Source organism: Helianthus annuus, chromosome 15 (genome assembly GCF_002127325.2).
Source record: "Helianthus annuus cultivar XRQ/B chromosome 15, HanXRQr2.0-SUNRISE, whole genome shotgun sequence".
In the NCBI taxonomy this organism is placed as follows: domain Eukaryota; kingdom Viridiplantae; phylum Streptophyta; class Magnoliopsida; order Asterales; family Asteraceae; genus Helianthus; species Helianthus annuus.
The window spans coordinates 2,154,974-2,299,152 of NC_035447.2; the positions used below are offsets into that span (position 1 = coordinate 2,154,974).

Consider the following 144,179-nt stretch of genomic DNA (forward strand, 5'->3'; position numbering starts at 1 on the left):
TTACCAGTTTTTACACTAAAATACCGGTACGGTACCGGTACCGAACCGTACTGAGTATATTCAGTACCAGTACCGGTACCCGCTTTTGAAGATTTTCGGTACCGAACGGGTACCATGTTCATCCCTAATCCAGACATAATCTTAATTTCATATTCTAACGATTATTTTTTATATTTGTAACTTAGTCCAAGACACGTACAACGAGGACACCAAACTTACAATGAAGCATTGCCCTACCTCATGGATCAATTTCAACATTAACGAAGTGTAATATTCTAAAATAACATTTGTTGCAATGTCTTGTAAATATTAAATTTGTTTTATATGTACTTAAAACTATAGCACATCTTTATTTAATCTAGTGTGATACCATGAAAACGTACGTATTTTCTTATTTTATTTTAGAAAGAAAAAAAAATCATTCAACCACTTTTAATCTAGTATATCAAATTTTAAAATGTATTTCACGACCATCATGTGATATCGATGACAAAAAAGCGTATACCAACACAAATATGACATGTGTGGAAATTATATACATGTTTTTTCTAACGTAAAGGTCACACACGTTGGCTTGTTATGTGCTTGAAAGTCTGGGTTCTCATCGGGGAGAGCCTCAGCAATTTAGAAAATGGATGTGCCCAAATGTGCTTACACATATGATGCATCACTGGTCGGAAGTTGTGAGCGCTCCCATAACGAATCAAAGGCAAGACAAAACCAGTCTCTTGTGTAATATAACTTAAGGATTTCTTATTATACTAACTATAAAATATAGAATTTGAGCCCTGTGAAATTTAAAACTAAGTAAAACATAAAATGATAATGAAATGTAAATAATCGTATGATAATAAGTATGTGGAAATCAATTTAACTAACAAAACAAACAATGTAGCCCGACTTTAATAAACCTAATCTAAAAAATAACACAATGTATACAAGTTTGATATTTTATATGTTTTTAAGCATAAGCTGAATCGTGAACTAAAGACCTGAAACAACCTAAAAAAAATCACCACACCCGAATTATGAAATATGACAAAATCTAAAAAATATATGGATCTACCACCAGAAACATTCACATTAGATTGTAACAAAATAAAGATTTTTTAAGGACTAATCAATATTTTTTGCGGTCTTCTAATAAGATTATTAAACAAGTCTATTTGTTAGGTAAAGGAGTTGCAAGCTTTAGATAACATTATCACCTCATCCATTAACTCGTCATGAACTATGAAGTAGATTATAATAATTATTTTTTCTTCTTTATTTGCTTTATGTAAAAGCAGGTAAAATTGCATATTATATAGTAGGTTTATGACTTTATAACCTTGTGGTAACGTGGTATTTAGGGGGTAAGATAAGATATAGAGACCTTAGAGCATTTCTATCCAGTCCATCATATGTAGTGTGTGGAGTTTTTAAAATGTAAAGAGTATAAAAAGTGGTTGTGAGTGGAGGAGAGAGAAAATATTACTGTTCATCTGTATATTTGGGGGGACACTGTTCACCCACTATAATTTTTTAATATATATTGAAAGTGGTTGTGAGTGAAAGAGAGAGAAAAATGTAATATATATTGAAAATGAGAGAGAAAAAATATTTGTTTTTAGTGGAAATATATTGATATAGGAGTTGTTTTTTAGTGAAATGTATGTTTATTTTTAGTGGATTGGATGTGAATGCTCTTAGGTTCTTGGTTTGATTCCTACAATAGGGTGTTCTCAAATTTATTAGGTTTTCTTCTGTAATTCGTGTATTTGTATTAGTGCCTAGTAGAGATGGATATAACCGGATGGTTTCATTGGTAACACAATGATATTTTAGTAGTCCGTCAGTAATTGAAATTTATCGTTAAAAAAATATAATAGCATCATGTATGGGGTGATTTGATGGTTACGGATGGTGAAATGTTTGGGCATTATAAAAGGCAAAAAATAAAAAGTAAAAAAAGCGAATGAACAAAAAGGTCGTCGTTTAAAAAGAGCGAATGAACATCGAGATGCAATAATGGGCAATCATGGTAGGTGGATATCAACATCGGGAGTGGAATCACACTATACGTTTAAACAAACAATTATCCGATTTATGATTTATATAACTTTAGAGTCGACCATTTAACCTTTTTATTATTTCCTACATATACAAAAACCAAATAGGGGAATAGTGCCAGGCAGCTGCATGACACTCCCCCATTAGATCAACACGTTTATTGTTTTATATCCATTTTCAAATTACGTTTTTGCCCCTAGCTCAAAATAAAATTACGCTTTTTGTTCCTATCTCAAAATTACGATCTTGCCCTCAATTCAAAATTACGACTTTGCCTGGCACTCTCCCATTGGACCAACCAGTTTATTATTTTATATCCATTCTAAAATCACGTTTTTGTCCCTCTTTAAAATTACGGTTTTGCCCCCAGCTCAAAATAAAATTACGTTTTTCTCCCCAGCTCAAAATTACGATTTTTCCCTCCATTCAAAATAAAATTGTGGTTTTGCCTCAGCTCAGAATTACCCTTTTGTCCCCAGTTCAAAATAAAATTTTGTTTTTGCCCCCACTTAAAAATTACGATTTTGTCTTCTGTTCAAAAATATGATTTTTCCCCGTTTAAAAATTGTGATTTCGCCCTCAATTCAATATTACGTTTTTCCCCCGTTCAAAATAAAATTATGTTTTTGCCCCAAACTCAAAATTACGATTTTGGCCTCGGTTCAAAACAAAATTGTGCTTTTGCCTCAAGCTTAAAATTATGATTGTGCCCTTAGTTCAAATTTATATTACGTTGTTACCCCAAGTTAAAAATTACGAATTTGCCCATGTGAAAATTTACAATTTCGCCCTAGGTTCAAACTTACAGTACTGCCATTACTTTAGCTTTTGCCAAATTACGATTTTACCCCGGTCAAAAAATACAACTTTCTCTCAGTTAAAAATTACAATATTGCCATTGTTTTAGTTTTTTTTTTTTTATCAAAACTATAAAAGTGTTTTGTTTTAATTGGTTGACTCGATTTAATTGTTTTTCGTGTCAATGAGCTGACTAACACTCGCTAATTATTCGGTCATCGCCCTGCAACGCGGGTGGGGCATCAACTAGTTTATTTACATTTGGAACATACAATTACGTATTATTATTATTATTATTATTACTACTACTACTACCGAATTAACTGTCATTTTCCTTCATGTGGTTTGGTTGAAAATGTCACCTTAGTCCAAAATATTTTTGGTCAGTTCCGTCCTCAACATTTTTGAAACGTGTCACTTCAGTCTAAAAAGATAACGCGCCGTTAAAAACGTTGAGGACAAAACTGGCACAAGGCGTTATCTTTTTGGACTGAAGTGACACGTTTCAAAAACGTTGAGGACGGAACTGGCGCAATTTTTTTGGACTGAAGTGGCATTTTCCAGTAAACCACAAGGACGAAAATGGCAGTTAACTCTTATTATAGTTAAAGTGTAGAATATACGTGAGCAGAAGATTGAGACGCGCGTTATTCCTTATTTTTTTATAATGTGCGTGATTATGTGTATAACATACTTATTTAGGGTTTTAAAACAGCCCATGCGAAATTTTCACTTTAACATGCCTAACTTTTCATGTTGGTGGCATGTGGGTTTTGATTTTTTTTATAATTTACCAATTCTTGGGAAAACCCGATAACCCACCCGTCCGTAGGCACGGCGGTGAAATTACTGGTAAAATCCATTTAGCTCAAGGATCGAACAAGGTTTCCTGGGTCTCTTATTATTGCCCACTAATTTCTCACTCTGCACTAAGTAGGAGTTGAACCTGTATTTCCCAAAAAAAAATGCAAGCTTTCCACCACTTATCTGGATACAATTTGCATTTAGCTCTTTATTAGTATACAAAATTATGTTTTCCTAAAGAGGACTTCTTCATAAAACAATTTGTTGTTATCATCCTGTGTTTTTTTCCGAATCATAACATAATGTTTTACATAATATAACTGTTCTTTGTCGACTCATTTCTAGTTTCTACTCAAGAAAAGTTCCCGAATCCGACAATATATTATATTCTATAACATGAATACGACAATATATTTATTATATTCTATAAGTTATTAATTTTAATGACTCAATGGTACGGATGATGAAATATTTAATATTTAATGTATTATATTCTATGGGGAATGTTCTATGCAGAACACAAAATATTGCAAGAACACGTAGAACACAATGAATTATCTATTTTTTTTTAATCCTAAAACCTAAAAAGTAAATAAAAATATTGCAAATGTAAGATTTATTGTTTTTTACACTAGAATTCAAAACAAAATATGAAAAATTTTCACTTTTTGTATAACCTGCACATATGCAGGTTATGTGTCGGTTAAATTACCAACATGTATGTAAGTTACGTGTAGGTAAAAAAAATATGATTTTTAATGCATATATAATATTACACATATGAATGTAAGAAACATAAAATTTAAAAAAAAACATGAAACTTAAGTCTCAAAATTTGGTGTTTTAGAGTTGTTCTTTTTGTTCTCGCAATAGTTAGTGTTCTGTGATGATCCTCATCCTATGTTCTATAACATCATAACTTATCAACTTACTGACTCGCGGAGCGGTAGCGAAGTTTGAGATTTCTGATCGGGAGTCGAAAACGTATATACCTAAAAAAAATTATAAAACCGGAGGGTCGAAAACGTATATACCTAAAAAATTATATACGAAAACCACACACCGGACACTACTGAGCGAAAAGTTCGGGGAGTCGCCCCCCCCCCCCCCCCCTACAAAGTTGCGCCCCTGTTAAGGAGTGCGGATGGTGAATGTTTAACAAAGAAAATAATGTAGTTGGTTAATGATGTAGGCATTTGTAAAGAAGTGAATGATAAAGCCGGTCAAACAGATCTGCTAGGTGGACCCGATAATACGAGAGATTGAATAAATGGTCAGTAAACATCAATCAACACCGAGAAGCAATAATGCTACGTGCATGGGTGGAACTTAGTAAGAGCCAGAAGAGGCCTACCTCTCGTGTTTTCAGGCTTAAAAGTGTAAGTTTAGTTAGTTACCTTTGAAAATTATTTCATAATTTAAAAGCTCCAATTAAACATATATTTTCGACCCTTTTAATTTAAAGGTTCAAATTCTGCCACCAACATCGTTGAGTATGAGCATCATTAATGGAATAACACTAAAGTTATATGAACACTTATCAAAAACTTGGAATAACACTAAAGTTATATGAACACCTATCAAAAACTTTGTGGACATATAAATAAATATTAATGGATCAACCGTCTAACAAATATGCTTACATATTAACTAACAACGGTCGAATTAATTATTTTTTAGTTTAATTTTAGTTATTTTTGTTCTTGTTCTTTGATTTTTATATATATAGCAAAATGTTAGTACAATATAATATGTCTAATGCGATGTTTTTAAAATCGGTTTATTTGGAATATTGATCACGTGACGATGGGTTTCTTGATTATATCGGTTTCTTATGAGCTACTTTATTAGTAAAATTGTCACACCAGTCCATTTAAAAGAAATAATTAATTTATAAATCTAGTTATTTTTTCACGGGACAGTTCGAACGTGTCATAAGACGGTTATACTAGTAATTTATATGGTGATTTATTTACATTAAGATGACTAGGTCGATATACGAATATTTTTTTATGTCGAAAGATATTTGTGAAAAATATAATTCTTACCACTTTAACGAAATCATTGTAATAACATTTCTATTTTTTTTTGAACGAAGATATTCTACAACAGGCGATAGATATCGCACCCGCTTAGCAGGCCCTCCACCCCACTCTTGTCTTAACCAGACCCACGCTTGGCATCAGAGTTTGGCTTGGCGCTCCCCGAGAAAATTTCCAGCCCACCATCATCTCCGGTAGTTGCATCCTCCACAAGAGTCAGGACTCTCTGGAGTAAATGCACTGTAATAGAAAACTCGGGTGTGCTCCAGGATTCGAACTTGAGACCATAAGATCCCAAGCCTTATCCCTTCATTGCATAACCACTGAGACAAGTCCCAGGGTTAACATTTCTATTTATTTAAAGGAAAACTAAAATTAAGGTATTTTCTGATTAAAAGATATAAACAAGTTCTTAAAATTTAAAAGCACCTTAACTTTGAGAATAAGTTCTTTGAAATTTTGTATTTAGGTGCCTAAGGTTTCATTTTTGTTGTCATTTTCATTCAAATAACAAACTTGGTTAGAATTTTCTGTTAACTTCTCTTCTTTTTTATAGTTTTCCTCATGTAACTAAAATATATTATGGCATAAAATGACGGTTATACCCTTAATTTAAATGAGGAAATCGATAAAAAGACAGAAGTTAACAAAAAATCTAACCCAGTTTGCCAATTGAATGAAATGACAACAAAATAAAATCTGGGGGACGCAGATACAAAAATTTTCATTTTTTGACTGAAGTGCTAAAAGTGGCTTAAACTCAAGGACTATTTTGGCAATTTAATCTGAAATGTTAAAACACCTAACTTTGAGAATAAAGTTTAAAAATAACTAAAAAGATAAATTGTGGATTATTTTTAGAATTTTATATTTATGAAAGTATTTTTATATTTTATGGTCATATAAATATAAAAAATCTTATAAATAAATAAGATTTGTGATATTTTTGTTATATAATACCAGTGTTTTGGATTCCGTCAGTTAAATATGATAAATATATATCATAAAGTAACCGAATCTCCAATAACTATGGAGATCCTACAAGTTAGACCAGACCATATCTCCTATTTTGCGAAATAGTATCCCAACTCAATTACAAATCCTGAATAAGGGGAAACCTTATTCATCACCAACTATAAATAGGGAACTCCTCTCCAATATTCTACAGGTTATTTATTAACCCTAAAACTTTTTCTACATTGAGTCTAATACTGACTTGAGCGTAGGGTGATCCAGAGACCTCGATCTCTGACCCCTTCTAACGTGTTTCATGATTTTACAAATCCGAGACGAGACAGAAAAAACAAGGTATGACTATGTTCGTATTCATCATCATTGAAGTATAGACGTGTATAGGTTCATGCTTCTACAGCTAACAATAAGATTGAGCAAGAGTGATCGACAATGGATGAAATTATAATGGTTAAAATAATAAGAAAACTTAGGTCAAAGAGTAATGAATATTATTAAGCCGCCCCATGAAATATCTTTTATCCTTTGGTCCCACTTCCTCACCGCAAACTCATCCTTAGCCACAGAGTTCCATCATTCTGTAATATTCCATCCAAACAAAACAGCAAATTAAACTACTTATTCTAATAATAAATTAAATTATCCTCTTTTGAATATTTCTAATTTTTTAATAATATTATAATGTTTAACTTTTGGATAACTACTTTGCTAGCTTCCATTCATGACTATTTGTAGACAACAATTTTTAGAGTAATCAAATATTCTGAAACAACTCAAACATACAAGCAATCACACTTTATTCTAACAATAATATCAATATAATGTATATTAAAATAAAAAATAAAGTTTAATTTATCACCCTATGGTTTGATCCAGATCTTTCACTTTTTGATTAATGACACCTTGTAGAAGATGTGGAGGAATGATCCAATCCGATCATTCCGGGTCAAACACCAACCATTAAATAAGTCATAAATAGGGAAGACATTCTCATATATCTCCATACATATGAATCTTCGATAAAATAGGAGTCGTCTAACCGACTTTCTAAAATATGCGGAAACCCTAAAACCACCCATAAGTATAAATAGAGGGACTTCTCACGAAGGTAAGACACATTGTAGTCTCAATACATTCTCTTTACTCCCACAAAGCATATACTTATTCTCACGCCGGAGGGTGGTTACAGGAATAACCCCATTCCTGTAACGAGTCCTAATGGTGTTTTGTTTTGCAGACCAAGGATTGGATCACATCTCATCGGATCAACCAGTTCAGGAACGTGTTTAGATACCGTTCTTATAGTAGACATTTCATCACACTCTACAACCCTGTGGTTTGGTTGTGATAACAGTTTGCTACCCTGTGATTGGGTCCGGAAATCAACATTTTGGGTGCATATGTAATGAAATGTCCACTCCATGGTGTCATTAGGCAAAAAGTGGAAGATACGGAGGCAAACGACAATCTAGACCAAATCACATGAGGACAAATTACATTTTTTATATAATAATTTTTAAAACAATATTTATTTTCTAAAGTTCAATTTCAATGTTATTTACTCGTGTTTCGTTAATGTGTAGTTTGTTTAATATACAATTTACAGTACTCCATGAATTTATGTTGCTTGTTTTTATTAAAAAAAAAAATCCAATATAATACATGACAAACCGATTTCATATGGATTAAGGACTGAACAAGTAAGATGTCTGAACCATTAAGTGCTGAGCCAGTAAGATGTCTAAATCATTAATAGTCAGTATAATGCTTAACCGTTCAGAGACAAATGTCTGACCAATTCAGATTAGAGGTATTAATCATTCAGACTCAGTATAACGCTTAACCATTTAGAGGCAAATGTCTGAACCATTCAGACATCTGCTCGCGAAACAAATAGTCTGAACCATTAAGTGTTGGACCAGTAAGAGATCTAAACCATTAAGAGCCTCATCAAGAGGTAAACAAACAAACTCGTAAAAGGAAGTTGAACTGTTCAAGTGATGCTTTTATCGATTCATTTTAAAACTCGTACGGTTGAAATTTGTTTTAAGTGTCATCGGTCCGAACCTCATGCTTTTAAATTGGTCCCGAAAATAAACAAACAGTAACTTATATTCTTACATGTATAGTTTAATGCTGTAATTGGTCCCGGAAATAAACAAATAGTAAGTTAGATTCTTACATGTATAGTCTAATGCTGTGTTTATTTTATTATTATTCTCAAAAAAAAAAAATACAAAATAAAAAAAAATTATAAAATCAAAGCAAGATAAAATAACTATTTGAATTATGGAATATTGGATTGTAATAATCTTAGTTATTCGTTGTTTGTCATCAACAGTCCAACTTAAAAAATAACCACTGACAGTCCCAATTATTAACATAATAGCCTCTAATGAACTCTGACTAACAGAACCCTAATGCCATTAGTCTCCGGTTGCTGGAATAACGTTTCTAGCTAGAAAAAGGTTCATAAAGATCCGATCTAAAGTTACAAAAAGGTTTGGGACGGAAATGTTGAGTTTTCCAGCAAAAAATGAGTGTTTTCTGGCAAAAAAGAAGTTTACCGGCAAAAAAAGAAGTTTTCCGGCGACCTAAATAATTAGAGCTTTTACTATAAAAAAGGTTTCTAAAGATCCATAATAAGGTTAAAAAGAGATTTGGGATGAAAAGGTTGAGTTTTCCGGCTAAAAACGTTTTTCCGGACACTAACGATGTTAGGGTTTTGTTAGTCAGGGTCCATTGGAGGCCAATATATTAATAGTTGTGACCAACGACGAATAGTTGGAATTGTTAAAATCCAATATTCCTTGATTTATTTATATTCATATTAAACTATATTACATGAGATAAAACGATTATGCAAAATGTCAACACGTTAAATATACAAGGGGTGTAACCACGAGAGTTAAAGAGGTTGCTGATGTGTCATATTTTTTTTCCATAAATGAGGATAAAAAAAACTTTGTTTTTCACTCTTATGTGTTGTTTGTTTTTTAAGAGGTAAAATGTATGCAGTCTGTTGATCACATTTGCAGAAATTTGTAGACGAAAAGGTGAACCAAACCTCTACAGTCTGCAAGAAGATGTTTGTATGTTTTTAAATATATGTAGACTTCTAAAACACACTAGCGGTGGTGGTGGGTGGTGGTGAGTGGTGGAAGTGGACAGTGGTGGTGGTAGATGGTGGTGGTGGTGGTGGTGATGGACGGTGGTGGTGGGTGGTGATGGTGATGGACAGTGGTGGTGCTGATGGACGGTGATGGTGGGGGGACGGTGGTAGGTGATGGACGGTGGTAGGTGATGGAAGGTGGTGGTGGTGATGGACGGTGGTAGATGATGGAAGGTGGTGGTGTTTGACCCTCTGCAGACCTTAGAAGATCTTAGAAGTAACTAGGCTAAGTCTGCACCAAGAATAGCTCTTGCAGACGTTTTTTAATGAAACGTCTTTGAGAAAAACAAACAGTCTGCAGATAGCAATGTCTGCACGGTGTAGACAGAAGAGGGTTGTGCATATCTTTTAAAACAACAAACAAAAACAAACACCACCTTTGTTGTGGTCTAACCTTAAATATCAACAACCGTTTTGGGCACTTTTAACTATGATTGAAAGAAGATTCTAAGTTAAACGCATTTAGATAAAAGAATCTGAATGGTTGAGTCTATTAGAAGTCTCCACTTTGATAACCAAATACAAACGTGAGCTTTTCAAAGATGAAACAAACAAAGTTGATCGACATGAGAATCTAGGGTTAACATGCCTTCTTCATGCGTAAGCGATGTTGCCTTTGTTCTGTTACCAAAAAAAACCAGCATCCAACTTATTCACGCACATGGGATGCTTTTTTGCCATATATTCGCACACCATAGGCTACATTATGGTGTTGTTTGTCTTTTAAGAGGTAAAATATCTACAGTCTGCAGACCATGTCTGTAGACATCTGTAGAAGAAGAGGTGAACCAAACCTCTGCAGTGTGCAAGAAGAAGGTTGTTTGTTTTTTAACGTATGCAGACTTCTAAAATTAACTGGTGGTGGTGTACGAACGGTGGTGGTGGGTGGGTGGTGGTGGTGCTGGATGGTGGTGGTGGGTGGTGGTGATGGACGGTAGTTGGTGGTGGATGGTGGTGGTGTTGGACGGTGGTGGTGGTAATGGACGGTGGACGGTGGTGGTGGTAATGGACGGTGGACGGTGGAGGTGGTGGTGGTGATGATGGACGGTAGTGGGTGGTGGACTGTAGTGGGTGGTGGACGGTGGTGGTGGTGATGAACGGTAGTGGGTGGTGGACGGTGGTGGTGGTGGTGGTGGTGGTGAGTGGTGGTGTTTAACTCTCTGCAGACCTTAGAAGATCTTAGAAGTGGCTGGGCCAAGTCTGCACCAAGAAGAGCTCGCGCATACGTTTTTTAATGAAATGTCTTCGGAAAAACAAACAGTCTGCATATACCAATGTCTGCGCGGCGCAGATAGAAGAGTTTGCGCAGAGCTTTTCAGAAAAAAAAAAACAAACACCTACGTACTTGTTTACTACCCATAGTGTTATCAATGTGTGCAAACAAGTATAGAGTTTGCCTCATGCTATTCCGTTGTCTACACAACCACTGATCAATGATCATGAAATCCATAACGTCAAAAGTGATACGTTTTAGGTTAAAGCAAATAGAATTGGTGATCTATTGAGAACTCTTCGCTTAGAGCCGAAAAAATGTCTCGTGTTATCTTACAAAGGGTTGAACACGACGCGCAACACATTTAACATGAGTAGCGAATCTGAACAACATGTTTATCTTAATGAGTTAGGTTCGAAAACACTAAGACAAACATGTTTAATAAAAAGGTTACGCGACCAGTAACCTTTAACACGGTTAAAGGTAACTAGTTCAATAACACAACATGACACGCTATACGCAATTAATGACTAAGCCCATTCATCCAAAACACTAAGTCACTAACCCATTTATCCAAAACACTAACCCATTTATGATTTAACTTCGTGTCAAATCATATTTTGTAAACGAACCGTGTCACAAATTGTCAACATATCTCCACATAGTAACGTGATACATAATCGTGAGCCTTTGATAAGCAAAACAGACAATATTGGTCCGGTACAAGTATACAAACCAAACTATATGTTACACTTCACGCGCCCCCTCACAAGAAGCGAAGCGCATTTTGTGTGTTATACATAAACCATCATCCAATTTGTTTCCAACTATAACACACACTTGTTCGCAATCTATAAACCATCTTATGTAATTAAAAAAAAAGGAAAAAAGTTTCATAAGTTTTTTTTCATGGAAGTAATAATACTTCCTTTTTAAATGCAGCGTGAAGTGTTTGTTCAATTCGTACTACTAATGAGTGATGACAGTAGTGACTATTGAACACGCATTTGACCCTATCACCCCCACAAAGCACTCATAGTCACATAAGAATAACGTTTTTCAATCATCATCTCTTGCCGGGCTATTTTCGTAATTTCACAACATGTTATATTCACACTATAAATACCCCTCCACACCATCTTATATTTCTTAACATCTCAAATCCTCAACTCTCTCATTTTCTATAAAACGTTTTTATAGAACTTTACTAAACACCCCCCTGAACTTTAGCAACATGACAAAAGTATACCCTAAGGTTGTTATTCCAACCAGTGTTTCTTCCGACCAACAACGTTTCTCCAGTGAAACCTCAACTGCTGGTCGGAATCATGATCCTGTGGTTCTCACCGTTTGGAAGAAATCATTGTTATTCAGTTGTGATGGGTTTACAGTCTTCGATAACAACGGTAACCTCGTCTTTAGAGTCGATAATTACGCCGCTGGCAACAAGTCGGAGGTTGTTCTCATGGATGCCAACGGTCGTTCTCTCCTCACCATCCGCCGCAAGGTATGTGTGTATATATATGTATGTATAATTTGTGTATTTAGTTACTTTTAAGGGGGTAGACGAGCTAAAGGCTTGAGCTCGGATCATTTAACTTTGAAAGAGCTTAAGCTTAAGCTCGAGCTCGAGCTCGAGCTCGAGCTCGATCTGTTTATTTCAAAAGCTCGAGTTTGACTTACGAGTCGTTTTTCAAGCTCGAACTCAGATCAGATCGGATCGAGCTCAACTCATTTATTATTTATGTTATGTATTATATTATTTTATATATTTTTAGAATTATTTAGATATTCTATAAAATGTAATATATTATTTAAATATTTTTATTATAATTTTGTATATAATAAAAATTATTTAATAGATATATATTTATAATTCTAAATTTTATATAAAATGTAATATATATTATTTAAATATTTTTATTATAATTTTGTATTAAATAAAAACTATATAAATAAAAAGTTTGTTTAGACTCGTCGCTTGATACGTGAAGCTAAGCTTCTTTATCAAATGAGCTTTAACAGAAGCTTGAGCCCGAGTTAGTTTAAGCTCGACTCAGTTCAAGTTTTTAGTTTAGCTGTTCTTGAGCAGCTAATGATCGGCGGCTCGTTTACACCCTCTAGTTACTTTCAAACTTTACATTTCATGATTTAATTGAGTATTGACTAAATGTACATACAATCCATCAATTCAACAGAGAGCAAGCATTACGGACAACTGGCTGGTGTACGACGGGGAAACGACGGTGAATCATCGATTCTCAGTGACAAAACGCGTGAATTTGCTTAACGGAAAGGCGATTGCTCATGTGAGCACTACAGGATCACCTAACAACAACAACAACAGAAAGGGTGTGGCGTACGAGATCGAAGGCTCATACGCTCGGAGATGTTGCGTCGTGTACGATGACAAGCGGCGGTGTGTGGCCGAGATCAAGCGGAAGGAGGCCGTAGGAGGCGTTGCATTAGGTGGAGATGTGTTCCGGCTGGTTGTACAGCCGGAACTCGGTTCCACTGTTGCAATGGCTCTTGTTGTTGTTCTAGATCAGATGTTTGGTGGTGTTTCTAGAAGGTTCTAGAAGTGAACTTGATTGATGAAATGGAAATTGTTGATTTTGGATCTGATTGGGTACATTTGGATCATCACATGGACCATTGAAGAAATAAAGAGACATGATTACGGGGCGTAATAAACGGACATCAAGGTGGTAAAGTGATGTGTTCCTCAACTACGTGTTGTGCGTTCAAAATCCTGCAGGTGTAACGATTTTAAGAGTAAATAGAGAGTGTGTGTTTTGCCGTAAAAGAAAAATACATGATTAGCGAGGGCCGAGGGTAGGTTTTGTAATTAAGTTTATGATAATTCATATACAATGTATGTGATAATTTGATTTGTATTTATGATTGTTTTTTCGGGCGTAGCTTGTTACCCGTTTATCTTTATTTTGATGTAATTTCTTTTCAGGTTTTAAGTGATTTACAATGATTTTATATAGGCAAATTGGAAAATAATAATCCCAGCATTTTGAAATTGGCCAATAATAATCCCAAGTCAGGAAATAGCCAATAATAATCCCACCTCGTCCATTTTTGGAAAATAATACTCCAAATGCTGACGTGACACTTTTGTCGTTTAGTGACTGTGGAGTATTATTTTTCAAAAATGGACGAGGTGGGATTATTATTGGCTATTTCCTGACTTGGGATTATTATTGGCCAATTTCAAAATGCTGGATTATTATTTTCCAATTTGCCTTTTTTATATATAGAAAATTATGATTGTTTTTTTCATTTTGTTTTGGATGATTGCTTATTTTCAAGGGTGGTTAACTGAGAAATGAGAATGATTATTTTTAGAGTAAACGGCCAAAATGGTACCTAAGGTTTAGTTACTTTTGTTATTTTAGTCCAAAATTCAAAATTTTTGAATCTGGATTTCTGTGGTTTCAATTTTGTTGTCATTTTCATTCAAAATCAAAATTTGGTCAGAGTTTTCAGTTAACATCCAGTTTTTTTTTTTTTGGTCTTTTTTCTCCCTTTTAAAGAATGGCAAAATAGTCTTTTAACGTTTTATTGTAACGAGTTAAAAAACTGACCATTTTACCCTTCATTAAAAGTGAGGAAAAAGACAAAAAAGTCGGATGTTAACTGAAAAAATATGACCAACTTTTGCTTTTTGATGAAAATGACAACAAAACTGAAACCACATGGACCCAGATTCAAAAGATTTAAGTTTTAGACTAAAGCGGCAAAAATACCAAAACTCAGGGACCATTTTGCCAATTTACTCTTATATTTATCAATTAAATTACCACCACACCATACCTTATACATTATCAAAAAAAAATCAAAGTGAGGATACCCAATATTCTCCGCTTAGACCACTCGTTACTCGATAATGACTAGGTGATGTGGCGATTTTCACAAGCAGTGCACACCACCATTTGGGGCGTGAAACTCCATTAGAAGGTGGTGGGAGTGGCTAGGCTAACGGCGTGAAAAGGAAAAACTTGTTGGAGTTCTACAAACGAGTTGTGAGTTTAGCAATGAAGGTTGGAACGATTGCGATGATTCCGACGAATCTGCCGATAGGAGCCAAAGAAGGGTGATGTTGACGAAGAAGGCAAATGATTTTGATTTTATTAGGATTTTTTTTAATGACTCCCATTGGTTAAAGACAATTTACACATCAAAGTCTATGATATGTTATAAGTTAAATCATGACATATAGTTAACTTTAATTCATCAATCTCTTGCTACAATTACAATTGTTTTTATCATTTACTAATTTATTTATTTAATTAAAATATTGTTTAATTTACATTTACTAAATAAAATGTTCCGTTAAAAACTATATTCGGTTAATTGATTTTAAGTTTTGTTGTTATTTTTTTAAATGAGAATTGCATTTATTTATTTAATTTTATATCTAAAATATGAGGGTTTTCCCATATTTGTTGGGTTTCCTCCTGAATTGGTGTATAGGCATTATGCCTAGTGGAGATGGATATGATCGGGTGGTTCCGCTGGTGGCACGATGATACTACAGTGTCCGTCAGTGATCCAAATTTGCCATTAAAAAAATAAAAAAATAAAAAAATAAAAAAAATTATATATCTAAAATGGTTAATATAAAAAATAAAATATAAATAAATGGGTAATAATAAAAAAAATGACTGTGATGGAGTGCAAAATTGAAAACTAGTGAAACCACAACATTATGCGGTGAAAAAAAATTTGTTTAAAGTAATATGGTAATGTGTTAGTAAGGCGACAATAAACCATAATACACAGCGTTAACAGGTGTAAACCATAATACATAGCGTTAACAGGTGGGAACAACAAGTTTGATTTCTTCAAATGGCTGAATTGTTTATGTTGAAGTCAGCATAAAATTATATATGTGACATATACATACGTTTAATTGTAGCCATTGTATCGATTACATTAATAGATTAATTGGTGTATATATAATAATTTTGTATTCCAACTAGTAGATGCTCCGCCCGCGTTGCGGGGCGATAGCCGAATAATTTTCAATCAATTAAAAAAACACCATTATAATTTTGCTAAGGGAAAAAAAAAACAAAAACGATGATAAGACCGTAATTTTGAGCTTAGGGCAAAACTGTAATTTTTCAGAACTAATGAGCCAGTGTTAGGCAACTCCTTGACACGAAAAAAAATAAAATCGAGTAAACCAATTAAAACAAAAAAACCTTTATAGTTTTGGTAAAAAAACTAAAATGATGGAAAAAACGTAATTTTTAACTGAGGGCGAAATCATATTTTTAATTCAGGGATAAATCATAAACTAAATGGACCAACGGGCGAGTGCCAGGAAGTTGCCGGCACGACTGTGATTTTGCACTCGGGGCAAACTTGTAATATCACCAGGAAGGCAAAATGTTAATTTAAGTTGAGGCCAAAATCGTAACCTGGCTGTGAGAAAAAAAAACTAACGGCGAAAGTATAAATTTATACAGGGCAAAATGGTAAATTTGAGCCGAGGGCAAAATTAGAATTTTTAGCCGGGAGGAAAAGCTTAAATTTATTTTTTAGCGTGGGCAAAAACATAACTTTGACCTGATGGCAAAATCGTAATTTTAAGGGGAAAAACTAATGGCAAAACTATAAATTGAAACGGGTCAAAATCGTAATTTTTAACCGGGAGCAAAATCGAAATATTTAGCTGGGAATAAAAGCGTAAATTTATTTTTAAGCGGGGGCGAAAACATAAATTTGAACTGATGACAAAAGCGTAAATTTAAAACAGGATAAAATCGTAATTTTGTTGGGCCAATAGGAGAGTGCCAGGCAGCTGCGTGGAAAAAAAAAACAAAAAAGAGCTTGCCGCCCTTTTTAGCCAATTGAGGCTAGGAACTATTGAATGATGACGTAAGCATCATATAAATAATGTAGTAGTTGATAATAGAAGAAATGAAGGGTGTATCTTTCAATGTCTAACCTTAAAATAATGAATTTATGCTAATTACAAAAACCAAATAATCGATAGGAAGACTACAAGTATATGTCAAAATCAAAGTTGTTTCGTAGATTTTAAAAGAAAATAATTGTTTGGTTGTTTATGTGGACCAAAGACACATCTTCAAGTTAAACGTTCATTCAATTTCAACCGTTCAATTTAATTATCCTATTAATCTAATAATAGTTATATAGAATTATTCAACGTATATATCTTTCATCGTCTGACATTAAAATAATGAGTTGATACCACCAAAAGACCTAGGATAAATTTTTCTTTTTTTAGTTAAAATCAATGTTTTCCATTTAAAAAGCATTATGTTTATAAAAACATATTGAAATCGGTAGCATTCCCGATTCAATTGGTGAGCAATGTCTTAAAAATCGGTTACACGTACTAGCAGGAAGCATGTACGGTTTTCCACTGGTTTTTGCTTAGGTCACAATGATTAATGTGGTTCACTCGAAACTGATAGATTCTTTTGCGTCTAGTCATTAATTGACACCAAACAATCATAGTTTAACGCTAAAAATATCGATTTAGCTGGCTAGATAGTTTTACAAAACATGGCTTAATTATTAGACCACTAATTTGTTATCATTTTATATTACACGTTATTTTTTATTGTATACTTGATACATTTGTTTAGTTTCAACCACTCAATTCAAGTGTACAATTAGTTGAACCCATGTACAAAAACAAAATAATTCAATGTAATATACTAAATAATTCAATGTATTTTAGACTTTTAGTAAAAGAACATAAGGCCAATGAGGTGGTGGTGGAATGGTAAGGGAGAGACTTGGTCGTGTCTTCGGGCGAGTGTTCACGGGCTTCGGCCTTAGGTGAGGGTTTTCCTCAGTTCGGAGACGTGTGTATCCCGATGTGGTGAATTTCGCCAATAGCCCATTTAGATAATTCATTGGCGCTTAAAAAAAGTAAAAGAAAATCCGGCGTAACTTTCAACATCTAACCTTAAAATGATGACCGATGGCTGATGTTAACGTAAAAAAACCATATAATTGACTAGACTACGATAAACTTGTCAAAATCAACATTTGTCATGGATTTCAAAAGATAATAATTGTTTAGTTGTTTATGTCGACCAAGACATGTCTTCAAGTTATATGCGGAATTATAATGTTTATTAATTTGTACCCCTTAATAGTTTGACAAAGTTTAAAAGAAGGATTAATCTGGCAACATATTTCGGTATGGTGTAAAATGGCTCCTTTCATTACTTTATCGGTTAAGGAGTTACTTGATTTGCATAATCACATTGGATTGAAAGGGTCGGCTAAGGACATTTTCTATGGGATTGTGATGATAGAGTGTGGGTGATGAGCATCCCATTTTTTTATTTTTATTTTTTGTTAATTATCTAATATTCAACATTATTTTAAAGTTTTTAAAAAATATAAAAATAATTAATTAAATTATTTAAAATATTTGACGCAAATTTTAAAAAGATGGATGTGGAAAGATAAAGGGCAAATTGGATTTAAATAATCCAACTTTCTCAATTTAGCCGATAATAATCCCAACTCAGTTATTTGCTGATAGTAATCCGAATTGTTCCACTTTTGGCCGATAATATTCTGCCGTTAAAAATAGCTTAGCGAAGTTAAGCTTTTTCCGAATTACAAACCGATGTTTTAGGTATTTTGATAAGAATGAGGATTTGAGTCGATTTATGTAAAACTTACCTTGAAACGGTGTTCTAAACGACTTGATTTTTGTTAATTGGAAGTTTAAACACCCGAATTGAATCACCGTTTTCGTCGTCTAGGGCAATATTTCGAGGTAACTTCTACATCAATCAACTCGTATCCTCGTTCCAATCAAAAGCCTAAAACATCAGTTTGTAATTCAGAAAAAAAACTTAACTCCGTTAAACTATTTTTAAAGTAGGCTGTTATCGGCTAAAAGTAGACCAGTTCAGATTATTATCGGCAAATAACTGAGTTAGGATTATTCTCGACCAAATTAAGAAATTGAGATTATTTAAATCTAATTTGACAAGATAAAAAGATGTTAGAAACAAAATATGATTGATCTAGAAATGAATAAAAAATTATAATGGAAATAATCAAATATACAGAAAACAAAAATAAATTCATTTGTTTGCTATTACCCTATACTATAATTTTATAAGATGTTTAGGTATAAAGGTGTTGTAACTTATGCTTTAGAGATTTTTCAAAAAACAAAAAAAAAAAAAAAACCCTTGAATTTTTTACTTTTAACTTTCAAAACTGTTTGATTTTTTTTCCTTTTGACCCCAAAAAATTTCATATTTACTTTTAACCTAAAACTATTTGATTTTTTTACTTTTAATCTCAAAACTTTTCATCTTTTGCAGTTTAACATCACAACTTATTTACTTTTAACTTTGGTTCTCTATACTTTTCATTTTTGCAAAATTTTCGTTTTACGTTCTTTTTCAAATTTTGCGAGTTAACACGACGCAACATGCGTGTGTGGTTAAACATTTTTACGTCATCTATTTTACCGTTTGACAGGTTCATCGTAACGCGCAGGTCCTAGATCGACTTAGTTATTCTTTTATGTGTTTTACGTTTCGGTTTAGTTTCTTCGCATTAATATGCCGCAAGTTCAGTGGTTGTGGTCACTGACAGTAGTGTAGCATTGGTGTTCGCTCCTACCGCAACGCCGGGGTGCTTAATACTACTTATATATAATAAATAATAAATAAAATTAAATAAAATAACAAAAGTAGCAAAATAGGAGTAATATATAATACATTAAATTAAGTTAAAGGAGAAAGTGGCTCGTCACAATCATTCGCCAACCGACTAAAGCGATGCGACGGACTGGAGGGAGCGGTGGTGTCGTGCCTCGACGGGCCGGGGACGCACCCCACACCCACTGGCCTAAAAAAATGTCGATTAGTTGTGGAAACTTCCACATAAAGACTTCTTGGTTCTGACAAACAGATCACTAGCGCATATTCAGTTTAGTTTAGTACATTTTCTTGAACGGCAATTAAACCAATTTTATTTGATCCAATATATTATGGACTTATTGGTCATATAGATTGGGCCATTAACCTGCCCAATAATTTCATTTTATTTTATTTTATTTTAATAGTATAAATTAGTAACTTATACATGCATACAGGGGTTATACTTAATTTTTGGGGAGTTTTTCAAAAATATTTTGATTTTTTTACTTTTAGTCCTAAAGTATTGGGTTATTGGATTTTAATAATCATAAGTTTTACCTGTTAGCTGATAATAATCTCAACTTTAAAAATTACCTCCAATGATCCAAACTTGTTAGAATTTGTCCCCATTGAATATTGATCCCAACTTATTTTTCTTTGCCAAAGGAAGAATCTCTAGTACAGCAAGCTTTTCAAAATATGTATATTTTGTTAATTTTCAATAAAACAATCTAAAATAAATACGTAAGAGTATTATATGACTTTTAAACCGTTAAACACCAGTTCAATCAGTAGGGGATAGATATTAAGATGGTAGTCTCCACAAGGGGTTAATCCTTAATCAAATTTATAGTCCCATATACAATCATTATTTTCTTTTCCCTCCAAAAGTAGTGGCCAACTTTATTGAAGTTTTGAACGTTTACTCAATCAAATATCAGTCTTTAACTAAGCCTATGCGGTACGGTAATGTTCCATTTTTGTAGGATGATCCGCCACGTAGGCGTTACATGATTACATCATATTCCTTGGAGGATGCCCTTCCAAGGTAGAAATACTGGAAATGTAGGATGATTCTATCCCACCAACTTTATTTATTTTTTTTAGCTTCATCTTATTTTTTTTAAATTTATCTACTTTTTAATTTAAATAAAAGTGAAATTTAATTGGAAAAAGAGTAAAGTGCCATTTTGGTCCCTGAGGTTTGGTCATTTTTGTCACTTTAGTCCAAAACTCAAACCTTTTGCATCTGGGTCCCCGTGGTTAGGACTGTTCATTTTTATCCAAAACCCGAAACCCGACCCGAATTCAAAGCCACCCGAACCCGAATTAGCGAATACCCGAAAAACCCGAACCCGAGAAACCCGAACCCGACCGACCCGAACTTTAAATGGTTCGGTTATCGGGTCACTTTTTCCAGGCCAAAAACCCGAACAACCCGACCCGAAAAACCCGAACACGAAACCCGAAAAAAAACCCGAACATTTATTGATTTTTTCTTATAAAAGTGTTTAGATTTTGAGTCTTTAATAGATGGAACACTAAGTTTTGGGTTTTTTAAATATTATAATAGCATATTGTCAATTAATCTTTGAACTTTGATAATATTTATAAAGTAACAATATGAATTTTTATGATATTTTGTTAAAAAAAAAACATTTATTTTCATTTTACATCTAAACCCGAAAACCGAATAACCCGACCCGAACTAACCCGAACCCGAATAACCCAAACCCGACTAACCCGAACTTTAAATGGGTTGGTTATCGGGTCAATTTTTCCTAGAGAAAAACCCGAACAACCCGACCCGAAAAACCCGAAACCCGAAGAAAAAACCCGATGAACACCCCTACCCGTGGTTTCGGTTTTATTGCCATTTTAGTCCAAAAGTGAAATCAGGTCATATTTGTCTTTTAAAATCCTGCTATTTTGTCATTTTCCTGACCATTTTGCCCCTGAGGAAAATGACCATTTTTCCTAACCATCCTGCTATCTTATCAAAATGACCATTTTGCCCCTGAGAAAAATGACAAAATAGCAGGGTTTTATAAGACAAATATGACCTGATTTCACTTTTGGACTAAATTGACAATAAAACTGAAACCACAGGGACCCAGATGCAAAAGGTTTGAGTTTTGGACTAAAGTGGCAAAAGTGACCAAACCTTAGGGACCAAAATGGCAGTTTACTCTTGGAAAAACTAAGTTTAAACCTTGTTTTAAATAAAACCAAATTTGGAGGGGTATATTGTGTCAAATCACAAAAACTTACAAAAAGAAAAAGAATCCCGCTTTTTCAGTATTGTCTTCTCCGACAAGTATTCGCCGGATTCCGATAACCCATCTCCATGATTCATTTCATTTTTTATTTTTTTTTTACTTTTTCAATTAAGAAACTCTATTTGTAAAAGATGTTCAACTATTTATAGTAAAAGTCATTTCTTTTCCTTTTGTTATGCTCAATCTTCTTTCTTCATCTTCTTCCAGCTTCTTCTTTAAGATTGTTTTGATACTTCGATATAATACTCAGACTTCACTAACTCTCTACACGTACAACTCACTTCCCTAACCCTCCACACCTCACTTTCCACCATGTCTGACAGTTACCCTAACCATGTCCCTAACCCTAACCGTTACCTTACGTGGTTAAGACGAATAAGAAACCATTTTGAGGATGGGAACAACCTCTTCTCATTTTTGGTACCGAAGATCATATTCCAAACCATGTATGTTGAACTCATTGAGTTCAACATTATCCAAAACTTTGTATGGTACGCATTAGCTATCGTATCTGCAGCTATTGCGCTACGAGTAGAATATCCTGGAGCTTACAACCAAGACACTACTGTAAACTCCAGCGGGGGTTTGCAACACCGTGCAGGAAAAGCTATTTTCGCATATACCTTCCCTTACGAGTACCAGCATTTCTCGGAGGCAGCCACTGCTTGTTTTTTCAGTGTCATGTCTTCAGTATGCTTTGCGATGCAAGTCAATCTAAGGCGAAGGATATGTGCCCTGATATCCATGTTTCTCATGTACGTTGCCATATGCTTATTGAAGAATTGAAGATGATATCACAAGTAAACACAAACTTCACGATACTTTATTCAATCAACAAACGGCTTTATATACAGCCTACACACCAACGTTCACCATAAAAGTAGTAACAAACCCTACGACTCGCACTCTTACTGAAGACTCGATCAAAAACAGAAACAAACTTGACTCATTGACTGGACCTCTAAAACTCACGTGGGTATATAACCCATTATTCGAATGGACTGGACTAGCCCAAAACTAACACAAAATAGAAACAGGCCCAAAGACTCAAAATAAACCCAACAAATTCCTCCCTTAAACTGAAGAATATTATTCTTCCAGTTTAATCTTGTGAACTCCCATCCATTCCTTCAGCTGAACGAAGGTGTCTAGTTTCAGCGGTTTCGTCATGATGTCCGCCAATTGATCTTCGGTTCTGCAGTATTTGAGTTTCATAACTTCCTGGTTCACCAAATCTCTTAAATAATGAAAACGAACATCTATGTGCTTTGTTCTCCGATGCATAACAGGGTTTCTTGAAAGCTTAATACTTGAATTGTTATCACACAATACTTCCAGTGGTCCACTTATCTTTTCTCCCAAGTCTTCCAACAATCCTTTTAGCCAAACACAATGACACGCACACGAAGTGGCTGCGACATATTCCGCTTCCGTTGATGATAAAGTAACAATGTCTTGTTTACGAGAGCTCCAACATATGGCGGCATTACTGAACATACATACGTAGCCTGAAGTACATCGACGATCCTCGGCATCCCTTGCATAGTCACTATCGGTAAATGCCAAAAGCTTTCCCAAAGAGTGTCTTTCATATAGCAACCCATGATCATATGTTCCCTTGAGATATCTAAGCACTCGCTTTGCTGCTAACATGTGTTCCTTTCTTGGATTTGCCATGAATCTTGAAAGTAAACTGACCACATACATCACATCTGGCCTCGTTACAGTTAGATACATCAGACTTCCAATCAGTCTCTTGTAAGCGGTTGAGTCGATTTCCTCCCCTACTCCAAACTTGGTAAGAACGGTACCCGGAACAATGGGATTGTTTACTGAATTACCTTCCCACATATGAAACCTTTCTAGAATTTCCTTTGCATACTGTTTTTGACAAAGAGAAATTCCAGCAGGTGTTTGTTGGACTTCTATTCCCAGAAAAAAACGCATATCTCCAAGATCCGTCATGTCGAATTCTTGTTGCATTGATCTTTTGAACGCTGCACACATCATGCTATCGTTTCCAGCATAAATCAAATCGTCAACATACAAGCTCACTATAATTACCTTGTGCCAGACACGCTTGATGAATAAAGTGTGGTCATACTTGCTCTTCTTGAAACCTTCTCGTATGAAATAGGCTTCTATACGATTAAACCAAGCTCTAGGTGCTTGTTTCAAACCGTATAAAGCCTTATTCAGCTTATATACCTTAGTTTCCTCTCCTTTCTTGATGAATCCTTCCGGTTGGTCGACATATACTAATTCTTTCAACTCCCCGTGCAAGAACGCACTTTTTACATCAAGCTGAAACACCTTCCAGTCTCTTTGAGCAGCAACCGCAAGCAATGTACGAATGGTATCCCAACGAGCAACGGGAGCAAATACCTCGTTATAATCAATTCCTTTCCTTTGTGCGTAACCTTTAACCACGAGCCTAGCTTTATATTTATCGACCTTTCCATCTCCATTAAACTTCGTTTTGAAAACCCATTTAACACCTATTGGTTTTACTCCTTCTGGCGCCTCTACGAGATCCCAAGTATGATTCTGTTCAATTGCTTTGATCTCATCTTCCATAGCTGTAACCCATTTACTATCTTTGCATGCATCTTCATAATTAGTAGGGTCACCCGACATACTATACATAGCAAAACCTACACCTTCAACGTCTTCATCGGATAGCCCTTCTCCAGAATGGTAATCTTCCATCCAGGTTGGACTTTTGCGAACCCGTGTAGACGGACCTGTTTGATTTTCGGTGGCTTGGGTCTCCGTCTCATTTGTATCAGCACTATCAAGATTATTTGAATCACTAGACATATCATTATTGTTAGAAACAGTACCTTGTTCAGTTGGGAGTTGGGAGTTTGATGCATCTGATGTACTTGTGTTCCCATTGGTCTGATCAATCAGAGGTGAGTTAGCATTTTCTTCTACCACCAGAGTATCATTGACTTCAGTTTCATTACCAACAATCAGGTCTCTTTCTTCCAGTTCCTTTTCAGTCCAGTTCCACTTTCCATCTTCATCAAATACGACGTCTCGACTGATGACGACCTTCTTTAGTAATGGGTCAAATAACCGGTACGCCTTTGATTCTGTGCTAACTCCAAGTAAAACACATTTGTGACTTCTGTCATCGAGTTTGGTTCTCAATTGAGATGGTACATGAACATACCCAATGCAACCGAACACACGAAAATAATCAACTGTTGGTTTGATTCCGGACCAAAGCTCTTCCGGTACTTGATTGTCTAAACTTCGACTGATACACCGGTTCAATACATGACACACCCATTTGGTAGCTTCAGCCCATAGATATTTCGGCAATGATTTCTCTGCTAAAAGACATCGTACCATGTTCATGATAGTACGGTTACGGCGTTCCGCCACTCCATTTTGTTGAGGAGTGTAGGCAGCCGTTAGTTGTCTTTTTATACCATGCCTTTGGCAAAACTCATTAAATTCCTTTGATGTAAACTCCCCTCCTCTGTCACTTCGAAGGCATTTAATTTTAGCTCCCGTTTCAGTCTCTACCATGGCTTTAAATCTAGTGAAGACCTCAAACGTTTCCCCTTTATATGACAAAATATATACCCAACTCTTGCGAGTAAAATCATCAATAAAAACGAGAATGTAACGTTTACCGGTTAAGGATGATGGTGAAATTGGGCGACACAGATCTGTATGAATTAATTGTAGTCGTTCAGTTGCACGCCAACTGCTTTTCTTCGGAATTATCTCTCTTTGTTGCTTGCCTACGGCACATATTTCACAGACCTTCGTTTTCTCTACAACCCTTGGCAAACCTTTAACCATTTGCCTATACTGCATGGTCCTTAACGCTTTGTGATTCACAGAGCAAAACGTTTATGCCAAGTGTGAGTGTTAGCTTCACTGACTTGTAAACAAGCTGGTGAATATGGTTTTGATATCGCATGTACGGGAAACATGCGATTCCTTGTCATTCTTGAAGAGATGATCAGACCCTTGTGAGGGTGATAAACCTTACACATTCCTTCTTGAACAACAAATGAAACACCTTTTTCTTGCAATTGACCCATACTTAAGAGATTTGACATAAGCTCAGGTATATAATAAACATTAGTGATTACCTGAGTTATTCCTTCTACATTAAATCTGACTTCACCCATGCCCTTTACTCGTAACCGATAATCATTGCCCAACCTCACCGTGTGAGTGTATGATTCATCTAAGCGCACGAACCATTCTTTTGTTCCCGTCATATGATTTGAGCAAGCCAAGTCAAGAAACCACGTTCCTTCCTTCGTTGGTGATACATCATCAACCAAAGCCATCAAAAGTAGCTCATCATTTTCATCGTGCTCTGTATAGTTCGCCGAGCGGTCACCTGTGGGACATTCGTATTGAAAATGTCCCATTTGGTGACATTTATAACACTGCACTGTTGATTTGTCGAACGAACCACGTCCTCTTCCTCGTCCTCGACCACGGTTTGTGCCAAATCTGCCACGTCCACGACCTCTTCCAACTGAGGGTTCATAATCAGCTTTCATCACATGCTCATCTGGAACCTTACGTAGAAGCTTCTGTTCATGCACCAACAATGAACTTTGCAATTCATCAACTGACAACTCATCGAGGTCCTTTGATTCTTCAATTGTGCACACAACGAAATTAAAATTCTCTGTCAACGTTCTCAGAATCTTCTCAACAATCTTCACGTCGGGCATGTCTTCTCCACAAACCCGCATATCATTTGCAATCACCATAACTCTGCCAAAATACTCTGTAACCGATTCACCAGTCTTCATCTCTAGAGTCTCGTATTCCCTTCTGAGCCGCTGCAACTGTGCTCGTTTGACTCTTGCACTTCCCCTGTATTTGATCTTCATCGCATCCCAGATTTGTTTCGCCGTGTCTTTCTGGGTAATTGTCTTCAAGATGTGCTTATCAATCGACTGAAATAGATAGTTTCGAGCCTTCAAGTCTTGAAGCCGCCTGGCATCAGCAATCGTCTTCTGAGTGGCTGGTATCTCCACACCTGGTTTCGGTTCCGTGTACCCTTCTTCGACCACCGTCCAAAATTCTTTCGACCGGAGAAGATTCTCCATGACCAGACTCCAGTGATCATAATCCCCATCAAACTTGGGCACACTGACTGCTTGGAAATTGCTCGATTCTTCTGCCATCTTCTCTTCTTCTTGCGCTCGTGAAAGTGATCTCTCTCTCTCTCTGTAGTTTGCTCTGATACCACTTGAAGAATTCAAGACTTATCCATACTTATGATTAAGCGAGCGTCGGAAATGATCATAGATGACTCCACACCCTTAGGAAAGTATTACCTGCTAAAGCAAAGGGCAATATGGGGTGAGTTCTTGTTAGCCTACCGAATTTTGGGTGGACTCGGCATTGTTTATCATATGGTGAGAGATATATGGGTAGTATACAAGAGGATCGTCGCTGCACGCCACAAGTTGAATGTGGTGTAGTTGGTCTTATCAATGGTTATGTTCAAAAACTCACAATGTTTGAGTTAAGGTTATGTTTTTGTCTTTGTGGTTTGTAAGGCAGTCAATCTATTATTATTGTTTTTTTTTACGGAAAGATTTAAGATAGTTACTTTTATATATGTTTGTTGTAGTTACTTTTATATATAAACCCAAATCATATTGAACATGTTTCTCACAATTCATTTTGATCCGTTACCGGCATGAAAGCACATGGGTACCAGCATGAAAGGTAGAAACATTCTGATTGGGTACCAGCAAGTGTAATGATATAAACATTGTAACAAATTAGATTAGAGTTATAAACATAAATTATTAAAGCTCAACATATATTAGCAAGGATTGTAATAATATTCGTTCTGGGAGGTAGAAATTGATCCGTCTACAAACCTGAACCGTCAATGCATAAAAGGGTCGTTTAGACCGTGGAGTATGGTAGGGTTTGGGTTGGGGAATGAGTTGACACTTTGAATTGGAGCCCCCCCTCCCACCGCCTAGTGACGTGTCCGTGGAGTATGGCGGGGCGTGGGTTGGGCTTGGGTTGGGTGCACCGCGTGGCAGATTATTAAAAAAAATTACAAAAAATTTATAAAATTCACACAACATTTATAAAAAAAACCCTACAATTTCATTAAAATTTTAAAAATTACATAATACTAAAAATTACATAATTCCTAAAAATTACAAAATAAAAAACCTAGAGCGTTAGGTAAATTTCAAAAAGGGCGATCTTGTCGAACGCCTTTCGCTCCTTGCCTCAAAACTCTATGTTCGTCACCGCCACCCGGTCCTCGTGGCTTAACTCACCGCTCGGAACGGCTTCGTAGTAAGCCTTGAAACGATCGAGCTGGGGTCGTAGCTCGCGCAATTTATGTTGGCACGCATTGAGGTTGTGGCGGTCGTTTCCGACGTTATGTCGGTAGGTTGCGAATGCTTCGGGCCAATATTTTGTTTGGCCCGGTTGCCGCCCCTTCATAGCATCAACGACGCCTGTGATGAGAGCCAATTCTTCCTCGTGAGTCCAAGATGCCATGTTCTTCGGGTTGGGGTAGCGGGTTCGTGGAATGACGTGGGTAGCCGGTGGGGTAGCGGTGCATAGCGACGGTTTGGGATGAGGTAGCCGGTGGGGTTGGGGGTTACATTTATAGGGGATGTTAGGACCCGGGTGACGGATTGGGGTAGCCAAACGGTTTGAATTTAAAATTCAAACTTTCAAATGGCCCGCTATGACATGGCGGGGTTAGCGAATAGGAGGCAGCCAGCTAGGAAGTCAAGACCGTCCCACGCCCGGCTTGAAACCCAAGCCCCATGGGCCACGCCCCAACCCAAGCCCACCCGAGGTGGTGGCTTGGGCGTTTTCCCCCAATTCACGCCCCAACCCAAACCCCATACTCCATATTCTTAGATCATCATTCCTAGCCTAAATCTTAGCACTTAAACGTCGTACTTTAATATAATCAACGTGATCATACTAACTAGTTAACACTAATTCAAGTAAACATCTAATAATACATTATATTTAGTTAAAACTAGCTTTGACTTTCAATTTTGAAGACAAGAAGCATGAAAAATGTTGTCAGAAGCCACGCCGTCAAGTCACTGTCGATGACGCGGCTAAACCCCAACTCGGCGTGGGTTCTCGAATATTCTGTTTTTTTCATTCTTTTATTTTCTATCCAAATGTGGGTTTTACATAATTCAAACTAGTATTCTATTTTTCATTCTTACAAATTCAATCTTTTATTTTTGGGTAAATTATTTTTTGAGTCCCTGTGTTTTATAAGTTTTAACTAGTTGAGTCCAAAAGCAAAAAGTTTAACGACCTGAGTCCCCATAAGCAATTTCTTTAACCATTTGAGTCCAAATTTCTAACACCATCCATCAAGTTTGTTAACTACAAGGGCAATTTAGTCATTTACACACAAAATACAACTCTTATATGCACAAAGTATAAGGAACAAGTGTCTAATGCATAAATATTTTAATATTATATAAAATAAATCCTATATATAAATGTTTATCCACACCTGCACAAAATTTACTCAACCTGTCATCCCTCTCTCTCTCGCTCATCTAGACCCTTACGCCACCACCCTTCACACCACCGTTCACACCACTGCACCACCACCATCCCCACCGCACCTCCACCACTATCACCACCTTCTGTCCGTCAACCACCACTGTCACCGCCTGCAAACAGCACCGTCAACCACCACTGTTAACCACCGCCTGCAAACAGCACCGTCAACCACCACTGTCAATGACCGCCTGCATACGAGACCACCATGTCTTCGTCGCCTCTCCCTCTCCACCTATCCAACAAAATTTCAACAAAACCCTCGAAAAAGAAACCCTAATTTTTTATTTTCCCCAAATTGTTAACTACAAATGTATGTATGATTAAACATTTATGATCATTCGGTAGGATGTTTTCAGAGGGAGAGGCATTCTCCGGCTGTCGAGGATGGTGGTGCAGAGACGGGGGTTGATTTGGTTTGAAAATATGATCATACAGATTTGGCTTTTAACTCGCTTTGATTATATAGAGACGGGGATGGTGGTGCAGAGACGGGGATGGTTGTTGATTTGATTTGATTTTGATTTGGTTTGAACATTTGATTTGGTTTGAATATTTAATTATATAGAGTTGGCTTTTAACTCGCTTTGATTATACAGAGACGGGGATGGTGGTGATGTTTATTTGATTTTGATTTGGCTGTTCATTTGCGATTTGGTTTTTTCAAGGGTTCCGTTTAACTTTGACCTGTTGTTTTGACCGTTTAACCACAAGCCGTGGTGGTGATGCGATGGTGACTGTGGTGGTGACGCGACGGTGGTTGTGTTGGAGGTTTGTGGTTGAGGTGGTGGTTGGTGACGGAGGTGGAGGTGGTTGTGGTTGTGGTGGTGACGATGGTGGTGTGGTGGTGGAGGATGTAGGGGATCTGGAGAGAGAGAAAGAAAGATGAGAAAGATGAAGGGTGCAGACTTTAAAGAGAGAGAAAGAGATTGGTGTGCCTGATGAAGAACACGTGGTTTTTTTATTTTTATTTTTAGTTATAGGGTAATTTGGTCATTTAACAAAACTTAACAACAAAATTCTAACTGGGTTAGAAATTTGGATTCAAATGGTTAAAGAAAATGGTTATAAGGACTCAGGTCGTTAAACTTTTTGCTTTTGGACTCAATTAATTAAAACACATAAAACACAGGGACTCAAAAAGTAATTTACCCTTTATTTTTTCTTTGAGTTAATTGCCAAAATCGCCCCTGAGGTTTGAGCGCATTTGCTATTTTCGTCCAAAATGACACTTTTGTACCATTTTGCCCCCCACGTTTGTAACTTTTTGCCATTTTCATCCAAACAACTAACTTAGTTTATTTTTTCTGTTAAGTTAAAGGATATTTGGATGAAAATGGCAAATATAAACCACAGGGACGAAAATGGCAAATGTGCTCAAACTCTTTTTAATTTCTTTTATTTAGTTAATTTTGTCACATATATAATAAAAAAGAATATACATGCAATTTTTATACGAAAAAAATAATAGTTTTGTCACATATCTTTTTATAAATTTTCATCCATCCACTAACTAAGTTAATTTTTTCTATTAAGGCGAAAGATGTTTTAAATTTTATAAATTAATTTTTTTTCTATTAATTTTATAAATTAATACATGATCTTCTATTTATTAAATTTCAAAAGAAATCTAAATACAATTATGAATATTTCTGTATTAATTTATAAAGTTTAAATCATCCTTCGCCTTAATAGAAAAAAATTAACTTAGTTAGTGGTTGGATGAAAATTTATAAAAAAAATATGTGACAAAACTATTATTTTTTTCATATAAAAATTGCATGTATATTCTTTTTTATTATATATGTGACAAAATTAACTGAAACCCCCTTCCAGCCCAGTTGATTCCCAAGTGGTTGGTTGGGCCGGTTCCTCCTTGGAGGTCATCGGTTCGACTCCCGACTGCGGCGTATTGGGGGGGGGGTCGTCCCAATGATGGACCGTTTCCTACCGAGGCATGGTTCGATCCGGAGGGCGACCCGGTTTTACCCAGATCTTACCCCAGCGAGTCTCTCGTGTGGGGGCAGTATGGTTTCCGGGCGAAGGTCAGTCAGAGCGGCAGCCGGGGCCTGATAGAACATCGCGTCTGAGAATGCTGGGCTGACGGATAACCGTCCTTGACGGAGACCCGGTGACTAATAGTCCATGTACATAATGAAAGTCACCCTTCAAAAAAATGTGACAAAATTAACTAAATAAAGAAATTAAAAAGAGTTTGAGCAAATTTGTCATTTTCGTCCCTGTGGTGTATAGTTGCCATTTTCATCCAAATATCCTTCAACTTAACAGAAAAAATAAACTAAGTTAGTTGTTTGGATGAAAATGACAAAAACTTACAAACGCGGGGGGCAAAATGGTACAAAAGTGTCATTTTGGATGAAAATGACAAATATGCTCAAACCTCAGGGGTGATTTTTGTCACACCCCCAAATTACCACATAGGGCGTGTCCCTAATGGAGGTGTAACGATCCAACAAAGAGCCACCAATCATATCAAACACAAGTAATAATGTATTAAAATACCCAATTGAAAGAAATGTATCGTTTGAAAGTTAAACCAAAACCAAAGTATTGAGCGGAAGCATAAAAGTGTAAATGTATAAACGTATCAAAATCAAATCAATGTAATTGTTTATCATGACCATAACCACTCCAGCAGCATCAGACGGCAAGCTCCCAAGTTTCTTCAGTAATTACCTACAAGCATGTAAACAAGTGTGTCAGACTACGCTGGTGAGTTCAATGTTTGTGTTTGTTTACCAAGTTGCGTTACCAGTCATGTGAGTAAAACAGTTTACAAAACGATATGTTGTTTGTTGTTAAGATGTTTAATGTTTCGATGTTGTTATTACTCGAGTACCGAATGGCCAGATGATATGTGACTGCCAACCCCAATGCCTCTATCAAAGCATTGGTCATGTTTTAAGGTAATTAGTTCACGCCCGTTCTCCTCGAACGTCGTGAGGGTGCCAAACCTAATAGCGCTATCAACTAATAACCCCCGTTGCCCTACAAGCAACGACCCGGTAGATGTAGTGGTCTTACAATGATAGAAAAACTGAGTACAATAACCAACATCCCGTTACCCATGCATTCCTCATCGGAACGTTACCCGTTATCCCTTCCCTGGGATCCATGCTTGAGAAAATAGCAATGAACTCACCTGTGGTTTGCTCGGTATGTTTAAGTTATGTATTCACAGTTTGATCAACCACGCCCTAGAAGGGTTATCGATAACAATCAGTTTTGCGTGCACATAAACTACATATCTCATGTACAATTAATTCGCGTATTCCATGTTCACATAACACACAATTATTGTACACGTAACACACACATATGGTTCAAATCATAACAGTCAATCTACCAATTTAATATCAACAAGTAGTCACCTAGCATGTATTCGGTTCATAAGCGGGTCCACCTCATGATTTCATGTTTACAAACATATAACACTTAGTTCCTCAACCCGCGAATATGTAAGATTGTAAGCCAATCAAGTTGATAATTCACCTAAGATTTGTGCGATCTACTGCGACTCCTCGGCCCAAAGTCGATTTAAAGCCCAATGTAACATGAAATCTAAGGGGAATAGGTGGCCCATTGAAGCCCAGTCCACCCAAGTATGCAACTGCCCCCGAGACAGTGTGCGGCCCATTGGTGACCAGCCCACAAAAGGTGTGCGGCTGTCCCCAAGTGTGCGACTACCAGGTTGTCCAGTCCGATAACATAACAGGCCCGGTTCACACGTGAAGCCCAACTTACATTTAAGAACCCGTGCGGCCCATTCTGTGTGTGTGTGTGCGGCCCAGGTGTTGTACGATTGGCCCATTCAATTCCTTCCCATACACTCCCATAACATTCCCCACTAATTTAGATTAATTTTGTTACATGAGAGTTAACAGTTATCATCAACAATTAACATAACTATCAATCAATTATAGAGACCCTTCCTATCATTTAGTCTGCAACAAGACAGTAACAAACCAATTATTCATATCAATTCAACAACATCAACCACTAATCCTTTTATTAGCATCAACATTCAGCATGATCATAGATTGAATACATAATTCTGAATCGTAACAACATAATTCTGATGAACATTCGTTGTCCTACTAACCTAAATCTTATCAGGTAACACCCTAAATCGCCCATTAACATTACGCACATACTTCTAGATCAACCATATGGTTTGTTATGACAGAGTATTTACTGATATCTCTACTAGCATGTAAATCTAAACATTAACATCATTCATATTGTCACATAGAGCTCAGGATCATTGACATAATTAACATTCGTATGGTCACATATAGCCAAGAACATCTAACATAAATAAATAGAAGTATACACGTACTAACAATCCTCACATAAACAAGCAAGTCTACTGCCAAATAATTAGTTTGTTAAAGACATACAACAAGATCATGCAACCGTAAAACCATTAACACCTTAGATAGAAGTTACTAACCAAAAGTTTCGGCTAATCAGAGTTATCTCGATCAGTGGGGGGGGGGGGGGGGGGGGTTTCTCCTGCTGCCGAACGTATGAGAGATATAGGGTAGGGTTTGTTGTGAGGTTATGCGCAAATTAATAATGTGTGGGGAGATATAGTTGCACTTATACGTATCCTACAAGTATTACACATCTAGCCTAACAGGCCGGTTACAACAACTCACAGTGGGCCGATGAACAAGTAATGGGCTCAAGCCCAATCACCTACTTACAACAACAAGAGGGAGCCGATCATTACTTGTATTGGGCTACAAGGTTAGCGGACATCTAGATTATTCAATTAAGTGTTAGCGGCCCAAGATTATTCAATTAAGGAAGGAATTGGTTCTTGGTCCGAAGTTTATATTGTTTATCAATCGATTACATGGTCTATTATATGCGCGGCCCAACACTAACAGAGTTATGCTGCGTTAACTAACCTAGTCATTCTACGATTAGGTTAACGACGTTATCACAAAGCAGAATATTAACGCAAAGAAGAGGAATAATAAGGAGTTAAGGTCACACTATTCAGCGTTACTAACCTTAAGGGTTCGAGTTGTCACAATTTTGGCAATTAACTCTTTTTCTTTTCATGGTTTTACTTTCTTTTTTATTTTATAAATTTATTTAAGACATTAACAATTAATTAATCACCTTACTTGTTTTATAAAAATATTTTGAAATATTATTTCTTCTCGTTTCTTTGGTCAAGTTATTTACTTTTCTAATTTATTATCATTATTTTTCGAATAAATTAGTTAACTTTTTAAAGGTGTACGTGAGCCGAGTTTGAGCTCGTCTAAGTTCGATCTCGGCTAATTTAACTTAAGAGGTGAACTTTGCTTGTAAGTAGATAAATAATTAATTAGAGTTGTAAAAGTGCCTAGTCTATCATGAGCTAATTGAGATCGGCTCGATAAGATAAATAAAAAGTAATATCAATATAAAAAAATATAACAATTTATTTGATAAGAATCTATATATCATTTAAAAAACATAAAAAGGTTATAAAATAATAAATATTTATAAAAAAATTCGTAAATATGGTTTTACTTTTATGTGTTTTGTTGATATATGTTACGAAAGAATGATATAAAAACTTAAGTTTTCAAAAAGTTTCTTATTTTCCTTTACATATTTTTAATTTATATGTTTCTAAAAAAATAATATATCATATTGTTGATATATATTACGAAATATGATATAAAAACTTAGGTTTTTAAATAGTTTCTTATTTTCCTTTACATATTTTTAAATTATACGTTTCTAAAAAAACAATATATCATGGAACATAAAACCAGTTCTCACTCTTTATTTTTGAATATATATAATTAATGATAGAGTTGTTAAAATAAATTACATTTTGTATATCACGAGTTGGAGTTACCCGCGCATTGCTGCGGGATGTTAACTACAATGATCTCATTTGCTGACGAAAAATCATTTATCATTTATTGAACCGACATACGCAATTTAATTATGTGTTCATAATTAAAATGAATGGATGTGAAAATACCCCTTCATGCCTTTGTTGTTTAAAGTGAATCTTTGATCAACGAATGCCTCATTTGACATAACAAAATAAAGAGACACCCTTAGAAAAAAAAAGTAAGGAAAACATAATTGATGTAATGATATTAAAGACTCAATCTAATTCCTATAAGCATACTAACACAAAAAAAATGAATATCATACCGGTTCTTTTAATCCGTATATAAGAAAAATATTTAATGTTTGTGTGAATTAAACACACACATAATAAACCCTCGTGTATCTTCTAGAGTTAAACCAAGAAAGCATTGATAAAATACATAACTTTATTATGTTGTTGCTAGTTCGTTGATAATATTCAAAATCTTGTATGCCAATATATTTTGAGAGTAAAAAACGAAAGCAGAAAGCAAAAGGAAAGTATAGAAATTGATGCAAACATCAAGTAAATGTAGTATTTTAAAGTCAATATATTTTGAGAGTAAAAAACAAATACTTTAATCTTCAAAAATCGAGAAAAATACTTCAAAAACTTTACCCACAGTTTCAAACTTTTCAACTTCTTTGTTAATTTTACAAATTCCCAACATTTTCAATATTCATCCATCCATCCATCTAAAAAGAGAGCAAATAAAACATCTCTCCTTTTCTACATCCATAATCTAAAAAATTCTTAAAAATTCAAGAGCACCGCCACAAAAGAACAATCGCCACCACCACACCACCATTGTACCGAAATTGTTGGGTTTATTTTGGCTCCCTGTCTAAACTCTTCTATTTATTTATTTATTTATTTGGAAGCCGAGTGATAACATTGCAGGAGATTTTTGGTGGTGGTGGTGGCAGTTATATACGGTGTGAAACGGTGGCAGATGATGGGAGAAACGGTGGTCGGAGGCGATGCGCCGTTTGGGTTCCTCTTCTTTTCGAACGGCGATTTGGTTGCTAGTCGTAAAGTCACGACCGGTTTTTTTGAATGTTTTTGTCGGCGATGGTTTAATGTATACATATGCATATTTCATATGAATGGATGTTGGGTTTTTTTCACTGTTTTTGTCGGGCGCGTCATTTGGTTACCAGTTGTGTAGATATATATTTTCATTTGATACGGCGGTGGCGTGGTGGTGGGTTAGTGGTAGAGATGGTGACGGGGAATTAGAATAGAGATGATCGAATTGACGGTGGTTGCGGTGGTTCGGTAGTGGTGCTGTAAATGTAAAGTCCAGTTGTTGTTCGGTTTTTCATTCATGTGAAATTCAGAGAGAAAAACAATCAAAATGAAACGGTACCTTTGTATATTGTACAAAATCTGAGAATATTTTGTAAAGACCTTTTGGTTAGCCGGTGTTAAAATGAAACGGTGCCTTTCAATGAAGCGGTGCGATGATGCATAGTAGGAACGCAACGGTTGGGCATGGTAAGAAGTATGGTTGGTAAATGTATAAGGTGGTGTTTGTTTTTTGGCCAGAAGCACTTCTGGCCACTTATATCTACGCCGCGCATACGCGGGCAGACGTTTGGATGTTGCAGCTTGTTTGTTTTCTCGCAGACCTTTCATTAAAAAAGGTCTGCGAGACCTCTTCATCACGCAGACAATGACCCATGTCTTCTTGGAACCTCTTCTTGGCACAAACCTCTTCTTCCCTGCCACCACCTCCACCATCACATCCCTGCCACCACCGCCACCACCACATCCCTGCCACAACCACCGTCACCAACACCCACCTACCATCACACCCCACCTGCAACCACCATCCACCTGCCACAACCCCCACCTACTCCCGCCGGCCACCACCACAACTATCGTCACCACTATCCACCTGCCACCACAACCATCATGAAAACCCCTCAAATCCAAAAACCAACTCAAAATCCCCAACTTACTGGGTTTTAAGAAGAAACAACCACCAACCAACAAGCATTCTCTCTCCTCGCGTCTCTCTCTCTTCTCGCGTCTTTCACGCCGCCGTGCGCCGGAGAAGAAGGAGATGGGTGTGCCGGAGAAACGGCTGGCCGGAGAAGGAGATGGCGGCGGTGGTGACAGATTGTAGAGAGAGAGAGTTTGTAGAGAGAGAGTTCAAGGCTAGGGTTTGCGGTGGTGGTGATGAAGGCAGAGAGAGAGATCGAGGGAGGAGAGAGAGATATGTGAGAGGAGAGAGAGACGATGAAGGGCGGTGGTGTAGTGGTGACGGCGGTGGTTGTGTAAGGCGGTGGTGAGGAAGGCAGAGAGAGAGCAGAGGTGTCTGTGTGTGTTTGTGTGTGAAGATCTTTTTATATAAAAAAACAAACTCTCTTCTCCTTGCAGACTGCAGACATTTGGTCCACCTCTTCTCCTGCAGATGCCTGCAGATGTGGTCCGCAGACTGCAGACCTTTTTCCCGCAGAAAAAACAAACAACACCATGTATAAGAGTATAATATAATGTATTTTAGCGGGTCGATCTTATTACCTCACGATCATATCAATTCACTTACACGCCTATTTAATCATTTATAAACTAGCTAGCCAAGTTGACTAAAGAGCTCGGTCTCACACTCATTTGCATCTCTAAAATATTAATTAACTAGGTTAGTTCCCTGTGTGTTACACGGGTTGAACAATTTAAACTATATAGTATAGATATTTCCTGTAAATGAAAAACAAAGACAAAGACATTTACATACCATATTGATATAAACTAGAATTACGACCCGCCGCATGCGGCGGGTATTCTTTAGTTATAACTAAGTCGATTTAGGACGCGCATGTTATGTTGAACCTGTCAAACGGGAAAAATAGACGATGTAAAAACGTTCACCCACACACGCACATTGCGTCTTGTTAACTCGCAAAATTTAGAACGAAACGTAAAAACGCTAAACCAAAGACGCATGTTGCGATGTGTTAAGTCTCAAAATTTAGAACGAAGCATAAAGCGAAAAATTTGCGGTAAATGAAAACTATAAAGGACCAAAGTTGAAAGTAAAAAAAGTTGTGAGAATAGATTGCAAAAGATAAAAATTTTTGTGTTAAAAGTAAAAAAAACAAATAGTTTTGGGTTAAAAGTAATTTATGAAATACTTTTCGGTGAAAAGTAAAAATATCAATTTTTTTTTGTAAAAGCCCCAAAGCCAATGTTACAACAACCATATGCATAACCATTTTTTCTTTAGAAAACCCCCAAAGCCAAGATTACAACACATAAGTAAAAAAATCAAAGTAGTAAGATCGCAAAAGATGGAAACTTTTGAATTAAAAGTAAAAAATCAAATTAATCAAAGGGGTTAAATTACCAAAGATTAAAACGTTAAACTTAAATTGTCAAAGATTAAAACTTTTGGGTTAAAAAGGAAAGAATTATTAAAAATTTTAAACTTAAATTGTCAAAGAATAAAACTTTAGGGTAAATTGTTAAAGATTAAAACTTTAGGGTTAAAAAGGAAGCAAAAATTAAAAATTTAAATTTAAATTGTCAAATATTAAAACTTTAGGGTTGAAAAGGAAAATTTGCATTTTTTTTGAAATACACCCAAAGCTTACATTACAGCGTATGCATAGTTAGGTTGCTTCTTTTTAGTGTTTAATGAGTTAATATAAATGTAACCCATCAACTCGTACATATTAATTAATATCGTAGAGTTCGATAAGACGGCTCTAATGTCGGTTGAATGAGATCAATCAGAGTCTATTTGATACCCTTTGTACGACTTCTTATTTTTTGAATCTTTGTATTTGATTCTAAACCTATTATTAATATTATTTATAATAATTTTAGTTATATATATCAAAAATATATTTTATATATATCAATAATATATTTAGTCTAACATATTAATATTATTATGAATTTCGAAACTTGTTTAGCTAGGATTTAAGATTTTATTGAAGTTTTAGTTTAACAATAGGTTATTGAATTAATAATAAAAATTTGTATTATATTAGATTAAATATTATTATTATTATTATTTGTATTAGATTAGATTAAATATTATTATTATTATTAGTATTACTAATATTTTTAATCAATTAAATGAGAGAATGACAAGTGTCCCAAAACAGGTTTCTTTTATTATATAGTACCAGTATTAAGCCCCGCGTTACAGCGGTTGTTGTAAAACTGTGTCAAGTAGTACCAATGCTATACCACTGTCAGCGACCACCAACACCGGAAAAGCTCGTAAGAACAAATTAGATAAAAACGAAAAAATAACACCGAGCGAAAAGAAGACGTAAAATCTTTGAATCACGAACGCTCGTTGTAGAGAAGTTAAACCGAAACGTAAAACATAAAAAAGTAACTAAGTCAATCCATGAGCCCACGCGTTAGTCAAACTTGTTAAACAGAGAAAAATAGATTTGTTGCGACGGACCAATCAAACAAGAAAAAATATACGAAAAAATGTTGAACCCCACACGCACGTTGCGGTGCATTAACTCACAAAATTCAGAACGAAACGAAAAACTTGGGAAAGATGATAAGTATGGTGGACTAATACAAAATTTAGAACGAAACGGAAAAAAAAGTTGGGGTTAAATTGCAAAAGATGAAAACTTTGGGTTAAAAGTAAAAAAAGCAAAGGGTCTAAATTGAAAAATTGAAGTTATTTATTAGTTTTAGATAAAGATAAGGATAAAAATAAATAATATCTATATCTTTACATTAGTTATTAATGTTAATATTAAAAGAAATTTATTAAATAATTATAAATAAAATTTATGAGGTTGAAGGAGGGAATGACATGTGGTATTATTTGGAGTCTTTTATTATAAGTCAGATAGATTTGTTTGAAACATAACAATAGTAAATATTAAAAGTAAATAGCTTAATAAAAAAAATAAGTGAAATCAATTTTTATACTTTTGGTAAATAAATAATCTAAAAAATAAATGAAGAAGAAAGAACTTTGAGAGGGAAAATAGGGAAAAAAATTCTTTCAGTTACATATTTAATTTAGTTGTAAGAATAGAATTGACAATTCAAAAAAGTTAATAGATAATTTTAGGTCAATAAAATAAGGTGTTAAAAAGCTTATCAAACAAAGGGTATCTTTTGTAACTATCTTAGTTTAAGGGCAAAACTTGCAAACTAGTATATAAGCAATTTAAACATGAAAATTGTACCCTTTTTTTACCGGATCTTTTAGCACCGTCCGTTAAAAAGGATACGCATATGGTATTTTCTTTTTGTCGTTTAAGACTTTACTTTTTCTTTTTAACTCAGGGTGAAAGGGGTGATCATCACACTCCATCATTCCTCACACTATCACTCAATCATTAGTTGACACCTCATTTCATCACATTCTATCATATTTCACTCGTCACACTTGTAATAGTCATCACATTCCATCAAACTTTCTAGGTTTTCGTTTTTGGATTCTAGTGTCATTGACATTGTGTTATTTTTTATTTTCGTAATTATTTTTTTTGCGATTCATTGTATCTTTTTTCCTTGGCACTGTGTTATATTGCTCGGCATTATGTTATATTTTGCGATATATTGTTTTTTATACCCAACCCTCACTTTAGAGCGAGACTAACAAACGACATATCAACATATAACAACTCATATTGTAGTCATTACTACCGGATCTATACTATATAATAAAAGAAAACAATTATAGGACACATGTCATTCATTGAAGCTATCAATTTTTTATAGATAATTAATAATAATATTAATTAAAAGATAATTATAAAATTAAAGTTTTCCCTCCTAAAATGTATTTATTCTCATTTATCTCTAATTAATTTGAAAATTAAATGAATATGATAAGTATAAATTTAAAATTTACGTTTAAAATAAAAAATGTGATTTTTTTTTCAAATATTATATTCTAAAAATATGTTCCCATCTTCCTTTTATCAAGAAATAATTTTCAAAGGTAATATTATCAAAATTAATATGAAGGTAAATATGATATGAGTATCTTTGGTTTAATATATGTTGAATCGTATAAATAAATTTTCCGATAAACCAAATAAAATGTATTTTTCCAAATATTAATATGGAGGTTTTTTTTTTATTTTTAAAAGCATGTTCACTATTATCTTTTTCCAAACTTTTTGATATCATATTACTTAACAGTTTATCCATCTTAATTCTTTCATGTTTTAATAAATAAATAGCACATCAATGTTAGTTTTTTTTTAAACATATCTTAGCGAATATATATGTAATACACAGGTTTATTTAACCCGTGTAATGCAATACACGCGGTTTTTAAAGATATAACTTTTTTTATTATCTATTTAATATACAAAACAATATGTATTCAACCCGTGTAATACACGGGGTTTTAACCTAGTTGGTTAATAAAAAAAGAAAGAACTTATTCCTAATCAAATCCTACCCACTTTAACTATTTTAACTTTAACTTTATTCATCTTTTCCAAATTCCAATTCTCACTCATGGTAAAATCCCAAACCAATGGGCTATTCCTAACCATGTGCCATACTCAAGGGACTATCCCGTACCTGAAACAATAAAAAATATCTTCACTCCCACTATAAATAAGCAAGCATCTGTTCAGAATCCAAACCTACTTTCTGCATCATTTTCAAACCCCCAAACGGAGATCTAGAACAAAAAACGGTTACAGCTATGGGGAGCACTGGATTCTCATGGAAACTTGCCGATCATCCGAAGCTACCGAAGGGAAAGCTGGTGGCGATGATTGTTCTAGACGGTTGGGGTGAAGCTTCTCCTGATAAGTACAATTGCATTCATGTTGCCGAGACTCCGACTATGGATTCTCTCAAAAACGTAATCGATTTATCTCTATTTGATGTGTATATGTATGTGTGGTTGTTAATTTGTGTATCTGTTTATTGTTGATGCGGTTATTCTGTTTGTGTTAGATCTAATGAGTTGTGTTGATATTGAATCGGTGATGGAGATTACTAGTTTAGGTTATGATTTGAAACGGTTAGTTGTTGTTGAATAAGAGAGATAAGTGAGTGAGTTCGAATCGAATCAGTGATGTTGAACTGGTAGTTTATGTTGTTGAAGCAGTTAATCTGGTACTTTATGTGTGTTATTAGTTGATTTAACTCTACTTGCTGTGTATCTGTATTCGTTAATTTGAGTGTGTTGATTGTTGAAGCGGTTAATATGTTCATTTTAGATCTAGTGAGTCCTATTGATATCGAATTGGTGATCGAGATTAGGTTACAATCTGAAACAGTTAGTTGTTATTGAATAAGAGAGATAAGTGAGCGAGTGAGTGATGTTGAACTAGGGGTTTATGTGTGTTTTTAGTCGATTTAACGCTACATGCTATATATCTGTGTCTGTATTCGTTAATTTGTTTTTGATGATTGTTGAAGCGGTTAATCTGTTTGTTTTAGATACAGTGAGTCGAATTGATATCGAATCATTGATGGAGATTATGTTACGATCTGAAACAGTTATCGTTGTAGAATAAAAGAGATAAGTGAGTGAGTTAGAATTGAATCAATGATGTGGAACTGGTAGTTTATGTGTGCTTTTAGTCGATTTAACTCTACTTGCTATATTATCTGTATCTGTATTCGCTAATTTGTTTCTGATGATTGTTGAAGCCGTTAATCTGTTCGTTTTAGACCTACTGAATTGAATTGATATCATATCGATGATGGAGATTAGGTTATGATCTGAAACAGTTAATTGTTGTGTAATAATTAAATGAGTTCGTTTGAATCAAATCAGTTTTTTGAATATGTGGTTTATATGTGTTTGGAGCCGATTTATCTCTACTAGCTATGTATCTGTATCTGTGTTTGTTGATGTGTATCTGTTGATGCTCTCAAAAAACGTAATCGGTTTATCTATACTTGCTATGTCTGTATATGTGTTCGTTAATGTGTATTTGTTGAGTGTTGAAGCTGTTAGTGTGTTATTTTTAGATATAATGAATCGTATTAATATCATATTGACATATTGTTGATGGAGGTTAGGTTACGATCTGAAACAGTTAACCGTTGTAGAATATGAGAGGTAACTGAGTGAGTGAGTTCGAATCAAATCAGTGATTATGAACTAGCGGTTTATGGGGTATGTATGTGTTTTAGTCAATTTATCTCTACTTGCTATATATGTATTCGTTAATGTGTATCTGTTGATTTTTGAAGCCGTTCGTGTCTTTTTTTTAGATCTGTATGATCATAGTAATATCGAATCTTTGATGGAGCTTACGTCACGATCTGGAACAGTTAATTGTTATAGAATAAGAGAGTAGGTGGTCGGATTGATTCTAGAGACGAAAAATAATATCAATGGTTCTGAACGTTCTACTCTACTTGCTATACATCTGTGTCTGTATTTTTATAATCCATATCTGTTGATTTGTGAAGCTGTCAATTTCTCGTAAAATGATTGGTTGCAGCTTGTCGATTAATTATTTTTACATGTTTTGATCCGTTAGTAATCAAATGTGTTGAATAACCTGTGATATCTTATTTGCTACAGGGTGCCCCTGATAAATGGAGATTGGTGAGGGCTCATGGTACTGCTGTTGGGCTTCCCACTGAAGATGACATGGGAAACAGTGAAGTTGGACATAATGCTCTTGGTGCTGGAAGGATATATGCTCAAGGGTGATCTTGCTTCCCTTCATTTGATCCTAATTGTTTTTTTTTTTTTTTTTGTATTTTCTTCTAATTTAAGCTGATATTAGCGGGATATCATAGGCTTTCCTCTGTTACTCAATCATAACAAAATAGTTTAGCGTTTGAGATTGCTTATTTCAACTCCTGCTATGTCTATAAGTAAAAGCTAATAATCACTAACCAGCTTAATGAATTTCAATCCTTAAAAATGCCTATATGTTACCAGAAACAAAAACAGATAAACTGTTTAAATAAGCAATTCCAAACACGTAATTCTGATACTGATACGTTAAAAGTTCAGAAGAATAAGATAAGAGTATCTTCAATATTAAATTATTAATAGCAAGCAAAGTCAAAGTACTTGCTATTTACTTTCGGATCTTCATCCTACTACTGTATTTTACTTAATATTCTCTAATCTATTCAGCTGGCCTTTACTTATGAATGATATGTTTTCTTTCTTTTAGTGCAAAGCTCGTGGATCTTGCTCTTGCATCTGGAAAAATATATGAAGATGAAGGATTTAATTACATCAAGGAATCTTTTGCAACAAACACCTTGCACCTTATTGGATTGATGAGTGACGGGGGTGTGCATTCACGCCTTGATCAGTTACAGGTATAGACAATCAGCCAATGTAATGCAAGTTAGGGGTGTATTTAGCTCAAGTTTGGGCTCGAGCTCGTTTGCTAAACGAGCTTCAAGTTAAGCTTGAGCCTCACTCATGGATCATTTAACTCAAGTCGAGCTTCTATTCAGCCGAGCATGAGTATCTCGGCTCACTTACACCCATAAATGTATTCTTGTGCGAGTAGTTTACTTGATTTTCATTGCTTGATAATCATGTGTATTATGGGGTTGCAGTTGTTGCTCAAAGGAGCTAGCCAGCGTGGCGCCAAGAGGATTCGTGTTCACGTGCTTACTGATGGGCGTGATGTTTTAGATGGTTCAAGTGTTGGTTTCGCTGAAATACTTGAGGCAGAACTTTCAGATCTACGAAGCAAAGGCATTGACGCCCAGGTGGCTTCTGGTGGTGGACGCATGTATGTCACCATGGATCGTTATGAGGTAATAGAATTCTGATTAAAATGTATATCTTGGTTAAATTATAGACACTTGATGTGTTTGTTTATTTACTTATTTATTATTTTTTATAGAACGATTGGGAAGTTGTGAAACGTGGTTGGGATGCTCAAGTTCTTGGTGAAGCCCCACACAAGTTTAAGAATGTTGTTGAGGCTATCAAGACACTTAGATCGGCCCCTGGTGCTAATGACCAGTACCTGCCCCCTTTTGTCATAGTTGATGATAGCGGAAAGTCTGTGGGTCCCATTGTGGATGGTGACGCTGTTGTCACTTTCAATTTCCGTGCAGACCGTATGACTATGCTTGCCCAAGCTCTTGAATACGAGAAATTCGATAAGTTTGACCGAGTGCGGGTCCCAAAAATCCGGTATGCCGGTATGCTTCAGTACGATGGGGAGCTGAAGCTTCCAAGTCACTACCTTGTATCTCCTCCATTGATAGAAAGAACATCTGGCGAGTATTTGGTACATAACGGGGTCCGCACATTTGCTTGCAGGTGAGAGGGTTTTTTTTTTAAAAAATATTCTGGTTAGAGGTGATTAAGTGGGTTAAAAGTCGCTGAACTTGTATTTTTTTTAATTAATAAAGCCCTAAAGTCAGTTTATCATTGAGTTGGGACATAAGTTTCGTAACATATGACACATTAAGTTGATACTTAGGTGCCCATATGGACCCACACAAAAATAAATCTTAAATATAACTTAAATAAATTGACGGTAGTGACTGATAAGGGTAACCGAACCATAGCCCGTGATTCATTAGTTTATTTGTTATCTCGAATAAATCTGAACTTGACCACACTTATTTTACTTGTTCAACAGTGAAACCGTCAAATTCGGTCACGTCACATTTTTCTGGAACGGAAACCGTTCTGGATATTTTAATGCCGAGTTGGAAGAGTATGTTGAAATTCCAAGTGATAGTGGAATTACCTTCAATGTTCAACCAAAAATGAAAGCTTTGGAGATTGGTGAGAAAACCCGTGATGCCATCCTTAGTGGAAGATTTGACCAAGTAAGCTATATTTACCCTCACAATGTATATACAATATGTGTAATATAGTAACAAACTTTATACTTGTCCCCGAATTTAGCAATAGAGTAAAGTACATGTATGGTCCCTGTGGGTAACCAAAATTTTAGATTTAGTCCCTAGCTTTCTAAAAGTACACGGCTGGTCCCTGTGGTTTGTACTTTGTAATGTATTAAGTCCCCAACTTTTGCCAAAAGTACATGGAGGGTCCCTGTGGTTTGCACTTTGTAACGCATTTAGTCCCCAACTTTTGCTTTTGGCAAAAGTTGAGAGCTAAATACGTTATAAAGTGCAAACCATAGGGACCATCCGTGTACTTTTGAAAAGATATGGACTAAATCCAAAATTTTGGCTAACCACGGGGACCATGTACTTTACTTTTAGCAATAAATTATCTCTAAAATAGAAACCAACTTATAAGAGTTTTAATTGCCACTTTTAAGATCCAAACTGATTTTACCTCTAAAGTTAAGTTGAATTGCTTCTTTTAAGCTGGTTTATGCCATGGCATCCACCACATCAGATGGCACATATTGAATAAATGCTTATTGGAAAATTAGATAATAAATTTATTTACAAGTTTTTTCACAAAATCACATTAAAAAATATTTTTTATGTCAAATCAGATGTTGCATGATACATGCATATAAACTAAATGAGAAAAGTCATTCTGTGCTAAGATGGGTAATAAAATGTAGCATGGTTGCTAAATTAAAAAAAAGGCATAAAGTTCTGTTTCGTGCGGTTTGCTCTAAAATAGACAGATATTTGAAAAAATTATTAAATAAAACAGATAATAAATTAATAGCTATCTTATTCATTTACAGCATCATAACAAAGGTGTTTGATTTGAATATTTAATTCGTACTAAGCCATTCCATGTGATTTTTAGGTACGTGTGAACATACCAAATGGTGATATGGTTGGGCATACTGGTGACGTTGAGGCTACTGTCGTGGCCTGCAAAGCAGCTGATGAAGCTGTTAAGGTAAAATTATACGATTCTTGAAATTTGTTATCCATCGTATCATGCTACTACAAGAGAACGCAATTTCAGCATGTTAAATACGAATGTGTTAAATCGGGTTATGTTTTTATCTTGAATGAGTCAAATGGGTGAAGCCAAACAGTTTAGCTAAAAGGGTAAATTTGGTCGAATGTCACCCCAATTGTATTTTATGCATACAAGTTTTACTAAAATTCACGCATACCTTGGAGCAAATGTAAAAAAAAAACCTTTTTTTTGGCTAAATTCACCCATAAGTTCCTTTACTTATTTTTTGCATGATTAAATCTCTATTTTTTTTTTTTAACTTTAAGGGTAAATTGCATTTTACGTCCTTTTAGATTTCAGCAAAATTTCAGGCATTGTTCTTTAACTAACGAAATTACAACGGATGTCTATTATGTTCTAATTTCTTTATAGACGGTGTCCTTTCTCCCTAAAAAGATCACAAAAATAAAGGACATCTGATGTAAAGAAATTAAAACATAAAGGACCTCTGCTGTAAAGGAATTAAAACATAAAGGACATCAGTTATAATTTCGTTCGTTAAAGGACAACGCCTGAAATTTGGCTGAAACTTAAATGATGCAAAATGCGCAAATTTACCCTAACTTTAGTGAAAAAAGCATTTTATAAAAATTGAGGACATAATCATGCAAATAAGGACTTTGTTAAAATTTTTTAAGTATTAAGACTTTGGGCCAACCCAACCCAGAACGTACCAGATAGTACTACCCACTTTGGTAAAATTTTTTAAGTATTAGGACTTTTGACCCGTTTTGAGTTTTGACTGTATTTTTGTATGGTTACAGATGATTATTGATGCAGTAGAACAAGTGGGTGGAATATATGTGGTTACTGCTGATCACGGTAATGCGGAAGACATGGTTAAAAGAAATAAAAAGGGTGAGCCTATTCTCAAGGATGGTGAGGTTCAGATCCTAACGTCACACACTCTTCAGCCGGTACGTGTTTCACTATTACTTTTTTGTTGATTTTATTATTCTCTTTTTCTCTATTTAATTTATATATGATGCTATTGGTAAGTAACAATTCAGTAATTACACCGGAGGTCCCTTTCACTGTTTCCTTACGGTTTTGATCCCTCCAGTGAATGCCTGTAAAAAGGCATTATTAATATTTAGGGATAACCAGACTAATATCACATGCTATGCATGTGACGTGGTCTTCCTAACAGCTTACACTTGAGGGACCGATATCGTTACAAAAAGTGAAAGTAGGGACTTCCATTGTAATTATTGAAGTTTAGGGATGATTTCTGTTAGCTTCTATATACCCCAAGGATGAAAATGTAATTTACTCTAAAACAAGACGGCGATTCACATTAAATAAATCACGAGATTTCGTGAGTATACTGTATATTTATATACATCGTTTCATGATCTCATATATCTACTTTATGTTTGCGTATCATCATAATTTTTCTAATGCTAAACATTAAATAAATCACGAGAATAATCATTTCGTGAGTATATTTATATCCATCGTTTCACAATCTCATTAATCTACTTTATGTTTGCGTATCATCATAACTGTTCTAATGCTAAACATGATGTACGGTTTTTTATTTATACGGAATATACGTGATATAATGATGATACACTGATATAATGATGATACACGAGTGTAACATGGATACATGAAACTTTTAGTGTCATTCACGACTATAGAAAAATCGCCGACTAATCTCGTGATTTCTCTTCAGTTTATTCGGACTTGCAACGAAAAACAATGCAAATAAATAATATTGTATAACCGACAATTATTTGAATCAGGTGCCAATTGCAATTGGAGGGCCTGGGTTAGCAGCGGGTGTGAAATTCCGTAAGGACGTGCCAAGTGGTGGGCTAGCAAACGTAGCAGCAACCGTGATGAATCTGCATGGGTTTGTTGCACCTGAAGATTATGAGACGACTCTTATTGAAGTTGTTGATTGATTATGAGTATGAAAAAGGTGGTTTTTATTTTTGTTTGACCCAATAATTTGACGGAAATAGTAAACATATGACTATGTTTTGTTAAATTTTCCTGAAAACATTTGTTTGGGTTTTAGTGTCCTTTATGTTTTAGCAAACTCGTGGTTGTAAGGCTATGCGGTACGGGTTTCGTCCCCGCCCCGTCCAGGATCGGCGCCGGCCGGAACATCATTTCGCCCCCCCTCCCAGCGGCGTCCTCCCCGTCTCCCTCCGGACGATTGTGACGGGCCTCCCCCTCTCTCACACACCTATACATACAACTTATATATTAAGCTCATCCCTCCATTTCCTTGGTTTCATCCTCTTTGTCCTATCCTCACACCCATCCTACGTGGCGGATCATCCTCCAAGGATGGGCCATCACCATACCACATAGCCTAAAACGAATGGTTGATATAAATTTGAAAGCACAAGCACACACGTAACACTAGAGGCCGATAAACCTCTATGAACATGGGTGTTTTACGTTGTGTTTTCTTGCAATGCGTGAGCAAGACGGGGCGATTAACCTCTAGAACACGCCGATAAACCTCTACGAACATGGGTGTTTTACGTTGTGTTTTCTTGCAATGCGTGAGCAAGACGGGGCGATTAACCTCTAGAACACGTACACATCCTTCCTCAAAACTCAAAAGCACCATTTTACTCCTCAGAATGCTAAAACATCCAAAAAAAACTCCAGTGATAAATGCTAAAAACATAAAAAAAAAGTTGTCCTGTCATCACCAATATTTATTTTCAATAACAAAAATATTTATATTAATAATTTATCTTTTTAAAGTTCGAATTATTTAATGAAGTTTGTAATTTATAAAAGGTTTTAAAGAAAATCTATTGTTTTAAATGAATGATCTTTACAATCATTAGTTCCCTGTATAACCGACGCTAGTACAAAACGCCACACAATCCCCCAGCTAAAAAACGGCTGTTCACGGTCTATCTCCACCTAAAATTTTTAAGGAAAAATTACAAGTTTTGTCCTTTATTTTTATACCACTTTTCAAGCGGTGTCATTTTTAATGAATGTTGATAGGCGGTGTCCTTTACTAGGTATTTTATTGCAAGTTTAGTCCTTTACACCCAACCCAGTTAAAAAACCCTGTTAATTATTGACAGGCAGTGTCCTTTACTAGGTATTTTGTTGCAAGTTTAGTCCTTTACCTAGGTATTTTGTTGCAAGTTTAGTCATTTACACCCAACAATTAACAGGGTTTTTTAACTGGGTTGGGTGTAAAGGACTAAACTTGCAACAAAATACCTAGTAAAGGACACCGTCTGTCAACATTCGTTAAAAAGGATACCGCCTGAAAAGTGGTATAAAGATAAAGGACAAAACTTGTAATTTTTCCAATTTTTAAAGAAGCTAACCAACCCGGTTGAAAAAATTCAAGTTTTTGTGGGTTAAGCTGCTTTTTAACACGTAACCATACATCAGATTCTCGGAAGTTTAGGGCAGTTATATCTCTTGTGGTCTTCAACTAAACCAAACATGAACAAACCACAATTATTACCCGCATAAATCTCGTTGCGTTCTTCGTCGAAGTAAATGGCAGTTATCTCTTCGAGAGCGTCTACCACCATTTGATTTTCAATGGCTCTTTGTTTTTTTATCTTCATTAGGAGGTGCATTGCAAATCAAATGGTGGTAGACGCTAGAGGTGGCAAACACGTGTTAAAAGTCTAGAGGTGGCAATTTTGACATTTACGGTAAAAAAGTTTAACTTGTATTTTAAAGAAAATGGTTATCATGGATGTGGCGGGTTGAATGTCACGCAAAATGCATAGAACCTTAATTATTTTTTAGAAATCATGTATAACTATGAGGATACATGTTAAACCCGTTTACAGGTAAACGAGTTGAATCGGGCAATTCTTATGCCTCTAGCGGGTCAAATGGGTAGGTTATTTTAATAACTGCTTATGAATTTGGATTAACGAGGTCATGCATGGCAAACGGGTTGAAATTAATTCAAAATGTAATCAGATTGCACATATTTAATAAAAAAAAATATGTTTAAGAGCTAGAGGTGACAACAAGACAGTTTCAACCTACTTGAAGGTGAATGGACTGGCTTGGTTATACTTCGTCTCTTGTGGGTCATATGGGTATATTTGTTTGTTTAATTTAAGAGAATCAATTCAAAGTACACCATAACTCAATATCGAAACCATGCTTAATGTCACGGAGTTAGTTTTTCAACTCGCCTTAGATTTCGATCTAAGCCTTGCCACATATAGTCGTTGGGTGTTGGTTTTTAGTAGCGGAAGCCTTTAACAAGAATGTTGGATTGCAAATAGAGTGCTTGTAAGGATAGTTGTCAAAGGCGATCACTTTTGGCGCCTATGAGACCAATCTGGGCGAAGCACACCTTTCCCTCCTAGGTAAAAAATGCCACGACCTAATCTTTTGAAATCATCTCGTATTTAGTTACATGTTATATATTTACAGCTGTATATATTGATATTAAAAAAATATACTAACAAGATATATAAAAAATCTCAATCAAATCTTTTATATTTAAAAAAAATATATATATATTTAAATTTTAAAACATTCAAGAGATAATATAAAGGAAAGGACATCTTCTAATTAAACCTACAACGAATATGCAATTATATCAATTCTTGTGCTTCATATAAATTCTTTCTGAATTATTTCATATTTATCTTTTTAATTTGAAGTTTTAATATTGTTTTACTTTTTGAACCTTTTCTTATTTCAAGTGTAAACAATTTCCTTTTGGGACATTTTGGAAATTTAAAAAGATTTTGGTACTTTATCTTAATGATTATGGTATTAGAATATTTTTGGAATTTGAAGAAATTGTTATTTTTTAATACATAACTAGGTACCGATACATATATATCGAATACCTAAAATCGATACGGGTACAGGTATTTGAGAAAAAAAAACCCATCCCTAGTCGCAATGGGGTTGTGACAAAAACAACCAATTAGAACTAACACAAACCTATACCAACCCTAAAGGTGTACAAATCCAGTTAAAAAAAAAGCCGGATCAGGTTATAAACTAAACTAGATTGGTGAACAAAAAATAGGTTTGTAAAAAACCAGTTCGGGTTATAAACTGGTTTAGGTGAGAAAATGTGTGAGCCTATTTGATCGATTGGGGTCGGCTTCAAACCGGTTAGGGACGTAAAAACCGGTTTTTGATATGTTTTTCAAATTGGGTCGGGTCCAAACCGCTTTCAGGGAATAAGCCTACGAACTGGTGGGTTGGATCAGGTCCAAACCTTTTTTTGTGTGAAATGGGTCGGTTTATAAACCAGAATGGCCCCCAAGCCGGGTTTCTTTAACATTACTAACCACACACGTCACATTGTTATGTATTTGAACTCGCACCGACGGAACTAAAGCATGAATCTTAAATCCTAGTTAAGCCTGTTCAAATCAATAGTCTCTATAGGATGTGTTTGGGTTGACTGTAGATCAATGAAATTGTGTTTTACCTGCCTTCATTTTTATCAATCATTATTATTAGTAGTAAAAAGCGGTAAATAGTAATTAAATATTTTAACTGCAACATGATGATGGTTGAATGTTATTTTATATAATTAACCTATATATTAAAAAAACGAAGTGAATGAACAGTAGTAAATAATTAAATATTAAAACGATAAATTAATTAATAGTAATAAAGATAGAAATGAATTTATTGGATCTACGTATGGTTTTTATTATTATTATTCTATGTTTTGTCTTTGTTTTAGTCAATAAGTCCGAGTCTTTAGGAAGTTAACGTTATGGAGTAGTGGGCAGCTGGGTTGTTGAGTTTTCCTATTTCAGTTGAGTCTTTCCTGTTTTGTAGGTCTGTTAGTTTTTGAACGTTGTATTGGTTTGGCTATTTAAAGCCGTCTAGTTGTTTAATGAAGGCATCGAATTCAGTTGAATATTGTGATTCTTATATGCACTTGACACTTCAAGTGGTATCAGAGCACAATTTGTGAGATCCATTAGAGAGCTGAGTGAGATCATTTTTGAGTGATAGAGAGAAAGGCTGCTGCAAGAAAAAATGACAGAGGAATCGAGTCATGTCCAGGCAACCCATGTACCAAAGTTTGATGGGGATTATGATCATTGGCATATGGTCATGAAGAACCTTATCCAATCAAAGGAAAGTTGGAGCGTGGTAGAGGATGGGTACACAGTGATTAAGCCAGGAGAGCAAGCAACGCCAATTCAGAGGAAAAACTATGAAGAAAACAAGTTGAAGGATTTGAAGGTATTGAATTACTTGTTCCAGTCGATAGACAAGTCAATTCTGAAGACAATTTCCCAAAAGGAGACTTCCAAGCAAGTGTGGGATGCAATGAAAAATAAGTATCAAGGGAGTGCTCGGGTCAAACGAGCACAGTTGCAGAGGTTACGAAGAATTTTTGAAACTCTTGAAATGAAGACAGGAGAAAGTGTGAATGATTATATTGGGAGAGTGATGACCACTGCAAATGATATGAGGACTTGTGGAGATGACATGCCTGATGTGAAGATAGTTGAAAAGGTATTACGCACACTCACAGAAAATTTCAATTTTGTTGTGTGCACTATTGAAGAGTCAAAAAATCTAGACGAGATGACAGTTGATGAACTGCAAAGCTCCCTACTTGTTCATGAGCAAAAGCTTTTAAAAAGGCCAACTGAGGAGCAGGTTCTCAAGGTTGAACAAGAAAATTCTTATGGTAGGGGAAGAGGAAGGGGGCGATCAAACTATACGAGAGGAAGAGGCAGAGGACGAGGACGAGGATCGTTTGATAAAAGTTCTGTTGAATGCTACAGATGTCACAAATTGGGTCACTTTCAATATGAATGTCCCTCGGAAGAGAAGACAGTGAATTATGCGGAGTATGATGAGAGTGAAGAATTGGTGTTGATGGCAACAATAGATGTGGAGAAATACGAGCAGGAAGAGAAGGTTATAAGGGCTAATTCAGAGTTGTTAAAAACTGGGAAGGAGAGCATCTGGTTCTTGGATTCAGCTTGTTCCAATCACATGACAGGGAACAAGGCTTGGTTCACAAAACTTGATCTGAGTTTCACACATTCAGTCAAGCTAGGAAATGACAAAAAACTGGAGGTTCAGGGAATTGGAGATGTGAAATTGGTTGTAGATGGGATAACTCAGATCATCACTAAGGTGTATTATGCACCTGATCTGACTTCTAATCTCATTAGTGTTGGACAACTTCAAGACAAAGGAGTAACATTTATTTTCAAGGAAGGAGTTGGCAAGGTATATCATTCAGTGAAGGGGTTGATCTTGACTTCTAAGATGACCAGAAACCGGATGTTTCCCATATTTGCAGCACAAGAGGAACCAGACAGGTGCATGCAAGTTACCACAGGAGAGGCTTTATGGCACAGAAGATTTGCTCATGTTAATCACAAAGCCCTTAGAACCATGCAGTTCAATGATATGGTTGAAGGGTTACCCAAGGTGGCTCAGAAAACTCATGTATGTGAAGTATGCGCTGTGGGAAAGCAGAATCGAGTGGAGATACCCAAGAAAAGCAAGTGGCATGCCTCTGAACGATTGCAGCTTGTTCACACAGATATATGTGGGCCAATCAAACCCATGTCTGAAGGAAATAAGAGGTATGTTCTAGTGTTCATTGATGATTATACTAGAAAAACCTGGGTTTACATGTTGGCATTTAAAGGGGAAGCATTTGAATGTTTTAAAAGGTTTAAGGCTCTAGTAGAAAAGGAAACTGGTCTTAGTTTGAAATGCTTAAGAAGTGATAGGGGAGGAGAATTTACTTCTCAAGAGTTCAAAGATTTTTGTGAAAAAGAGGGAATTACAAGACAATTAACTGCTGCATACACACCCCAGCAGAATGGGGTGGCAGAGAGGAGAAATAGAACAATCATGAATATGGTTAGATGCCTTTTAAAGGAGAAAGATCTGCCCAAGAGTTTTTGGGCTGAGGCTGTAGCTTGGGCATGTCATGTCTTAAATAGAACTGTAAGTAGAAGTTTGGATAAGAAGGTTCCTGAGCAGTTATGGACAGGTGTTAAGCCAAGTGTGGGTCATTTGAGGGTTTTCGGCTGTATTGGTTACGTGCATGTGCCAAAACAGTTGAGAACTAAATTGGATGATAAGAGCCACAAGTGTGTATTTCTTGGGGTTAGTATTGAATCAAAAGCCTACAGGCTCTATGATCCTATTGCCAAGAAGCTTGTGATAAGCAGAGATGTTACGTTTGATGAAGAGGGCAAGTGGGATTGGAGTACTCCTAAGGAAGAGGTACAAGATTTAGTTGTTGAGGAAGATGTTCGTGAACCTGAAAACACTCCAACTGAAGATACAACGAGTGAACAAGATCCAATTCAGACACAGAATGCAGAGGAAGAAGCAGCTCAAGAGGATAATGATGATCTCACCTCCATGCAGTCGGGTAATCAAACAACTAGCAGGAACAGAAGAACACCTGTCTGGATGAAGGATTATTATTCTAGTTATGCTGAAGAAGATGTGATGGCTTTGTATAGCTCTTTAGAAGATCCAATTAGCTATGAAGAAGCGGTAAAAGAAGGAAAATGGAAGTCTGCTATGAAAGCTGAAATTGATGCTATAGAGAGTAATCAGACTTGGGAATTAGTTGATGCTGTGTCAGGAGTGAAGCCCATTGGAGTTAAGTGGTTGTACAAGACTAAGCTGAATGAAAAAGGAGAAGTAGAAAAGTACAAGGCAAGGTTAGTGGTAAAAGGATATGCTCAAAGGCAGGGAGTAGATTACCATGAAGTTTTTGCTCCTGTTGCTAGATGGGATACAATCAGAATGTTCCTTGCTGTTGCAGCTAAGAGAGAGTGGACAGTGTACCAGCTAGATGTAAAGAGTGCCTTTTTACATGGTGAATTAAAAGAAACAGTGTATGTTGAGCAACCAGAAGGATTTGTCAAGAAAGGAGAAGAAGATAAAGTGTATAGGCTGAAGAAAGCCCTTTACGGCCTGAAACAAGCTCCTAGAGCGTGGTATCACAGAATTGAAGCTTATTTTAAAAGAGAAGGATTCAAAAGGAGCAGTTATGATCATACGCTGTTCATTAAGAAGGTAATGAACAAATTTTTAATGGTGAGCCTGTATGTAGATGATCTGATATATGCAGGAAGTGATAAAGTGATTTGTGAAGATTTTAAAGCATCTATGAAGAGGGAATTCAGCATGACTGATCTTGGTCAGATGAGGTATTTTTTGGGTGTTGAAATAAATCAGACTGAGGAGGCTATAGAAGTCAATCAAAGGAAGTATGCAAATGAAGTATTGAAAAGATTTGGGCTAGAGGAAGCCAATGCAGTGCAGATACCTATAGTGCCAGGAGCTATTCTAACGAAGCTTGGATCAGGGGAGGATATTGATGGAACCATGTATAAGAGTCTGGTTGGTAGTCTTATGTACTTGACTGTCACCAGACCTGATATTATGTATGTGGTTAGTCTCATTTCAAGGTTTATGGCAAATCCAAAGGAAGATCATTTCCATGCAGCAAAAAGAATTTTAAGGTATATTAAAGGTACTCTAAACTATGGGCTGAGGTATGATAAAAGAAAGAAAGAGGGGCTGGAAGTGTATACTGACAGTAATTATGCAAGAGATTCTGAAGACAGGCGAAGTACATCGGGTTATGTTTGTGTGTTAAGTAGTGCAGCAGTGTGTTGGTGCTCGAGGAAACAAGATATAGTGACACTATCATCAACTGAGGCCGAATATGTGGCTGCAGGTTTATGTGCTTGTCACTGTGTTTGGATGAAAGGGTTGTTGAAAGAAATGGAGGAGGAAACTGGAGTTGTGAAGATCTATTGTGATAATACATCTACCATAAAGTTGTCAAAGAATCCAGTTATGCATAGGAGATCCAAGCATATAGAAATTCGTTATCATTATTTGAGGGAGCTGGTCGAGAAAGAGATAGTCAAACTGGAGTTTTGTGGCACTAAGCAACAAGTTGCAGATGGCTTAACCAAGGCAGTAAAGGAGGAAACATTCAAGATAATGCGGGAAGCTATGGGAGTCTGTGTGGTTAAACAAGCCACTTGAAGATGGTCTTGTTTAGGGGAGGAATTTATTGGATCTACGTATGGTTTTTATTATTATTATTCTATGTTTTGTCTTTGTTTTAGTCAATAAGTCCGAGTCTTTAGGAAGTTAACGTTATGGAGTAGTGGGCAGCTGGGTTGTTGAGTTTTCCTATTTCAGTTGAGTCTTTCCTGTTTTGTAGGTCTGTTAGTTTTTGAACGTTGTATTGGTTTGGCTATTTAAAGCCGTCTAGTTGTTTAATGAAGGCATCGAATTCAGTTGAATATTGTGATTCTTATATGCACTTGACACTTCAGAATTAATAGTATTGGGTACCGGTATCAAATGTACCAAACTGAGTGTATTTTCGGTATCCGTTCGACACCGGTATTCATCGGGTTTTACCCTTAAATACCGGTGTCGTACCAGTACCGGCCGTATCAAGCCATACTGTATCAGGTATATTCGGTACCGGTACCCACTTTTGGGGATTTCGGTAACGGTATTTTAGGTACCGGATGGTACCGAGCTCATCAAATCCAGTAGCAACATGGCAATGCAAGTAATTAAATATTAAAAAGAGAAATTAATTAATTTGAATTTGAAATATAGTGTAAAGATCAAATACAAATGAATCTTAACATGTAAAACGTGAGAAGTGAAGAAAGATTCTTTTAATTTTTTACCTTCTGGGCTTGGGGACGAGGGTTTCTCTGTCAAAGCCGTTAGAAATTTACTGGAATATAGGTCGTTCAGGTCGTCGGGTCAGCTCTGCAACTGGGTGAATTGGGTGCCCCATCAAGGTGAATTCTTTCGTTTGGCGGGCCTTCCAGAATCGTATTCCAGTTTCTGATAATCTTAGAGTGAGGGGGGTGAATCTGGTGTCTACCGATTGTACTCGTTGTCTTAATTCGTTGGAGACGGTTCAGCATGTTTTTTGTCGATTGCAGCGTCGTTCAGCATGTTTTTGTCGATTGCAGCATGTTTCTTTGGTCTGTTTGCAGCCTCGTTTTTTTTTTCTTTGTGTATCCAGCTTTTCGCTGGAATGTTTCCTTTCTAATATATGTTGCCGTTCAAAAACAAATCTATACATGTTTTTTAGTGGAAAAAACGAAAAAAAAAATATTTTTTATATAGTTAGTTATATAATTTTTTTGAGGTTTTAGAACTAAAAATACATGTCTGACTTGACCCAGAAAAACATTATTCACTTCTCACGTTTAGCACGTTAAAACCAATTTGTATAATAACCTTACCCTTGAAGTACAATTAATCTTTTTCACTAAAATGTCTCATAGAATTATTTTATTTGTTAAGTTTTTTGAAAAATCAAAATTTAATAGTTATTCTTAGCTATTCAGATATTGCAATATATGCTTTCTATAAAAAATAAATCAGGTCAGGAAGATCAAATACAGGAGTTCAAATTGTCTATTCCACTTACAAATAATCAAATAGTTAAAATAAACAATCACAAACACTAGCGTTTATTCATGTATCAATACGCGATAAAACAGATCTAGAATTTTAAAACGCGGTCCCAAACAACCGTAAATGAGCCAAAAGAGAGGCTGTCATAGCAGATGTTTTCCTCAACTAGCCAAATAAAACACAAACAATGCAAAACTGGTTTCGGGTGCATAACGAAAACACAAAAGTCTCCGTCTTAACGAAGATCAAATAAAAAAACAATATGTTCTATGAGATAGTTCTAAAACCTGAACTAAAACAGTGAATGTGATGCATGTTGCAGTAACTCTAGCAAATATTATTATGCGGAACAGAAAAAAGACACTATAAATCGACTCACGTTTCATTAAGCTGCAATGAATGCTTGTTTCTTCCCTTTCTTGCCACCTGCCCCGTTGATCATTCTAGATAGAATATCGGCCTGTTTTGTGTTCCCCTGTTCGTTAAGAATCTTGATCAACTCCTCACCGCTGCTTTTATCCGTAACGCCCCCTTTCTCTTTAATTTTACATAAAATCGAGTACGCGTTAAGCGTCTTTCCAGCAGCTAATAACGCATCCAAAACCTTATCGTAAGTTGAAAATTCTACCGTATAATCTCGCTCCAAAACGTAATCCAACAGCTTCACAGCAGCAATCGTCTTTCCTTTTTCACATACAACCGATAACAAATGGTCAAAATCAGGGTCAAACCCGACATTCATCATAAGGTCGATTCTTCCTAACGCTTCCTCAACATGACCCCGTAATAAAAGTGCTTCCAAGATTTTCGAAACCAAATTTTTGTGCTCTTTTAAACCCTTTTCAATCATGATTTTCATCACCCGACTCGCGGTTTGTACCCTTCCGTCTTCGAATAAACTTCCCATTACCGACCCGTAAAGAGACGAATCCGGGTTATGTCCGGTTTCGATCATGCAATCGAATGCGGTTTTAGCATCGGCTGGCTCGTTTTTCTTCAAGTAACTCTCGATTAGCGACTTGTAAGAAGCTTCTTCGCACGGGACGTTTTTCCTCATCATGATTTTTAAAATTTCGAAACCCGAATCAGGTGAGCCTTCGGTTGAATGTCCCTGTATTAAGCTATTAAATCCAACCGGATCCAAAACACCTAATTTCATCAACTGGCGGAATAACGTTTCGGCTTTATTAGTCATACCGTTGTTACATAAATATTCGATCATCGGGTTATACGCAGTTGATTCAAGCCCTAACTTACCTGTAGTGTTCAACACGGCTCCGTTTTCTATAAGTTGATCTAATAACTTAACAGCCTCATCGTAAACGCCGTTGTTGCAAAGGTTTTCGATTATAACACCGTAATGTCCAGCTTCAGGAGTGACGTTTAATCGCATCATGAACTTAAGCACATCCGCAGCTGCTTCAAGATTACCCGCCTTACATTGACCAGAAATCAACTGTAAAAAGACGGAATTGTCCTTCGGGGCGATATGACGGTGCACCATTTCCTTCACGATCGCATTTGCATCAGCCATTTTATCAGCATCACAAAGCCCCGGTAATAAAGCCGAATACGTGAAATCATTCGGTTTCATACCGAAACCTTTCATTTCTTGAAACAACTTTAACCCGTCATCAACTCTACCGACATTAACATACCCTTTAATCATTGTCGTGTAAGTGATAACCGTCGGTTCGATATTCTTTCCTTTCATTTCAACAAACAACCTCTCACTCTCGTCTATCTTTTTCACCCGATTAAACCCGTTAATCATAGTATTATACGTAACAACATCCGGCGAAATCTCTCGACTTTTCATATCTTCAAAAAACCTATTCGCAGTCGAAACCCTCGACGAAAGAAAAAACCCCCAAATCAAAACATTATACGTATGTCGACTCGGGTTTATCCCTTCACTCAACATCTTATTAAAATACCGTTTCGCCATCATATACCTCCCTCGTCGCATAATCACCTTAAACAAAACATCATACGACTTTATCGTTCTCGCCACACCCAATTCCTCCATACTCCTAAAAATCTTAACACTCTCTTGAACAATACCCGATTTCCCGTAACTATCGATCAAAACGATAAACAAATCCTCATCCCATTTGATCCCTTTTTTCGGCATATCTAACAAAATGCACCTAGCATGATTCAACTTAGCAGCCTTACCCAATATATCGATAATCTTAAAATGCGTTTCGCGGTCGTGTTTAAACAAACCGGACCGCTCAACCCAGCGAAAGAACTGCAAGGCATGATCAGGGTTTCGAGCACCATGTAACACATTATAAACAAGATTATGATCAAACACAGGAACTAAACTTCTAATTGAGTTCTGTAATCTAGTGGTCCAAGCCCTATTAGCCATCATTCTACATATAATATCTTCCAATTTTTCAGGGTTTCGTTGCTTACCTCTTGGGGTTCTTGGTCCAAGATTGTTGATCTTGTCGGGTTGTGGGTTTTGGGTCGGGAGGGGATCTGGGTCGTGGGGTGAAATGGGTGTTTCGGGTTCGGGTAAAGAGGTGGAAAAGTGGAGGGATTTGAAGGCATGTTGTTGGGAACCTGTGATTCTTGCAAGATTTGAGAAGAAGTTGTGGTTCAAGATTTGGGATTTTGGTAAAGAGATTATTGAAGACATTGTGTTGGTGATTTGGGAGAGAATTGAGGTGTCGAGGCGATGAATGTTTGAGGTAGGGTTTTAGAACGATTACTGGTAACTCGTTTAGTGCTCAAAAGAGGGTTTTTTTTTTTATTATTTTTTTTTTGTTAAGAAAAAGTTGCATATAACATGTAATCTAATCGTAGCGTTGATGTCTGTATCGCACACTAAAACCGAGAACCAAAATATTATAGATAAATATAAGTCAAAACTAGATTTACCACCCGCCGCAATGCGGCGGGGCGTAAAACCGTGTCGAATAGCACCAATGCCATATCATCGTTAGTAGACCTGGCAAACGGGTCGGTTCGGGTCGGGTCGGGTCATGGGTCAAAACGGGTCCGGGTCAAGACGGGTTTGGGTCAAAACGGGTCAATTACATAAAAGGGTTGTTTTGGTTCGGGTCGAAACGGGTTCGGGTCGGAACGGGTTCGGGTCAGAATGGGTTCGGGTTGAAACGGATCCGGGTCAGAACGGATTTCGGGTCGGGTCGGGTCGAGTTGGTTAAAATAAAGAGAGTACAGCTGAAAAAGTGATCTGCAAGACTGCAAAACAAATTAAATACCTAATAGAAACAGAAATGCAATCTCCCAGACATTTTCGATCTTCCTAGTTATGATCATAAACAGAAATGCAATCTTCAGGTTACCAAAGTCAACATCGCCATTTGACTTTTTCTCCTTTGTCATTCTGAAACAATGAGGAATACACAACAAACACCATCAGATTCTCTAATAGAATTTGAGTGCACTCATGCATGATACACATTGCTTTCTTTATTGAAGAACATCTTTCAAATTACTTTAAAAACTGGGGAATTTGGAATAGTTTTAATCTGCACAAAATTGGGTGGTAGTTGGGCCATGAGGGTGTCCTGCTGTTGTTGACAGTTGTATTTGCTGTTTGTTGTTTGGGCTAGCCTTTGGCTTGCCTCGTTTCTCCTTTTTTTTTAATAAAGATTTTCGTTGAACGTTCAAAAAAAAAAAACTTTAAACGCTATTTCAATATTTACAACTCATCATACCATTTTCGTCAGGTGGTTTAAATGTGTCAACTCAATATCAGGTCATAAGATGGAAAAATACCGAATAAACCGACCAAACGGAAACAAAAAACCGAAAATGAACAAAAAAAAACTGAAAATATTGAAACCATGTCGGCCTAAAACCCGTTGCGATCCGAAACTCGTTCCGTGTTGCGATCCGAAACCCGTCCCGTGCGGAAACTCGTGTCGGCCTAAAACCCGTCCCGTGCAGAAACTCGTGTCGGCCTAAAACCCGTCCCGATCCGAAACCCGTCTCGTGTGGAAACCCGTGTCGGCCTAAGACTCGTTGCGGTCCGAAACCCGTCTCATGTGGAAACCCGTGTCGGCCTAAAACTCGTTGCAGTACGAAACCCGTCCCGTGCGGAAACTCGTGTCGGCCTAAAACCCGTCCCGTGCGGAAACTCGTGTCGGCCTGAAACCCGTTGCGGTCCGAAACCGTCCCGTGCGGAAACTCGTGTCGGTCCGAAACCCGTCCCGTGCGGAAACTCGTGTCGGCCTAAAACCCGTCCCGTGCGAAAACTCGTGTCGGCCTGAAACCCGTTGCGATCCGAAACTCATCCCGTGCACGGGCCCGAAACTCATTTTGATCCGAAATCTGACCCGTTTCTTTAAGGTGCTAACCCACATCGACCCATTTCTTTAAAGTTGACGACCCGTTTTGACCCGAAAATAACAAGATGGAATTTCAATTGACCCGTTGTGACCCGTTTAGTTAAAATAGCTTACCCAAACTAACCCATATAATTTTAAAAGCAACCCAAACTAACCCATTTGAAAGCCTTTGGGTCAAGATTGCCACCTCTAATCGTTAGTGACAACTAATACTGAAGTTACGGTGTGTTAACGCGAATATATTGGACTGCAACGTAAAACCTAGAAAATAATAATTAAGTCGATTTAGAACCACGTACGTTGTAACGAACTTGTCAAACCAGGAAAAGATAGACGACGTAAAAATGTTGAATCACACACGCACGTTGAGCTGTGTTAACTCGCAAAATCTAGTACGAATCGTAAAATGACATGTTAAAACGTTGAACCACACACACGTTATGCCGTGTTAACTCGCAAAATTTAAAACGAAAAATTTGCGAAATATGAAAAGTGTGGGGACCAAAGTTGAAAGTAAAAAAGTTGTGAGTTTAAATTGCAAGAGATGAAAACTTTGGTGTTATAAGCAGAAAAACAAATAGTTTTGTGTTAAAAGTGAAATACCAATTTTTTTTTGAAAACCTCCCAAAGCATGAGGTACATACCTCTATAGACACAAATTTTGCTAATTTACACTTTGTTAATATTATTCTTTATGCTTTTATTTATTTGCGTTTTTTTTTTCAGGCACACACTTTTTTTGCGCTTCTCGCCTAGGCCCTAGCGGAGCCTGTGCGTCTCACGCATTTGATAACTATGCTTGTAATACTTGAACATAAATATAAAGTAAAAGACTTTGTATTGTTGAACATTTAGAAGAGAGTTGTTTCTTTACAAGTGATATGGATATCTCAAAACTCACATATATATATATACAGGGGAATGCTAAAATGAGAACCACCTCGAGTTGTAAGAACCGTGAGAACTACACCGTAGGGGGCGCGGTGGACCAATTTTTTTTTTCATGGACGTAGATGCATGTATATAAACACCATTTGTAAAAAAAATTAAAAAAAAAAAATGTCGTGTGTGTAGTTTTGAGCGTCACAAGTTTGTGTTTACGGGACCCGTAAATCTGGTCGGAAAATTTACGGGTCCTATAAACACAAACTTGTGTTGCTCAAAACTACACCCACGACATTTTTCTTTTGAATTTTTTTTTTTACAAATGTTGTTTTTATACATGCATCTACGTTTCTGAAAAAAAAAATTTGGTCCACCAAGGCCCGGATCAAAAAGTTCTCGCGGTTCTTACAACTCGAGGTGGTTCTTATTTTAGCGCAATATATATATATATATATATATATATATATATATATATATATATATATATATTTGTTTGTTGCCTATCTAGAGTGTTCTAAACCTAAAACACTCCATACAAAAATCTTCCAGTGCATTCTAAAATTTTTCATCTAAACATCTAGATATTTATGTCTATGTTTGTTGATTTTTAGAGAATTCTAGGGCTGGTCTTTATGGGTTGTTCCGTAGTCTTTCGAATAGCTCTTGATGGTCCTGGAAAGTCCATGAATCTAATAATTTTGAGTTGTATTTATGGAGGGAGTGACATTACACTAACATAATAAACTAATTCTACCATATCAATATAATAATAAATAACCACAAAATAAAAAACTCTACTAATTCCAAAACAAGTAGCCATGTAATTGCTAAGCTTGTAGTGGGTGCAAATGCCTACTTTGTGTGGGAATAACGGAATAGAAGGCTATTTTCGAGTAGAAAGAGGAGCAAGGACCAACTTGTTGAGGTGATCTTAAGCACTGTAAGTGTCACACCCCTAAAATACCACCTAGGGAATACCCCTGCTAGGCGTGTGACGTACCAACATCGAGCCACTAATTACGTTGAACCCATACAAGTTTCTAAATAAAATCGTCACTAATTAATAAAAAGTATCAACAATAAGTTTAAGTAAACCCAACATGTTTAGCGGAAGCATTATCGAAACCATAGTTTAAATAATCTCAAAACAAATGTACGAATCAATGAACCCATCACGCGTATCCAAATCAGAGCTACCCATGACCACTCTAGCCACTCCACATAGCAAGTTCTCAATCCAAGACATCTAACGACCTGCGAGCATGCAACAAGTGTATCAGACAAAGCTGGCGAGTTCATAGTTTGTGAAAACGTTAGTTACCAAGTGTTTAGTTCAGTCCATTGTATGTAATGTAGATAATAACCCAAGTACCGTACAAGATGGCTACCAGATTGTTTTGCCCGTCGCCAATGCCCCTATCCAAAGATTGGTCATGATTTAAGGTCATTAGTTCACGCCAGTCCTCTCAGGTATGGTGTGAGGTTGCCAAGCCTAATAGCACTATCAACTAATACCCCATTACCTCTCAGGTAACTATTCGGTATAAGATGGGACATAAAAAGGAAGAGTGTATTATCTAACATTCACGTTTTAACCAAGAGATGTATTTCTCTCAGGAATACCCAATGATTTACCCAAGACCCATTCCTCCCAGGAATACCGAATTGACTGTCACAACCACCGAGACGCATGCTCAAGAGATGAACTCACCTTTGTTTTGCTCGGTAAGGGTGAACGGGGCGTTCTCAGGGAGTGCCATCGGTGAGGCCTTTCCCCGATCGGGAACACCGCCGCCATCACCGCGGGGTCCCGAATCGGGGTGGGTTTTGATTGTGGGTTCACCGATTGATTTTGCGCGTGGATCGAGATATGACCGTTGATAAACGGTCGAATTTATTAAAAAAAATTCAATTTTTTTTAAACAATATATATAACCAACCTAATTAATATTTTTTACCACATTCACAACTCTCAAACCCACACCAAAACTCTCAAACTCAAATCTTTCAAACACAAAATGGATTCCAAGTTTCCGTTTCTTTCTACCATACCCGACTTTCCCGACGATGGAGATTCATCGTCAAGCGATAGTAGCTTAAAGTCGAAGTGGGGAATACTAAATCGTCCAATGCGTTCGAAAACGGTGAGAAAGATAAGGTCCATCGTGTATACGTGCCTTATTTTACACAACATGATTATAAAAGACGACGGAAGGGCGATAGCACCGGTTCATATTCAAGATCCTCCAGTCGAACCCGTCTTCGATGATACAGCCTATACGGAGCTCATTGACGAAGACACGCATTGGAGGCTAAAACACGATCTCGTTGAGCATCTCGGAAGTTTAGATTTGCCTCACCTTGAAGTTGATTCGGACGAGGAGTAGTTTGTTTTTATATTTTTCTAGGTTGAATGTATTTTTTTTTCTAGTTTGAATGTTTTTTTTTTTAATTTAATGAAATGTCTTTTATTTAATTTTTAATTTTATTAATCTTTTTTTAATTTATAAACATGCATTATTTTAGAAAAAAAAAAAACCAACTCCCCTAATAGGGGAGTGCCGCCATCAAAAAGGGGTATTAGGGGAGTGTATTAGGGGAGTTGACGTGGCTTACTCTGGTTGGTTACGTGTAAGATGGAGGACTCACCTATTAGGTGAGCACCCCTTACACCCTAAGTTTAAGGCACGTATTCCAAATTGGTCAATTAGTCCCTATTGTAATTACCATGGCATCCACCACATCAGATGACACATATTGAATAAATGCTTATTGGAAAATTAGATGATAAATTTATTTACAAGTTTCACAAAATTGCATTAAAAATAATTTTTATGTCAAATCAGATGTTGCATGATACATACATATAAACTAAATGAGAAAAGTCATTCGGTGCTAAGATGGGTAATAAAATGTAGCATGGTTGCTAAAATAAAAAAAGGCATAAAGTTCTGTTTCGTGTGGTTTGCTCTAAAATAGACAGATATTTGAAAAAATTATTAAATAAAACAGATAATAGATTAATAGCTATCTTATTCCTTGACAACATCATAACAAAGGTGTTTGATTTGAATATTTAATTCGTACTAAGCCATTCCATGTGATTTTTAGGTACGTGTGAACATACCAAATGGTGATATGGTTGGGCATACAGGTGACTTTGAGGCTACTGTTGTGGCCTGCAAAGCAGCTGATGAAGCTGTTAAGGTAAAATTATACAATTCTTGAAATTTGTTAGCCATCGTATCATGCTACTACAAGAGAACGCAATTTCGGCATGTTAAATGGGTGAAGCCAAACAGTTTAGCTAAAAAGGGTCAAATTGGTCGCGAATGTCACCCCAATTGTATTTTATGTATACGAGTTTTACTAAAATTCATGCATACCTTGGAGCAAATATAAAAAGAACCATTTTTTTTTTGCTAAATTCACCCATAAGTTCCCTTACTTTGAAGGCATGTTGTTGGGAATCTGTGATTCTTGCAAGATTTGAGAACAAGTTGTGGTTCAAGATTTGAGATTTTGGTAAAGAGATTATTGAAGACATTGTGTTGGTGATTTGGGGAGAAAGAACGGAGGTGTGAAGGCGATGAGTGTTTGAAGAACGATTACTGAGTCGACTCGGTGGCAACTCGAGTTGTCAAGTGCTCAAAAGAGTGTGTTTGTTTCAAAGGTTTTTTTTTTTAAAGAAAAATCTTCATGACATATAATCGGGATTTTTACATATTTCCCCCTCCTAAACCTTCTTATTACGTATTTTCTCAAACCATAAAATCAATTACATATTTCCCCTTCCTAACTTATATATATTACATATTTTCTCTTTTCATTTAAATGACTCTTATTTATGATTATTTTACCTTTATTGAACTATTTAATGAATATTTACATATTTCCTTATTCTAATATGTAAAATCAGTTACATATTTACCCGGATTATGTAGTATCACTCCAATTCTTCTACTTGTTACTCTTATAAAAAATTACACAGAAAACCATAATACTCATAATAAAAGCATAAATTCCGTTCATAATAAATACATAAATTCCGTTCAAACTCCAGTTCTTCTACTTTCAAGAAGACTTAAATCGAAGCATTACGAAGACTTTAAATCGAAGCATTATGAAGATGATTGAACGAAATTGAAGCCATTAACAGTCCAGTATGCAACTAACACAGTCCGGTATCACATTGAGCCTAGTTAAACACCACCAATTGATTTATCGATATTAAAATTTAAATAATCTTTCTATGAAAACACACGATTCTAACAGAAACATCATAAAAAATCTGATAAGTAGCTAGCAAAAAAACAGAAGCATTATGAACCATGAAGACGATTGAACGAAAAAAGTTGAAACCGAACCAAAACGAAACCGAAACCGACCAAACGAAACAAGAAAAAGTGAAAAAGTCGAAACCGAACCGAAATGAAATAAAAAAACTGAAAAGGTCGAAAACAAAAAAACCGATCAAAACAAAACAAAAAATCGAAACTGAACCCAAAACCAAAGAAAACCGTACTTATATCCGTTAACTATGTATAAGTTTCAGGAAAAGAAGCATCCAGAAACAAATTGTGAAGTTGTTTTAAAATTCTTGTAGCAAGTATGGGTTAGTTTTAATGTTCTTTGTTATGGGTTTATCTTTCTAATCAAGTATCAATAAATCAAAATATCCAACTGTAACACAAATTAAACTAATATCATATATCCAACTATCCAATACTGTAACACAAATTAAACCATTACATCGCCAATCATAATCAAATTAATAGTTATACTGTCAATGCAGTAGACATACACATGGGGCAAACATTCTTAGACAACAACCAACGCTTGATGCATTCCGCATGAAACCGATGCCCACATTCGAGTCTCCCCATCTTCTCCTTCTTTTCATATTCACCCAAACAAATACAACAAGTATCCACTTCACTCATCTTTCCTTGTGCAGTGTACACTTGCAGATGCTCAGAAATCTCTTCATCTGATAAACCCGAACCACTTATACCAGCGTTTACTTGTTGTAGCGCATGACCCGCTTCTTGTTCTATCCTCATCAACCTTTCTTCTAGAAAAGCTTTGAACTCATGAATCAAACGGTCATATAGTACATACTGATTCTGTGCGTATGAATGCATAGGATGTTGTTCTTGATTGACCCACATGGGATTAGGGGTGTTGATAAAGATTTGCCATCATTTAATACACTAATCTTATTTAAGGAAATAATATCTAATAACTAATAAACTTGCAGAAAAAGGAAAACACACAACCAAACGTACAACCACCAATGCACACAGTACAACACATCCTTATCCCCCTTTATATTTATATACACCACCAAGAACCCAATTCCCAAAATCCCCAAATCACAAAATCACCATTACAATCGTTCAATTCCCCCAACAATTGCTCACCAAACACAAATTCACTTCAAAATCAAACAGATCTGGACTCCAATTTCACTTTCCAATGCCGATCAACTGCAATTCATTACAAAAACCCCGAATTGTGATGAGATATGTGTGGAATCACAACCTAAAGTTAGAATTTGACCTAATCAACTCACTTATCAACGATTATCCATACGTTTCAATGGATACGGAGTATCCAGGAGTCGTTTCCGCTCTCATTGTAACGAATAGGGCTGGCAATAGATATCTGTATAAGACACGATTAGACCTGTTTATTGAAAAAGTACACAATGTGATTTTTACTTTTTTTAAAAATAAATAAAATTATGATGTTAGGATCCATCATTTCTTTTTCTTAGTACATGAAACATAAAACTGTGTTATAGACATGAGATATCAAGTAGTTAAACGAGTTGTATTCATATTTAATACTTATGTTATACGCGTTGTCAGATACCTGTTAAACCCGATACGACACGATTTGCCAGCCCTAGTAACGAACTTGTCAAACCAGGAAAAGATAGACGACGTAAAAACGTTGAACCACACATGCACATTGAGTTGTGTTAACTCGCAAAATCTAGTACAAAGCGTAAAACGACGTGTTAAAACGTTGAACCACACACACGTTATGCCGTGTTAACTCGCAAAATTTCAAACGAAAAATTTGCAAAATAGGAAAAGTGTGGGGACCAAAGTTGAAAGTACAAAAGTTGTGAGTTTAAATTGCAAGAGATGAAAATTTTTAGTGTTATAAGTAGAAAAACAAATAGTTTTGGGTTTAAAAGTGAAATATCAATTATTTTTTTTTGAAAACCTCCCAAAACATAAGGTACATACCTCTATGCAAACAAATGTTGCTAATTTATACTTTGTTAATATTATTCTTTATGTTTTTATTTATTTGCGTTTTTTTCCAGGCATACACTTTTTTTGCACTTCTCGCCTAGGCCTTTGGCGGAGCCTATGCGCCTCACGCCTTTGATAACTATGCTTGTAATACTTAAATGCTTAAACATAAATATAAAGTGAAAGACTAAAGAACGTTTAGAAGAGAGTTTAGGAGAGAGTTGTTTGTTTACAAGTGATATGAATATCTCAAAAGTCATATATATATATATACTTGTTGGTTGCCTATCTAGAATGTTCTAAACCTAAAACACTCCATAAAAAATCTTCCAGTGCATTCTAAAATTTTCCATCTAAACATCTAGATATTTATGCCTAAGTTTGTTGACTTTTAGAGAATTCTAGGGCTGGTCTTTAAGAGTTGTTCCGTAGTCTTTCGAACAGCTCTTGATGGCCCTGAAAAGTCCATAAATCTAATAATTTTGAGTTGTATTTATTACACCAACACAATAAACTAATTCTACCATAGCAATATAATAATAAATAACAACAAAATAAAAAACTCTACTAGTACTTCCTTTCATTCTAAATGCATAACAATGGATCCCTAAACCTACACCAGTACCGTATCTCAACTTCAACCATTTCAACAAATTTATTAAAAAAGCGAGAGATTACCGTCAACTGGAGCAGGGCCAGTCAACGCTTTTGAAGGCCCTAAGCGAACTACAAAAGTCGGGGCCCTTTTTAAAAACTTTTCAATATAAACCATTCTCTTTTACTCAAGTTTGGGACCGACAATTATAAATTTAAAAACTTATAGTTGGCTGACTTAATCTTTTTTGAGCTATATGTTGTGTGTACAAATAAAATATACGTTTAGATTAAATTTATTGCTGCAAATTGTTTAATGAAGTTGTGAGGAATGCGGATAGGAGCGGAGGATGCGTTGAAGGTAGATGACAACGTTCAAGAAGAAAGGGATCCAGACCATTAGTTCTTCAACTTTTGGGCCTAAATGTTTTACATGTTTGGGTCATTAGGTCTTTACTTATTTGTTAGTTCATTTGAGCCAAATATGCGACGCATGTAATATATAGTTATATACAAAAGTGGAGGCCCTTATCTTTTGGTGGCCTTAGGCCTTTGCCTAACATGCTAAGCCTATAGTACCGGCCCTGAACTGGATGTTCCTAAATATTGTTGCTAAATTTCCAACAAAAAATGAGTTAATTTACATCGAGATGGTTGGTAAACGGGCAACAAGCTGTGCCGCTATCGGAAACAGAACAATGTCATTTGGACGAAATCTCACATCTATGAATCCTTTTCACACTGTTGTTAACCGACAACCAGTTGCGGCAGTCACGCTACTTCGTCGCAACCACTCTCCTCCGGCCGCCGCAGTGTGGCGACGTTCTGCTACTGCCGCTAACGCTGCTACTCGCCATCGCAACTCTGCCTCTATCGAAACCTTCCATTGTCGTACATTAACTTTCGAATTGAAATTTCATGAACTAGAAACCGTTACAACTGACTACTAGCAACTAGATGATGATGGATTACAATTGTGATGGCTTCTTATAAGCAACTAGTGAAAAGAAGATTTCTGAGCCTTATTAATAGTTTAATACACGTTAAAGTTAGTATTTAAATATTTTTTCTGGTGGTTTTTTATCCTTTTTTTTGCGGGGGGGGGGGGGGGGGGGGGGGGGGGGGGTTTAAGCGTATATTATTTTTTCTTTTTACTGTTCGTGGTGATGACAATTTCGATCACATCAAAGGGGCGTAACGTTCTAGACGTTCTAGAATGATGTGAACTCTTCGTAACAAAAAAAATATTTACTTTTAGTCGTTTTTCTTTTTTTAAAAGAAAAAGGTTAAATGACGCCTAAGTTATACATTAATTTTTAGGTAAATAATGACGTCTAAGTTATACATTAATTCGTTTGTTTAAATCTTAATTTGTAAGCCTCCCGTCATATCTCGTCAGGGCTTCCATCTAGTTTGTGTAAATGAGTAGATGGCAGATTTGATTATTGACATCTCCCAAGATAATGTTAAGTTTATCTCTACAAATGACCTCACCAAATCACTATTTTCTCAAAGATTTATTTTTCTACGGTTTAAGTTGCAGTTCGTTCCCTGCCCTCAACTTGCGAGAGAATGTTAGACATGTTAGATTGTATTTTATATTTACAATTATAGAGGGTAGTCCATTGTAATATTTAGCTCTACATATAGAGTTATAATTGTACGCTATATTCAATCAATAACAATACAATCACTACCAATTCCAATTACATGGTTTTCACTTATTTCTATAAAAAAAATTGATAAGGATTGTTCATTTAATATATATACACACACAATTTTTATATTCCTAAAATAAGAAAAAGTGAAATAAAATATTCTAACAGCGGATTCGATTTACACGACCCGTTTTAAGTTCCAAACCGTCAATTTTATTAAATCCAGACAGTGAACGAGGCCATACAAATTTCAAACCGACCGACTTTCTTCAGTTTTGAAAGTTCGGTTGGTTTTGACGCACGAGTAGTGAGTTTACCTTAGTTCGAGGTAACCTATTGGCTCAGTCTTATTTACATACAAAGCGATTGAACTAAAAAAGTAATCTTGCTAGAAGATCGATAAATAAAAGTCAACATTCTTCAAAACAACAAGTCAACAATCTAATGCTTGAAAAAATTTAAAAAAAATGTTGTTACACCACATCACCATAAATTTCTTTCATTGTATCTTAAACATAAAGTGCCACACAAGTTACTATAAATAATGCATACTTATTGGATTCATTCTGCCAACAATCTCGCTAAATCAATTATTGATTAATTTCTATGATCTGGATCTTGATCTCTGACCACCATTGGTTCACATGTGAAAATAAAACCACATAAATTCATCTTCAACATATTTTCTCTAATAATATGTTCCTCATTTGAAACCCTAACAAAATTTAATAGAATTCTGGTGACGGAGCATCAATGGAAACCAAGGGGAATGACAATCTCAAATCCTCATCCTTCCGCCTCCGATCGCCCTCGCTGAATTCTGTACGCCTACGACGGATTTTTGACCTATTTGATACGAATCATGACGAGCTCATAACGGTCGATGAACTTAGCCGCGCGTTGATTCTTCTCGGTCTGGATACGAACATGAATGAATTGGATTCGGTTATTAAAACGTTTATTCAACCTGGAAACACCGGTCTCACGTTTGATGATTTTCAGGTATAGATCATATAAAATGTTACTGTGCATGCATACATAATATTTGTATTAGATTTTTTAATCTTATTCCAAAATGTTGTCTCCTCTTGTGATCGTAATGGGGGTATGCATGGAACTAAAAAAATCGATCCGAAACCATAAAAACCAAAACTGAACTAGAACAAAAACACCGATGGTTTGCTTTTATGTTTACATAAAAACCGAACCTTTAGTTTGGTATTGGTTTTGCATGTAATAAAAACTGAAAAGTTGAACCTAACCGGAGTTATGGATTTCAATTTTTTATTTTTAGTTTTAAGTCATTTTAAAGAATTTATGAATCAGTTATTAATTAACAAAAAGACTAGTATTGGGACCCGCATGTTGAAGCGGGCCGTAATTGACCACCACCTACACCCTTCCCATCGTTGTCTTTGCAGTCACCCACCCTGACCTACGCTGCTACCTCGTCCACTTCGCCCCACCACTGCCCCACTGTCTCCCAGACCATCCTTGCCCACCACCTCACCATCAATCACCTGTGCCATGCCTGTTGGCTCTGCGACCGTTGCCGCCATAGTCAATTCCTACATCGTCACCCTGTCCCCACTGTCACCAACTTCTTCTCATTCTCCCCTCGAAACCCACTTTACCCACCACCATTCCCCTTCAATCTTCAGCTTAATTCTTTTGTTGTTTTACTTGATTTCTTTTCTGTATCTAGAGTTCTTTAATATACAAATTCAAAGTTGTGTTTATATTAATTCGGTTTCCATAAAACCTCAATATGGGGTTTCTAAAAAAAATTAAAGCCAAGAATAGAGTCTCTTAAAGCTTGGATTTAGGTCATATACCCAACAATAAAAACTTTTGTAATCAAGAGATTTGTGGGTTTGATTCATACAAAGGGAGATAGAAGATTAAAGAAGAAGATGGTTAAGGAGAGAGAAGACTGGAATGTTAGATGGTGAATATATAATACGTTTGATGCAATAAGTACTTGTACACCAAGCTTAAAGGTTTGCAAAAAGTTAAATAGTAATTTTACCTCACATGGAATTTTTGATGAATAATATATATGAAATTTAGGTCCAAATATATTATTGTGGGACAACTATTTTCAGCCCAAAAATTTCATGATCAAATGGCAAAACAGAAAAACCGAAACTCAAGCAAACCCAAACGATAACGGAAAAAACCGAACTGTTTTCGAAAACTCAAATATTAAAATTTTGGGTTTTGGTTTTGGTTTGGATTTAGTGCAAAACCAACCCATGCATACCCCTACTTCCATTCCAATTGTCCGGTCTCACCTCAGCATCCGTTTTTTCTCTCACTTGGACTGCAAGAGTATATTAGTTCATATCAAATATTATTGTGCATATCTTTATAATATTTGTATATTATATTCCGCTCCAGTCTAAGCATTTGTTCTTCTCCCGCTTTGACTGCAGGGTATATTAAACCATATCAAATATTATTCCACATGCAGTTATAATATTTGCATTACATTTTATAATCTTATCCCAAAATATGAGGCTCGTCTTGTAATTATATATAGTTGATTAATAATACAAAACAATCAACTTTGGGCCAATTCTATTATCAGGCTTTGCATAAGGAAATCGACGACTTATTCTTCCGACTGGATGATAACGACGATTTGAGTAAACCCGATGAAGATGAACAAGACGGTGATGGCGATAAGCACGAGGAGGCGGATATGACGGAGGCGTTCAAAGTATTTGATGAAGACGGAGATGGATACATATCGGCGAAAGAGTTACAAACCGTGTTGGTGAAGTTAGGGTTTGCGGAAGGTAATGAGATTGGAAGAGTGGAGATGATGATCTCATCCGTTGATCGGAATCATGACGGACTTGTTGATTTTACCGAGTTTAAGGATATGATGCGTAATGTGATTGTTCTCAGGTGAATTGCGGTTAACGCCGTCGTCAACGTGGCCGTATTCCATTAGTTTTTTGTGTGATAACGGTTTTTTTTTCTGGCGACTGTAACAGATTCCGACAACCGGGACATTGTATTTGGAGGTGATTTTCTGTATTTTGTTTAATCTCCGATATTGTATACTTATGTAATATTCTTACAATTAGGTGATTGGAATTTAAGAAATTTAAATTAAATTATATAACTTTTAATAAATTATTCCAATTAATTTCACATAGTATTCTCTCATCCAGTCTCACAATTTTCACTTATACTTAAAAAAACATTCTTTATTTTTTTATTATAATAAACGATTCTAAAAAATGCCACATATCAACACCAAACCAATTCGAATATTATATATATCCGTTTCCCAATTTAATTTATATATATATATATATATATATACACATATATCATTTTATTTTTACCCTAAAAGATTGATCAAACTTTTTAGTATTATAAAATAAATATTATCTCAAAGGCGTTTTTACAATCGTACAAATAATATTAAAATTTGATATGTAATGTTATAAACTACCTCATCCGCACAAATCGTACAAACAAAAAACAATTGAATTTATCACACGAAAAACTTAAATCGTATTATAATTTATGGAACAATTGATATACTTATCAACAATACACGATATTCAACAGTATGACAAGATTATAATATTATTACATTTATTAACCACGTTACACATTTTATAAGATTATAGTTTGCATTTACTCAAGTGATCATGATTATAATATAAATGTATTAGATTATAAGATTATCACTTTTTTTTTAATTTTGTGATAAGGTTATATACAAGTTTTTAACTTACATTTGTTTCAATATTTAACTCGTATAATACACGAATTTGTAACACATATACATTAAAATAATACTTGATTAATTTTTTTATATTTAATATATTATAGTACAGTGTAGATACGAGTAAAGGTATCGGTACCGATTCGATACAGTGCCCGATTTAGTACCATTTTGTTTTTTTTTTCTATCTTTTAAGCACTCATATAAGTACTAAATAGGTACAATCGGTACGAATACCAATAAAATGCATGTACCAATAAAGTAAAAAATTGGTATGAGTAGTAATACAATACGGGTATCAAATAGATAAAATCAATATGGATACCATAATATGAAAATAAAATATAATATCAAATTCCTTCATAATAAGGGCCCCTTTTTCTATTTCTCAAAAGAAATATAACAAACTTATAAATATCGTTTCATGTAATAAACCTATAAAATTTAATGAATGTATATATGATATTCCAACTATATATGAAATTTTTGGAAAATTGTGAAAATAACATTTTTCACAAATATAGGAAAACGATTTTTTCCTATTTTGGAGTAGAAATAAATATAAGAAAATGAGTGGCTTTTATATATTTATTTGTGGGTTTGTGTTCTATGTTGGAAGAGCTTCTCAACGAACTAAACCACGTCCAAAACGAAGCTAAGATGAATGAGATATCGATGCTCAAATTTTGGTGTTTGAAACTTGAATGCTGAAAAAGTGGGAAAGTGGCACCTTATCCCACATAGAAAGAAAGTTGAAGCTTAAAGTGGTATTTTAGTGGCAACTCTCCATCCTTATTGTTTCATGGAAACACACACTAAGTGTACACGCGAAGGGTGCGGACCCTAACTCGCACTTGCACACGCGCACGACATGGGCGATGAGGCGCTTTGATGGCGCACTTTGCACGCTCGCATCGCCACGAGGCGCTTGAGAGTCGCCTTTGTATTTTTGACCACATGCGCGTGGTGGAGCACAAGAGATGCAAGGACCAGGTGGTTGGTGACATGGCATGCAGGCGCGTGGCCCTGGTGGGTCCGCCCAGTGACGCATGACGTGGCAGTCATGCGCATACGCGTGCGAGTACACGTGGCATGGTGGCACGCACTCGCGCATAGAGCATGGGCACTGAAGTGACGTGCGCGGCGCACCAAAGTGAGCTAGTGTGGGGCACGCGCGCATGAGCATGCAAACTTGCACGCGCAAGGGTGCGCGCAGAGGCTTCCTGTAGTTAATGCCAGTGCAGTTACATTTCAGCATTCGAAACTGACGAAGTCAATGGCTTTGACTGCGAATTAAATGACGAATTAAAGTGCATTGAAAACGTTTAATGCAATTTAATTCTCCCATTTAATTCGTTTTTCAGTTTCTTCAAGACATGCAGTATATATAGGAGGAACCTGCTGCAGCAACAACACACCGAAAATTCACAGCAAATACAATCTTCTTCCTCTAAATTCTTCTTCATCTTCAAGCAGCAAGGTATACCTTCGGGTTGGTGTCAAGACCGGCAGTACAACTGCTAGGGCTGTTGTATCCTAGAAACAAACGTATTCTCCTGTGAGACATGAAATTTGTTTTAAGGGACCCGTGTCTAATATGATCCTCAGCCAAGAACAGTTTTCTTGTTCATAATTATGTTCATATTTTCTGTTACGTTCAGTTGTAATTGTAATTTACTTTTCAGTATCATTTTGTTCTTGTTTTAATTCTAGTTTATAAAAGAATTTTATTTATTTTGCACGAACGGATTCCTACAATCTTAAAACAAATTTTTAAAACACTGTTCGTGTAAGACACAAACAATTCTGTTGTGATACTAAATTTTTTTCCCCATAGCAGGTTGTGTTTTAAAAAGGTTTTTCTCTGTTTTGATTCAAAGTAGCGACTTTGTCAAAACAGACTCTGCTTCTACTCCTTTTTGTTTTGAGTTTTAAAATCTCCTGTTGTAGTATTCAAAGTTGGACTTAGAAGCTACACAGTTGGTTTTACGCACTCATAAAAATAATAAATTAGCACATTTATTATTTTGAAAACAGTTTTATTAACTCATTTTCTTGAAACCTTCCAGAATGTCGGCTGAAAATGTGAACACGAGCAACACCAATGTTGTCGTCGGTACCACTGCCAACACTGTGGGAGCGTCCATAGTGGCAAATCATGCTGAACGACCCGAGAAGTTCTCGGGTCTCCATTTCAAGAGGTGGCAACAGAAGATGTTCTTCTACTTGACCACCATGAACCTTGCGAGGTTCTTGACTGAAACCGCTCCCCAACCTGCGGAAGGGGAGACCGATGCTCAGGCTTTGAGTGCGGTAGAGGCTTGGAAGCACTCGGATTTCATATGTCGAGGCTATGTACTCAACGGTCTCTCGGAAGCCTTGTATAATGTGTACTAAATATCAAGACTTCCAAAGAATTACGGGAGTCTTTAGTTAAGAAGTACAAAACGGAGGATGCGGGAACAAAGAAATTTGTTGTCGCCCGTTTCTTGGACTATAAAATGGTTGATACAAGACTGTTATGAACCAAGTCCAAGAGTTGCAAATTATACTTCATGACATCTATGCTGAGGGAATGGTACTTAGCGAGACATTTCAAGTGGCAGCCATGATTGAAAAATTGCCTCCTTGGTGGGTAGAGTTCAAAAACTACCTTAAGCACAAGCGAAAGGAAATGATGATTGAGGAACTTGTTGTTCATCTTCGTATAGAAGAGGACAATAGGGTGGCCCAAAAAGGCACCATTTTGTAAGGTTCGGCTAAAGCAAACATGGTGGGGAATCCTCAAAGGGCAATAAGGGCAAGGGTAAAAACAACAACAAGGGGAAAGCAAAGGTTAACAACCTTGGACCTAAAAAGGGGGCTGTGAAAAAGAAGTCTGCGCCTTTTCAAGGTACTTGTTAAAACTGTAACCAGACGGGGCACCGTGCTAACCAATGCAAGAAACCTAAGCGTGAGCGTGCGCATATGGTTGATGAGGATGATATGCCTCTGATTGCAATGATAACCTCTATACGTTTGGTTCTTGCAATTGCGGCTCTAAGAAATTTGGAAGTTCACCAAATAGATGTAAAAACCGCATTTCTAAATGGCGATTTAAAAGAAGAAATTTACATGGAACAATCTGATGGTTTTTCAGCCCCAGGAAACGAGTGCAAAGTATGTAAATTGGTCAAGTCTTTGTATGGCTTGAAGCAAGCTCCAAAACAATGGCACCAAAAGTTTGTTCATGTCATGATTGACAATGGTTTCAAAATAAACGAGTGTGACAAGTGTGTTTATTTTAAAGACACACCAAGGGATATGTAATTTTATGTCTTTATGTAGATGATATGCTTATCATTGGGAGTGATGATAACATGATCAACTCAACGAAAGACATGTTGAAAGCGAGGCTTGACATGAAAGACATGGGTCTCGCGGATGTGATTCTTGGAGTAAAAATCACTAGAACCCAAAATGGTCTTGTGTTGAATCAATCTCACTACGTGGACAAGATCCTAGGGAAATTCAATTCGAACGATACGAGTATAGCTCGAACTCCAATTGATAATACCCAACGCCTAAGGAAGAATAGAGGCGAGAGTGTTGCTCAGTTAGAGTACTCAAGGATCATTGGCAGTCTCATGTATCTAATGACATGTAGTAGACCTGACTTAGCATATGCTGTGAGCAGGCTAAGTAGATACATAAGATACACAAGAGACTATGGATTGCATTATACCCGCGATGTGATCGAAGGATACACTGAAGCGAACTGGATATCCGAAATTTGTATATTATATTCCGCTCCAGTCTCTGCATTTGTTCTTCTCTCGCTTTGACTGCAGGGTATATTAAATCATATCAAATATTATTCCACATGCAGTTATACATTTGTATTACATTTCATTATCTTATCCCAAAATATGAGGCTCGTCTTGTAATTATATATAGTTGATTAATAATACAAAACAATCAACTTTGGGCCAATTCTATTATCAGGCTTTGCATAAGGAAATCGACGACTTGTTCTTCCGACTGGATGATAATGACGATTTGAGTAAACCTGATGAAGAGGAACAAGATGGTGATGGCGATAAGCACAAGGAGGCGGATATGATGGAGGCGTTCAAAGTATTTGATGAAGACGAAGATGGATACATATCGGCGAAAGAGTTACAAACCGTGTTGGTGAAGTTAGGGTTTGCGGAAGGTAATGAGTTTGGAAGAGTGGAGATGATGATCTCATCTGTTGATCGGAATCATGATGGACTTGTTGATTTTACCGAGTTTAAGGATATGATGCGTATTGTGATTGTTCTCAGGTGAATTGCGGTTAACGTCGTCGTCATCGTGGCCATATTCCAGTAGTTTTTGTGTGATAACGGTTTTTTTCTGGCGACTGTAACAGATTTCAGCAACCGGGACATTGTATTTGGAGGTTAATTTTGTATTTTGTTTAATCTCCGATATTGTATACTTATGTAATATTGTTACAATTAGATGATTGGAATTTAAGAAATTTAAATTAAATTACATAACTTTTAATAAATGATTCCAGTTAATTTCAGATAGTATTCTATCATCCAAATCTCACAATTTTTACTTATATTAAAAAAACCAAGCTTTATTTTTTTATTATAATAAACGAATCTAAAGAATGCCACATATCAGCACCAAACCCATTCTCCCAATTCGAATATTATATATATCCGTTTCCCAATTTAATTTTAATATATATATAATTTAATTTTTACCCTAAAAATTGATCAAACTTTCTAATAATATAAAATAAATATTATCACAAAGACGTTTTTTTTACAATCGTACAAATAATATTAAAATTTTGATATATCATATTATCAACTACCTCCTCCGCACGAATTGTATAAACAAAAACAATTGAATTTATCACACGAAAAACTTAAATCATAATATGATTTATAGAACAATTGATATACTTATCAACAATACATGATATTCAACAGTCTGACAAGATTATAATATTATTACATTTATTAACCACGTTACACATTTTATAAGATTATAGTTTATATTTCCTCAACTTGTGTGATCAAATTCATGATTATAATATAAATGTATTAGATTATAAGATTATCACATTTTTTTTTTATTTTGTGATAAGGATTATATAGAAGTTTATAATTTACATTTGTTTCAATATTTAACTCGTATAATACACGAATTTGTAATACATATACATTAAATAATACTTACACTATAGGTACAAGTAAAGGTATCGGTACAGTGCCCGATTTAATACCATTTTTTTTCTAATCTTTTAAGCACTCATATAAGTACTAAATAGGTAAAGTCGGTATGAATACCAATAAAGTACAGGTACCAATGAAGTAAAATTGGTATGAGTAGTAATACAATACGGGTATCAAATAGGTAAAATCAATACGAATACCATAATATGAAAATAAAATATAATATCAAATTCCTTCAGAATAAAGGCCCCTTTTTCTATTTCTCAAAAGAAATATAACAAACTTATAAATATCGTTTCATGTAATAAACCTATAAAATTTAATGAATTGAGTATATATGATATTTCAACTATGTATGATATTTCAAAACTATAGTTATGAATTTACACCGAGATAAATGATCGAGTAATTCTTTAGAATTTTTTTTTCTCACCGTAGTATATAACTAGATTGGTTTAAAAAGATTGGTTTAAAAGAAGCAAAATAGTTTGCGATGTTATGGTCAAAATTTTGTTTGTAGCAAGTTTTGTTCATAACATTCTAATGTCATGCCAAATAAAATTTTAAATATCAATAACAAACATTCGGTCATTAAATTAAAAAAAAGAGTAAATTACATTTTTGGTCCATGTAGTTTTATCAATTTTACTATATTAATTCAAAACAAAAATTTTTAACATATCTACCCCCATGGTCTCTATAATAAACCATTTTGGCCCCTAAGTCTAGAGATCATGGGGGCCAAAATGGTTAGTTATAGAGACCATGGGGGCCAAAAAGGTTAGACTTATAGGCCAAAATGGTTAGTTATAAAGACCATGAGGGCAGATATGTTAAAAATTCTTATTTTGGGCCAATATAGTAAAAGTGATATAACCATAGGGGCCAGAAAGGTTAGACTTAGGGCCAAAATGGTTAGTTATAAAGACCATTGGGGCAGATATATTAAAAATTGAGTAAATTACGTTTTTGGCCCATGTGGTTATATCACTTTTACTATATTAGCCCAAAATAAGAATTTTTAACATATCTGCCCCCATGGTCTCTATAACTAACCATTTTGGCCACTAAGTCTAGATATCATGGGAGCCAAAATGGTTAGTTATAGAGACCATGATAGCTAAAATGGTTAGACTTAGGGGCCAAAATGGTTAGTTATAAAGACTATAGGGGCAGATATGTTAAAAATTCTTATTTTAGACTAATATAGTAAAAGTGATATAATCACATGGGCCAAAAACGTAATTAACTCATTAAAAATTCTTATTTTAGACTAATATAGTAAAAGTGATATAACCATAGGGCTAAAAACGCAATTTACTCTTAAAAAAAGACACTCGAATATTTATCAAAATACTTTCATCGTTGGTCATATCACATGTGTGGGGAAGGGACAAAGCCCATGTCTTTTTGTTGTCACTGACAAACTTGGGCAATTCACAAACACATCATATGGGTGAACGTTCTTTTGTTTGTATTTATATTATGTTGTTTTCATAAGATATTTTTTTTAAAATTGTTAGGCCCAATAAATTTTAGTGCAGTACTATTTTTTAGGCACAAGACATTGTTATTATTATTATTATCCATATTAATTTAAAATTATCATCAATAGTGATTAAAATATTAAAATATTTATTTTAATTTTGATCTAAAAAATTTATAATATGTTATTCATCATTTAGTTTGATTTAACCTTTTTAAAATTTAACTCTGCAATATGTTTACTTTTATCAAACACTGCGATATAAATTTTATTGAAAATGAATACTGTGCCGCTATCTACCAAATCGAAAAAAAACCGTCCTTGAATACTAATTTATTTTTTGGTATTCAAAACAATGTATTTTTTTATATCGTAAACTATACGAGTGACGGTAACAATATTAAAAAGAAAACGTATTTTTTTTTGTTTCGTAAACTATACGAGTATCAATACGTGATGAACCGAACCGATTTCGACCGAACAACATCGGTACCTATACCGGTAGTATAGGAACTAGTATTTGTTTTTATGGTTTTCGATCGATGTAAAACATATGTTGATTTCCTTTTGGACATATCACGGCTTTATTTTTTTAGTTTTCTCTTTCAGTTGCTACATATAGCGAGTGTCGGTCCATAACGAACCCAACCGATACCTACTGAGTTTCCGCGCGACATCAGTTTGAGGTGACCATGAATAGTGATTAAAACATTCAAATATTTATTTTAATTTTTAATCTAAAAAATTTATAATATGTTATTCATCATTTAGTTTGATATTTTTAATAAACTGCGTACGTTAACCTTTTTAAAATCTAACTCTGCAGTATGCTTATTTTTTTTATCCAACATTGCGATATAAATTTTATTGAAAATGAATACCGTGCGGCTATCGTACCAAATCGAAAAAACCGACCTTGAATACTAATTTATTTTTTGGTATTCAAAACAATGTATTTTTTGTATCATAAACTATAAATTATACGAGTGGTGGTAACAATATTAAAAAGGAAACGTATTTTTTTGTGTCGTAAACTATATCAGTATCGATACGTGACGAACCAAACCGATTTCGACCGAACAACATCGGTACCGATACCTGTAGTATAGGAACCGGTATTCGTTTTTATGGTCTTCGATTGATGTAAAACACATGTTGATTTCCTTTTGGGCATATCACGACTTTATTTTTTTAGTTTTCTCTTTCAGTTGCTATGTATAGCGAGTGTCGGTACCATAACGAACACCACTGATACCTATTGAGTTCCCGCCGCATAGCGCGGGGAAAAACCACTAGTTCATAATTACTTTCAACTAGATTTATCACTCGTCGCAATCAGAATTCGTTAGTTATATATCATATTAGATGAAAGTCAAATGTTTCTTACATGACCGTGAACCTGTGTGTAAAACATAGAAAAGAATAATTAAGGTGATCTCTGACCCGCGCGTTGCGACAAACTTATCAAACGGGGGAAAATAGACGCGCTGCGACAGGCCTGTCAAACGGGAAAAAATAGATGAAAAAGCGTTGAACCCCACACGCACATTGCGGCGTGTTAACTCGGAAATTTAGAACGAAATATTAAACGGAAAACTTTCGAAAGATGAAAAGTATAAGGGACTAAATTTGAAAGTTAATAAGTGTTGAGGTTAAATTGCAAATGATGAAAAGCTTTCGGGTTAAAAGTAAAAAAAAAAATCAAAAGGGTTAAATTGCAAAAGATAGAAACTTAAAAAGGAAAATTCCAATTTTTTTTTTATGAAAAACTCCCATAAACAATGGTACAACTACCCTATGTACATACATGTTGCTTATTTATAGTTTATAATTTATGATTTATAATTGGTGTTAACTCAGTTAAGTTCGTTCATCTATGTTCAGTTACGTTTGTTTGTAGACCGTTCCTTTATACTAATAACAAACATAAACAAACACGTTCAATTTCTTAACGACCGAACATGAACAAGAAAACCCCGTTCGTTTAGTTGTTCGTGTTCGATCGTCTGTTCAATAAAACTTACATGAACACGAACGGGATTCGGTTCGTTTACAAGGTTAAGTATCATACTACTTATATATGATTTCGAAACAATACAGACAATTAGCGCCTACCTTATAAAATTACAACTTTATATCTAAACCACAAAAACATATTTTTTTATAAACATATAGAGTGCAAACAAATAAGTATTTTTTTAAGGATAAATTACTTTTTGAGTCCCTGTGTTTTAGTGGTTTTAACTAGTTGAGTCCAAAAGCAAAAAGTTTAACGACCTGAGTCCCTATAAGCATTTTCTTTAACCATTTGAGTCCCTTTGAGTCCAAATTTTAACCTTTTGAGCCCAATTTTTTGGACTCAAATCGTTATAAAATGAACAAAATTGGACTCAAAACGTTATAAAATAAATAGCTAGGGACTCAAGGCGTTAAACTTTTTGATTTTGGACTTAAGTGGTTAAAACCATTAAAACACAGTGACTCAAAAAGTAATTTACTCTTTTTTTAATTCAAACATAATTTTGATAAAAAAAAAAAAAGAAGAAGTAGAAGAAGAATTTGATGGTGTTTATGACTTTTTATTTGAGATAAATCCCCTAAAACTACTCATGCCCCTACAATTTAATGTGTTGAAGCAAAATAAGTTTTTGATCACAAACAATGGCCTAAGGTTTAATGGCTGTCATTTTTGACATGCCAAAAGAAAGCCAAACATTTCTTCCACCATCTATCACCCCATCATAGCGGGACGAGGCGGTGGTGTGGTGTGGTGGCATGTGGTGAAAACCGAAAACAATGACATTATCCATCGACAATGGTGGTGGTAAGACGCCACAACGCCAAAAGGTTATGGTCGTAGCAGAACCAACTCGCGAGTCAGCAGTTGCTCTTCATTATGTTTTATCTCATGTAGTATTTGATAATGATGTATTGTATCTCCTTCATGTTGAGAATCCTACATTTTGGAATTCGTGTTTCAAGAAACAATCATCTTCAACCACCATCACCGCCGCGAGGGAAGGTGGTGGGTGTCATGGATGCGGTTGCATTGGCGGGGATTTTGACTTTCTTGACCAGATGAAGAGCGCGTGTGAGCTTGTGAACCCGCGGTTGAAGGTGAAGGTGGCGCGTGTTGAAACCGATGCCAAAGATAAAGCTTATATGATTATATCACAAACCAAAGTGCTTGGAATTGACCTTCTTGTGGTAGGAAAACGTCATAGTTTAGCTAATGCAATATTAAGGTAAGTTGTTTATTATTTTTTGTTTTATGTTTATTGTTCTTGCCAATTTCCCATAATTTGACTTTAGAAAGGTCAAACTTATGATTTTAAATTTCAACATTACCCTCTTAACTTGTTCTTAAATTTGAAAACATAATTTTTCCTGTTTGTAAAATGGTTTTGGTAAAATAAAACCCGCATACTTTTACAAAAAGTCCTGTTAAGTCCCTCAATATTTACCCGATTGGTTAAAATTAGGGGTAGTAATTCCTGAGACGGTCTGAAACACGAGATTAACCTGACATGAAATCATCAAGTTTTGAGTTGATGTCGTGTTTAGGTTGACATATCTAACAAGTTTAATTAATGGGTCATGCTCGTGGGGTGATAATTAGATTTAAAAAAAAGTTATAAAAATATATACTTTGTAAGTTCAGTCAGCCTGTTCACAGCCCGTTTAAAACTTTATTACACCGTTTAGAACACACCAACCTGTTCAAAGGGTCATGCACAGTAATGTTATGACCCCGAGATCTATCGATGTGCTTTTTAAAAGACTTAGTGTTGCTATTCAAAAAGGGGTAGCCGCGCAACCCGTTTACCTTCTATTTCGATGTAATTTCCATTTTAAAGTTTAAAATTAGATTAACGTTACAAAAAAATTGACAGATGTGGGTTAGGGTTAGGGTTAATATCTTTGACATGAATAAATATACAAGTCATTTTGGGTTCAACAACTTCAACCAACCAACCCATCAATCAGACATATTGCCACCCCTACTTAATAATTTTTTTTTAATAAAATCATCAAGTTTTGAGTTGATGGCGTGTTTAGGTTGACATATCTAACCACTTTAATTAATTGGTCATGTTCGGGGTGATAATTAAAATTAAAAAAAAAAGTAATAAAAATATATACTTTATAAGTTCACACTATTTAGTTAGCCTGTTCACAACCCGTTTAAAATTTTATTACACCGTTTCGAACACACCAACCCACTTAGATTGATAGATTACATGTGGGTTAGGGTTAATATCTTTGACACGGATAAAACAAGTCGTTTTTGGGTTCAACAACTTCAACCAGCCAACCCATCAATCCGGCATATTACCACCTTTAGCTTATAATTTTATTTATTATAAACTCTAATTTTTTTTAATTTTTTGAATTTTTGGTTGCAGGCAGAGGAGAAATGGGCCAACAAGAGGAGAAACAGCAGAGTATTTGGTAGAAAACAGCAAATGCACATGTGTTGCAGTGCAAAGAAAGGGCCAAACTGGAGGCTATCTTCTCCATACAAAAAACCATAGAAATTTTTGGCTCTTAGCATAGAAAAAAAAGTACTAAAATTTGTTTTAAATCTCCTCATTCCTCTGCTTTTTGTTGCATTAGATGATATAACTATGCTAGAATGTGCGAAACGCTTTGTTTGACCTTAAAAGTCAATGAAGATGGAAATCGTGTTTGACCACAAAAGTCAAAAGTAAAAATAAAACTGTCCTTGTGAATTATTATCGCCAATAGGTCATAGTTTGGATTATTGGTATCCAACTCGTCAAAATAAAAAAGAAATTATTTAAAGAATAGTGTAAAAGTTATCACATCTTATTATTGAGATTTTAGAAGGAAAAAGGTATAAGGGTAGGTAAACAACCGCCGCACTATTAAAATATCAAAAAAAAAATCCTCCAAATGGGCTACTGGCGAAATTCCATGATACACTCGCCTCGGAACCAGCAAAATAAAAATAATATGCTTTACCCGGATATTTTTGAGTAAACTTCCGTTTTGCTCCCTGTGGTTTGGTCACTTTAACGGTTTTGCCCCAAACCTTTAAAAATAGTCATTTTACTCCCTGATGTTTTGGTTTTGTTGCCAGTTTGCTCCCTGCGGGGAGCAAAATGGAAAAACAAACAATTTGGATGGAGTTAGAGGCGGGGAGCAAACTGGCAAAAAAACCGAAACATCAGGGAGTAAAATAGCTATTTTTAAAGGTTTGGAGCAAAACCGTTAAAGTGACCAAACCACAGGGAGCAAAACGGAAGTTTACTCCGGATATTTTAAATATATTAACAGAAACTATACTTGTTACTTCAAAACCACCACATAAAAAAAAAAAAAAAAAAAAAAAAAAAAACCCTTACAAACAAACAAAAACCAACACCACAATTTCACAACTCATTATTACTCCCCACAACTCATGCAATAAACTAAAAAAGACCCCAGCCTCTTCTACTTCTATCCCCTCTTGAACCAGAACTCCTAATAGCTCCAGGGTGACCCAACCACAACGCAAGACCGATCCCCACCAGACTCACGACCGGTGCCGCCACAAACAACCATCGTCTTCCTCTCGTTTCACCACCAGCGCCGTTATTCAACATTTCTTGACCACCATCCTCGTCAAAAGAGGTGTTAATGTTGTTAATCTCCAACTCCTGTTGGGTTTCTTGAACCGTGGGCCCACGACTATCGATTTCTTTCCTGTTCTCGTAGTCCACGTCATCGGTTGGAAGCTCAAACCGACACAATGGACACGTGTTACGTGCAGTTAACCATGGTTTAATACACAAAGGGTGGTAAAGATGGAGACAAGGAAGACGGTTAACCACGGTCCCAACCGTCAACGAGTCTTTACAAATGGCACATGTTAAACCGTTATGGTCCGAAGCATTAACAGTCACACAATCAAGATTGTTCACAACCGATGGAGCCGCTGGAGGCGCACCGCGTCTTGAAGTATCCGCGTCGGCTAACCTTTCTAATAGTTCTTCAAAGCTTCTAGAATCGAGATAATCCCCCGAATTCCCGACATAACGTGACGTTTCTTGACCGTTATCTGTGTAGGCAAACGGGTATAATCTACGTTCACTGATTCTTACACGAATTGCTCCTTCTATTTCAGGAGATTGACCATCGTACACCATCGATCTTTGAAGATGAACTCTAGTAATCAAAGATCCAAGCGTTTCACCATTCTCACCGTCTTCAACCGCTTCCCATTCATCGTCTGAACTCCACCGGTTCAAACCCGCATGCATCGGGTCAATATCGGTATCCGAATCACCACCAAGAGGACTATGAGCATCTACAGAAACATCCGAATCGTCAACATAAGCTCCATAAGAAATAACATCACTATCTCCATTAGCAGAATCAAAACCATCACTTTCGGTGTCAGAAACGACTCGCCTCCATCTTCTAGAACCACTAGGGGTAGTTCGGGAACTCGTGTCGGAAACAGGAGCGGGGTTTTGTCGAGCGAGATTAATCATGGTTGAAAACTGTTGGGAAAACATATCTTCGATTGATTCTGAACTGTTATTGTATCGTGTTTGTCTTGTTCTAGGAGCTCTGTGTTGAATGTGTCGGGATGGGGTGCCGTTATCTTCTAGAAATAAAAACTTACAGTCCCCACATATGGCGATGGAATCGAAGTCGTTATTTTCGTTTTCAGATGAAAGTGTTCTACGGCATAGAGCACATATCTGTGACGCATCATCCATGCCTGCATAAATAAGTATAAGAATCTTGGTTTTAAAATGCGCGATGCGCTCCGATGCGTTTCGATCCCAAAAGCCGACGCGCGATGCGTGCACATCACGTATGCGAGGTGTTTGTTATTTAAAAAATATTTATAGATAATATTTTAACTTGTTAACTTTAAACACTAAAAATTTAGAGATTAAAATAAATAAATACAACAAAATAAATAACCTATAGTTGTCAAAGGTGCTCCAGGCGCGCACCTAAGCACCCATGTACCACGAGGCGCATGCAAAACGCTTTGTGGCCATCCAAGCGTTCTCGCAAAATTCTGCAAATTCCAGCCAAACTGGTCTAAAACATACACAAAATGGTCCGGAACCAGCCTAAACTATCCCTAAAAGAACCTAAAACATGTCTAAAAACTCCAAAAAAAGCTGTACGTTTATGCTGCGCGCCTTGCTTATCTCGGGCCCTTGCTTTTTAAGCGCCTTGCTCTCAAGACCAAGGCTCACCCTTTGCGCCTTGAGCCTTTGACAACGACGGTTTAACCTAATGTGTCTAACTTATTTCTAGTAGGGAAGAAAACTTTGCTAACCTAATTTTGCAAACTTAATTCTAATAGGGATGAATAGTTGAATACTCAAGAACACCATGAAAATTTTGCTAACTTAATTCTAATTTCACCTAATTTTGCAAACTTAATTCTAATAGCAATGAAAACTTTGCTAACCTCATTTTTCTATAACTTAGTTCTAATCATGGTTGTAAAACAAGGTCTCCAAGGCCGAGTACTCCCCGAGTAGTCGCTACATGGTAGGCTGCCGAGGCGACTTTCTTCAACTCCGACTAATTACTCGGAATCGATCAAATGCGGTCAACATTGGCCAAAATCGGATCTAGTAGGTCAACTCGGGCCGAGTTTGACTTAAAATAAAATAAAGAATAAACTTCCGTTTTGCTCCCGCTCCCTGTGGTTTGGTCACTTTAACGGTTTTGCTCCAAACCTTTAAAAATAGCCATTTTACTCCCTAATGTTTCGGTTTTTTTGCCAGTTTGCTCCCCGCCTCTAACTCCATCCAAATTGTTTATTTTTCCATTTTGCTCCCCGCAGGGAGTAAACTGGCAACAAAACCGAAACATCAGGGAGTAAAATGGCTATTTTTAAAGGTTTGGGGCAAAACCGTTAAAGTGATCAAACCACAGGGAGCAAAACAGAAGTTTACTCTAAAATAAAACATAATTTCTATGCCTATCATATTAAAGAATAAATATCAATTTCACGTATTTTGTTATAAATATTAGTAAATTTATGTTATTTTACATATGATTAATTTCCAAAAACTAATTTCTTTATAATTTGGTGGCATCTCCGAGTACTCTCCGTGTACTCTCTGGCTAGGGAGTCGACCGACTAGGAAGCGCCTAGCGACTTTTACAACCATGGTTCTAATAGGTATGAATACTCAAGAACACCTTGCAGGAGTTAAATAATTACAAAAAAAAAAAAAAAAAAAAAACTGTTAATTAATATCTAATTTAACATGAATATAAACTATGGATCAAAAGTTTACCAGATAATCAACAGTATCAGTCAAATAACCACCAAATCCAACAGTCAATCTTCTCACCTGAATCCCAAACAATACACACATCATCAGTAACTCATGAACAAAAATATTAACATCAAAGAACCCTAAGGAATACCTTGGATCAAAATTCACAAAAAGGCAGATGATTCAGGATCGCATTTGATGATTAAAGCGAAAAAGCACCGAAATTAGGGCACGAAAAGCGAAAACTGAAGGATTATTCTATAAATTTGTGGAAATTAGAAGATGAAAATCAAAAAGGAGGATATGGAGATTGAGTATTGAGATTATCGCATAGAAATTGGGGGTTTTTGTTGTTGTTGTTGTGGTGCACAACAGATCGATTAATACGTGGATTCTTTGTATGTGACAGAGAAGAGGAAAAGGTAGATAAGATGTAACTTTCTACTCGACATTTGACAACATTAACACATTAAGGAAATGGTATCGGGTATAGCATCGAACTGGTATTAGTATCGAATTTATCATATCGGAATATTTATTTGTACAGGACCGGTATTTATCGGGTTTTACCTTCAAATACTATTGGTATCAGTATCAAACCGTATCATACCGGATATTTTCAATATTGATCATTGTTTTAAAAACCGGTTGAAATCAGCCGGTTGAACCGGTTAAACCGGATGCCGGATGCTTGGCCGACACGAATCATATCGGTAAACTAAGGAAACGACAAAGAAGTTGTATCGCCGGTAAATTGGATTATACTGATTTAAACTGGTATACCGGTACCGGTTCATACCGGGCCAAATGTCAAAATTTTGAACTTTTAATTTTTAGGTGTCTAAAAAATGTGACTATTTACATTCTTAGTTAAAGTGTAAAACTTAGCGCTCACATTTGACTATCCATATCGATCAAACTTCTTCCTCACTCAAAGATAGAAAATCATTGGGTTTTTTAAATTAAGTTCTTCAACCGATCATCCAGGTTTACCTTCTTTTAACTTCTATTCAATCATTCATGTCTTTATTTGTTATAGTGTTTGCTAATTGCTATATAATGGGTATTTAATCATGAACTTTTGGATAATCTTTTGGTTATAGATTAACTTTTAGATTTTTTTTTTATTACGGAAATGATGTAGTTTTGGATTATTTTTATGAATTGAAATTATATTTTAAGGATTATAGAGTTAATTAGTTTACACGATTGAACCGCCCGGTACAACCCGATTCAACTATTTCTAAGTCTAACTCGGTACGATTAAAATACCGGTTTTTAAAAGATTGATATCAGTACCCCTTTTGGAAATTTTCGATACAAGTATTTTTAATTTCAGTTGGTACCAGCGGTGGACCCAAGATTTTTTTTCATTGGGGTCCATTTTTTTGTGTTAGAATTTTTTACAACCAAACATTAAAATTTTCGGGTCGGTCATCGTAGTCAGGTCGGGTCGGGGCTAGGAAATAATGTAGAAGCATTTAGTGAACATGAAACCAGTACATTATTAAGAACCATTTTTAAGAATCAAGTTATCAAATTGTGGTGATTAATAAGTTGCTTGAAAGCAATAGCTACCTACACAACACAACTACTTCATCTAACTTCAAAATTTTGTTTAAGCCTTTTTTTTAACGCACTATATGTTGAAAGTCTTATTTGGTAATCAAATGTGAAATAAAATCATTCGGAGGCATTACATTTATCATTTTAAAAAAGCAAATTAGATGATCAATGGTGGTTGTGGTGTTTTAAAACACTAGTTTAATTTTGATGGAAAAAATAAAGTAAAAAACAAGGGATGTAAGACTTGAACATGAGACCTACTTATGAACACAAAAAAATTTACCACTATACCATCTTTGCTTTTAATACTATGGGGTTCAACTAAGTTATTTTATGGGGTCCTTGAAAAATTTAACATACCAATTCTATTATTTTTTTTTTAAATATTAGGGTCTATGGATCCTGACCCGCATCATGTGGGTCCGCACCTGGTTGGTGCCCAACTCATCACGTTAACACCCTTTAATTTGAGGCGTTTATTTATTCTGCTCATTTATATGTAACGATATTCTAATTTCATTATAGAAAGTTACATCATTTGTCTAAATTGTCTTTGTTAAAAGAATAATACTTTCCGTCTAGGATTTGCCACGAATTTTGTCATTATTTTGTGATTGCTACTAAAAAGATAAAACATATAATTTTCTCAATAAGTTTCTTTAAACAATCTATTAAAGAATAATAATTTTCTCAATAAGTTTCTTTTGTTTTTGTTATTTTTATGGACTTATTTTATTCTTTTTCTCACTTTAATTTTATAAACTTATCTGAAACTTTCTCAATAAGTTTCTTTTTCTTTTGTTTTATTTTTTATGTACTTATTTTATTCTTTTTATCACTTTTATTTTATAAACTTATCTGTAACTATTTTAATTAGTTTATAAATTTTATTATTTTGATAAAAAAAAGTTTAATTTATTCATGCTTTTTGAGTTAATTACATAGTTAGTCCTTGTGGTTTGCACAAAATAACATACTTAGGTACTAATAGTTTAAAATCACCTTCTAGGGTATTAACTTTTCATTTTGTATCGTTTGGAGGTATTAACTTCTAGGGCATTAACATAGTTAGTCCTTGTGGTTTGCACAAAATAACATACTTAGGTACTAATAGAATGTGATTTTAAACCTACAAATAACGTTAATACCTTCAAACGTTACAAAATGAAAAGTTAATACCCTAAAATGTGATTTTAAACTATTAGTACCTAAGTATGTTATTTTATGCAAACCACAAGGACTAACTATGTAATTAACTCTTTATTTTATTATATATTATTTTCGTTTGCTTAATTTAATTATTTACTTTTCTTAAGAAAGTTTGGATGGACATTCAAAGAAAACCCACACAGATACTCGTGCGAGTGGTTAACAGAGAATACCCCACCAATGTGTAAAACCTTGTTGGCTTCAAAACTTAAACTCACGGTCAAGACCGGTTCTCAAGCCTTATCATTGCCTTCGTGTCTACTACACCAAGGGTTATATAACAAAAATAAATAATTTCATTATTATAGAAAGTTACATTAATATATCATTTGTCTTTATTGTTCATTAACTAGGGGTTTTCCTGGCGTGCGATGTTGTGCCAGTTTGTACCTGTGTTTTAGTATTTTCATAGAATATTAAATAATGTAATAACTAACAGTACTGGATTTGATAGGCATAAGCTTATAAACATGGTTTAGTTGTGATAGTTTAACCACAAAAGACACTTGCTTTACGTGTGCAAGTGTTTTTAAGTGTATCAGCTTAGGTTTTAGTGGTTGGTTTAGTTACGAAAGATTATTGCAAAACATATGTAAAATTGTTTATGGTTTAGATTTCTTGATGATCTCATTAATTGGAAAACAACCCTTTAAATAGGGAGAATACAAAGTTGCCCTATCTCTAAACAAGGAAACATAATCCATTTATAATTACAAGAGATCACGTCTATCTATACAATATTAAATTAAATGTTATTCTATAAACATATATCGGCTAAGACTCCCCCGTAGTTTGAGCGGGCGGTGGACAGACGCTCAAGCTGGAGCGAAAAGACTGAAAAAGCTGGCGAGCAAGCCCCTTAGTAAAAATATCTGCATACTGTAGAGTTGAAGGTACATGAAGAACACGAATCTGCCCAATGATACCTTCTCACGAACAAAATGAATGTCTATCTCAGTATGTTCCGTGCGTTGATGTTGAACGGGTTATCGGACATGTAGACAACCGAAACATTATCACTGTAAATTACGGATGCCTGTCCAAGTGGTTTCAGCCACAACATTTGCAACCCCACGATACTCTGCCTCAGCACTAGAACGGGAAATAGTGGGTTGCCTCTTAGTTGACCACAAAATAAGAGTGTCGACCAGAAAAACACAGTAACCACTAGTAGAATGACGGGAATCAGGACAACCATGAAATAGCTTTAAATGCGTCGTTGAACATAGTTGCAAGAGCAGTAGCGCCTGTGCTATCTTTAATGGTTGCGACAACACGGTACCTGTGAAAGGTGAAATGTTATTTTACATGTTGTAACAAAATGGTGCAGGTTGGTAAAAAAATTTGCTGATGTAATCGTATTCCTAACTTTGTGTAAGGGGCTCTTAAATCTTACATGTACTTGGGTGTGTCATAGTAAGAGGGGCACGCCCATTTGTCACCACTTGTGTAACCACTTGTGTAAATTGTTCTGAAGCAAACGGGGCATGTAGTGTACTACCAGTTCGCCTGCATCTATTTTTATGTCTATTTAACAACTTTGATATTTTAATTTTAAAAAGTGCATATTATAAAATCAACAAATTGTAATTGAGTGAATCTATGTTATTATGATATATTTTAATTATTTTTACAAATTATAAACAAACTTATTTTTGTATAAAATAATAAAAACAAACCTTTTTAAAAAGAAGCGTATTAATACCTGAATCCATACCTGGTTTTAATAATCGGTTATACTCGAACCCGATGATACCCTACCCGGGTACATAAGGTTGGGTAGTTCTACTCAATACCTGCACCCCCGAACCCTACTTGGTTTATTTCAATACCTAAAAAATCGATACCTGGTCATATCCGAATCCAGTTTCATACCTGAAACTGGGTATTAGAAAAACTCGATTTCACACCTCTATATTAAATTTAAAATAGCTTAAACAATTCGTGATTTAACATGGGCTTAAATTTTATTGCATTTGTATATTTGTGGGCTTAATTGTTTATGATTATATTTGTGTTTAAACAAGGAGGAACATAGCAAACAACATATCAAACTTACATAACAACCAGGAGACTGGTCACTGGATAACTCGCCGGATCTTCACCGGAGTTGTAACACAAAAAATAGCTTAAACGGAAACAATGAAAACCGATCTAACTAAAAAAGAAACATACAATAGAAGCTCGGCTTACCAAAATTCTTGTCGGTGTTAAACGGGTGCCTCGCGCCGCCTCCGTCTTCTTACTGTAAGCATACCCACCATCACGAAATCAACAACAATTCCAACGATTTTTCATAATGAACACTCAAAGTTAAAATGATTAAGCTAAACATACCTGTTGGAGCCCTAATAGCCTGGAAAAAACCACCGCTTGGCTTGTGGTGTTGTAGTGTTATGTCACCGACGTCGATTTGGGGCAGAACGGTGGTGAGCGATGATTGGAGAGCGTTTGTGCCGATTTGGGCAGTGATGTGGGTTACAATGGGGGAAAAGGACAGCACGAACACACGCGTCTTCTGTAGAACATGTACACACAACCTAATGCATGGAACTCCTTTTATGCAAAGAGTACAACAACCATAAGTCTAAACTTGTTGCAAATTTATAATATATAATATATAATATATAATGAGCTTAATTCTTTATATTAGATTTATAGGGGTAGGATCATATACAAACTATGTATTTTATAAAAACCATGAGAACCAATATAATTATGCCACGTGGATTGATTATTTGAGTAGACATGAGGGTAAAATGGTCATAGAAAATTATTGGTTGTTTTGATAATTCCTAAATTCATGCTACCCATTTATGTCTTGATTTGCACGTTCCGTTTGAATCATTGAAACAATTATTTGAAGAACAGAACACACACAAAAGATGATGAACAAAACACACACAAAAGATGATGCCATGAGATTTGCAGCAGACTCAAGAGAATGCCGTGAGACCTGAAGCCATCGACACCATCTGTTTCTGGATTAAAAGAAGCCATCGATCCCTCCAACGTCTTTGCAAGAAGCATCGACCCAAAGAAGCCATTGACATCTTTGATTCATGAATAAATTGTATGGTTACAGTCATGAGAAGGAAGGTGTTGTTTTGGGGTTGTTTATCAACAAAAAACAGAAACAAATATATGGGATTTTTGTTGTTTTTTCATCACAAGAAGCCTAGCCATGTATGAAGGTTTGAGTTTCACACCAAATGACATAGATGGACTCTCAAAAACAAGAAGACGTAGAGCTTTAAATTTTCTTTTGTTTTTGGAACTGAAAATTAGCAATGTGTTCTTTAGGCTAGAGGGTATGGTGATGGTCCTCCAAGGGAGGATGATCCGCCACGTAAGCGCCACGTCATAGTCCTCCCAAGGATGGTCCATCCACCAAAACTAGAGGGTATGAGAGGATGGTCCTAGTTATAGTCCTCCCCACCATTTTTATGTTTTTTTATTTTTTTAATCTTCTACTTTTTTAACATTTAACAAATAAACTAACAAAATATTTTCATTAATATTAAAAAACATTACATAAACTTAAAAAAATCCTAATATATTAAAATAAGCTACTAGTCTTCGTCTTCCATGTCGTGGTCGGGTTCGTTTTGAGCGTTTTCGTCGTACTCGCATATTGCTCTAGCTTCGTCATAAGCCTATACACTTATTTTTATTATTTATTCTTTTCAAAACAAATCATATACTTTCCTGAAAAAAAGTCAAACCAAATCATATACCTGCAAAAAAGTAAACAATCTATATGCCTACTAACTAGTAATAAGCCTATACACTTATTTTTATTATTTATTCTTTTCAATCGTCTCCCTCATCTCATCTCCCTCCTCGCTCCACCGAAATAGCAAGCTGCAATTCCGGTAAACCCTGCAACTCCGGCAACACCTAAAATATCATGTCTCTCTTCTCTTTTTAACTTAAACTTCGCAAACAAACCAAGGAACAGAGGTAACATAAACTTTTTTCAGGGGTAACTTAAATTTCCCATTTTTTTAAATAACGGCTACTTTTTAGATGGGGCCCCACATGTTTGGTCCGTCGCAAACGGCAATAATCGGACGATGGGAACGGGACGGAGGGGGCCGGCGTGGTGTGCCGCGCGTCGCCGAACCAAGACGGAGGGGGAGACGGACCAATACCGTCCAGCCTTAGGTTTATGTGCTAATGTGCTGATAGCATTGCTAATGTGCTAATTTAGTATTGTGCTATTTTTAATTTTTTAAACATTTTTTGTATGTGTTATTATTCAAAATAGCACTTAACACTTTTTGTATGTGCTAATAGCATTGTTTTGAGAGTCAGATCAGAATACCATTGTTTTTTTATCATTTTTTTTGTACGTCCTAATTTACTATGTGCTATTTTTAACATTTTAAACATTTTTTATGTGCTATTATTTAAATTAGCACTATTTTGCATGTGCTACTATTCAAAATAACACAATTTTTTATGTGCTAGTAATGGTAAATTTAAAATCCGCTGTTATTTTGGAATAACTGATTTTGCGATATTCAAGGGATTTGGAAAGTGATTTCATTTAATAAAAACAAACAAATACCGAAAATACCCTTAAATCTAATTAGTCAAACACATTAATTGCAATTGATGAGGTGTCATCAATCTTAGCCATATATATAATTATTTAAAGGTCAAGATCTATTCTTACCGTTTTTAACACAAATTTAGTTTGTATGGGATCACACCCCTAGATTTATATTATATTAGTAAATTTATAACTTTCTATCGGCGTTGATATGAGACAAGGGAATCCGGGATTGCAAAGAAGCAGAGAATTATTGGGTTTGATAAGGATATTGTATGTTTTTTGGAGTGTGAGGTGTAAAATGGGAATACAAGATGGGTTTGATGGAGTCATTGAGAATTTAGTTTTTTTTTTCTTTTTCTTATTTACAATGATTTAGTTCTTTTTATCGATGTTGATACGTAACAAGAGAAACAGGATTGCGACGTAAAAGAAACAATAATCGTTGAAAAATGGAGGAATATTTGGGTTATTTTACGGTTCTTATTAACTAAAAAACGTAATCAATCTTTTAACATATATTAGCGTCAAGTAACATCAGTGTTAAATTCATAATTTCATAACCGTTGGGACCAAATCGACACAATAACTTGTTTTTATATAATTTTTGGTAACACGTTTTATAACAATTTACTTTAGCTAATTTAATTTATCATTTTTAAAGATGAGAAAGATGATTAAACTTTCTAAATAATATCGCCATAGGTTTTATTATAGTTTTTTTAATATACATTAATTTATTTCACCCATGATTTCTTGTTTCCTCGTTTTTTATTCGCCATTATTACACATAATAATGAGAATAATATGTAATTATATAGGATATAATATTAAATAGATAGTACATGGTATTATAGGATACTCTCATCTAAGGGGTGACATAATGTTTAGACTGTCGGGTGTGGGTATTATGGCCCTTCAACGTCGGGTGTTCTACCCCGAGTTGGCATTTTAGTTAGCGTTGCTCGTTTGGTGTGGGGCGAGGGCTAAGTGACATGGCAAACTGTGATTGGTTGGTTCAATGTAGGTTTTCTTTTTAATTTTCTTTGTAGTTTTTTTTAAAAAAATTCCACATGGCTGGCCATGCCCCACCACACCCCTAGTTTTTTAGTATTAGCTTGTGGATCTCATCCTCGCCACGTGTCGAGCAATGCCCCAACCCAAGCCCCTCCACACCCCATAGTCTTAGGACCATTAGGTTCTGAGTAAATTACAAAAATCGTCCTACACTGTGTTGCAAAGTGTGTTCTTTGTATTCAAAAACTAAAAAAAAAACGTACTTAATGTTTGCAAACCCTTGCAGTCAAATTTAGTCGAGAACGTTTTTTGTAGTTTTTGAAGACAAATGACACACTTTGCAATATAATTTCAACATAAAGAACGATTTTCGTAATTTACTCTTAGGTTATGGGTTTGGTTCTCACAAAGAGATTGGGTGATTTTGCTCGTAACACGATAATACTCTAGTAGCCTTAGAGTGATTCAAATTTGCCATTAAAAAAAATACATTATATAGATATATAATTAGATAATTATATTTTAATAGAGTAGTCAAATTTATGTACACGTATATGATATTTTATTGTCAAAATAATAAAATATGGTTTGTGGGGGCGCAGCTAGAAAGTTAGTTAAACCTTCGTGTTGAAAACTCCTTACCCGCGTTTATCATTCCCTGTGATCTCCGATCATCTTATTTTTCCGGTGGTCTACATCCCCTATACTAATCTCTCGATTTCAGATGGCGTACAGGCAAACAATTTCAAAGCCTTCAATGTTAAACGAAGAGATTCACCGTTCTAACAACGATGATGACACCACCACCACCACCGCCGCCGTTGCTCCGCCGTCACCAGTTGTTGCTGAAGCGATCGGAGCATCTGTCGCTCATCGCGACTCGTCTGGTGACCGATCCAAGGTTTTCTGATTTTGTGCTTTTACTCTCTTACTTGATTGACATATGCAATTTAGTTTTTGATTTAATCTTCAATGTTTATTGTGGTTGATTAACTGTTTGTTCTGTATTTATGCTTATAGAAATGTTTGTTTATTCATATACTCACTTACCTTTCATTCATAAGATGGACACATAATTAACAAGGACCAGGAGCTATGGCTGCCCAAAATGCTCGTGGCTCGATGCTGATCACTCGAAGCTCGCTCTGATTTAGCTCGAAAAAAGCTCGGTCGATATGGCTCGGTTTGAAAGTGAGCCGAGCCGGCTCGGCTCGGTTAGAAAGTGAGACGAGCTTGGCTCGGCTCGGCTCGTGACGAGCCAAATTGGCTCGGTTTGGCTCGCTTGGTAGCTCGGCTCGGCTTAGCTAGAATTATTTTACTTATAATATATATTATTTTTATATACATATAATATATTACAAAAAAAGTGATTATTATTTACATTAGGGTTGTAGTATAATATCTATGACGTATTTAAAGGTTGATTAACGTGCTAATGAACAAATATTGTATTTATTTGAAAGATAAAACTTATTTTGCGTTGTTGAACGTGATTTTGGCTTGTAATGTATTAGGTTGAACTTATTTTGAATATGTGCTTTTGAAGTATTGAATAATATTTTAGAATACTGAATTTTGAGAGCTATGTATTAATTTTTACTTTTAAAATCGAGCCAAGCCAAGCCGAACCGAGCCAGCTCGGTTTAAACCAAGCCGAGCCCGAGCTTAGATTTTCAGCTCGGTTTCAAATCCGAGCCGAGCCAGCCCGGTTTATAATCGAGCCGAGCCCGAGCTTGCCCTAGTTCGGCCCGGCTCATGAACAGCTCTACCAGGAGCCAAAATTGTTCGTATTTGGCGTGTAAACGAGCCAAGTCACTCGTGAGTGGGGTTGCTAAAAGCTTGAATCGAGCTGAAGTTAAACGAGCTCGAGGCTAAGAATAAGTTTGTTTAATAAATGAGCTTGAGGCTGAGCTTAAACACGCTCAAGCCCGAGTCGGCTTACAAACCTAAACGAACCTATTATCTAAATAATTTTTATGTAATACATTTAAATTACATTGAGATAATAAATGATAAAAAAAACTAAATAATATATATTTTGTTACATAGAGAAATTTAAGATATAAATATGAAAAAATAATAAAAATTTTATATAAATAATTAATTAAGGAAAATTGGTATTTAATAAACCAACCTTTAACCAGTTGGTAAATAATAATCCAACCTACAGAATTGGTATATAATAATACTACCTTTCAATATGTTGGTACTCAATGGACCTCCGTTAGTTTTTTTTAACTGAAGTTAGTTTTTAACTTTTATTTATTACACAAACAGTCCCTGTAGTTATAATTTACTAGTTTTAACTATGAGTTAATAGCCAAAATGGTCCCTGAGATTTGCACCACCACCAACACCACCGCACCGCCACCACCACCGCACCACAGCACCGCCGCCACCACCGCCGCCACCACCACCACCACCACCATCGCCACAGCACCGCCACCACCAAAATCATATAATCAGTCAAACCATACACATTGCATTGCTCGTGAACTTTAATTAGTCAATGAACATAGACCAAATGACCTAATGACCCATTACTTTAATAAGTCATTACACACTGAATTGCACATTGCATTAACAACCTGTTGCAACAACATAATGACCCATTTAACATTATGAACCATACACTGACCAAACATGAAACACAAAACCATAAACAGGCCAACCTTGAACAGAGACCTAATGAACACAGACCCAAACAGACCAACCATACACCTATACACTATGCATATGAACCAAACACAGAGCAACCTTGAACATAGACCCAACGAACACAGACCCCCACCGCCACCAAACATAAAAATCATAAAAAATCAAGACACCCCATCATCAAAATGTGCTTAAACTCATCACAGAAGGTATTTTCACGGACTTTAAACAAAAAGCAAAGAAAACCCATCATCAAATTGACCACAAAAATGCATAAAAAATCACACCTTATGTGGTCGGCCCAACATCATCAGAACGGAACGCCACCACCGTCGGACCTACCCCTCCACCGTCAACCACCTCTGCCCTACACCACCAAAAACCCCCTACCGCCATCAACCTCAGTGGCACCAGCACCAACACCGTCGCCCACCTCTACCCCACACCACCACCATCACCGATCTCAACTGACCACCACCACCTATGGTTCCGGTGGTGAGCAAGGAGAGAGAGATCTGAGAAAACATCTGATTTCCGGTAAAGTGAGCAAGGAGAGAGAGAGGGTCGGCGGCAAGTTCATCCGGGGTCGGCGGTAAGTTCATCCTTAGTCGGCGGCGATTTCATCAACATCAGGGTCGGCGACAGATTACCTGTTTCAGATTCGGTATACAGAAACACCAGCTCCGGTCGCCGGACAGGAAACGAGAAGGGAGAGAAAGGGGTGTCGGCAGCTCAGGGTATTAGGGTTTGAAGAAATGAGGAAGAGAGTTCTGGTTTTGAAGAGATGAGAAAGAGAACAAACATATTTAAAATGTGTGATAAAAAGAGAGTGAAAGACTTTAAAGACAGACAGAGATATAGAGGGATTTGACATATAGAGTAAATTACCAAATTACTCTTTTGGCGGCGGTGCTTTGGTGGTGGCGGCGGTGCTGTGGTGGTGGCGGCGGTGCGGCGGTGGTGGTGTGGTAGTGGTGGTGGCGGTGCGGTGGTGGTGGTGGTGGCGGTGCAAATCTCAGGGACCATTTTGGCTATTAACTCATAGTTAAAACTAGTAAATTATAACTACAGGGACTGTTTGTGTAATAAATAAAAGTTAAAAACTAACTTCAGTTAAAAAAAACTAACGGAGGTCCATTGAGTACCAACATATTGAAAGGTAGTATTATTATTTACCAATTCTGTAGGTAGCATTATTCTTTACCAACTGGTAAAAGGTTGGTTTATTAATTACCAATTTTCCATTAATTAATAAATAATAAATGAGCTGAACTCGAGCTTGAAAAACTACTCAAGGGCTGAGTTCGGAGCTCTTGTAAATTAAACAAGCCGAGCTTTACACCCTGAGGCACATTTCTGGCTTCAAATGGTGTTTTTCAAACTCTACTGTAAAGCTCTTATTAGACAGAATAGATTAGTAAGGCTTATCATAGTTATATCTACCATAAATAGGAGATATGATTCGATTAGATTTCGTTTGAAACTATCTTCATTGTATCCATATATATAGTTGATTAACAATACATAATACATGTGTTCATTTTTCTATAGCAATTACTTACCGAGTTGAATGTTACCGACTTATAACCATATCAATAGATTCTGGTAATTGATTATGTTAGTAATAATAACTGAAAACCGACCAAACATGAGAAAGCATGCCTTGACAACCAGCACGTGTTTATCCCTTTTGCTTTTGATACTTTTGGTTTTCTGGCGCCAGAGGCTGTGGATCTACTTAGTCGAATTCAAAGAGTCATGCATAGTAATGTTATAACCCTGAGATCTATGAACGTAGTTTTTAAAAGACTTAGTTTTGCTATTCAAAAAGGGGTAGCGACGCAGCTTATTGCTCGTTTACCAACTATCTCGATGTAAATTTGAACAATATGTTTGCTGATAGGACCATACTACTGGTAACGCTGCAGGGTTCTGCTACCCATGATTATACATCAACGGGAAGCACAAACGAACCCAGAGGCTTTTGGGGTGTTATAGCGAGGAAGGCTAAATCAATTATCGACGATGATAATGCTCCTCCTCGAAGTTTCGACACACCTAGTACTATAAAGACAGAAACAGTCTCAACAAGCAACCAGGTATATGTCAACTTTCACATTGCAAATATCAGCTTGAAATATTTTGATTTTATTCATACGACGGTAAGATACAGTGATCGCTTGATCTGTCTCGACATTCACCTCAAGTTTTCTTGCACTCAGGTTGAGCATCGTTACGAGTCTTTTGAGCACTCCAGAAATATGGATGGTCCAAAATTGAGGAAGGGTTTGGATAAGCTCACATCTTCACTTAATCAAATTGGCGGAACGATTGGAAATGCTTTTGAGGTAAATCTTGTTACAGATTTAAAAGATTTTGAATCTCTGTTAATTTTTTTTCTTGGTTCGATTGTATGAGGTGCGTGTTACATTGCAACTATGCAAATATTTCATGTTTTCTGAATGTTATATACAAAAAAACAAGAGTAAAATGCACGGATAGTCCTTGTGGTTTCATGAAATTTCACCTTTAGTCCCCAACTTTTCAGAATTACACTCTTAGTCCCTGTGGTTTGACAAGTTGTTACTCGGATAGTCCCTAAAGCGGATGAAGGTTTCTCGGATAGTCCCTATGGTTTGACAAGTTGTTACTCAGATAGTCCTTGTCATTTCACACCCACTTAACCAGAAAAACTAACCTCCATCCGCTTTGGGGACTATCCGGGTAACAACTTGTCAAACCACAGGGACTAAGAGTGTAATTTTGAAAAGTTGGGGACTAAAGGTGAAATTTCACCAAACCACAGGGACTATCCTTGCATTTTACTCAAAAAACAAACAAACAAATCTACCGAGTAAAATCTAAAATCTGGGGAGGTTGCTCCTGCTGAGACCCTCGGCTCGGAAAACGCTATCTTGACATGTATATATGATCTTTTTTGAATGTTACATATACTCATTTAATGAGTTCTTTCATTATACTGCTTCATGGCCTGTATCTTTAAGTTATATATTGATATGTGACTATTATGTAACCATATAGTTGTATGAGTGTACTGTGAGATTAAATATATTATTAATGTAACATTTAATCTTGTAGCCTTTATAATCATTTATATTATATTAGATCAAAATATATTAATAACCTATTAATAATTAGTTGGTAATTGTTGATGGACCATATTACCCTTATTAACTAATTAGGTTTTCTCTTGGGTGTATAAATAGGGGGATTATTAGAGAGTTTAATGGTTAGACAAATTACACAATTACAAACCCTCATAACATCATAATTCGACTCTCTCCCTAAACCGAAATCAACCCTACTTTCGGTTTCATCACCATCATCACCTTACACACATCATCAGTAACTCATAAACAAAAATATTAACATCGAAGAACCCTAAGGAATACCTTGGATCAAAATTCACAAAAAGGCAGATGATTCAGGATCGCATTTGATGATTAAAGCGAAAAAGCACCATTAGGGCACGAAAAGCGAAAAGTGAAAGATTATTCTATCAATTTGTGGAAATTAGAAGATGAAAATCAAAAAGGAGGATCTGGAGATTGAGTATTGAGATTATCGCATAGAAATTGGGGGTTTTTGTTGTTGTGGTGGTGCACAACAGATCGATTAATACGTGGATTCTTTGTATGTGACAGAGAAGAGGAAAAGGTAGATAAGATGTAACTTTCTACTCAACATTTGACAACATTAACACAATAAGGAAATTGTATCGGGTATCGGTATCGAATTGGTATTGGTAACGAATTTATTGTATCGGAATACATTTTGTACAGGACCGGTATTTACCAGGTTTTACCTTTAAATACCGATGTTTAGGGGTGCAAACGAGCCGAGCTACTCAAGCTGGGCTCGAAAAAAAGCTCGAACGAGCCAAACTTAAACGAGCTTGAGCCTGAGCCTAAAAACAAACTCGTTTAATAAACGAGCCCAAACTTCGCTTATTGTTTATATATTTTTTATTAATATATTAAACATATATTTATATAATAATAACTACCATTTATATAAATATTAAAAAATAACTAAATTATATGTATGATAATAATTATGATTAATATAAATTAATTAATAAATACTAAACGAGTCGAGCTCGAGCTCTAGCCTGGTCAAGCTTGGGCTCGGCTCGGCTTGTTTGCAACTTTGCACCCCTACCGGTGTTGCACTGGTACCGGTATCAAACCGTATCGTATCGGGTATTTTCGATATCGGTACCCTTTTTTTAAAATTTTCGATATTGGTATTTTTAATTTCAGTTGCTACCGAACTCATCACGTTAACACCCTTTAATAAATACTAAACCTATCGTATCGGGCTTTTATTTATTCTGCTCATTTTCATGTATGTAACGAAATTCTAATTTCATTATAGAAAGTTACATCATTTGTCTTTGTTAAAAGAATAATACTTTCCGTCTAGGATTTGCCACGAATTTTGTCATTATTTTGCGATTGCTACTAAAAAGATAAAACAAATAATTTTCTCAAAAGTTTCTTTTTTTTTTATAAACAAGCCTAATAGCAAGAAGATAAAAAAGATATTGGTAGAGAATAAGAAGTTTATTATCAATGGTGTGTTCTTTTCAATAGAATACATGGACTATTTGATAAATTTGGAGAACAAATTGATTTATATTAGAAGTTGATAATCTAAATATAATTATTTATAACACTTCCCCTGATTATCAACTTCATACACTTGATACTGCCTCATTAAAAACCTTGCCAGGAAAACCCAATGGGACAAAACCTTGACTAATGGAAAAAGAGTGCAACACGTATTATATTCCCCTGATGATGATCACTTAAGCTCCTTTAGTCGAGGCATCCCAATCCCATGAACTAACTTCTTGAATGTTGAGGTTGGAAGTGATTTAGTGAACAAGTCTGCCAAATTTTCGTTGGAACGAATTTGTTGGACAATAATATCTCCATTCTTTTGTAGATCATGTGTAAAAAAAAAAAAAAAAAAAAAAAAAACTTTGGCAAAATGTGCTTTGTTTGATGTATCCTTCCTTTAGTTGAGCAATGCATGCTGCGTTGTCTTCATGTAAGACTGTCGGTCCCTCATCTCCCGAAGAAATACCACAAGATCCACGAATATGTTGTATTACAGTCCTTAACCAAATGCATTCTCGACTAGCTTCGTGTATCGCCAATATTTCTGCATGATTAGATGATGTGTCTGTGATTGTCTGCTTTACCGAACGCCCTGAAATTACAGTACCTCCACTTGTAAATAAATATCCAGTTTGAGATCGCCCTGATGATCAGACAAATACCCTGTAAGTATTAAACCACATCAGATTTCAAATACATAACAAAAGTCAGTTAATCGTCATTATAAATACATAATATAAATACAAATATCTTATTGAAGCAGGACCGGCCCAAGCCCAAGTCAAATGAGGCTTGGGCCTTGGGCAACCAAAACTATAGAGCCTCCACGATTTGATGAAACTACAGTTCATTTATAAAAGCCTTAGGTGTTGGTTATCAAGAGCTTGATGGTTGGTAGTGTAGTGGTTTTGTGTATGTATGGATGTTGGTGAGACCCAGGTTCGAATCCCTGGTTCACCATTTTTTCCATTTTTTTTCTTGTTTTTAAATTTTAACACAATCTTTCAAATAATTACACTTGGGCCCTTCAAGTTTAACTTTCAATTACATACTTTTCTTGGGAAAAAGGCCACAAATTTTCACTTTGCCTTAGACCATATCAAAATGGTTAAGCCGACCTTGTATTGAAGTCTTTCGGTGTGTTTAACACTAGCAATAGTGGTACCCGTTTCTTTAACATATTCAATCAGGGGCGGACCCAAGCCTAGCTTAAGGTGGGCGGGCGCACCCCCGGGGGAAAAAAATTTAGTGCTAAGTTCCATCGAAAATCCCGTCTGCACCCCTTGGAATTTTTTGTCCGCACCCCTTGGAATTTTTCGACCGCATCCCTTGAAATTTTTCGACTGCACGCACCCCTTGAAATTTTTCATCCGCACCCTTAGGTAAAAAGTGTTATCAATTTATATTTTAAATTTTTTTTTAGTAAACTCTTGTTTAAAAAAGTAGTACCTAAATTATATAACTTTTAATACCTAACTAACTAAACACAAATACCAATATCTTTACCCACTTATAATTCCTAACTAGCTAGCCTACTAAGTCTTAGCCCATTAACCAAACCCAAAAATATTTCAAACTATAAGAACATAACTAAAGCCCAACACCTTTAGTCCTTTAGAAATTCTCTCTCTCTCTATCTCTTGCGTAACGAACAACATCACCCAGCGACAACAGTCCAGCAGCCGGCGACCACCGTAACCAGCCACCATACCACCGTCGTTCGACACCAAATCTAACCGGAATCCGAACACGGGTAAGTTTCTTTGTTATTTTGATGATTTTGGTTGATATTACAGGAGAAAAGGGGTAATAAAGTTGTTAAATAAGTTTGAAATTTTGTGTGTTTTCACGTTGATTATGGTTGTTTAGATGATTTTTAGGGTGATTATGTTGTTTATATATTTTTAAGGTGATTACAACTTACGTTATGATTTCTAAGGCTTGAATAATTGAAAATTAAAATTGAAATATTATGTTATGGAGTGATGAACTTATGTTATATAGAGAAACAATTGCTTAAGAGATTAGCTTTAGATGATGTTTTGGATAAATTTCAAAAAATGAAACCCGTATGGCGTCGACGTTTTAATTATGTTTGTAACAAGGTTTGACATGTTTTTGATGATTATATAAATTTAGTTTGATGTTTGTTTGTTTTACATGACCCGACCCGATACGAACCGATTTTTTTATTTATATACATAGGGGCCTAAAATTTTTAAAATTGTTCCGCAACCCTATAAAAAAATTCCTTCTGCCACTTTATTCAAACACTTCCATAAGACGAGAAAATGTTTTATAATGCGAATTCCAATGTGTATATCTGTCCCTTGTAAGAGAAATCTCTTGATTTAACCACTTCCAGTACCAATGGTTATCTTCCAAATTCACTTTTTGCATATGTGAAGGTTATTTTGTCGTTTGCAAGATGCATAAACAACAATAGTCAAACACCTTACCGTTTCAAAAATCCTCCAAACACCCATATGTTTTTTCTTTATATTTTTTGCAACTGCCACAACAAGAAGTTGAAGTTTTGGGCAAAACAATGTACATGCCGAAAAATTTTCTTTCAAGATTAAAGCTCTTATTGAACTCACTAGAAATATTACTTGTGCCATCATAACCTTGATCTCTGATTTTAACCAAACTCAATCCATGTCGGGCAAATAAATCATAGGATAAATGAGAGTTAATGTAGACGATTCAATTATACGACCTCTTGTGCAATTGTTGATTTGCCGCTATTTTTTATCATCTGATGCAATTGTTGGAGGGAGTGGCGTCGCTTAGTTTTACGCACTTGCCGATTTCTGTTTAAACAATTTAATTCTAAAATGGGCTTAAAGCCTTAAATAGATTAGATCAGTAGTGCACAAAAAAAACTGTAACCGAAACTGGCCGTGGGAAAAAAACGGAAATTGTTTTTTTTTTTGTACCTGGATTTATTAGTGCTAACATATGATCATGGATGCAATCCAAATATTGAGGTGTTTTTATCAAAATGAAGAAGAAGAAATGAGTTTGAAATCAGAATACGAAAAGTGTGATCCAGAGGTAATTTAGTCAAGGAGTCGGGTTTGACAAGGATATTGTAGAATTATTGGAATGTGAGGTGTATAATGGGAATATGTGCTTGATGGAGTCATTTACAATTTAGTTTTTTTATTTATGATTTGGTACTTTTTTTTATCGGCGTTGATATGAGACAAGGGAATCCGGGATTGCAAAGAAGAATTGAGAGAATTATTGGGTATGATAAGGATATTGTATGTTTTTTTTGGAGTGTGACTGTGTGAGGTGTAAAATGGGAATACAAGATGGGTTTGATGGAGTCATTGACGATTTAATTTTTTTTTCTTTTTCTAATTTACAATGATTTAGTTCTTAACTTCTTTTTATCGATGTTGATATGAAACAAGAGAAACTAGGATTGCGACGTAAAAGAAACAATAATCGCCGAAAAATGGAGGAATATTTGGGTTATTCTACGGTTCTCATTAACGAAAAAACGTAATCAATCTTTTAACATATATTAGCGTCAAGTAACATCAGTGTTAAATTCATAATTTCATAACCGTTGGGACCAAATCGACACAATAACTTGTTTTTATATAATTTTTGGTAACACGTTTTATAACAATTTACTTTAGCTAATTTAATTTATCATTTTTAAAGATGAGAAAGATGGTTAAACTTTCTAAATAATATCAGCATAGGTTTTATTTTAGTTTTTTAATATATTAATTTATTTCACCCATGATTTCTTGTTTCCTCGTTTATTATTCGCCATTATTACACATAATAAAAATAATATGTAATTATATAGGATATAATATTATATAGATAGTACATGGTATTATAAGGTGACATAATGTGTAGACTGCCGGGTATGGGCGTTTTGGCCTTTAACGTCGGGTGTTTCACCCCGAGTTGACGTTTTAGTTAGCGTTGTCCACTTGTCGTGTGGCGGAAGGTTGGGTGACATGGCAGACTGTGTTGCCTGGTTCAATGTAGTTTTTTTTTTTAAATTTTCTTTGTAGTTTTTTAAAAATTCCACATGGCTGGCCACACCCAGTTAAGCGACGCCCCACCACACCCCTAGTGTTTTAGTATTAGCTTGTTGATCCTACCCTCACCACATGTCGAGCAATGCCTCAACCCAATCCCCTCCACACCCCATAGTCTTAGACTGCGGGGTATGGGGCGGGAGTTTGGGCGTGGGTAGGGGGAAAACGCCCAAGCCGCCACCCCGGGTGGGCATGGGTTTCGGCGTGGCCCTTGGGGCATGGGTTTCAAGCCGGGCGTGGGCCGGTTTGGCCATCCTAGTTGGCTGAATATCATTGGCTCACCCGCCACGTCATAGCGGGCCATCCCAAAAGTTTTGAATTTTTAAATTTTGTATATATTTTTTTAAACTACCCTGCCACGCGGTGCACCCAACCCAAGCCCCACCATACCCCGCGGACACGTACCAGGCAGTGGGGGGCTCCCATTCCACGTGTCAGCACCCGCCCCAACCCACGCCCAACCCAAGCCCCACCATACCCCGCAGTCTTAGGACCATCAGGTTCTTGGTTCGATTCCCATAAAGAGATTGGGTGTTTTCGCTCGTGACACGATGATACTTCAGTGGTCTTATAGTGATCCAAATTTGCCGTTAAAAAAGTTATATTATATAGATATATAATTATATCTTGTTTTTAGATAATTATAATTTTAATAGAGTAGTCAAATTTATGTACACGTATATGATATTTTATTGGTGTTGAAAACTCCTTACCCGCGTTTATCATTCCCTGTGATCTCCGATCATCATATTTTTCCAGTTGTCTACTACATCCCCTATACTAATCTCTCAATCTCAGATGGCGTACCGAAGAAGCCAAACAATTTCAAAGGCTTCAATGTTAAACGAAGATATTCACCGTTCTAACAGCGTTGATGACACCACCACCACCACCACCACCACCTCCGCCGTTGCTCCGCCGTCACCAGTTGCTGCTGAGGCGATCGGAGCATCTGTCACTCATCGTGACTCGTCTGATGACCGATCCAAGGTTTTCTGATTTTGTGCTTTTACTCTCTTACTTGATTGACATATGCAATCTAGTTTTTGATTTAATCTTCAATGTTTATTGTGGTTGATAAACTGTTGTTCTGTATTTATGCTTATAGTAATGTTTGTTTATTCATATACTCACTTACCTTTCATTAATAAGATGGACACATAATCAACAAGGACCAGGAGCCAAAATTAGGCAGATAGGCGTGTAAACGAGTCAAGTTGCTCGTGAGTGGGGTCGCTAAAAGCTTGAATCGAGCTGAAGTTAAACGTGCTCGAGACTAAGAATAAGTTTGTTTAATAAACGAGCTTCTCAAGCTCGAGTCGGCTTACAAGTCTACACGAGACTATTATCTAAATATTTTTTATTTAATACATTTAAATTACATTGATATAATAAATGATAAGAAAAACTATATAATATATATTTAGTTACATATAGAAAATTAATATATAAACATAAAAAAATAATAAAAAATTTATATAAATTATTAATTAATAAATAATAAATGAGCTGAACTCGAGCTTGAAAAACTACTCAAGGGCTGAGTTCGGAGCTCTTGTAAATTAAACAAGCCGAGCTTTACACCTTGAGGCACATTTCTGGCTTCAAATGGTGTTTTCCAAACTCTACTGTAAAGCTCTTATTAGACAGAACAGATTAGTAAGGTTTATCATAATTATATCTACCATAAATAGGAGATATGATTCGATTCGATTAGATTTCGTTTGTAACTATCTTCATTGTATCCATATATATATATATATAGTTGATTAACAATTCATAATACACATGTTCATTTTTCTATAGCAATTGCTTTCTGAGTTGAATGTTACCTACTTATAACCATATCAATAGTGCCTTGACAACCAGCACGTGTTTATCCCTTTTGCTTTTGATACTTTTGGTTTTCTGGCGCCAGAGGCTGTGTATCTACTTAGTCGAGTTCAAAGGGTCATGTATAGTAATGTCATGACCCTGAGATCTATGGACGCAATTTTTAAAAGGCTAAGTTTTGCTATTCAAAAGGGGTAGAGGCACAGCCTGTTGCCCGTTTACCAACTATCTCGATGTAAATTTGAACTATATGTTTGCTGATAGGACCGTACTACTGGTAACGCTGCAGGGTTCTGCTACCTATGATTATACGTCAACGGGAAGCACAAACGAACCCAGAGGCTTTTGGGGTGTTATAGCGAGGAAGGCTAAATCAATTATCGATGATGATAACGCTCCTCCTCCAAGTTTCGACACACCTAGTACTATAAAGACAGAAACAGTCTCAACAAGCAACCGGGTATATAACTATATATCAACTTTCACATTGCAAATATCAGCTTGAAACATTTTGATTTTATTCATACGATGGTAAGATACAGTGATCGCTTGATCTGTCGTGACATTCACCTCAAGTTTTCTTGCATTCAGGTTGAGCATCGTTACGAGTCTTTTGAACACTCCAGAAATATGGATGGTCCAAAATTGAGGAAGGGTTTGGATAAGCTCACATCTTCACTTAATCAAATTGGCGGAACGATTGGAAATGCTTTTGAGGTAAATCTTGTTACAAATTTTAAAGATTTTGAATCTCTGTTAATGTCTTTTTCTTGGTTTGATTGTATGAGGCGCGTGTTACATTGCAACTATGCAAATATTTCATGTTTTCTGAATGTTAAATACAAAAAAAAAAAAAAAAAAAAAAAAACAAACAAACAAATCTACCCAGTAAAATCTAAAATCTGGGGAGGTTGCTCCTGCTGAGACCCTCGGCACAAAAAGCGCTATCTTGACATGTAGGGCTGTAAACGAACCGAACGAACACGAACAAGGCCTTGTTCGTGTTCGTTCGTTAAGAATACTATGTGTTCACGAACGGTTCATGAACACTTACCGAACGAGATTTTTTGTTCGTGGTCGTTCGTTAAGGAAATGAACGTGTTCATGAACGATTCACGAACACAAACGAACACAGATAAAATCGACGAAGTTCAATTCTATTTTTCGATGTGAATAATAAGAAAAAAAGGTGGAGGTAGGGTTTCCTATTTTATTTGTTTGCGTAATGAGATAAATAAGAATTAAGGTATATAAAAGGTTTAGATAAAATAAATAAATGCTAAAAAATATTTAATGAACAACATAAACAAACGAACATGAACGAATGTTCATGAACACGTTACCGAACGTTCATGAACGCAATTGAACGAACGAGACAGTTGTTCGTGTTCGTTCATTTAACTAATCGAACGAAATTTCTTGTTCATGTTCGTTCATTAACTAAACAAACGAACGTAAACGAACTTCCCGCCGAACAATTCACGAACTGTTCGCTGAACGTTCGGTTCGTTTACAGCCCTATTGACATGTATATATGATCTTTTTTGAATGTTACATATACTGTTTAATGAGTTCTTTCATTGTACTGCTTCATGGCCTTTATCTTTAAGTTATATATTGATATGTGACTATTATGTAACCATATAGTTGTATGAGTGTACGTAATATGTTTTCTTTTCGTTTTGGTTTATTGGATTTAAACAATCTCAACTATGACATATTGGCCGACAACAGTCACAACTAAAGAAACTGTTGAGGACAATCCCAACTTTCAACCTATTTTCTCTCAGCGGTCTCAGACTAACTAAAAGTTAACCCGGTTAGTTTTAGCTGACGTGGACCTCTCATGTGGCAAAAAGTCAAACCTTTGTTGACGTGGACCGCTTATGGACCGCTTATGTGGCAAAGTTTTGATGATGTGGACTGCTTATTTGGCAGTCAACGTCAGCAAAAACTAACTAGGTTAACTTTTGGTTAGTATGGTACTGCAAGGGAAATTAAGTTAAAAGTTGGAACCGTCACAAAAAATTTCCTTAGTTGGGACTGTTGCCGGCCAATATGTTATCGACTTATCGTTGGGCTTATTTAAATCCAATAAACCTTTCTTTTTTTATGTTGCGAAACCTACAAGGCTATAATAGATGCTTGTCTAGTTGTATGTCATTATGTGGTTATGATGGTAATGTAATGTCATCATCATCATACTCAGTAAATTCCACCAATAGCAAAGCTAAGGTAGGGACTGAGGAGGGTAAGATGTAGACAGCCTTACCTCTACCCCGTAGAAATAGAGAGGCTGCTTCCAGTGAGACCCCGGCTCGATAGTAGTTTTGCATTAAGTCTTGGACATAAGGCACATAACACTCAACAATCGGGACAAAGGCCGATTAGTGCATGTACCCTTTTGTCTTTCGGCTATCAATGCCACCATATGATGCATGATTAACCGTCCGTCGCTTTTAACGTTATTTTCACGAAATTAGTAAAATAACGTTAAAAGTAGTGCAATTTCACTTTTACCCCCCGAGGGCCCACACATATATACATTATATGTGCACACCACAAGCGGGGCGTGTATGATGGTAATGTAATGTGATTTTGTCAACTCTAAAAGAAGAATGCCTTTGAAAACAAAATCATAAAAACAGAAATGATCTTCTATTTATTTATATGTTACTATTGTTATCGTTGTCGTTGTTATTGTTATTGTCATCATTATCAGGAAGGGCGTACCATTGTGGACAAGAAAACTCAAGATATCATCCAAGAAACTCGCAAACTGCAAAACAGGAGAAAAGGAATGAACGATGAACAAGATCAGCTGCAGGAACCTAAAATGCAATCTACACAACAACAGACAAACCTAACAAACCAACTCAAGGCATCTCGCGACGTAAGGTGGCAAATGTGTATTTACATATTTGCATAATTAGGGAACTTTCTATTCATGAATTTAAGCTTGATGAAACGTCATACTGCGCACATCCAACCCGAAATAACCTGAAAGTTCGAAACCGATTTTTGGATTTTCAAAATCCATAGTTTCTGTTTTTTTTTTTTTTTTTTTTTTTTTTTTTTTTTTGTAAAAGCTGAAAAAAATAAACCGAACTGGACCGGGACATCATAATACACTTGTCAGGTTGTTATTATTTATAATGATGATAGATATTTATGTGGTCCTATATTGTTTTTTGAGTAAATTACAAAAATCGTCCTTTATGTATGTCACTTATTGCAAACTGTGTCCTTTATCTTCAATAATTACAGAAAACGTACTCGATGTTTGCAGACCCTTGCAAGTTATGTCCTTTAGCCCTAACTCAATTAACTTTTTGTGGTTAAATCTGATCATATGGACCCCACATGAGGGTATTTTGGTCATTTTACTCTCATTTGGGGTCCATTTGGTCAGATTTAACCACAAAAATTAACTGAGTTAAGGCTAAAGGACATAACTTGCAAAGGATTGCAAACATTGAGTACGTTTTCTGTAATTATTGAAGACAAAGGACACAGTTTGCAATAAGTGACATACATAAAGGACGATTTTTGTAATTTACTCTTGTTTTTTCTACAACATTTCACAGATACAAGCATCTATAGTGATACTGTGTGTAATTGGGCTGATTTATTTTGTTGAGCTTAAATGGGCCAGGCCCAAAATGTGATCCTTCAAACCCATTTCAGTTTTGTTTATTTTTTTCAACCAGATTTCTTCTAACCCATACCCGAAATCCAAACCCTGTAACCAAACACCCTTAGATTTCAGTTTTAACGGTACACAGTTAAGTTTGTTGTAGTAACCAATCGCGGTTTAGTATATATCCTTTTGCTTGTAATGCATTGTTTGTTTTTGTTTTTGTGTGACAGGTGGCAAATGCAACTGCTGCTAAGGCGAAACTACTACTTCGGGAGCTGAAAACTGTCAAAGCGGATTTGGCATTTGCGAAAGAACGGAGTTCTCAATTAGAAGAAGAGAATAAAATGCTTCGTGAGGCTCTTGAAAAAGGAGACCGCCCTACAGATGATGACATGGTATGCGTTTAACTCTTTCGGTCACAAGTTTTTTTCCTATAAAATGTTATGTAACGTCTCGAACAGAAAAGATTTAGTGGTGGTGATTTTGATCCATTGCTTATGATGATTGTTACCGTTTATATATTTTATCTCTAACGGGTCTAATGGGTAAAATCGTAAAATTGAGCTTGAAAGTAAACGGGTTAAATGGGTCGATAGTTGCCTAAAGTGTATTTTAACGCATTAAACCTCCTAAATTATTTCAAATTTCAAACTATAAATAAGTAACATTGTAGTGCTTCATATTGTTATACTTCATGCATTGGGAGCTTTTCAAAAAAAAAATATTGATTTTTCATTGTTGACCCAAAGGTTTTATCTTTTTCATTTTAACCCATTTGTTTTTTTTTACTTTTAATTTAAAGTTTTTCGTCTTTTCAGTTTAACCCCATCACTTTTTTTATTTTTCAACTTTGATCTTTCATACTTTTCATCTTTCGCAAATTTTTTGTTTTACGTTTCGTTCAAAATTTTGGAAGTTAACACGCCGCAACGTGCGTGTGGGGATCAACATTTTTTCGTCTGTTTTTTCTGGTTTGATAGGTCGTCGTAGCACGTCTATTTTTTCCCGTTTGGCAAGTTCTTCGCAACCCGCGGGTCCTAGATCGACTTAGTTATTATTTTCTTCGTTTTATGCTTTGGTCTAATTTCTTAGCATTAACACACCACAATAGGTTGTGTGGTTCAACGATTTACATTTGCTTTTCATTCGGTGTTATTCTTTCCATTTTTTATTTATTTTATATTTACGAGCTTTTCCGACGTTAGTGGTCGTTTGGCAATGATGTGACATTGGTGCTACTTGGCACGGTTTTACGAACGTTTTTAACATATTTAGTTTTTTACTAATAATTTGTTTCGAGTTTACCCCTATACTTCCTTTACTTGAAAAGCTAAATTTTAACATGCATATTATTATGTACGTGTTGGTATAGATTCGATTTGCTCTACGTTTCGACGTAAACTTTTTCTGGAAACGAGTCAAGTAAAATATAATACGTTTTTGTTTAAAAAAACATTTTTTACGTGCATATTTTCATGTATGTTTGGGTATAAATTCGAGTTGTTCTATTTTTCGATACAAACCTCTTTGGAAATGAGTCATGCCAAATATAATATGTTTTTACTTATTTTATGTATGAAACTTCGTATTGAACCAAGTGGAGTCAAATTACGGTTTCCTTTTACTCTTTTTTTTTTTTTCAAAATCTCTAATTCATCCCTTTTAATTACACGTGTCAGTTTATCCTTTATACCTGTTATGTTTTCTAATTCACCCCTTTTGATTTGTACGATATAAGCTCAACTTACTTTATGTTTTGATCCAATCGCAATGCTTATATAAGTTACATTGAGTTCAATCGGATACGCCGAAACACGCGTTTTCATATGGTTAAGGCACCACATAATGTTTGGACTAACCATTAGGTGTTTGCGATGTACCCGCGCCACAACGTGCGCGGGTGTTATTACTAGTTTTATTTAAAAAGATAGTGGGATCAATGGCAGAACCAGAAGGGGGGGGGGGATTCATTTTCTTCGCTACCAACTACAACTAGAGGGTCCAACTCATGTTTTGATTAAAAAATCTGATGAAATTCAGCGACAATAAAGTCAACGGGTCCCTTTGACCCCCTGGTTCCGTCCCTGCTGTGAGGTGTTTGTTATATTTTATGAAAAATGTTTAATGTATTGGACAAACTGTCTGACCCGTTTGGGTGCCTGTATTTCCACCTATGAACATGCACAAAGTACAAGATTTATAAATTTAGCGATCTCCTAACCCGTGATTAACATTTCTTAATCAGATCCGGCTTCAACTTGAGTTACTTTTAGCAGAGAAAGCTCGTTTGGCTAATGAGAATTCTGTATACGCACGTGAAAACCGCTTCTTGAGGGAAATTGTTGAATACCATCAACTAAGTATACAGGACGTCGTGTATTTAGATGAAGGCATCGAGGAGGTTACAGAAGTTAACCCTGAACTTTCTAGAACATTATCAACAGCATCATCCTCGCCGCCATCGTTACATTCTTCCCCCCATGAACCTCTTGAAAGAACAACTTCTTAATTTGCATGATTCATGTTCTTGTAATTACTTGTAATTATGTTTTTGATTGTTTTGTTCCTTTTTGTGCATTATTGCCTATTGTTGATTGGGGGGGGGGGGGGGGTGAATGTCTATTCTTTTGTTTGGTTTGCAAGTACATTGGTGAGAGCAATAACTAAAAGAGTTTGTTATGAACTTTTATTGTGAGATATAACTGGAATTCATTTGTTCAAGTACTTTTAAATGCATCATTTTAAACTCTTTACATTTCATTCGTCACTAGTTTATTTTATATTAGAATAAATGACAAAGAAACCCTATCCACACATGATTTTACAACTAATGTTTGAACCCTTGTGTGTGCCATCATATATATGTACCTAACCCAACTTTTTTCTTTATGATTGTATGTATTATGTTTTGTATTTAAGATCTACCTATAGAAATAAAGTTAACTTTTTCATATAAATAATTTTTTATTCTAATATAACGTTTCATATGATTGTTGAAGTATATATATGTGGACGCTCGGGGGCAAAAGTGAAAATGTACTAATTTTAATGTTATTTTACTAATTTCGTGAAAATAACGTTAAAAGAGGGGGATGGTTAATCATGCATCATGTGGTGGCGCTGATAGCCGAAAGACAAAAGGGTACATGCACTAATCGGCCTTTGTCCCGCTTGTTGAGTGTTATGTGTCTTGTGTCCAAGGCTTGATGCAAAACTACTATCGAGCCGGGGGGTCTCACTAGAAGCAGCCCCTCTATTCCTACGGAGTAGAGGTAAGGCTGTCTACATCTTACCCTCCTTAGACTCTACTTTAGCTTTGCTATTAATGAGATTTAGTGCGTATGATGATGATAAATGTTGAAGTAAATTTTATGTAGGCGTAACAAATTTTATGTGAATACTAATGTGAGTTAACTAAAAATGATACATAATTATGTTATTTATTCTTCTAAGAGTTGTACAAATCAACATAATTATGTTAAAGAACTTTAATTCGTTCTGTTAAAGAACTTTAATTCGTTCTGTGAAGTAAATGTATAATAGTTTCTAATTCCTTTATTCTATTCAAAAAGGGATGGCGGCGCAGTTTGTTGCTCGTCTACCTGCTATCCTTATGTAATTTGCCCTGATGATTGGAATGAAATTGCTTTCAACCGTTTGAACTATCTACATTTTTTTTGGTGATGTTCAAAAAAAAAAATATATTAATTTATTTGCCAAATTCTACTATAGAAAACATTGTGTGAACTAAACGTGATATTAAGCAAAATGTAATATTTTCTAACTAGAAGTAAAATAAATGTGAGTCTTAGATGCTAAATTTCACAAGGGTATACAAGTTGGAGCTTTCCATTAATATTATTTCCATAGCAATAAGAAAGATGTGGAGGCTAAAAGGGTGCGACACACCTTTTTCCCGAGACCACCTTGGTTGTGATTGTTAGTGATGGGTGTAATATGGCGTTTTGATTACGCTCTTTGCACTTAGTTCCCACCACTTAATAGCTTAGATCAATATGAACTCATTGCTACGTAGGGATGGCTATGGTTGGCACAAACTAGTTGCTCTAACAATAGTGGTCTCTAGTCGGCATGAACATAGTTACTACTAAGATGTCCAGTTGGTGCTGAAAGATCGGTCAACTCGCTCAGTCTTAAGTGGTTATTTTGGTTATCCACGTCCAGATGCTGACCTCTAGTTCATGAAGAATCAAATTAACGCAACAGTCGTCAATTTAAATGACATCTGCATGTTGATGTCTATTCGAAGAGATTTCATGCGTGAATCACACATGTTCAAAGGGGTGTCTTCTTGTCTACAGATACAACCCCTTCTCCATCACAAATATGATATATACACATGTTCTTAAGAAAATTTGAATTCTCTAGCTTTTAAGATATTACGTAGATTAAATTCAGATAAAATATTATAATACCAATTATATCAAACCATCTAAAGATTATCACGTAAGAGGTAAATCAAGCTCATTGTCATTGAGGACCTAGGGAGGCAATCAAACCAAATTGATCTAACAAAGCACAATAGTTTTTTCTTCAAGTTCCTCATTAATAATGCTTGAGAGTGAACCCGAGTCACTTAATCACAATCTCGAAAAACCAACCCATGTCCTATCAATAACTCTAAAGATCTCTTTAGAAGAACATCCAACAAGAAATCTTAGTTTAACTAAATAAATTCTAAATCCAGCATATCCTATCAATTATTTTATTAAGCGATATTGGATTTAAATAATCTCAACTTTCACCAATTGGCCAATAGCACTCCCAACTTTCAATTTGTACCATACCACTCCCAAGTCCCAACTTTCAACTTATTTTCTTCTGACACTCCCAAACTAACTGTACACCAACCCAGTTAGCTTTTTGCTGATATGCCACTTGTGTGGTGACGTGGCATCTGACATGGCAGCTAATACAGCATCTGACTTTGACTTTTTTGATTACGTGGCAGCTGATATGACAATGGTTTGGTGATGTGACAGTTGACGTCAGCAAACTGGGTTAGTCTTGCGTTAGTTTAGGAGTGATGTAGGAAAATAAGTTAAAGTTGAGAGTGTTATGATACAAATAAAAAATTAAGAGTATTATCAATCAATTAGTAAAAGGTTAGATTATTTAAATTCAATATCCCTTTTATTAATCATATTATCATATTCTAAAATAATAAGATGTATTAAATATTAATGAAATTGTAAAAAAAAAAAAAAAAAGAAAAAAAATGCTTTAATCCTTGAAGTAAAGTTGAAGGGGCAAGAAGACATTCCTTTATTCCTTCTTTATTCCTTTGACAACCAACACTTTTTAATACAGCAGAAGCTTGCTTCACTGTCACTCTGTTGTACTTATATGCTCCATATGAAACCCAATGATGGCAACTCATTCCACCTATACATACACTTTTCTGTATCTATCATATCATATCCATCATCTCTCTCTCTCTCTACCACCACCTGCTCACTTCATATTTATCCACTTCATCACTAACAATGATCATCAACAGTTAATCACTTAATCGTACGAATATTTTGCACAATTTGTCAATTTCAACAACATAATCAACTGATTACGGTTAATTAGCTTGAAATGCTGAGGATTTTCGTGGAATTTGGAGCTGTAATCCGGTGAATTAGCTTCGAATGCGAGTTGTTGTGTGAATTAGGGTTTTTTCGAGTGTAAACCTAATTGCGGCTTCAGGTATTTTGTGTTCTGAATATTATTATACTTTGATTTCGATCTGTTTTGTTATATAAGATCTGTCGTGTTGATTTGCATTGTTATGTAAATTTGGTGACAATTGAAGCGTTTTAGGGTTTTACGATTGATAACTGTTGGTAGTGTTTGAACAATTAATTATCTAAACTGTCTGTGAATGTGACAAATGATTCTCAGGCAGGGCTGTAAACGAGCCGAGCTTGGCTCGGTTAGTTCGGTTTGTTTATTTTAACGAGCTGAAAAGCTGAGCTCGAGCTGGTTCGGTTCGTTTATTTTAAGGAGCTGAAAAGCTGAGCTCGAGCTCGGATCGTTTATCTTAACGAGCTGAAATGTTGAGCTTGAGCTTGACTCGCTCATTTATTTAAAGAAGAATAATTTTATATTTTTACACATCTAACCTCATAAATATGTAACTGGTTGTGCCACGTCAGCCCAAAATTATTTTTCTCGCTTATCTTGTTTCACCTCTTGGCTCGGTTAGTTCGGTTCGTTTATTTTAACGAGCTGAAAAGCTGAGCTCGAGCTCGTTCGGTTCGTTTATTTCAAGGAGCTGAAAAGCTGAGCTCGAGCTTGGATCGTTTATCTAACAAGCTGAAATGTTGAGCTTGAGCTTGACTCGCTCATTTATTTAAAGAAGAATAATTTTATATTTTTACACATCTAACCTCATAAATATGTAATTGGTTGTGCCACGTCGGCCCAAAATTATTTTTCTCGCCTATCTTATTTCACCTCTTGGTATTTCTTAGTTTAAATTAAAATTCTTTCAATTCATGTTTTATATAAAAATATTGTTTTATAATTATTAATTTTTTATTACTAACTAATTAATATTTTTTTATTAAGCTGTGTAATACACCCTCTTGGTATTTCTTAATTTAAATTAAAATTCTTTCAATTCATGTTTTATATAAAAATATTGTTTTATAATTATTAAATTTTATTACTAACTAATTAATATTTTTTTTATTAAGCTTTGTAATACACAAGTTTCTAACCTAGTATTGATATTTATAGAAACAAAAAATAATATTTTAACATACACATAATGTATAATTTAATAATAAACTACAGAATTTATGACTTATGTACATATAAAAAGTTGGATTATACAACTAATGTTTTATGTATTCAAATTTGAGATTTAACTTAAACGAGCCAGCGGCCAGCGAACGAGCCAAGTTTACCTTAGCTCATGCTCAGCTCGGCTCGTTTACAAACCAAGCCGACCCAGCTCGGCCCGTTTACAAATGAGCAGTTTTCGAGTGAGCCGAGAGCTTTTCACAAATTAAAGTAAAAAATCTATTAATGCAGGTTGATTCTCTTCTTGTGCTGAATCTCTGATGCATCAATGGAGCTTCAATTTCAAACTCTTACAATGCTCATTCTGCTAGTTACATTCTTATGGTCAAGAGTTGATTCTCAATCACTTCTCAATGTTACCGAAACAAAATCCGCTAGGGTTCTTGATGCAGTCCTCCAAGACTATGCGTATCGCGCGTTTATCACTCCAAAAACCGGTGTTTCCTTCAATGGCAGCGTCCCTAATAACCTTACCGGCATTCAAATCTCAGCATTAAGACTCAGAAGCGGTAGCCTGTTTACTAGAGGTGTTCCAGTTTATCAAGAATTCAAGATCCCAACCGGCGTTATCGCGCAACCGTATGTCGAACGACTTGTTTTAGTGTATCAAAACTTCGGAAATTGGTCCAGTTTTTACTACCCTTTACCTGGTTACATCTATCTAGCTCCTGTGTTAGGTCTTCTTGCTTACAACGGTTCAGATTTATCAGCAAGAAACCTTACCGAATTGGATATTCGAGCTTCTGACAAACCCATATCAATCGAGTTTGGGTCGGTCAAACCCGCACCCGATGGGTCAAAGTCAAACCCGATGTGTGTCTCTGTTGACCTGCACGGTCAAGTGAATTTCACCAATGTGGTATCTGGGAACAAATGTTTGACTTTCAAACAAGGGCATTTCTCGATCGTAGTAAAATCGAAATCAAAAGCAAACCCCCCTTCATTAGTAACTCCTGCAACGTCTGAGATCGTTAAACCGGACAAAGGTTTTAGAATTAGTTCTAAGGTTTGGGTGTATGTGATCTATGTAGTTGGTGGATTTGTGGTGTTGGGGTGGGTAGTGTTGTTGGTATTGTGGGTTCAAGGGTGCAAAAAGAGGAAAATGATGCATAAAATGGAACGGGCGGCAGAAGGCGGTGAACAGCTGCATATGACCATGGTTGGTAGCATGAAAGCACCGGTGGCTATGGTGACAAGAACGCAGCCAACGCTTGAAACAGAGCATGCTCCATGAGGTCTTTTCGTTAGGTATTCTTGAAAGTTGAAACTAGACGTGTTTTTTATTCATTCTTTGTATATGCTTTGCGGGTTCTTGTGTAAATGATAGTTTCTAACCTCACATGACGATTCGTCGTTGTGTGAATTTTCGGTGTTGAGATAGGAGATGTTCATTCATGGTTAATACTGATGTCCTATTGACAAGTATTATAATGTTTTGCATAGATTATGACTATAATTGTTCACATAGAAATTGTGAAGTTATTTTATAACTTCAAGGTAAATTTATATGATTAATGAGCCCTTTTTTTGCAACTCGTAACTAATATTAGAGTTAATTACTGTTTTCGTCCCTGTGGTTTGTCAAAAATCACTATTTCAATCTATTAGTTTAAAAATTGCGATTTCAGTCCCTGTGGTTTCACTTTCGTAACCATTTCAGTCCTTGTGGTTTCACTTTCGTAACCATTTCAATCCATTTATTCTGTTAGTACAGGGACTGAAATGGTTACGAGGTAGACTGAAGTGGTTACGAAAGTGAAACCACAGGGACTGAAATCGTAATTTTTAAACTAATGGACTAAAATAGTGATTTTTGACAAACCACAGGGACGAAAACAGTAATTAACTCCTAATATTATATTAACCTTCTCTTATAATTGCTTCAACTACAATGTTGGCGACAATTTGAGGGGCTAAACTACAAGAAAATGACAACGCTGAACACCCTATTTATAGGGAAAATAAAGCTATATCGACCACACCGCACAAGATATAACAAAGCAACGATTAGTACGCCTTATCCACACCGCACACGTTTGAACTTGCTGGTTTTAAGAATTTCAAGCAACTAAAAATCATGTTTAGTACCAACATAATTAAGTAGCAATATGGAAAAAGAGGAATAAGTTTTAGTGTTGAAAATAATTTTCTGGTCACTATTATATCTGGTCTTCTTGACCTTTCAAAAGGTCACAAAACAAAACCCTGATATATTTATGAAGAGTTGGTGGTAACTTGGTGTGTGCAATAATGTTTGTGAGGGTTGTTGTAAAGACCAAAAAGTAGTTAATTAAACAATGGTGATGGGCTGTAAAGAGGACATAACCTTGTACAACCACTCCAATAAAGGATTATAATAGTTATATATATTAAGAGACTATGCTTTATTGTATATATAAAAATACATGTTAAAGAGATAAATCATATTCACTCTATGTTAGTTAAACCAAAATTTTACATAAAGACACCATTTTATCCGATGTTATAGTGTGACAACATTGGTGCGACAATATTAGTGCTTACATATAGAGGGTCAGGATTTAGGGAAAACGCTGAGAAGTGTGAAAACAGTGAGAACGGTTATGGATCGTCAGATTGTTTGATTGCACGGTGGCGTTTTCCTAAATAACATAAACGTTTTAAAGTGTATGCGCTTCAATAAGGGCAAAGAGGTAAGTGTACATCTACAAAAACACATCAAACGTGACCGAAACATATATACTTCCCCAGAGAAACCTCCTCAACTCCTACGGAAAACGCGAAAACCCTAGAAAACGCATCCAAATTTAAAATTAATGCACTGAAAATCATATTCACTCTTAAATCTATATTTTACTTACATTTTATCGGGTGTTATAGTGTGACAACATTGGTGATACAATTTTAGTGCTCACATATGAAATGGTATATTTTTAGAGACAATGTATATGCAAGTCATCTAAATATCAAGACAACAAAATGTAAATCCGGCATAATTATATGCTAATTCCTATAGAAAATAAATTTGCAACCATGCTCTTCCGTATTCATCACCATCTACTCTCTAGATCTTGCTAAAAGATCAAGATGATATATTGCACCTATTGGCAAGTGCGAACGAAGTGTTCAACCAAAATTTCAAAGGCTACGATCGGGATTTTAGCCTAGAAAATACACTAAATTGTTTTTGTTAAGAAGGGCGCCCGCCCACCCAACCCCTAACTTGGGTACGCCCCTGCCAATTGGTGGCACCATTACTCACTTTTAACACCATCTATACTCTATTAAAAACTAGAAAAGGTTCATTTTATATTTCCCTAGCAAGTTTATGGTAGAAATTTACATGATTAAAAGCAAGTTGATACTTGAGTGATTTATAATTTTATTCTATATTTGAATGGTATTGATGTAAGCTTTTGAATACTTGGATGACATGTATTGTATGCATTATGTTAAGACTTTAATTGCTTTGGATGCATTATGTTGGATTTGCAAATTTCACTAAAACATATGATAATAAGGGTGGAATGAGCACCATTATTCACTTTTAACACCATCTATACCCTATTAAAAACTAGAAAAGGTTTAGTTTTTATTTGTCTAGCAAGTTTATGGTAGAAATTTACATAATTAAAAGCAAGTTGACACTTGAGTGATTTATAATTTTGTTTTTGTATTTGAGTGGTATTAGTGTAACCTTTTGAATGCTTGGATGACATATATGACATATGTATACATTATGTTGACTTTAATTTCTTTGGACGAATTATATTGGATTTACAAATTTCACTAAAACATACGGTGAAACGGGCACTCATCACATGATCACTAAAACCCCATCAATCATAAGCTCGCATCTCAATCCACCCAATTCTCTCACTTGAACCTCAAGTCACTTGCAGCCCATCACTTGAATATAAAAAAATATATAATCTTTTTTATCGTTCATACCTGTAAATCTCTTTTTTCCTAAACAACTTGAATTAATCAGTCAATAGACCATTGACAACATTCACCATCAACCATAATAGCCGTGATTCGTGAATAGCCATGACCACCATCAATAGCCATGACCATACTATTTGCGGTGGTGTTTAACTATGATCACGGGGTTCCTTCAGGAAACGCCCCGACCAACCTAAATAATACACTTAACATAAAAAAAATACACACTATCATGATCACACATACAATGTCCCGATCAACACGTGCTAAAAACCTAAAATAACTTCAAAATACTTCCACTTCTCTTTCTTTTGAGCTTATCTTGTCATCATTCGTAAATATACAATCCGTCCGAAATTAGAAACTATATGATGTCATTCGAATGTTAGACACATATATAACACATAAAAAAAGAGTAAAGTACACAGATGGTCCCTATGGTTTACCAAAGTTTTGTATTTGGTCCCTAGCTTTCCATAAGTACACGGATGGTCCTGATGGTTTGCACTTTGTAACGCATTTAGTCCCTAACTTTGCCAAAAGTCACATGGATGGTCCCTGTGGTTTGCACTTTGTAACGCATCTAGTCTCTTAACTTTTTCCAAAAGTGCAAACCACAGGGACCATCCATGTACTTTTGGAAAAAGTTGGGGACTAAATGCGTTACAAATTACAAACCACAAGGACCATCCGTGTACTTTTGAAAAACTAGGGACTAAATCCAAAATTTTGGTAAACCACAAGTACCATCCGTGTACTTTACTCTAAACAAAACTATAGAAGCACATCTATACAAATATACAACTCTCTAATATTTCTATGTAAAACATGATCTTTTTGTTCACATTAGGTCCTTCTACTTGTAAAAATTGTCCAAATTTGGTGCAAAATTTCTTGGTGCGTCAACGAGGATAGACTACAGAACTTTCACCATTGCTAAGATCACCTCCTGAGACATTTGATGAGCTATTAAAAGTCAATGATGTTTCCACGAACGAGTTTGACCCGGTCTCTGAAAAGTCAACACCCGTTTTGGGCATCTTTTCCAGTATGTGCTCTAGCTCATGGACCACATCTAACATAGATGGCCGTTTTTCGGGCTTATCGTTGCAACACCAAAGAGCCAATGATACAAACTTGTCAACACATTCAGAAGGGTATGAACCCATTTTGTTATCGATAATTGAGAACATTATTCCTGCTTGATGAGCTATTTTGACCTGAAAAAAGTCAACACACATTTATTGTTTAAAGAACTTTATGATCAAATCAAGGAAATTAATGGGTCGATTCGGGTTATGTTTTATATCAAACGGGTCAAAAATGTTAAATAAGAAAATATAGCTTAAAAATTCTCTAATCAATCTATGAAATTTAGAGGACGGGTCGATTCGGTTATCTTTAGCTCTAATGGGTTTAATGGATAAAATAGTAAATAGCTAAAATGCAATGGAGTTAAATGGGTCAAACGGGTCCAAAGTCACCCAAAGTGTATATTTGCTGCATTCAAATAATTAAATTGTTATCGAAATAATATAACTTTTGGGGAAAGTTCTTGTACAAATAATCTTAACATACTAAACATACAAATTGAAGGAAAACTCAAAAAGACAAGGTGGCATTTTTGTAATTATCAATAACTATCAAAGTTACTCTACAAATATACCTAAAAGACCTAACCCCCCCTCCCCCCCCCCCTCCCAAAACCTAAACCCACCCCCCCCCACCCCCCCCAAAAAAAAAAAAACCTACCCCCCACCCAAGCTAAAATTCTAAAAACTAAACCCCCAAAAAACCTAAAAAAATCTAAAAAAAATAAAAAAAAAAACACACACAAAATTATTTTATTTTATTTTTTAACATTTTTTATTAAAAAATCGCTACTTTTAGTAGCAGCAAAATTTTTTTTTTTTTTTTGCTAACAAAATGTAGCGATTTTTTTATAAAAAATATTAAAAAAATTTGTGTTTTTTAGGTATTTTTGGTTGAGTTCACATTTGTATAGTAACTTTGATAGTTGGTGGTAATTACAAAAATGCCACCTTGTCTTTTTGAGTTTTCCTTCAATTTGTATGTTTAGTATGTTAAGATTATTGTATTTGATCTTTTGCCTATAACTTTTATGGTCCTTTTTGACAACAATACTTTTGGGTCAATTCGACCTTACACAATTTGACACTTGCTTAAAAGTTACACATTTTGACCCGTTATGAGACCCAACCCACAAAATTTGCCACCTCTAGGGAAATTCGAGATACGAATGTATAGGAACCGAATAGTACCTCACGGACGATGTTTTTTCCATGTGATATTGGTTTCATACCGGTCAGAATCTCCAAAAGTACAACTCCAAGGCTATAAACGTCACTCTTGGCTGTCAACTTATGGGTCAACAAGTATTCGGGATCAAGATAACCCTGCAATATGAAAAAAAAAAAAAGGATTTATATAATATGAAATATAACTTGTTAAAGGAATGATGTGGAACAAATTGAAAAATAGGTCCTAATATTTTATAGAATAGTGGAAACATGATAAACACATCGGAAAACATGCGGATTTCAAACCAACCCATACATAATTTATCGGTTATGACCCGAACCCGTTTGGTCATAAGATGGATTTCGATCCAATTACCTATAAATAGATCTATCCAGGTTATTTCTATCTTTGACGGGTCAAATGGAATTTAAAAGAAATATTTAAAAGGACAAACAATTTAAATCAAAAGTCACCCAAAGAGTTATTTTTAACGCGTACAACCTCCAAAATGGTTTTATTCAAACAGTACATTACTTTTTAAATTATATAAGTTTTGTAATCAGACTAACTATACATAGTAAAAGAATGGAATCGTTTGGACAAAAAGTGTACCGGAAATTATCCTTTTTGACCCAAACTCGTTTGACCCGTCTGAAATAATATAGTTTCCGTAATCTTATTTCGTACACTCAGTTTTTACAGGAACAACTGTTTTTAAGGTCAGCTCGACCCGATCCGCCATTTCACACACAGTCACACACAATTTATTTAGAGTGAATTGCAAGTTTTGTCCTTTATCTTTAGGTCATTTTGCAAGTTTTGTCCTTTATGTTTAAATTTGACGAGTTTTGTCCTTTATGTTTGAAAATCAAGCACGTTTTACCCTTTGGGGGCAAAACGTGCTTGATTTTTAAGGACAAAACGTGCTTGATTTTTTAAACATAAAGGACAAAACGTGCTTGATTTTTAAACATAAAGGACAAAACGTGTTTGATTTTTAAGGCCCAAAGGGTAAAACGTGCTTGATTTTTAAACATAAAGAACAAAACTCGTCAAATTTAAACATAAAGGACAAAACTTGCAAAATGACCTAAAGATAAAGGACAAAACTTGCAATTCACTCATTTATTTATAAAATTTTAAAGCTTTCCAAGACCAAAAAAAACCGCTCTAGGTCAATCCAACCCTTACAGGATTTATCTGTTTTGACCCAAACCCGTTTATAAGATGATTTTTTTTTTGGACGAATACTGTTTCAGGTCAACCCGACCCGCACCAGTTTTTTGTGTTTTGACCAGAACCTGTTTGACCAGTCAGTCTGTCACCCAACCTGCCCAGATGGAAACGAATATGACTTACGGGTGTTCCTCTAACAAGTGTGGATACATAGTTCGGTCCGGCACCATTATCATCCAAGTTTGGTGCCAGCCTGGACAGCCCAAAATCAGCAACTTTACCAACGAAGTTGGAATCAAGAAGAATGTTGCTTGATTTAATATCGCGGTGGAATATCGGTGGGTTGGCTTCCGTGTGAAGATAAAGAATTCCTTTTGCTGCATCTAGTGCCACCTGTAACCTCATTCTGAAGCTCAACCGTTTGCCAGATTTCGCTGTGACAGAATACAAAAAAAAAAAAAAAATTTGTTATATTTTTCAACACCCGCTAGAATAAAAATAAAAAAAGAGTTAATTACTGTTTTCGTCCCTGTGGTTTGTCAAAAATCACTATTTCAGTCCATTAGTTTAAAAATTGCAATTTCAGTCCCTGTGGTTTCATGTTCGTAACCATTTCAGTCCCCGTACTTAACAGAATAATGGATTGAAATGATTACGAAAGTGAAACCACAGGGACTGAAATGGTTACGAAAGTGAAATCACAGGGACTGAAATCGCAATTTTTAAACTAATGGACTATAATAGTGATTTTTGACAAACCACAGGGACGAAAACAGTAATTAACTCAATAAAAAATCTCAAAAGTTACATACCCTTTATCCAATCACTCAATGTTCCTTGAGGCATGAACTCATAAACTAGCATCTACAAAAATCACAAGAACACTAGTATTACTTTTACTTCATCTTAAAGCTAAACATAAATCACAAAATAAAAACAAGAGTAAAATGTCATTTTCGTCCCTGAGGTTTTGTTACTTTTGCGACTTTCGTTCAAGGGTTTGTTTTTCTGAATCTGAATCCAAAAGGTTTGAAATCTTGCGATTTTCATCTTACTTGTTAACTCCATTCATTTTTCTCCGTTAAATGAGGGCCATTTCGGTCTTTTTAGACATATTTTATTAAAATAAAGAAAATAATATAAGAAATAAAGATTCACCTCTGTTGACTTTCTCCCCACCCAAACACTTTAACCATCACATAAAATGTCTAAAAATACGAAAATACCCTTGACTTAACGTTAAAAAATGGATGGAGGTAACGAGTTGGATGAAAATAGCAAGATTTCAAACCTTTTTGATCCAGATGTGGAAAAACAAACCTTTGGACGAAAGTCGCACAAGTAGCCGAATCACAGGGACGAAAATGGCATTTTACTCATCAAAAATTAAAGCAAGAAATTTAAAAAATAAAATAAAAAATACCTGCTCTTGTTCCTCATCACAATATCCAACAAGAGATACAAGATTCCTATGATGTAATCTTGATAAAATTTCTATTTCTGTTAAAAATTCCTTTTCGCCTTGTAACGACCCTTCTTCTGCGCGTTTTATAGCTACCGTTTTCTTATCCCATAATTTTCCTCTATAAACTTTCCCATAACCACCTTGGCCAACAAGACTTGAATCGCTAAAATTTGCGGTTGCATTAGCCATTTCTTGAAAGGTGAAGCTTTTAACACCATCAATGTTGATCGAAAGCTTTGAGACTACAAAGTATACGATAACTAATAGCATCAAGTTAAGTTGTTTAAGTAAAATACTTGATTGTAAATGGCGAAGCTTGACCCAAATGACGGGGGGGGGGGGGGGGGTGAAAACGTATATACCAAAAAATTTCTATAGAACCGGATCGAAAACGTATATACCCAAAAATTTCTATACGTAAACTACATATATAACACTACTGAGCGAAAAGTTCGGGGGGTCGGGCGCCCCTCCCCGCCCCTTCTATACTTCGCCAATGATTGTAATTATTTATTCACTTTCGAAACACAGCCAAACTAGAAAACTTACGTAAAGATTTTCTTGATAATGTGTGTTTGTATCTCTCTTGCCCTTTCTTGATCACAACCGTCAATATTGAAGAAACTAACACGGCACAAACAACCGCTACGACGACAATGGTTATTAATACGGCTCTTCTGATGCCTTTTCTCGGTGTTGCAACGTTCACTAAACCAATGAAAAAGAATTTTTATGCGTTAAATATCAACATGCTTTCATTTTTGACATATAAGAAAAAGGAAAAAGTATATCGTACATTACGGCTTAACGTACTTCACGTACAACAACGTGCGTGATTTGTTCTATAACATGCGTGATTAATGTTTTCAATATGCGTGATTATTGTGTTTCAACATGCGTGATTATTGTGTTTCAACATGCGTGATTTTGGATTTTTGAGTTATAACGTGCGTGATTTTAAAATGAACGTGCGTAATTACCTGTCGTACGTGATGTACGTTAAGCCGTAATGTACGTTAACCTTCCTCTATATAAACTAGTTGCACATACAAAAAAATGCTAACTTACAATACGCATAAGGTCCAACAAGAGTGAAATCCAGAAGCTCATACGGTCCAAATAAATCACTCCCGGGAAATACCCATGTGGTAAAAATTCCTCTAATTCGTAAAACATCACTTGCAGAAAAAACTTGTGAGCGCCCGGGACCCGCTTTCGGGAAAAGTTTTAAAGACATCCGTAAACGGGGCCCTCTTTCCCACATAATTGAGTCAATATTTAGTTGATAGAAGTCCAAGTCAAGAGAACTAGTGACATAATATTCAAATTGGTCTTGATAAGGTGGAAAGTAAGAAAAACTTGGACTTTTAAGGCGGTAATCGATTCTAAGAGGTGAAGCACAAAAGCATGGGGTGGGGGCCCCGGGAACGTATTCGAAGTAGTTGTTTATGGGACATGATTGAATTGGACATTCGGTTGAGTTTGTCGAAATGGCACGTATAAACTCTTCGAATTCTTTAGGTTCGCAAAATTGATCTTTGTTTTGTATGCTTGAATTTCGACAAATGGGATTTCCGTGTAACCTGATGAACACAAGTGCATGAATTGATTAGAATTTTCTGATCCCGATAGGTTCGGAAGTTTCGACCCGTTTACTTATGAATGTGTTGATTTCCAGTTATTGTTTTTATTTTAAATTAGAGGAATGAAATTAATATAGTTAAGAAGAGAACGGGTCAAATGGGTCAAACGAGTTGAAAATCTAAAGTATTTTGTTCAAAAAATTAGATTGTTACTGTAACAATATTGTTTTGTAATCTTACTTATGGATTAACTATTTATTTAAAGTTGTCAAAAGCGAAAAGCGGAGGACAGTGACAAGCTACCTATACGCTACATAGCAATAGAGATGAAATAGCGTGCGCCATTTTATGTTTAGCGATACACTAGAAGAAAACTTTAGAAATAATTTATAGGGTAAAGTTCTTGTACAAATAATCTTAACATACTAAACATACAAATTGAAGGAAAACTCAAAAAGACAAGGTGGCATTTTTGTAATACCACCAACTATCAAAGTTACTCTACAAATATACCTAAAAAAACCTAACCCCTCCCCCCCCCCCCCCCAAAAAAAAAAAACCTAAACCCCCCACCCCCAAAAACCTAACCCCCACCCCCCAAAAACCTAACACCCCCCCCCCCCCAAGCTAAAATGCTAAAAACTAAACCCCCAAAAAACCTTAAAAAATCTATAAAAAAAACACACACACACACACACAAATTATTTTATTTTATTTTTTTAACATTTTTTTATTAAAAATCGCTATTTTTAGTAGCAGCAAAAAAAAATGGTTGAGTTCACATTTGTATAGTAACTTTGATAGTTGGTGGTAATTACAAAAATGCCACCTTGTCTTTTTGAGTTTTCCTTCAATTTGTATGTTTAGTATGTTAAGATTATTTGTATTTGATCTTTTGCCATAATTTATATGCATATTTTATCAAAATACGCTGTTTTTTCATCTAAATACGCATTTTATATTAAATAGTTATATTAATACAGATTAAAATGCCTAAAATCCCGCTATTTATATTAAAACGAAAAATTACCCGAAATCCCGTTATTTTCGCGCTATGGAGTCTCTAACAATTAGATTGCAAGATAGGGTCGCTCTGCTTTGAAGCCGGCTATAGCGAACCACTATTATCACTATTGACAACAATGGCCCGAACCCATTTTAATCTGTTACCCAACCAGCCCGACCCGCGCATATTGCTACATCTACTCATGAACTTCATTAAAGAAGCATAGGAAGAAGATGACATACCTTAGGGTAGCATTTACAGGTGGACTTAAATCTCCTCTAACATTTGAAAGAGAATTATTTCGAAAATCACTGCAGCAGATGACGGTTTTTTTTAAACATAGTCAAGATATGAGTAATAAAGTATATATTCAAAGTATATATAATGAAACTAGAGTCAAATTTAAGAGTGAATTTCAAGGATTGTCCTTTATCTTTATACTCATTTTCAGGCGCTGTCCTTTATGCTCAAAATTGACGAGTTTTGTCCTTTATGTTTTCATATCATACACGTTTTGTCCTTTAGGCCTAACTCAGTTAGTTTTTTAAGTTAACTTTGGTTATGTTCTTTGCACATGAGGGCATTTTTGTCAATTCAAAGGTTGCAGAAGCTTTGAGCTGTAAATCTGCCATTGAACTTACCTTTGAATTGACAAAAATGCCCTCATGTGCAAAGCACATGACCAAATTTAACTGAAAAAACTATCTGGGTTAGGCCTAAAGGACAAAACGTGCATGATATGAAAACATAAAGGACAAAACTCGTCAATTTTGAACATAAAGGACAAAACTCGTCAATTTTGAACATAAAGGACAGCGCCTGAAAATGGGTATAAAGATAAAGGACAATCCTTGAAATTCACTCCAAATTTAAGGTATTAACTTTAACATTAAAGAAAAAATGGACTTTTAATATGCAATATTTCTTACAGTAGAAGTTTTGAGGTTGCACTAAACGACTTGTTCTGCCATAGATCGGCTGATATGAAACCGTTTAGAAAATTGTTCTCCAACGACCTGCGTTTTTCACAATACGCAAATTTAATTGTTAACTTCGTATAAATTATTTTTTAAATAACGGAAAGTGAAAAAGATCCTCACAGCTTTTGAAGAAAAGGAAGATTCGACAAACTTTCGGGTATCGACCCGTTCAACAAGTTATCTGATAAATCACTGCACAAGGTAGTAGTACATCAGCTGAACTTCAAATCATATTATATATACTATTAACATGCGGTTTTGTCACATCAAACGACTTTGGCCCCTCATCTTTGGGATTAACCAATTTTAGTCCCTCAACTTTAATAATAATGACATGTTTAGCCCCTCCACCTTAAAAATGACATGTTTAGCCCCTTAACTACATGAAACAACTTTAGCCCTCAACTTTAATAATAAACAGCTTTAGCCCCTCAACTTTAATAATGACATGTTTAGCCCCTCCACCTTAAAGATGACATGTTTAGCCGCTTAACTACATCAAACAACTTTAGCCCCTCAACTTTAATAATAAACAGTTTTAGCCCCTCAACTTTAATAATGACATCTTTAGCCCATCAACTTTAACAATGACATGTTTAGCCCCTCAACTTTAGTAATGACATGTTTAGCCCCCAAATTTTAATAATGACATGTTTAGCACCTTAACTAAAACATCAACCAACTTTAACTCTCGCGATTGCTTATTTTTATCTACGTTTCGAACCTGAACCTGCTGTGGAGCGCGGGTGGCAACCAACGCAAAGAAAATATCTTGAAACTTACATAGTTGTCATATTATTTGAAAGCTTATTTGATGGTATAGATCCAGTGAGGCTGTTTCTGCTGAGATCTCTGTCAAATCAAGCAGCCAAAATTAGCCAAACAACACGCATAAGCGCACACGGGCATGCGCATGATCACACGCGCACGCACACACACACAATGGAATAGAATATGAGCATACATGTAGCTGAGATTTGGTATTCTGCTAAGATCGGGAAGAGGTCCATGCAAACTACAGTTTCGAAGGCTTCTGCAATAAATGTAAAAAAAATTACAAAGAAATTATGCACATAAAGGACGAATGAATTTCTTAAAAAAAACATTCGAACTTACATTTTCCGTAATTCTGACAGATTTCCATATGAAGAAGGAATTTCACCATCAAAGTGATTGTTATCAAGTTGACTGTAAGATAAGATTAGCAAACATATGAGTATTTAGTGTTTATCTATTTATTTTTTTAAGGAAAATTGGTTTTTAATAAACCAACCTTTATCCCGTTGGTAAATAATAATCATACCTACGTAATTGGTATACAATAATCCTACCTATCAACATGTTGGTACTCAATGAACTTTCGTTAATTTTTTTTAACTAAAATTAGTTTTTAAGTTTTATTTATTACACAAACAGTCCCTGTAGTTGTAATTTACTAGTTTTAACTATTTTATAAAACAAAAAACTAACTTCGTTACATGGCCCTTGACGTTTTTTTGTTTTACAAAATAGTTAAAACTAGTAAATTACAACTAAAGGGACTGTTTGTGTAATAAATAAAACTTAAAAACTAACTTCAGTTAAAAATAATTAACGGAAGTTCATTAAGAACCAACATGTTGATAGGTAGGATTATTGTCAGTGCCGACCCTGAGAATTCGTGTACCCTGTTCGAGCTTAAAAAAATGTGCCCTTAGTCCTTAACGAAATTAGGTATTGGGCTCACTAAAGGTCTAAACCTAATGCCAAAGGGGTTAATAACTAATCTAAACCATAAGATTAGTTACGTATGGGGGCCTATGTTGGTATATGTATGAGTGTACCCTATTAAAAAAATATTTTACATATACATATCAAATTTTTTTTCATAAAAAAAGTGCCCCTCAAAATATCGGGCCCTGGCCGGTGGTCCTCCCCGCCCACCCCCAGGGCCGGCCTTGATTATTGTATACCAATTACGTAGGTAGGATTATTATTTACCAACGGGACAAAGGTTGGTTTATAAAAAACCAATTTTCCTTTTTTCAATACGTTCAAAATATTCATATAAGTAAGAAAAGAAGCTTACAGTATGTGCAGATTTGGAAAGTTTCCAAATTCTGGTGGAAGATAGCCAGATAAGTTATTATTATCCAAAAGCCTGTTACAGAAAAAAGTTAGTACTCAAAGGTGTTACTTTCAGTAAACCACAAGGACTATTTGTGTAATTAACTCGTTTGTTAGTAAAGGATGATTGGACCGGTTTGAGTTGGGTTGACTGGTCCAAATTTAATTTTTTGAAAAACATTAATGGTTTAATTTTTATTACAAAACAATATTTATACAACGATAGTCTAAATCTTTGAGTAAAAACAATTTAGGAGGTTGTATGCATTAAAAAATAAAGATAGGCTTTTGACAACTTTCAGCCACCGATTCGACCGTTCCCACCTTAGATAAAGTTTTTATCCAGGCCATTGTGTCTAAAGATAAAACACAACCCAAATCCACCTGTTTTCAAGTTAATGGTATGGTCGACATGCTAACACTTTTTCATTAAAAAAATTGTGAATAAATAATGTGTTAATATTTTTTTTAATCGAGTATAAATAGCTATTTTTTTTTTTTTTACTTTCTCATCATATATATATGAACTGGCCGAGTTACATCAATATCGCAGGTAAGCGAGCAACAAGCTGCGCCGCTACCCCTTTCTGAATAGCAAACCCTAGCCTATTAAAAACAAACCCCTGCCCCCCTGTTGCTGTGGACAACCTTTTGGACCCTAGTCAACAAACGGATAGCTTCTGGAGCTAGGGAGCCAAATGTGTTAATTATAATAAAAAAAAACAACTTTTTACAAAGACAATCAAGATCCTTGAAGGGAAACATTTAGAAGGTTGTATCCATTAAAAACAAACTTTCGGCAAGTCGACAACCTTTAAGCTATTTGACAAATTTGACCGGTCCCCTTTTAGCTAAAAAAAATTATTTGACGCATTTCTGTTTGATATGAGACAAAACAACTCAATAAGATATGAAACGATTACATAAGTTACTAAGAGAACTCACAAATGCATTAGAGTAGATAGGTTGGACAGTTCAGCGGGAATTTGACCAGTCAACGAGTTATTGTTGAAATGGCTGCAAAATATAAAAAAGATGAGTAAATTATAAAAATCGTCCTTTATGTATGTCACTTATTGCAAATTGTGTCCTTTGTCTTCAATAATTACAGAAAACGTACTCGATGTTTGCAAACTCTTGCAAGTTATATCCTTTAGCCCTAACTCAGTTAATTTTTGTGTTAAATCTGACCAAATGGACCTCACATGACGGTATTTTTGGGGTTAAATGTGAACAAATGGACCGCACATGAGAGTAAAATGACCAAAATACCCTTATGTGGGGTCCATTTAGTCAGATTTAACAACAAAAAATTAACTGAGTTAGGGCTAAAGGACATAACTTGGAGTTAATTACTGTTTTCGTCCCTGTGGTTTGTCAAAAATCACTATTTCAGTCCATTAGTTTAAAATTTGCGGTTTCAGTCCCTGTGGTTTCACTTTTGTAACCATTTCAGTCCACCTCGTAACCATTTCAGTCCCTGTACTAACAGAATAAATGGATTGGAATGGTTACGAAAGTGAAACTATAGGGACTGAAATGGTTACGGAAATGAAACCACAAGGACTAAAATCGCAATTTTTAAACTAATGGACTGAAATAGTGATTTTTGACAAACCACAGGGACGAAAACAGTAATTAACTCACATAACTTGCAAGGGTTTGCAAACATCGAGTACGTTTTCTGTAATTATTGAAGATAAAGGACACAGTTTGCAATAAGTGACATAAATAAAGGACGATTTTTGTAATTTATGTGATGTAACCACATCATTAATATATAAATAAACACAAACACAATTAAAATATGTCTTTGTGATTCACTCACATATGTTTAATATTGTTCAAATTCGAAAATGATTCGGGAATCGGTCCCGATATCTCGTTCTGGTCTATTTGGAACCTGTCTAAGTTTGTAAGATTACCAAGTTCAACGGGTAAACTTCCGGTTAATCGGTTTCCATTCAAAAGCCTGCAAAGATTGTGAATAGATGCTAATTAGGCCATACAATTAATAAAAATTAAAAACATACATTAATTAATCAAAGCTTATAGTTTTTCTTACAAGAGTACCAAAGATTGAATATTTCCAATCTCTTTGGGTATACTGCCGGTTAAGTTATTTGATACAATTGAAGAGAATCTAAGAGAGAGAGAAGGATTCAATCACAATCAAGCTGATCTTTCATTCAGTTACTATCGTTATTATAACGACGATTACAACTAACTACCGGTTTACAACGACTACAACTAACATCTTACAACCAACCCTCTAACTTTCTAACAATTACAATCTAATCCCTGAACCTTAATTCTTATTATTACAATATCAGTCCCTGTAACCTTTAATACGTAACAATACTCCCCCGGTAAAGAAAATTCTTGTCCTCAAGAATTGAAATATGGAAAACGAAGCTGGAGACCCTCCAAATCTTCCCATGAAGCTTCTGAAATAGGTAATCCCTGCCAATGAACAAGCACTCTCATAACAGCTCGATTCCCTCTTTTGACCAATTGCTTGTCTAAAATGGCTCGAGGTTGCAATGAGAATCGAGGACCAGCTGGTAAAGGCACAATAGCAGCAGAAGGTCCTGGAGCTGCTTTCAATAACGACACATGAAATGTCGGGTGAATTTGTGTCTCATCCGGAAGATCCAAACGGTAAGCTACAGACCCAATTTTCTCCAAAATCATAAACGGTCCATAGTATTTGGGATTTAATTTTTTATTATGATGTAATTTGAGGGATGTTTGTACATAATCTTGCAATTTCACATAGACCCAATCACCTGCCTTGAAGTGTCGCTCTGTTCTTTTGGTATCGGCCAATTGTTTCATCCGATTCTTAGCTTTAGCTAAATTAGCTTTCAGCTGAGCGAGTTTGACTTCCCTCATTTGGAACCATTCCTCAATAGAATCAATTTTAGAGTCATTAGGAATGAATGGAATATGGATGGGAGGTGGAACACCATACAGAGCCTCAAAAGGTGACATCCCAATAGCCGAATGGAAGGTGGTGTTGTACCACCATTCAGCTAAAGTCAACCACTTAGACCATTTCATTGGATCATCCATAACCATACATCTCAAATATGACTCCAAACACCTGTTGAGGACTTCTGTCTGCCCATCCGACTGAGGATGATAGGCAGTTGACATAGCCATTTGAATGCCCTGTAATTTCAAAAATTCCTTCCAAAAATGACTGAGGAAAATAGAGTCTCGATCTGATACAATTGTATTTGGGCAGCCATGTAATTTGAAAATTGTATCAAAAAAAATTTGAGCGATACTAGGAGCACTGTATGGATGAGTCAGAGCAATAAAGTGGCCATATTTAGTGAATCTGTCTACTATAACCAGAATAGAATCTTTACCATATGACTTAGGCAATCCATTGATAAAGTCCATTGAAATGTCACTGAAAACTGATTGAGGAGTAGGCAAGGGTTGAAGCAATCCTGGACTAGCTACCCTTTCGTACTTGGCTCTATGACAAACTGTACAATTCTTTACATATTCTCTGACATCTTTGGCACACTTTTTCCAGTAAAACATTTGTTTTAACCTGTGTAAAGTAGGAATATACCCAGAATGCCCTCCTAGAGCAGAAGAATGACATAACTTCAGAATCTCCTGTTTTAACTGATCATCAGCTCCAATGACTATTTTACCCTTCCTCTTAAGAGTGTGACCATCCCAAGTCATATTTTTAATTGTGTTCCCCTCTTGTAATTGATGCAGTAAAGCTTGAATCTTTGCATCAGAATCCCAGCTTTGTGTAATCTTAGGCCATAAACAGGGATCAATAGAGCTCAAACTTATCTGAAATAATGCCAACCCTTCTACCCTTGATAAAGCATCAGCTACTAAATTGTCTACTCCTTGCTTATAGACTATTTCATAGTCATAGCCCAGTAGCTTAGCTAACCACTTTTGTTGCAGAGGCGTACTAATCTTCTGATCTAACAAGTACTTTAAACTCCTCTGGTCAGTTTTGATGATGAAATGTTTAACAACAAGATAATGGTGCCAATGTTTGACAGCCATTAAGATAGCAAGTAATTCCTTTTCATATACTGACATAGCCTGCTGTGTGACAGAAATACCCTTGCTAATGAAAGCCAAAGGATGCCCCTCTTGCATTAAAACTGCCCCCAACCCTTTGGAAGAAGCATCTGTTTCGACAATAAAGGTTTTAGTAAAATCAGGCAAAGCCAAAACAGGAGCAGTAGTTAATGCAGTCTTTAGCTGAATAAAAGCTTGCTGACTGTCTTCTTGCCACAAAAAAGCATCTTTTTTAAGAAGATTAGTCAATGGCCGAGCTATGCTACCAAAAGACTTGATGAACCGTCGATAATACCCTGCTAATCCCAAGAACCCTCGTAATTGTTTCACATTAGTAGGTTGAGGCCAATTAGCAACAGCTGAAACCTTAGCAGGATCAGTACTAACCCCTTCTTTTGTAATTACATGGCCCAGATACTCAACTTTTGTACCAGCAAATGTACACTTAGAACGTTTTGCTAAAAGGGAATTAGCTTTAAACAACTGTAAAACAGCTTCCAAATCTGCCAAGTGCTTTTCCATAGAAGAACTGTACACCAATATGTCATCAAAAAAAACTAGTGCACATTTCCTTAACAGTGGTTTGAATACAGAATTCATGAGAGCTTGGAAAGTTGCAGGAGCGTTAGTAAGTCCAAAAGGAAGTACCAAGAATTCAAAATGACCTTGATGAGTCTTGAAAGCAGTTTTATAGATATCTGGTTCAAACATTCTCACTTGATGATAACCAGATCTGAGATCTAGTTTAGAAAAGATGGTTGCACCCCCTAACTCATCCAACAGTTCATCTATTAAAGGAATAGGGAAACTGTTCTTGATTGTTGCTTCATTCAATTTTCTGTAGTCCACACACATCCTCCACGTACCATCTTTTTTCTTTACTAACACAACAGGAGCTGCAAATGAGCTAGTGCTTTCTCTAATGATACCCATGTCAAGTAATTCTTGAGTCATTTTTTCAATTATATCTTTTTGTGCAGCAGGGTACCTGTAAGGTTTTTGGGCAATCACCTTGGAATCATCTTTAAGAACTATCTTATGATCACAAGATCTTGATGGAGGTAAGGTTGTAGGGACTGCGAAAACATCTTCATATTTCTGCAGTAATTCATCCAAGACAGGACTATTGACTTGTTCTTGTATGGAGGGTAAACTTGGCATTTCTTCATTAGTCACCAGCTGCAACCCAAACATTTGAGCAAGTTGAACAGGTTTGCCCAGTAATCCTTCCATTTTCTCACTTGAACATAAACTCATCTCATTTGTTTTAGAACCTTTAAGTTCTATATTCCTATTATCACTCTTAAACTTCATGGTTAGTTCCTTAAAATTCCATGTGATATCATCTAACTCTTGTAGCCATTGAATCCCTAATACCATGTCATAACTCTTCAAGGGAATCAAAAACACATCTGTCATAAACCAGTTACCCTGCATCTGCCACTTTAATTTCTCACACATCTTTGTGCAGCTCATTTTATTTCCATCAGCAACAGTAATATTAAGAGCAGGCATAGTATGAATAGGACAATGCATTTTATAGGCTAACTTTTCATCAATGAAGTTATGTGTGGATCCCGAATCAATCAAAATGTGTAATACCTTTGTACCAATGGATCCCACGACTCGCATAGTGGAATAAGAAGTGACTCCCAAGATAGCATTTAAGGAAATTTGTGGATCCAATACTTCATAATTCTGAACTTCCTCTTCTGCCTCATCTTCACATATTTCTATTGAAAATAATTGTTTGTTTTTACATTGATGAGTTGGTGAAAACTTCTCATTACACCCAAAGCATTCACCTCTTGCCCTCTTGTCAGCTATTTCTTTGGTTGACAAACTCCTGGTAGTAGTGTTTCTAGGTTTAAACGAAGGAGCTGGTAGCAGTGGAATATTGGCTGAAGATAATGGTGTTGGATTATGAATGGTTTTAAAAGAATTGTGGTTGGTATCAACTGATTTGTATGAAGGTTTATAGGTTGACTTATAAGGTGTAGGATTTGTGAATTTGAGATTATCATCTTGAGTTCTTGCTAGCATATAAGCCTCAGGAAGATTTCTAGGTCTTATCAATTTCAAAGGGTTCCCAATTTCTGGTTTCAAGGCATTAAGGAATAGGCTAATAGCATATTCCTCACAAATGTTAACCCTAGTCAAAGCAAGATCAAATTCTTGACACATTTCCTGCAGTGAACCTGTTTGTTTAATAGAAGCTAATGCTGCCATAGCATTTTGATCCATTATCATAGCAAATCTTGTAGATATGAACCCCTTATATTCCACCCATGTTAACCCTTCTATTGATCCACCTCTAGACTTAACAAATGCCTGATGCCATAACAAAGCAATATCTTCAAGATGAATAATGGCATACCTCACTTTCTCATTCTCAGGAGTTGAATCAATAGCAAAGAAATGTTCAACTCTGCAT

The 144,179-nt window shown here is 35.6% G+C and overlaps 11 protein-coding genes and 2 long non-coding RNA genes across 16 annotated transcripts in view; 8 read left to right on the forward strand and 5 right to left on the reverse strand.

Annotated features, from left to right (window-relative positions):
• Positions 1-12,196: 12,196 nt before the first annotated feature.
• LOC110909992 (protein LURP-one-related 8) lies at positions 12,197-13,997 on the forward strand. The gene is made up of 2 exons (XM_022154713.2): positions 12,197-12,560; positions 13,252-13,997. Exons 1-2 carry the CDS (start codon positions 12,288-12,290, stop codon positions 13,630-13,632), a joined length of 654 nt encoding a protein of 217 aa, XP_022010405.1. The 5' UTR covers positions 12,197-12,287; the 3' UTR covers positions 13,633-13,997.
• Positions 13,998-42,070: 28,073 nt separating this feature from the next.
• On the forward strand, positions 42,071-49,332 carry LOC110909989 (2,3-bisphosphoglycerate-independent phosphoglycerate mutase). Its single transcript, XM_022154711.2, has 9 exons — positions 42,071-42,307; positions 43,991-44,118; positions 44,598-44,748; positions 44,995-45,198; positions 45,288-45,712; positions 46,038-46,230; positions 47,141-47,236; positions 48,067-48,219; positions 49,051-49,332. The coding sequence occupies exons 1-9, from the start codon at positions 42,146-42,148 to the stop codon at positions 49,210-49,212; spliced, it is 1,674 nt and encodes a 557-aa protein (XP_022010403.1). The 5' UTR covers positions 42,071-42,145; the 3' UTR covers positions 49,213-49,332.
• Positions 49,333-58,741: 9,409 nt separating this feature from the next.
• On the reverse strand, positions 58,742-61,675 carry LOC110909987 (pentatricopeptide repeat-containing protein At2g37230). Its single transcript, XM_022154708.2, has one exon. The coding sequence runs from the start codon at positions 61,362-61,364 to the stop codon at positions 59,100-59,102; it is 2,265 nt and encodes a 754-aa protein (XP_022010400.1). The 5' UTR covers positions 61,365-61,675; the 3' UTR covers positions 58,742-59,099.
• Positions 61,676-68,658: 6,983 nt separating this feature from the next.
• LOC110913113 lies at positions 68,659-70,417 on the reverse strand. The gene is made up of 2 exons (XR_002578377.2): positions 70,188-70,417; positions 68,659-69,927 (listed from the first exon to the last, which is right to left on the reverse strand). It is a non-coding gene; the product is annotated as an uncharacterized LOC110913113 (long non-coding RNA).
• A 2,565-nt stretch (positions 70,418-72,982) lies between these two features.
• On the forward strand, positions 72,983-75,521 carry LOC110909985 (calcium-binding protein CAST). Its single transcript, XM_022154707.2, has 2 exons — positions 72,983-73,450; positions 75,039-75,521. The coding sequence occupies exons 1-2, from the start codon at positions 73,202-73,204 to the stop codon at positions 75,363-75,365; spliced, it is 576 nt and encodes a 191-aa protein (XP_022010399.1). The 5' UTR covers positions 72,983-73,201; the 3' UTR covers positions 75,366-75,521.
• Positions 75,522-79,163: 3,642 nt separating this feature from the next.
• On the forward strand, positions 79,164-80,597 carry LOC110911323 (calcium-binding protein CAST). Its single transcript, XM_022155926.1, has 2 exons — positions 79,164-79,355; positions 80,133-80,597. The coding sequence occupies exons 1-2, from the start codon at positions 79,164-79,166 to the stop codon at positions 80,505-80,507; spliced, it is 567 nt and encodes a 188-aa protein (XP_022011618.1). The 3' UTR covers positions 80,508-80,597.
• Positions 80,598-85,542: 4,945 nt separating this feature from the next.
• LOC110909983 lies at positions 85,543-87,912 on the forward strand. The gene is made up of 2 exons (XM_022154705.2): positions 85,543-86,143; positions 87,305-87,912. Exons 1-2 carry the CDS (start codon positions 85,695-85,697, stop codon positions 87,453-87,455), a joined length of 600 nt encoding a protein of 199 aa, XP_022010397.1. The 5' UTR covers positions 85,543-85,694; the 3' UTR covers positions 87,456-87,912.
• A 333-nt stretch (positions 87,913-88,245) lies between these two features.
• On the reverse strand, positions 88,246-91,592 carry LOC110909981 (E3 ubiquitin-protein ligase CIP8). Its single transcript, XM_022154704.2, has 3 exons — positions 91,317-91,592; positions 91,184-91,240; positions 88,246-89,631 (listed from the first exon to the last, which is right to left on the reverse strand). The coding sequence occupies exon 3, from the start codon at positions 89,627-89,629 to the stop codon at positions 88,334-88,336; it is 1,296 nt and encodes a 431-aa protein (XP_022010396.1). The 5' UTR covers positions 89,630-89,631; positions 91,184-91,240; positions 91,317-91,592; the 3' UTR covers positions 88,246-88,333.
• Positions 91,593-94,618: 3,026 nt separating this feature from the next.
• LOC118487335 lies at positions 94,619-96,463 on the reverse strand. The gene is made up of 3 exons (XR_004881408.1): positions 96,278-96,463; positions 95,337-96,185; positions 94,619-95,222 (listed from the first exon to the last, which is right to left on the reverse strand). It is a non-coding gene; the product is annotated as an uncharacterized LOC118487335 (long non-coding RNA).
• A 3,648-nt stretch (positions 96,464-100,111) lies between these two features.
• On the forward strand, positions 100,112-104,650 carry LOC110909980. The gene is made up of 3 exons (XM_022154703.2): positions 100,112-100,416; positions 104,099-104,269; positions 104,393-104,650. Exons 1-3 carry the CDS (start codon positions 100,240-100,242, stop codon positions 104,585-104,587), a joined length of 543 nt encoding a protein of 180 aa, XP_022010395.1. The 5' UTR covers positions 100,112-100,239; the 3' UTR covers positions 104,588-104,650.
• Positions 104,651-111,595: 6,945 nt separating this feature from the next.
• LOC110909979 lies at positions 111,596-118,939 on the forward strand. The gene is made up of 6 exons (XM_022154702.2): positions 111,596-111,876; positions 113,009-113,179; positions 113,311-113,436; positions 115,442-115,612; positions 116,590-116,754; positions 118,605-118,939. Exons 1-6 carry the CDS (start codon positions 111,685-111,687, stop codon positions 118,866-118,868), a joined length of 1,089 nt encoding a protein of 362 aa, XP_022010394.1. The 5' UTR covers positions 111,596-111,684; the 3' UTR covers positions 118,869-118,939.
• Positions 118,940-121,673: 2,734 nt separating this feature from the next.
• On the forward strand, positions 121,674-124,622 carry LOC110909978. Its single transcript, XM_022154701.2, has 2 exons — positions 121,674-122,074; positions 123,407-124,622. Exon 2 carries the CDS (start codon positions 123,444-123,446, stop codon positions 124,407-124,409), a length of 966 nt encoding a protein of 321 aa, XP_022010393.1. The 5' UTR covers positions 121,674-122,074; positions 123,407-123,443; the 3' UTR covers positions 124,410-124,622.
• A 2,851-nt stretch (positions 124,623-127,473) lies between these two features.
• The window catches only part of LOC118487336 (probable LRR receptor-like serine/threonine-protein kinase At1g06840), a 20,758-nt gene continuing 4,052 nt past the window's right edge, over positions 127,474-144,179 (reverse strand). For 3 of the 4 annotated variants that reach the window (XM_035984073.1, XM_035984072.1, XM_035984075.1), the window contains 17 exons: positions 139,743-139,800; positions 139,506-139,649; positions 138,623-138,694; positions 137,640-137,711; positions 136,688-136,759; positions 136,536-136,604; positions 136,355-136,423; positions 135,692-135,763; positions 135,521-135,607; positions 134,834-134,902; positions 133,071-133,585; positions 132,552-132,710; positions 131,961-132,244; positions 131,350-131,401; positions 130,721-130,971; positions 129,382-129,516; positions 127,474-128,319 (listed from right to left, as the gene is read on the reverse strand). In XM_035984073.1, the coding sequence (XP_035839966.1) occupies positions 128,002-128,319; positions 129,382-129,516; positions 130,721-130,971; positions 131,350-131,401; positions 131,961-132,244; positions 132,552-132,710; positions 133,071-133,585; positions 134,834-134,902; positions 135,521-135,607; positions 135,692-135,763; positions 136,355-136,423; positions 136,536-136,604; positions 136,688-136,759; positions 137,640-137,711; positions 138,623-138,694; positions 139,506-139,649; positions 139,743-139,800 (2,498 nt within the window). In that variant the 3' untranslated portion in view covers positions 127,474-128,001. The remainder of the gene's footprint in view (positions 128,320-129,381; positions 129,517-130,720; positions 130,972-131,349; positions 131,402-131,960; positions 132,245-132,551; positions 132,711-133,070; positions 133,586-134,833; positions 134,903-135,520; positions 135,608-135,691; positions 135,764-136,354; positions 136,424-136,535; positions 136,605-136,687; positions 136,760-137,639; positions 137,712-138,622; positions 138,695-139,505; positions 139,650-139,742; positions 139,801-144,179) is intronic. The other variant, XM_035984074.1, reaches the window with a different exon arrangement.

Excerpts from the sequence above, each read along its gene's own strand:
- LOC110909992 (XM_022154713.2), top strand. The coding sequence starts at position 12,288 with ATGACAAAAGTATACCCTAAGGTTGTTATTCCAACCAGTGTTTCTTCC. Across the intron at positions 12,561-13,251 it reads TCCTCACCATCCGCCGCAAG|AGAGCAAGCATTACGGACAA; the intron begins GTATGTGTGTAT and ends TCAATTCAACAG.
- LOC110909989 (XM_022154711.2), top strand. The coding sequence starts at position 42,146 with ATGGGGAGCACTGGATTCTCATGGAAACTTGCCGATCATCCGAAGCTA. Across the intron at positions 44,119-44,597 it reads GGAAGGATATATGCTCAAGG|TGCAAAGCTCGTGGATCTTG; the intron begins GTGATCTTGCTT and ends TCTTTCTTTTAG. Across the intron at positions 47,237-48,066 it reads CAGCTGATGAAGCTGTTAAG|ATGATTATTGATGCAGTAGA; the intron begins GTAAAATTATAC and ends GTATGGTTACAG.
- LOC110909987 (XM_022154708.2), bottom strand. The coding sequence starts at position 61,364 with ATGTCTTCAATAATCTCTTTACCAAAATCCCAAATCTTGAACCACAAC.
- LOC110909985 (XM_022154707.2), top strand. The coding sequence starts at position 73,202 with ATGGAAACCAAGGGGAATGACAATCTCAAATCCTCATCCTTCCGCCTC. Across the intron at positions 73,451-75,038 it reads TCACGTTTGATGATTTTCAG|GCTTTGCATAAGGAAATCGA; the intron begins GTATAGATCATA and ends TTCTATTATCAG.
- LOC110911323 (XM_022155926.1), top strand. The coding sequence starts at position 79,164 with ATGGTTGATGAGGATGATATGCCTCTGATTGCAATGATAACCTCTATA. Across the intron at positions 79,356-80,132 it reads CCCCAGGAAACGAGTGCAAA|TTGATTAATAATACAAAACA; the intron begins GTATGTAAATTG and ends AATTATATATAG.
- LOC110909983 (XM_022154705.2), top strand. The coding sequence starts at position 85,695 with ATGACATTATCCATCGACAATGGTGGTGGTAAGACGCCACAACGCCAA. Across the intron at positions 86,144-87,304 it reads TTAGCTAATGCAATATTAAG|GCAGAGGAGAAATGGGCCAA; the intron begins GTAAGTTGTTTA and ends TTTTGGTTGCAG.
- LOC110909981 (XM_022154704.2), bottom strand. The coding sequence starts at position 89,629 with ATGGATGATGCGTCACAGATATGTGCTCTATGCCGTAGAACACTTTCA.
- LOC110909980 (XM_022154703.2), top strand. The coding sequence starts at position 100,240 with ATGGCGTACAGGCAAACAATTTCAAAGCCTTCAATGTTAAACGAAGAG. Across the intron at positions 100,417-104,098 it reads CGTCTGGTGACCGATCCAAG|GGTTCTGCTACCCATGATTA; the intron begins GTTTTCTGATTT and ends GTAACGCTGCAG. Across the intron at positions 104,270-104,392 it reads CAGTCTCAACAAGCAACCAG|GTTGAGCATCGTTACGAGTC; the intron begins GTATATGTCAAC and ends TCTTGCACTCAG.
- LOC110909979 (XM_022154702.2), top strand. The coding sequence starts at position 111,685 with ATGGCGTACCGAAGAAGCCAAACAATTTCAAAGGCTTCAATGTTAAAC. Across the intron at positions 111,877-113,008 it reads CGTCTGATGACCGATCCAAG|GGTTCTGCTACCTATGATTA; the intron begins GTTTTCTGATTT and ends GTAACGCTGCAG. Across the intron at positions 115,613-116,589 it reads AACTCAAGGCATCTCGCGAC|GTGGCAAATGCAACTGCTGC; the intron begins GTAAGGTGGCAA and ends TTTGTGTGACAG.
- LOC110909978 (XM_022154701.2), top strand. The coding sequence starts at position 123,444 with ATGGAGCTTCAATTTCAAACTCTTACAATGCTCATTCTGCTAGTTACA.